Source organism: Lindgomyces ingoldianus (assembly GCF_010093535.1).
Source record: "Lindgomyces ingoldianus strain ATCC 200398 unplaced genomic scaffold BDR25scaffold_9, whole genome shotgun sequence".
In the NCBI taxonomy this organism is placed as follows: domain Eukaryota; kingdom Fungi; phylum Ascomycota; class Dothideomycetes; order Pleosporales; family Lindgomycetaceae; genus Lindgomyces; species Lindgomyces ingoldianus.
Genome location: NW_022985170.1, coordinates 617,919 through 741,926, shown reverse-complemented (window position 1 = coordinate 741,926; position 124,008 = coordinate 617,919). Strand labels below are relative to the sequence as shown.

At 50.3% G+C, this 124,008-nt stretch overlaps 42 protein-coding genes across 42 annotated transcripts in view; 23 read left to right on the top strand and 19 right to left on the bottom strand.

Annotated features, from left to right (window-relative positions):
* The window catches only part of BDR25DRAFT_302243 (uncharacterized protein), a 1,684-nt gene extending 480 nt beyond the window's left edge, over nucleotides 1-1,204 (bottom strand). The window contains exon 1 of the mRNA XM_033689754.1: nucleotides 1-1,204. This exon is cut by the window's left edge and continues 480 nt beyond it. Coding sequence (XP_033550129.1) covers nucleotides 1-1,073 — 1,073 coding nt within the window. The 5' untranslated portion in view covers nucleotides 1,074-1,204.
* Nucleotides 1,205-1,771: 567 nt separating this feature from the next.
* BDR25DRAFT_323862 (TRM-domain-containing protein) lies at nucleotides 1,772-3,935 on the top strand (the record flags this gene model as incomplete). The annotated part of the gene is made up of 2 exons (XM_033692123.1): nucleotides 1,772-3,082; nucleotides 3,132-3,935. 2 exons carry the CDS (start codon nucleotides 1,772-1,774, stop codon nucleotides 3,933-3,935), a joined length of 2,115 nt encoding a protein of 704 aa, XP_033550128.1.
* Nucleotides 3,936-5,330: 1,395 nt separating this feature from the next.
* Nucleotides 5,331-6,914, top strand: BDR25DRAFT_387447 (uncharacterized protein; the record flags this gene model as incomplete). Its single annotated transcript, XM_033698059.1, has 3 exons — nucleotides 5,331-5,495; nucleotides 5,543-5,768; nucleotides 5,821-6,914. The coding sequence occupies 3 exons, from the start codon at nucleotides 5,331-5,333 to the stop codon at nucleotides 6,912-6,914; spliced, it is 1,485 nt and encodes a 494-aa protein (XP_033550127.1).
* Nucleotides 6,915-8,574: 1,660 nt separating this feature from the next.
* Nucleotides 8,575-10,097, bottom strand: BDR25DRAFT_302241 (uncharacterized protein). Its single transcript, XM_033689753.1, has 4 exons — nucleotides 9,984-10,097; nucleotides 9,929-9,935; nucleotides 9,630-9,873; nucleotides 8,575-9,578 (listed from the first exon to the last, which is right to left on the bottom strand). Exons 1-4 carry the CDS (start codon nucleotides 10,011-10,013, stop codon nucleotides 8,735-8,737), a joined length of 1,125 nt encoding a protein of 374 aa, XP_033550126.1. The 5' UTR covers nucleotides 10,014-10,097; the 3' UTR covers nucleotides 8,575-8,734.
* Nucleotides 10,098-10,991: 894 nt separating this feature from the next.
* On the top strand, nucleotides 10,992-13,400 carry BDR25DRAFT_387440 (siderophore iron transporter 1; the record flags this gene model as incomplete). Its single annotated transcript, XM_033698058.1, has 7 exons — nucleotides 10,992-11,231; nucleotides 11,282-11,365; nucleotides 11,414-11,554; nucleotides 11,609-11,713; nucleotides 11,761-11,854; nucleotides 11,903-12,232; nucleotides 12,261-13,400. The coding sequence occupies 7 exons, from the start codon at nucleotides 10,992-10,994 to the stop codon at nucleotides 13,223-13,225; spliced, it is 1,959 nt and encodes a 652-aa protein (XP_033550125.1). The 3' UTR covers nucleotides 13,226-13,400.
* A 2,459-nt stretch (nucleotides 13,401-15,859) lies between these two features.
* On the bottom strand, nucleotides 15,860-17,060 carry BDR25DRAFT_257614 (C4-dicarboxylate transporter/malic acid transport protein; the record flags this gene model as incomplete). Its single annotated transcript, XM_033686491.1, has 2 exons — nucleotides 16,970-17,060; nucleotides 15,860-16,914 (listed from the first exon to the last, which is right to left on the bottom strand). Coding segments are annotated over exons 1-2 (1,098 nt in total), but the record flags the coding sequence as incomplete, so codon positions are not given.
* Nucleotides 17,061-17,987: 927 nt separating this feature from the next.
* Nucleotides 17,988-25,783, bottom strand: BDR25DRAFT_257609 (uncharacterized protein). Its single transcript, XM_033686490.1, has 5 exons — nucleotides 25,602-25,783; nucleotides 25,483-25,547; nucleotides 24,470-25,424; nucleotides 18,655-24,418; nucleotides 17,988-18,603 (listed from the first exon to the last, which is right to left on the bottom strand). Exons 1-5 carry the CDS (start codon nucleotides 25,661-25,663, stop codon nucleotides 18,247-18,249), a joined length of 7,203 nt encoding a protein of 2,400 aa, XP_033550123.1. The 5' UTR covers nucleotides 25,664-25,783; the 3' UTR covers nucleotides 17,988-18,246.
* A 352-nt stretch (nucleotides 25,784-26,135) lies between these two features.
* Nucleotides 26,136-28,286, bottom strand: BDR25DRAFT_282694 (uncharacterized protein; the record flags this gene model as incomplete). Its single annotated transcript, XM_033687990.1, has 2 exons — nucleotides 28,002-28,286; nucleotides 26,136-27,948 (listed from the first exon to the last, which is right to left on the bottom strand). Exons 1-2 carry the CDS (start codon nucleotides 28,106-28,108, stop codon nucleotides 26,136-26,138), a joined length of 1,920 nt encoding a protein of 639 aa, XP_033550122.1. The 5' UTR covers nucleotides 28,109-28,286.
* Nucleotides 28,287-30,056: 1,770 nt separating this feature from the next.
* Nucleotides 30,057-31,513, bottom strand: BDR25DRAFT_257603 (uncharacterized protein). The gene is made up of 3 exons (XM_033686489.1): nucleotides 31,260-31,513; nucleotides 31,027-31,214; nucleotides 30,057-30,969 (listed from the first exon to the last, which is right to left on the bottom strand). Exons 1-3 carry the CDS (start codon nucleotides 31,492-31,494, stop codon nucleotides 30,100-30,102), a joined length of 1,293 nt encoding a protein of 430 aa, XP_033550121.1. The 5' UTR covers nucleotides 31,495-31,513; the 3' UTR covers nucleotides 30,057-30,099.
* A 129-nt stretch (nucleotides 31,514-31,642) lies between these two features.
* Nucleotides 31,643-32,473, top strand: BDR25DRAFT_130563 (uncharacterized protein). Its single transcript, XM_033683834.1, has one exon. The coding sequence runs from the start codon at nucleotides 31,708-31,710 to the stop codon at nucleotides 32,266-32,268; it is 561 nt and encodes a 186-aa protein (XP_033550120.1). The 5' UTR covers nucleotides 31,643-31,707; the 3' UTR covers nucleotides 32,269-32,473.
* On the top strand, nucleotides 32,474-33,295 carry BDR25DRAFT_130564 (uncharacterized protein). The gene has a single exon (XM_033683835.1). It carries the CDS (start codon nucleotides 32,679-32,681, stop codon nucleotides 33,207-33,209), a length of 531 nt encoding a protein of 176 aa, XP_033550119.1. The 5' UTR covers nucleotides 32,474-32,678; the 3' UTR covers nucleotides 33,210-33,295.
* Nucleotides 33,296-33,565: 270 nt separating this feature from the next.
* Nucleotides 33,566-36,134, top strand: BDR25DRAFT_130554 (ABC1-domain-containing protein). Its single transcript, XM_033683832.1, has 4 exons — nucleotides 33,566-34,184; nucleotides 34,235-35,577; nucleotides 35,624-35,753; nucleotides 35,804-36,134. The coding sequence occupies exons 1-4, from the start codon at nucleotides 33,630-33,632 to the stop codon at nucleotides 35,846-35,848; spliced, it is 2,073 nt and encodes a 690-aa protein (XP_033550118.1). The 5' UTR covers nucleotides 33,566-33,629; the 3' UTR covers nucleotides 35,849-36,134.
* On the top strand, nucleotides 36,135-37,923 carry BDR25DRAFT_130555 (uncharacterized protein). Its single transcript, XM_033683833.1, has one exon. The coding sequence runs from the start codon at nucleotides 36,420-36,422 to the stop codon at nucleotides 37,776-37,778; it is 1,359 nt and encodes a 452-aa protein (XP_033550117.1). The 5' UTR covers nucleotides 36,135-36,419; the 3' UTR covers nucleotides 37,779-37,923.
* Nucleotides 37,924-39,602: 1,679 nt separating this feature from the next.
* BDR25DRAFT_387430 (uncharacterized protein) lies at nucleotides 39,603-40,625 on the top strand (the record flags this gene model as incomplete). Its single annotated transcript, XM_033698057.1, has 4 exons — nucleotides 39,603-39,892; nucleotides 39,923-40,012; nucleotides 40,284-40,287; nucleotides 40,380-40,625. 4 exons carry the CDS (start codon nucleotides 39,603-39,605, stop codon nucleotides 40,623-40,625), a joined length of 630 nt encoding a protein of 209 aa, XP_033550116.1.
* Nucleotides 40,626-43,752: 3,127 nt separating this feature from the next.
* On the top strand, nucleotides 43,753-45,750 carry BDR25DRAFT_341395 (uncharacterized protein; the record flags this gene model as incomplete). The annotated part of the gene is made up of 4 exons (XM_033693603.1): nucleotides 43,753-43,770; nucleotides 43,942-44,329; nucleotides 44,362-44,628; nucleotides 44,708-45,750. 4 exons carry the CDS (start codon nucleotides 43,753-43,755, stop codon nucleotides 45,748-45,750), a joined length of 1,716 nt encoding a protein of 571 aa, XP_033550115.1.
* A 2,759-nt stretch (nucleotides 45,751-48,509) lies between these two features.
* BDR25DRAFT_257596 (kinase-like protein) lies at nucleotides 48,510-50,946 on the bottom strand. The gene is made up of 2 exons (XM_033686488.1): nucleotides 50,642-50,946; nucleotides 48,510-50,590 (listed from the first exon to the last, which is right to left on the bottom strand). The coding sequence occupies exon 2, from the start codon at nucleotides 50,517-50,519 to the stop codon at nucleotides 48,744-48,746; it is 1,776 nt and encodes a 591-aa protein (XP_033550114.1). The 5' UTR covers nucleotides 50,520-50,590; nucleotides 50,642-50,946; the 3' UTR covers nucleotides 48,510-48,743.
* A 2,281-nt stretch (nucleotides 50,947-53,227) lies between these two features.
* Nucleotides 53,228-55,900, top strand: BDR25DRAFT_257593 (uncharacterized protein). Its single transcript, XM_033686487.1, has 2 exons — nucleotides 53,228-53,895; nucleotides 53,944-55,900. Exons 1-2 carry the CDS (start codon nucleotides 53,633-53,635, stop codon nucleotides 55,595-55,597), a joined length of 1,917 nt encoding a protein of 638 aa, XP_033550113.1. The 5' UTR covers nucleotides 53,228-53,632; the 3' UTR covers nucleotides 55,598-55,900.
* A 366-nt stretch (nucleotides 55,901-56,266) lies between these two features.
* BDR25DRAFT_323846 (NCA2-domain-containing protein) lies at nucleotides 56,267-59,873 on the top strand (the record flags this gene model as incomplete). The annotated part of the gene is made up of 7 exons (XM_033692121.1): nucleotides 56,267-56,283; nucleotides 56,349-57,086; nucleotides 57,136-57,993; nucleotides 58,039-58,164; nucleotides 58,222-58,446; nucleotides 59,219-59,424; nucleotides 59,551-59,873. The coding sequence occupies 7 exons, from the start codon at nucleotides 56,267-56,269 to the stop codon at nucleotides 59,871-59,873; spliced, it is 2,493 nt and encodes an 830-aa protein (XP_033550112.1).
* Nucleotides 59,874-60,714: 841 nt separating this feature from the next.
* BDR25DRAFT_387418 (MFS general substrate transporter) lies at nucleotides 60,715-62,010 on the bottom strand. The gene is made up of 3 exons (XM_033698056.1): nucleotides 61,652-62,010; nucleotides 61,454-61,631; nucleotides 60,715-61,384 (listed from the first exon to the last, which is right to left on the bottom strand). The coding sequence occupies exons 1-3, from the start codon at nucleotides 61,911-61,913 to the stop codon at nucleotides 60,853-60,855; spliced, it is 972 nt and encodes a 323-aa protein (XP_033550111.1). The 5' UTR covers nucleotides 61,914-62,010; the 3' UTR covers nucleotides 60,715-60,852.
* On the top strand, nucleotides 61,740-64,203 carry BDR25DRAFT_341390 (uncharacterized protein). Its single transcript, XM_033693602.1, has 4 exons — nucleotides 61,740-62,444; nucleotides 62,492-62,667; nucleotides 62,716-62,916; nucleotides 62,963-64,203. Exons 1-4 carry the CDS (start codon nucleotides 62,192-62,194, stop codon nucleotides 64,082-64,084), a joined length of 1,752 nt encoding a protein of 583 aa, XP_033550110.1. The 5' UTR covers nucleotides 61,740-62,191; the 3' UTR covers nucleotides 64,085-64,203.
* Nucleotides 64,204-65,140: 937 nt separating this feature from the next.
* BDR25DRAFT_352700 (uncharacterized protein) lies at nucleotides 65,141-65,376 on the bottom strand (the record flags this gene model as incomplete). The annotated part of the gene is made up of 2 exons (XM_033695049.1): nucleotides 65,141-65,226; nucleotides 65,283-65,376. 2 exons carry the CDS (start codon nucleotides 65,374-65,376, stop codon nucleotides 65,141-65,143), a joined length of 180 nt encoding a protein of 59 aa, XP_033550109.1.
* A 320-nt stretch (nucleotides 65,377-65,696) lies between these two features.
* Nucleotides 65,697-67,239, bottom strand: BDR25DRAFT_332892 (26S proteasome subunit P45). The gene is made up of 2 exons (XM_033692791.1): nucleotides 66,829-67,239; nucleotides 65,697-66,776 (listed from the first exon to the last, which is right to left on the bottom strand). Exons 1-2 carry the CDS (start codon nucleotides 67,061-67,063, stop codon nucleotides 65,842-65,844), a joined length of 1,170 nt encoding a protein of 389 aa, XP_033550108.1. The 5' UTR covers nucleotides 67,064-67,239; the 3' UTR covers nucleotides 65,697-65,841.
* Nucleotides 67,240-68,173: 934 nt separating this feature from the next.
* Nucleotides 68,174-71,430, top strand: BDR25DRAFT_323850 (uncharacterized protein; the record flags this gene model as incomplete). Its single annotated transcript, XM_033692122.1, has 4 exons — nucleotides 68,174-69,883; nucleotides 69,934-70,869; nucleotides 70,934-71,096; nucleotides 71,150-71,430. The coding sequence occupies 4 exons, from the start codon at nucleotides 68,174-68,176 to the stop codon at nucleotides 71,428-71,430; spliced, it is 3,090 nt and encodes a 1,029-aa protein (XP_033550107.1).
* Nucleotides 71,431-72,311: 881 nt separating this feature from the next.
* Nucleotides 72,312-74,824, top strand: BDR25DRAFT_302228 (uncharacterized protein). The gene is made up of 3 exons (XM_033689752.1): nucleotides 72,312-72,796; nucleotides 72,855-73,864; nucleotides 73,919-74,824. The coding sequence occupies exons 1-3, from the start codon at nucleotides 72,605-72,607 to the stop codon at nucleotides 74,382-74,384; spliced, it is 1,668 nt and encodes a 555-aa protein (XP_033550106.1). The 5' UTR covers nucleotides 72,312-72,604; the 3' UTR covers nucleotides 74,385-74,824.
* Nucleotides 74,825-75,663: 839 nt separating this feature from the next.
* BDR25DRAFT_257574 (NAD(P)-binding protein) lies at nucleotides 75,664-76,769 on the bottom strand. Its single transcript, XM_033686486.1, has 3 exons — nucleotides 76,707-76,769; nucleotides 76,206-76,513; nucleotides 75,664-76,102 (listed from the first exon to the last, which is right to left on the bottom strand). Exons 1-3 carry the CDS (start codon nucleotides 76,753-76,755, stop codon nucleotides 75,686-75,688), a joined length of 774 nt encoding a protein of 257 aa, XP_033550105.1. The 5' UTR covers nucleotides 76,756-76,769; the 3' UTR covers nucleotides 75,664-75,685.
* Nucleotides 76,770-77,062: 293 nt separating this feature from the next.
* On the bottom strand, nucleotides 77,063-79,329 carry BDR25DRAFT_341385 (Pentulose kinase). Its single transcript, XM_033693601.1, has 3 exons — nucleotides 78,925-79,329; nucleotides 78,279-78,851; nucleotides 77,063-78,227 (listed from the first exon to the last, which is right to left on the bottom strand). The coding sequence occupies exons 1-3, from the start codon at nucleotides 79,114-79,116 to the stop codon at nucleotides 77,166-77,168; spliced, it is 1,827 nt and encodes a 608-aa protein (XP_033550104.1). The 5' UTR covers nucleotides 79,117-79,329; the 3' UTR covers nucleotides 77,063-77,165.
* A 227-nt stretch (nucleotides 79,330-79,556) lies between these two features.
* BDR25DRAFT_332886 (uncharacterized protein) lies at nucleotides 79,557-80,455 on the top strand. Its single transcript, XM_033692790.1, has 2 exons — nucleotides 79,557-80,200; nucleotides 80,256-80,455. The coding sequence occupies exons 1-2, from the start codon at nucleotides 79,704-79,706 to the stop codon at nucleotides 80,317-80,319; spliced, it is 561 nt and encodes a 186-aa protein (XP_033550103.1). The 5' UTR covers nucleotides 79,557-79,703; the 3' UTR covers nucleotides 80,320-80,455.
* Nucleotides 80,456-80,533: 78 nt separating this feature from the next.
* BDR25DRAFT_257563 (CRAL/TRIO domain-containing protein) lies at nucleotides 80,534-82,168 on the top strand. Its single transcript, XM_033686485.1, has 3 exons — nucleotides 80,534-81,330; nucleotides 81,446-81,606; nucleotides 81,675-82,168. The coding sequence occupies exons 1-3, from the start codon at nucleotides 80,627-80,629 to the stop codon at nucleotides 81,986-81,988; spliced, it is 1,179 nt and encodes a 392-aa protein (XP_033550102.1). The 5' UTR covers nucleotides 80,534-80,626; the 3' UTR covers nucleotides 81,989-82,168.
* Nucleotides 82,169-83,918: 1,750 nt separating this feature from the next.
* Nucleotides 83,919-85,262, top strand: BDR25DRAFT_332885 (uncharacterized protein). Its single transcript, XM_033692789.1, has 2 exons — nucleotides 83,919-84,599; nucleotides 84,650-85,262. The coding sequence occupies exons 1-2, from the start codon at nucleotides 83,970-83,972 to the stop codon at nucleotides 84,896-84,898; spliced, it is 879 nt and encodes a 292-aa protein (XP_033550101.1). The 5' UTR covers nucleotides 83,919-83,969; the 3' UTR covers nucleotides 84,899-85,262.
* A 267-nt stretch (nucleotides 85,263-85,529) lies between these two features.
* On the bottom strand, nucleotides 85,530-87,366 carry BDR25DRAFT_282645 (uncharacterized protein). Its single transcript, XM_033687989.1, has 2 exons — nucleotides 86,971-87,366; nucleotides 85,530-86,916 (listed from the first exon to the last, which is right to left on the bottom strand). Exons 1-2 carry the CDS (start codon nucleotides 87,285-87,287, stop codon nucleotides 85,626-85,628), a joined length of 1,608 nt encoding a protein of 535 aa, XP_033550100.1. The 5' UTR covers nucleotides 87,288-87,366; the 3' UTR covers nucleotides 85,530-85,625.
* Nucleotides 87,367-87,728: 362 nt separating this feature from the next.
* Nucleotides 87,729-89,394, bottom strand: BDR25DRAFT_302221 (glucosamine-6-phosphate isomerase). Its single transcript, XM_033689751.1, has 6 exons — nucleotides 89,349-89,394; nucleotides 89,234-89,295; nucleotides 89,031-89,179; nucleotides 88,562-88,933; nucleotides 88,341-88,514; nucleotides 87,729-88,288 (listed from the first exon to the last, which is right to left on the bottom strand). Coding segments are annotated over exons 1-6 (1,041 nt in total). The 5' UTR covers nucleotides 89,351-89,394; the 3' UTR covers nucleotides 87,729-88,006.
* A 997-nt stretch (nucleotides 89,395-90,391) lies between these two features.
* Nucleotides 90,392-92,557, top strand: BDR25DRAFT_341379 (MFS general substrate transporter). Its single transcript, XM_033693600.1, has 3 exons — nucleotides 90,392-91,194; nucleotides 91,265-91,887; nucleotides 91,942-92,557. Exons 1-3 carry the CDS (start codon nucleotides 90,607-90,609, stop codon nucleotides 92,252-92,254), a joined length of 1,524 nt encoding a protein of 507 aa, XP_033550098.1. The 5' UTR covers nucleotides 90,392-90,606; the 3' UTR covers nucleotides 92,255-92,557.
* Nucleotides 92,558-94,287: 1,730 nt separating this feature from the next.
* Nucleotides 94,288-96,423, top strand: BDR25DRAFT_130189 (hexokinase-1). The gene is made up of 3 exons (XM_033683829.1): nucleotides 94,288-95,201; nucleotides 95,252-95,366; nucleotides 95,421-96,423. The coding sequence occupies exons 1-3, from the start codon at nucleotides 94,522-94,524 to the stop codon at nucleotides 96,270-96,272; spliced, it is 1,647 nt and encodes a 548-aa protein (XP_033550097.1). The 5' UTR covers nucleotides 94,288-94,521; the 3' UTR covers nucleotides 96,273-96,423.
* Nucleotides 96,424-99,669: 3,246 nt separating this feature from the next.
* On the bottom strand, nucleotides 99,670-101,334 carry BDR25DRAFT_218478 (acid phosphatase; the record flags this gene model as incomplete). The annotated part of the gene is made up of 2 exons (XM_033684935.1): nucleotides 99,670-101,128; nucleotides 101,183-101,334. The coding sequence occupies 2 exons, from the start codon at nucleotides 101,332-101,334 to the stop codon at nucleotides 99,670-99,672; spliced, it is 1,611 nt and encodes a 536-aa protein (XP_033550096.1).
* A 1,155-nt stretch (nucleotides 101,335-102,489) lies between these two features.
* On the bottom strand, nucleotides 102,490-105,899 carry BDR25DRAFT_257544 (glycoside hydrolase). Its single transcript, XM_033686484.1, has 5 exons — nucleotides 105,736-105,899; nucleotides 105,654-105,660; nucleotides 105,484-105,595; nucleotides 102,894-105,409; nucleotides 102,490-102,842 (listed from the first exon to the last, which is right to left on the bottom strand). Exons 1-5 carry the CDS (start codon nucleotides 105,783-105,785, stop codon nucleotides 102,729-102,731), a joined length of 2,799 nt encoding a protein of 932 aa, XP_033550095.1. The 5' UTR covers nucleotides 105,786-105,899; the 3' UTR covers nucleotides 102,490-102,728.
* Nucleotides 105,900-106,230: 331 nt separating this feature from the next.
* On the top strand, nucleotides 106,231-108,038 carry BDR25DRAFT_302215 (n-acetylglucosamine-6-phosphate deacetylase-like protein). Its single transcript, XM_033689750.1, has 2 exons — nucleotides 106,231-106,834; nucleotides 106,890-108,038. The coding sequence occupies exons 1-2, from the start codon at nucleotides 106,436-106,438 to the stop codon at nucleotides 107,796-107,798; spliced, it is 1,308 nt and encodes a 435-aa protein (XP_033550094.1). The 5' UTR covers nucleotides 106,231-106,435; the 3' UTR covers nucleotides 107,799-108,038.
* Nucleotides 108,039-108,535: 497 nt separating this feature from the next.
* Nucleotides 108,536-109,992, bottom strand: BDR25DRAFT_130137 (GTP-binding protein yptV5). The gene is made up of 2 exons (XM_033683828.1): nucleotides 109,632-109,992; nucleotides 108,536-109,383 (listed from the first exon to the last, which is right to left on the bottom strand). The coding sequence occupies exons 1-2, from the start codon at nucleotides 109,870-109,872 to the stop codon at nucleotides 108,701-108,703; spliced, it is 924 nt and encodes a 307-aa protein (XP_033550093.1). The 5' UTR covers nucleotides 109,873-109,992; the 3' UTR covers nucleotides 108,536-108,700.
* Nucleotides 109,993-110,624: 632 nt separating this feature from the next.
* Nucleotides 110,625-112,531, top strand: BDR25DRAFT_332874 (uncharacterized protein). The gene is made up of 2 exons (XM_033692788.1): nucleotides 110,625-111,260; nucleotides 111,315-112,531. Exons 1-2 carry the CDS (start codon nucleotides 110,817-110,819, stop codon nucleotides 112,383-112,385), a joined length of 1,515 nt encoding a protein of 504 aa, XP_033550092.1. The 5' UTR covers nucleotides 110,625-110,816; the 3' UTR covers nucleotides 112,386-112,531.
* A 173-nt stretch (nucleotides 112,532-112,704) lies between these two features.
* On the top strand, nucleotides 112,705-114,001 carry BDR25DRAFT_302212 (uncharacterized protein). The gene has a single exon (XM_033689749.1). The coding sequence runs from the start codon at nucleotides 112,869-112,871 to the stop codon at nucleotides 113,721-113,723; it is 855 nt and encodes a 284-aa protein (XP_033550091.1). The 5' UTR covers nucleotides 112,705-112,868; the 3' UTR covers nucleotides 113,724-114,001.
* A 498-nt stretch (nucleotides 114,002-114,499) lies between these two features.
* BDR25DRAFT_352685 (uncharacterized protein) lies at nucleotides 114,500-115,998 on the bottom strand (the record flags this gene model as incomplete). Its single annotated transcript, XM_033695048.1, has 9 exons — nucleotides 114,500-114,551; nucleotides 114,585-114,694; nucleotides 114,727-114,783; nucleotides 114,839-114,923; nucleotides 114,990-115,087; nucleotides 115,133-115,328; nucleotides 115,390-115,461; nucleotides 115,561-115,709; nucleotides 115,771-115,998. 9 exons carry the CDS (start codon nucleotides 115,996-115,998, stop codon nucleotides 114,500-114,502), a joined length of 1,047 nt encoding a protein of 348 aa, XP_033550090.1.
* Nucleotides 115,999-116,812: 814 nt separating this feature from the next.
* BDR25DRAFT_218403 (MFS general substrate transporter) lies at nucleotides 116,813-118,944 on the top strand (the record flags this gene model as incomplete). Its single annotated transcript, XM_033684932.1, has 5 exons — nucleotides 116,813-116,882; nucleotides 116,980-117,345; nucleotides 117,532-117,585; nucleotides 117,638-118,074; nucleotides 118,234-118,944. The coding sequence occupies 5 exons, from the start codon at nucleotides 116,813-116,815 to the stop codon at nucleotides 118,942-118,944; spliced, it is 1,638 nt and encodes a 545-aa protein (XP_033550089.1).
* Nucleotides 118,945-120,557: 1,613 nt separating this feature from the next.
* On the bottom strand, nucleotides 120,558-123,161 carry BDR25DRAFT_282611 (glycoside hydrolase/deacetylase). The gene is made up of 8 exons (XM_033687988.1): nucleotides 122,777-123,161; nucleotides 121,870-122,726; nucleotides 121,603-121,757; nucleotides 121,256-121,519; nucleotides 121,141-121,192; nucleotides 120,998-121,089; nucleotides 120,876-120,945; nucleotides 120,558-120,823 (listed from the first exon to the last, which is right to left on the bottom strand). The coding sequence occupies exons 1-8, from the start codon at nucleotides 123,054-123,056 to the stop codon at nucleotides 120,782-120,784; spliced, it is 1,812 nt and encodes a 603-aa protein (XP_033550088.1). The 5' UTR covers nucleotides 123,057-123,161; the 3' UTR covers nucleotides 120,558-120,781.
* Nucleotides 123,162-124,008: the final 847 nt, after the last annotated feature.

Below are 124,008 nucleotides of genomic sequence, written 5' to 3'. Positions count from 1 at the left end.
GGACGTGCAATAACACCTGCAAGCTGTTGCTCAGAGGTTTCACCGTCGAATCGGTCCAGTGCCAATCGCCTAATACCAACATGCCATTTCTCAAACCATTGCTCCTCGCTTATCGTCGTGTATTTCTTGTTGCCGTATTCATCGGTCTTTGAGAAAGGCCATTCAGCTTTGACGATGGCGTAGCGTTTAGTGGCGAAGAAGAGGTATGGCCATGTGAAGATCCAAAGGAATGTGAGATAGAAGATCCAGCAGATCCACTTTTTCAACCTCCATTCGTTGATGCGGTTAGTGGTGTATATGTCGACGTTCTTGTCTTCGATCGGAAAGGATATTTTGATATGTCCACGATAGTTTGTGCTACGAATCAAGCCTTCAAGACGGCTTTTCAAAAAGGTCTCATCGAATCCCGTGATTTCGCGACGAAGACGGAAGATCCTCAGCATGGAAGGTGACGCGCAGTATCGATGACACCACTCCTTGAGCTCAGGCTTAGGAATACCAATTTCGAGGTCACGCTTGAAACCGGGAGCCCTCTTCTTCATGAAGGTGCCTCGATGTACCTTTTCTCCGTTCTCTACGGTTTGGAGGCTCATCGAACTTGTGTCACGCTCGTCAAAATTATTCCTCAGATATGATTGCATGCTCATGACAATCCTGAAATCTGTGACCTCCTTCGTCTCTTTTTTATCCCCTCGCCGGGTAGTCTCTTTGTGCGTTCCCATTATATACACAAACGGAATCGGAGCCTGCTGCGAGAAAGAGCGTATGCCTTCTTCCAGATACTCGGGGTCGGTATCATAGCGAGCATCCATCAACGTCTGTGTCTCGCATACTTGAACTTTGCCACCGGACATGACCAGAACATTGTTGTGATTCCTTCGGTTGGAAGGAGGCGGGATGTGTCTGAGGATAGGAGCAGCGGGGCTGCTCTCGCTGTCGGCATATGAAGGAGGCAGACCTGAGATTTCGGGCGCGTCGTCATAAGTGTAGTCTTCGGGTGTTGTATGCATTGATACAGCGTCCGGATCGTCCCGATAGCTCGCAGCAGGAGCGGGCACAGCGGTTCTTCCCATGGTGGGGCTGAGAGTCGAATGACAGTCAAAGATTGCGAGATTGGGTCGTGGAAAGCAGTAGAGGACACAAGAACGAAAGGGATGGCGGAATTTCGCCTTTTGTTTGAGAGAGAAGATGGATAAGGGGCTGGGACGGTCGGGATGAGGTTCAAACCGGTCCCGTTTGGGAGCTAGATCTAGGCAACTGCTGACCTCCCATCCCTGAAGGATCGAATACGAGAAGATAGCCTAATTATTTGCCAGCCCAGTGTAATGACTGGAAGAGATAAGGCAAAGCAGCAACAGACTGTTGTCTTATAGCGTGATAAGTAACAGTGCTGGTATCAGCGTCTTTGACAGGAAGGAGGGGCTGTGTGGCTGCAGTGAATATGGCCGCCAAGACGCTAAGTTTAAGCTTAATTCGCGGCCAAAAATAATTTCATCGAGCTTCACGCTCCATTGGCTTTCACCAACTTGGAGTAGCGTTGTCCCTTCGATCACAATATCTACCATTGAGGCCTGCACCGGATACCCTTCTGTCTCCGGAAACCCTGGCAGGTCTTTCCCTTCTCCTCCGCCTCCTATGTGCGCCACGAGCCCGCCAACTCCCGACGCGAAGTGCTTGGGATTTCTGTAGCGAACTCTCACGATCAATCCGAAGCTCACCTGGGATGGCGCTCGTACAAGTCGCAGCAGCAGCTAGAGCGCCTTTGCATTCAATGAACACAATCGAGGCACCTCCGAAAGCTGGCCAGACCATTAGCCATGGAGGAAAAGAATACACCACCATCAAGGAAGGCCTTGCTCACATCCTCGTACCCCACGGCATACCAACCTCGACTGACCCGAAAATGTCCAAGGAAGATACTGCGAGACAGCAAGTTTTCTACAATCCAATACAACAGTTCAATCGAGACCTGAGTGTCCTCGCGATCAAAACATTTGGGCAGGATTTCGTCGAGCGGAAACGACAGAAGCACGAACAGTCTACAATGAAAATGAAGAAAAGAAAAAAACGGGAGGAGAAAAAGAAGAACATTTGTCAGGGCGCGGTTGGCGATGGACATCTTGATGTATCTGAGCGGGCGGAATCACCCTCGAAGAAGAGGAGGGTTGAGGAGACCGGCGAAGTTAATACAATGGCAGATATTGCAGGCAATAGAGACCCTGAGGAGGTGGATATCGTTCTGGAGGCCCCTGCAGAGAATCCTAGTGTCGGTGATGCACCCCTACATACAGCAGGAGCGTCCGATCAGTCCAAGAACACCACGAATGGAACCGACTCGTACAAACCTCCGTTCAAGATTCTTGATGCACTTTCCGCCACCGGTCTTAGAGCGCTGCGTTACGCGAATGAGATCCCTTTCGCAACTTCTATCACGGCTAATGACTTGTCTAGCCGGGCTACTGACTCTATCAAGCTCAACGTGAAGCATAACAAGCTCGAAGATAGGATCACTGTAAACGCAGGGAATGCTATTGCTCACATGTATAGCTTTGTAGAGAAGCATGGCTATGATGTCATCGACCTTGATCCCTACGGCACGGCAGCTCCATTCATTGATGCTTCCATCCAAGCAATAAACGATGAAGGATTGCTCTGCGTGACTTGCACAGATTCAGCAATATTTGCATCGCATGGCTACCTGGAAAAGACATACTCCCAATACGGTGGTTTGCCGTTGAAAGGAGAGCCATGCCATGAAGGGGGACTTCGATTGATTCTGCATGCAATCGCTTCCTCGGCCGCTCGATATGGAATGGCTATTGAGCCCCTCCTCTCTCTTTCAATCGATTACTACATTCGAGTCTTTGTTCGTATACGGAAATCTCCCAACGACGTCAAGCTTCTAGCTGGCAAGACTATGCTTGTATATCACTGTCAAAGTGGATGCGGATCTTGGTCGACTCAGTTCCTTGCTCGTAACAAACCCAACACGACTAAGGATGGAAAACCATCGTATAAGCATGGATTTGCGCAAGGGCCGTCTGCAAATCAACTCTGCGAGCATTGTGGCATCAAGACCCATGTACGTCTTCATGCGTCTCCTTGTTCTTATGCTGCTAACAACCCTGTAGCTCTCTGGTCCCATGTACGGCGGTCCATTACATAATTCAGCATTCGTCGAGAGAATGCTAGCAGGGCTTCAAGATGTTGACCGGGAAACCTACGCAACGAAAGACCGTATGGAGGGTATGCTTCGTATCGCACTTGAGGAAATCACATTCGGCGTTCGGGACGTAAAAACTCAGATGCCAGATGCCCCTCGCCAATTACACCCATTCATTCCAAAAGCGGATCCTGCTGAGATTGACCATCATCCGTTCTTCTTCATTCCGAGTTCGGTTGCTAAGGTCATACATTGCCAAGCCCCGCCACTCGCTGCAATGCGTGGGGCTCTGCGTTCAGCTGGGTTCAGGGTCGCTATGAGTCACTGTAAGCCTGGATCCATCCGGACAGATGCTTCTTGGACAGATATCTGGCACATCATGCTGGAATGGGCCCGCCAAAGAGCTCCTCTCAAGAAACCATTAAAGAAGGAGATTCCTGGTTACAACATCATATCTAAATCCAGCGCCTATCAGATGGGGCTTGAGAAAGAGAAGGAAGAAGATTTCACAAGGAATGCTGCCGTGGAGGTTGTTGAGAGCTCTACAAGCGAATCGAATAAGGCAATTGGCAACGCAGAGAGTAACGACTCCAGCGTATCCAGAATAATAGAGGGATCCAGTGATGCTTCACCATCATACCTCAGTGCTAAGTATAAAGTCGTGTTCAACGATGAACTCGGCAAAGACCACGACAGGGGAAAGTATGTTCGATATCAACTCGCGCCGAGAGAGAACTGGGGGCCAATGTCTCGAGCTAAAATCACGCAGTGATTATAGGGAGGACTAGAGACGATAAAATCTAACAGAATCTGGCAAAATCTCCCCGATGCTTCCCAGACGTGCTCTTCAGACCAGCTGACAACTCCCTCTTGTGCAATTGAACGTTTATGTAATTTGGGTTTCCCCCTTCCTCCATCCACCAGCCCACGCGAATACCTACCTCATGAGTGATTCGCTGCTGACAATAAATATCCTTTTATTGGTGGATACAGAGAAAGACATTGCACAAGTCCTGTGGCAAGACTGCAACGCGAATGCATGCCATACTGCTGCTGTAGAACCAAAACCCCTCTAAAAAGACGTAAGTAATAAAAAAACTTCAGCCTTTCAAACCACATGACATAGCATCATCACCGTTGCTTCGGTCATGTAGTTGATTACGTCAATTACTGTGGATCTCAGCCCCATCTTCAGGACTTGGAACTCTTGAAGCAGCGCTGTAAGCCTGGAGCGGGCATGATTTATGAGCGGGGTGATGTATTGTGGACTGGGGTTAGAGGAGCTATATGATTTGTATAGTATTGTGGGACGCCAAAGCCCATGGTTGATTGGGTAACTCATCGTTGAGCACTCGAGCTTACAAGCACTCTCACACATCATCGCAGAATGTCCAGATAGCAAGCGACCAAGCATTCTTAATGGTGGCTAGGCTTATCTTAAAAGGAGTTAGTTTTCGCTCAGGACAGAAGTTCCTAGGTCCGGACCCGGGGGTGTATTTGTTTCCGTTTGTCTTACCATCTCCTCACACTTCATGACATCGAGAAGAAGCCGAATCTCTCAGCATGTAACGCAATCAGGTACAAAAAAGCTCCAGACTCCCGATTGCCAACCCCGACGGTTCCTAGCCTTGCATGGGGGAGACATGGATCTCAAATTTTCCGGAGGCGCTAGTGTCTCAATCTTCCCGAGATCCACCATGTCATCGCATCGTCACCTACTACATTCTAATGTAGACTCTCACAAAAACCCACACCCACAACTACGCGTCCTCACACCTTTCCAGGACCCCGGGACTTGAAAGCTCTTTTTGATTTAGATTTCATTCGCTCATCAAGCTCTACCGGTCAATTTAATTCGCGCTGTTTCCTCTAGCTCCGAGCTATTTCCTTCGATTGTGATGCTTGCTCACTTTTTGAGGCTGGGCTGCATATCCTCCCGCCTTCAGCATGTCATGAAGTCATGGCAATAGCTTTGGCAGACAAATTTTCAATGTCAATTTGTTGAGACGGTTTGCTTATGATCACCGTCAACTTGATGCGGTTAGCAATATCTGGGCTATCGTCAACCTGATATTGTTAGTTATATATGCCTGCGACATATAACAGCCCAGTTCTCCCAAGTAAAATGGATTGCCCTCAATAACTGGTAGTCGGACACTTCGTCAAGATGCTGACCAGAACTTTCTACTCTTCGACTTTGTTTTCTGCCCTGGCTGCGGCAGCCCCAACACCACAGGTACCTGGGTACACGAACGCGGATGCTTCCGGTCTTTCAAACCAGCTACCCACAGGTCCTGTAGCAACAGTCTTCGGTCCCGATTCTCAAGTTTCTGTAAGTATCACTGATGTATTCAGCGTCTCCAAACTGACTTTAAGGAGGCAATCGAGATTTCGGTAGCATCCGCTCCTCCTCGAAAGAGTAGTGATGTCACTGGCGTAACCAGCCACGGGCCCTTCTCAGGCACTCCGACGACTTCTGGCGCAGTAATGGCAAACGCCACTTTAGCACAGTCAATAGCACCATTACCTCCCAACCCAACTGCAACCTATTACAACGTTAATGGGACTCTGCTTAATCCTGCGCCAGCTCCGTACACGCCTGCTGGTATGTCTAATTCCCCTTTACCAATTCATCTCTCGATGCTTATACACACTAGGTGGTCTTGGTACCAATGGCACTGAGCCTCGATACATGGTTAACAGTGACTTTGATTTCGAATCTATTGCACTTGGCCTGTACCAAGAATGGATTGAACTCGATCTCTTCAACAATGGTCTCGCTATTTTCTCAGATGAGGACTTCCTTGCCGAAGGCCTTACCGCCGAGGATCGCACCTACATTGCGTTCATGGCCATCCAAGAAACCGGCCACGCAACTCTCCTTAGCAACATGCTTGGCGAAGCAGCGCCCGTCCAATGCACGTACAATTACCCCTACCGGACTGTCCGCGAGTTCATCGATTTCAACCAAAAGCTAACCCGCTGGGGGGAATCCGGAGTCTGGGGTTTCATTAACCACCTCGACGCCCGTGAGGTCGGACAAATGCTGTCACAATCCATCGCCACAGAAGCTCGCCAGCAAATGTCTTTCCGCCAAATGCTCGGCCTCCACCCCCAGCCCGTGTGGTTTGAGACCGGTATTCCGCAGTCTTGGGCTTGGACGTATCTCGCACCGTATATTAGCTCATGCCCAGAAAGCCAGACGAGACTCGCATGGCAGAATTTCCCCGTGCTGCACATAGTGAACCAGCCGAACCCAAACCGGCTTTCGCCAAACGATACGAAGCCGTATGAAGTTTCTGGAAACCGCACCGCGGATCCTAGCGACAGCCTCATCCCAAGCGACGAATCCTGCCTCAACCTAAACGTCACGGGCTACAACTGTGGACCAGGCATCACACGTAACCGTTCTGAACCTCTCTCCTTCCCCGGCAAGCAAGTAAACCTAACTTGGGACGCCCCGGGTCAGTATGTGGGCCCGAACAATTCCTACGTTACATCTACCTCGGCGGGTAGTCCGCAGTTCGTGGCTTGGGTCTCGCAACTCAACCTTACGTACACACCGTTGATAGTGACGGGCGTTAATGCAGGCTTCACGTATCAGCCAGCCAGTGCGGTGTATGAAGGAGATCCTGCGGTTAATGGGACAATGTTCGTGGCGTTGACGGACGCGGACTTGCTTTTGACGCCCTTTAATTTGAGTATGATAAATCCGCATGTTGTGGCTTTGGGGCTGTATCAAGCAGGTTAGGTTGAGGAAAAATTTCTAGAGCTAGGTTCAGCGGAGGCGATGGTGTAATGGAAAGTTAAGTTGGGGTATTTTTATAGGATTACGTATAATTGGCACAGTAAATCTATAACGATGCTCGGAGGTTGTTTGGGGGGAAGCGCAGTAAGGTGCTTTGATGCTATGTAAAGAAACATATGCGCAGGTTGATGTTACGATGGTTTGCAGTGTCGAACTGGTGAGGACTTCGAGCATCTTGGATTGTGGGCCATGTAATCAACTCGGTCGAGAGTCTTTGTTTCGGATAACTTTCCAAAAGATCGAAGAAACCCTTAACCCTCAAGTTCCTTGAGCCTGGGAACTCTTGAGCTATTAGATGCTTGTATTGAGGTTCTTGGGCAACTTCGAAGGCTTTATGGATCGGAAGGTTCTTAGGAATTGTGACAATTTTGCATATACAAATATTACGCTCATAGTGTCTCGTTATCTTAGCTATTTTATGAAGCATTGAATTTTCTTTCTTCCCTGTGGCAGAGATAGAACTCATGGCTACTTCCATTCCAGCAGCGCTGAGTGGTTGTGGCCGAGGTAGATGAGGGAGGATATTTCAAAAGTTTCTTGGTGATGAGTTGCGAGGGTCGCGTTTTCGGAGCTCATTGTAGATGGAATCGTTGTTGAGCAAGCAGCCGTTGAGACTGGAGCCGGGTTCGAGATGATGGGTGATGTCAGTTATGGTAGTGAAGTTGTGTCTCCAGAGGGAGCAGGTTATTGCTAAGCCTATGGCTGTTATAGTACAGATGCTGTTTCCTAAGTGAACCTTGATCGAACCAAAATGCTTACTCCCAGCCTCAAATCTCACACGACAGGAAACATTAGAAAGCAATGCACAGTTTTCAAATTATTCTCATTCTAAAATATTTTGAACCCCCCTTGATAGCTCCCACACCAGTGCCTTTTCAAATGGTTGTTTACGTCTATATGCCGTCGCACCTTTTTGACGTCTTGGAACACGAGTAGCAGGCCTCAAATTCAAACCAAGGCACCAATGATCGAAGTCACCCTTATGCTCAAACTGTCTCGTAAGCCTAATGTCCAACGACATTCGTGTGTTGACAGACGGCGTGGTAGTTGACGAAGGTGCATGTGCAGATCTTAAATTCGGCCATATCTGTGGGGAAGGGTTCGGTGTTGAGATTGGCAAGGGAATTGCAAGGGGCTGGCCGAGTGCTTGGGTTGATAAATGGAAAGGGGATTGGGATTTGTAGACATTGTCAATGATAGACCACTTATCAAATCTAATGGCAGAGTGAAATCAACAAACAGATTGTAATGGTGATAAGTTATTTTGTAGTAATATATAGGCTAAGTTAGATAAGGGTAGATAAGGGTAGCAGATCCCAGAATCAAGAGCTGCACTGTAAAACGCGCTAAAGTGTAATCTGCCAATCGGTTACTGTTGGGACTTCTAAAGCAAAACGAAACGAAAAATGTATGAGGATACGGAGAAGAGGAGAATAAAATCTGTGTTGTTAGTGTGGGGTGTGGATCCCGGATGAATTCGCGAAGTCACTAGACTAGGGGAATTGTTGCCGCAAACAATCCGGGCTGACAGGTCCCGACTGGGAGGGCATATATCTACGTAACTACATTAGTAGGCCGTGATACTGTGAATTGGGATTTTGAGCTCGATTGTATCTAATATCCCAGCGGGGTTTCCGTATTTCCCTAGCCCCCGGTAATATGCCGACTATACTAGCGCTTGATCCAATATAATACATCCAAGAAAAGTTCAAGATGACACCAAAACATATGAAATGCGTAGCACAGATACAGAACACGCTACATTATGAACTAGGACTGGCGTCGGCCACAGTTCCGCTCTCACTCGTATCCTTCTTTGCTTCCTCATTCTTCTTTGCTGCGGCCATCTGCCAGGCTGGAATCGCAGCCCGTCCATTGGTCATCCGGCTATATGGTGTAGAAGTCTGTGGCCTCTCTGGCGCTGGGGTCGAAGATGTAGCTGCGTTGCTACTCCCTTGGCCATCGGCTGCGCTTGCTCCATTCGGTTGCTCGCCTGGGGTTGCAGCTGGCGTGGGCTGAGGTAAAGGAGCAGGTGTCGAAGCCGTTGGTGCTGACGGACTACTGACGTTTGGTGTCGAATTCGAAGTCTGTCCCATTCCGTAGTAGCTTTGGGTCGTCGTGGGAGGGCGCGCTGTGCCGGCACCCATTCTGTTACCAACGAGCGTCTTCAGGCTCTTCAGCTCGGTGGACAGCTCTTTCAGTCGGGTATCGGTTATCTCCTTCTGTGCATCTAGTGCTTTAGGAATCAGATCTCTTAGCCCCCGCACATCATCCTCAATCCGCCTGTTATCCTCTCCTTGCCGCTTGGATGACTCCTTCAAGCCTGCCAAAACACTTTCCATTTCTCCAAGCGCTACGTCGAGTCTGCTTGTTCTTGCCTCCTCAGATGCTTTCAGTGCGGTAGTGTCGGTATTTAATTGGTCGAGCAGATCGAATGCGCGCTTGAATGATTCATCGATGGATGCTTTGTCCTGTTCAAGCTGAGGTGGTGTGGGTGGGGATATCAGGGGAAGGATGTAGCGCTTTGCGGTGAAATACAACCCGTAGCTTACACCTCCCATGACTGTTGCCATAATGAAATAGTCACGCCAGTCGCGCTTTGGTGGCCTGTGGCTGTCAGTTTCCGGTTTTCTTCTCGAGATATCGCGCCTTCATTACTCTGGGGGTGGCGGTTGCTGCCAATATCCTGGCGGATAGGCCCCATACGCTGGAGGCGGTGGAGGCTGTCGGTATGCATAGCTGGACGGTGTTGAAGCCTGTGGTGTTTGGGAGGAAGAGTGGCTAGGATCCTCGGCGGCGCGTGCTAATGAGAGGTCGATCTCCTCTTGTGTGAGGTTCTTCGACTGAAGAAAGGCAATGCGCTTCTCAAGGGGCGCACTCGCAACCGAAGGATCTTGGAGGACTACGAATTCGGTCAGATTCTAGAGTTAGCTTAGACGTGAACCTGCCCGACATACAAGAGACCTGGACCGAATCAGTACCTTGATTAATGAAGGCAATATCTGCACTTACAGCCGACACAATGAGGTCCTCGCGGACCATGTTTACTACCGAGTCCTCACTCTGAGGATCATAAATAGGAGCGCAAAGTTGTTGTGCCCGCGAAGCCTGGGGTTGTTGCGCAGGCCGCCCTATGGTTGTAGCTGGCGCCGAAATGCTGGAGGCCGGGAATGCCTCGGCTCTGGGAATATCACGTGCTTCATGAGACACGACTAGCGCCGAGGCGCTAAATGGCATCACTTCACACATAGTTACACGCCATCAAGCGGAGATAATATCTATCATCACGTATCAATTCTGCGTGGGTACTTTTAATACCTCGTGAGAATACGTGACCTAGAGCTTATACAACCCACATGAGTGACGAGGGCTAAATGAGAGCTTTCTTTCAAGTCTTAATGAGCTGCCAGTGTCGTGGATCACTGGACGATAGTCTTATTTCAACCCTCTACTTCTCCATCTTAGCGAATTCTATTGTTGCTCCCTGCCCTTCTCTTCGTTTTCCTCTTCTCAGCATGTGCGTGTAGAGGTGTTCCATCATGTTCGTCCCAGTACAGCAGTACAGGCATATCCATTACGGAGCCAGGCCCAGTAAAACTCTCGCAGGCACGTCTGTACTGCATCTATTTAAATATGCAAAGGTGTGACATGACGACACGGGTTGTCTTCAACGTCTTTCAATTCACAATCTCTCAACACACGTAGTTTCTAGGTCATTCCAGGCGGTCACAGCCACTCTCTTCACCGCTTAACAGCTTCGTCCTAGCAACGCCTTGCCAGACCAGCTCGTTTCATGAGCCCCGCATGGAGGCGCCGGTGAAAGAGTGAGTCCCCAGGTAAACACAAAAAGAGCGCTAGTGCTCAGTGGCGACTTCCATTTGCGATACATTTGACTTCACCTCGGCCCTCCTCCCCTCCTCCAACCTCTTCCTTCACCCTCCGCCCTCTACCTTCTACAACTTCGTTTCTCCTAGCAAGCGCCTCAAAGGGCTACGCAGACGGATAGCTTATCACCTCCCAATGGCGACCACACTTTCCGGCTACAGCAAGAATAGCAGGAAGGACACTCCAAGTACTCGCGAATTAGAAGCTGCGGGCCACCGCGTTCTTCTTATTGGCGAGACAAGCCCTGGAGTCAGGCGCATCGAGATGATCTCGTCAGAGATCACCAACCTGGATCGCGTCTTTCTCTTCATTGGAGTTTTCATCCTCGCATTCGCCTACTCCTTGGATGGATCTCTCCGCGTCATCACTTATCAGGTTTGTGCCCTCATATCTAGCATAGCAAGAATAAGCTGACAAAGCGGTAGCCGGAAGCGACCGCCGCCTTTGGTGAACACTCTTATTTGGCTGCCATCAACACGGTTGTAGCCGTCGTTGGTGCTGCCGCTCAGGTGCGTTTCCCGCTAATCTTCTTCTGCCAACCTGCTCATAAAGTCTAGCCTGCGTGTGCAAAAGTCTCTGACATCATTGGTCGCCTTGAGCTCGTCCTAGTTTCAGTTGTTCTCTATGTCCTCGGTACGATCATTCAGGGTACGGCACACTGTGTCCAAGTGTACGGCATCGGCGCAATCCTGTACAACGTAAGCCTCGGTGACCCTCTCCACACTGTTCAGGACAGTGACTAATGATGAAAGCTGGGATACATTGCCATCGTACTGCTCGTTGAAGTCATCGTTGCAGACGTTACTTCACTTCGATCACGTGTTTTCTTCGCCTACGTCCCTGCTCTACCGTTCCTAGTAAGCCTTATCCAACTAATCGCTCTACAACATACTAACCCGCCTAGCTCAATGCGTTTCTGAGCGGAAATGTTGCCATGGCGGTCTTGGACGTTACGACCTGGCGATGGGGAATCGGCATGTGGGCCATCGTCTACCCCGGTATTCACTACAATGTCTGTTTATAGTCATGATCACTAACAGTCGCAGTTTGTGCATTGCCACTCGTTCTAGCTCTATTCGTCGCCCAACACCGCGCAAAGAAACGAGCTAATCTGGTGGACCACCCTTCCCCATTCCAGCTACTCCGTTATCGTAACCTTAGCTTTGCGCTCTTCTGGCAACTGGATGTTGCAGGAATGGTCTTTCTGGTGGCCGCTTTGACGCTTACGCTTACCCCTCTCACCCTTGCTGAAGGCGACTCTAAAAAATGGGCCAGCACGGCTACAGTCCTCCCTCTTGTCCTCGGCGTGTTGTTCATTCCAACATTCGTTTTCTGGGAACGAGTTGCCCCGCATCCGATGATTCCATTCAAGGGAAGTTAAACCCAACAGTACATTAACACAAGCTTACTGCGTTATACAGCTTTTGAGGGACAGCTCTGTTTGGGGAGCGCTCGGCATCGCCGTAACGTTCAACATGGCGTTCAATTGTCAGGCCGATTTCCTCTACACAGTATTGCGCGTTAGCTTTGACCAAACAGATTTGTCCGCCACCCGCATTGCAAATCTCTACAGCTTCGCTTCGGTCATCACTGGGCCCTTTGTTGGTCTCGCGGTCTACAAAGTTCGCCATCTCAAACCCTTCGTCATGGCTGGGACCTTCCTCTACTTCGGCGCCTTCATCCTTCTAATCGTATACCGCGGTGGCAATGAGAACAGGACTGTGAATGGCGTCATCGGCGCGCAACTCCTTCTTGGAGTCGCGGGAGGTTTATTTCCGTATCCAACATTGGCGTCGATCCAAGCTGCGACGAACCATAATCACTTGGCCATCATTACTGGTCTATACCTCGCCATGTACCGGATCGGCGGTGCGCTTGGTAATTGCATCTCTGGTACAATATGGACGAACGTCTTGTACAACGCTCTCCAAGGACATATCGAGAGTGAAGTAGACGCCCAGTCTGCTTACGCTTCACCCTTGAGTTTCATCCATGACCATAACATGTCACATCCGGCCCGCCAGGGCATGGTCGTAGCATACAAGAATATGCAACGAATTCTCTGCATCGTGGGCCTCATCATCTGTGTCCCGCTGGTTGGATTTACCTACGTTCTTAAGAACCCGAGACTCGGCCAGGAGCAGAGCCTTCCAACCGCTGAAGTCGACGAGTCTCACACTAACATTCCCGAGAACAATGGCCTTGGACACACTATCGACGGACATTCAGCATACGAGCTTCGTTCACTGCACAGTGATTCGAACACGCTTCGCAGCCACTCTAACATTGGGCACAGCCAATCTGACATAGTGCGAAGCGAGGATGATACCCGCCCAATTTCTAGAAGCACGAAATACGGCTATGCGTAAACAGCACGCTGTATCTCACTTCAAGGTACGTGGTTTTACATCACATTTTCCCAACTTGCCAGTTTGCCTACCCGCCTTCCCCTGTCTTTGTGCTGTCACTTTTCGAGAGACGGATGGTGGAATACGAAATGGTGGATCTTTTCAGAGGTGCTGGATTTTAAGGTTAGGGAACAAGGATAATGGGGTTTGTACTTTAACCAGGTAACTGGTTAGTTGCTGTTTCTTCAGGGCAACCAATAAAACCAGTCTATATTATTTTATTTGTGCATGCAGTGACAATGGCTCGCTATGAGGAGCTCTTTAATCTTGCAGATAGCGCTGTTTGAGATACTAAAGTTTTAGATTTTATTCCCGCAACCAGAATTCTGTGATGCCGCGGTACCGTGATCATTTAAGACACATCATAGGGTGAGAATAGCAAGAAAGAAATTTATTCAACAACTTGCTAGCTTGCAGGAGAAGCTAGATTAAGGTTCTTGTTACTTTGGAAGAGAAGGATAGGGAACCTTGTAATGCTTAATTTCCAGACTTCTATGCCCGTGACTGCAGTTCTGTTCAATCTGCTATTCTGCGAAAATAGGAAGGAAAGAATGTGTTAAGATTCCTGCTAACTTTAAGTAGAGGGAGATAGAACTAAGTTTCCTGCTGTTTTGTCAGAGGGTGCTGCTAGGAGAGGATAACATTGCAAGACCAGTGCTAGCAGATGTGACTATGCATCTTATCGCAAGGTTAGAGCTGATTGATGGTGGAAGGCATAGAGTAGTCAATTAAGTAGTGAGAGATGGCCTAAGTAGATTGAGCTGAAGTTTAAGGTCTCTAGAGCTCGAGAGAGCTCAGAGGTAATATATAGTAGCTAAAGGAGCGCTAGTCCTAAGCAGGAAAAGGGTGAATGACCCACATTCACCCTGCGCAGGTTCACGTGAACTAGTTTCACATGCGACACATGTAACTGTGCAAGCGTGTATTGTAGGAAATAGTACAAGTGTTCAGTAGAGCTTAGGTTGTGTCATAAAATAGGAATCACAGTTTTGGGTGCTTGCTAGGTTACTAGGCTAGGGTAAGAAGATTGGAATATTTGGGCTAGATGATAGCATTCCAGACTGTATCAATCCATCCAAGCTCTAGGCAAAACCTCCTTCTCGCAAAGCCTTTTCTGATCTGTTCGTTCTTACACTTTGCGGTCTTTGGTGGCGGTGAGGCGGGCGGGCCTGGCTGCTTGGGCGCCGCTGTCTTCCTCTTCCCGGTTTGGACCATAGTTCGGAAACCATTCTAGAGTAGATTGTGTGTATAGCCAATCCTCGTTTGGCCAGTAATCCTTAGCCATATTTTAGAAATACAAGACAACTTCAAGTCTAGAGGAAACGCATTCATCATGTACGAATTCCCATCTAAGTTTCTAGTCAGTTTCCTCAGTCGCCTCCACTATCATCCTCCGATCGGGATCATTATCAATACACTTCAGTAAAATGCCGCCAGGATGTGCGTTGAGCTCAGCCTCAATATATTCTCCAACATCCACGCCAAATTGCGATACCAGGTTGAGCCAACCCTTCCCCAGCCCCGAGCTTTCCCGTTGCTGACATGCTAAACCACACCAACTGAATAAGATATCAAGAAGATCGAGTGACTCTCTTTCTATCTGACATAGAATTTTAACGTCTCTGCTTTAAATTAAGAAAGAAATGGCCTCAAAATACCCCCTCTGTTGTTGTTGGGCTCCACGTCCCGCGACAAATAAACCAGAAGAAATGCCTAGAACCTATGGAGGTCTGAGCTATAGGAGTTAGGAGGCTTGTATCCCGAGCCAGGTCAGACAATCCACTATAATAGTGGGGTTTATTCGAGATTTAGGGTCGTTATTAGGACCGATCTCTCTTCCTGTGCTGAAAAGAAGAAACCGAAATGTATCAATCAAATGCGGGCGACATATGGTAAGGCCCAGGTATTCCAGAAAGGGGTTTCGGCTGCCGTGTGAGGCTTCTGCCCTGACACTGGCTCAGCCAGTGAAAGCGGCTTAAGACACGCTTGGTTGAACGAAATCTCATATGAGCTGATGCTGAACATGAGGACAAGGAGAAAAAAGGCACTATGGTATATCAGAATAGTGGTTCTTGATTGTAAGACTAGTTTAGATAGGATATAGAATTGGATTGTCAGTTGAAGGGGGATATGGTTTGATGACTAGACCTCTTCAGGGCTGGATGCGTACCATGTTGAATCGAGATGTTGTAGGAGCTTGAAGGATGGAAGATATTGGAAATAGGTGGAGGAATGAACTACGATGGAGACTGGGGCTAACCTTAAAACAGCAGAGCCTCCCAGGGTCTCTTCACAACCTGAATACGAAGGAACATGCATCAAAAAGTTGATCTAATTGAAAAGGAGCGCGAGATACCTCACTCCTAAAAAACACCAAAATGCACAATACTACGCCGCTACTACTCGCCGCCGCCTACTAATGCTCCTCCTTAAACTCCACCCCCTCCTCCTCTCTCCCGCCCCATTCGCATCCGTAACACCCCTCTCACCCACCCTTCCACTCCGACTAAAGCTCGCGGTCAAACTCCATACCCTCCCCAACCCCCCCCCTTCATCCCCTTCCACACCCACTGCCCACCGCCTCCTCCTCTGCTCATCAATACTCGGCTGCTCCCACCCTCCCTCCGTCCTATCCTCTTGCTTCTGCGGCCAAAGAATCTGCCCAAGCCAAACTGCTCTAATCATCATCCCAAACACCAAAAACCACGTCAACACCAACGCAATCGTCATCGCACACCCAACATACTGAATCGGGCGATTCATCCCTAAGGCCTTTGCAATAGCAAAAGTGGCAGTCGTGAGCGCCGTATTCGGGAAAACAAATGAATACCACGTCATTGCGAAGTCCATCTTCCCCCGTGTCGCGCAAGACCAGTGTGCGCCAACTGACACGAAGAAGAACCAGAATGCGAGACCCCATAGCCAGAGACCCATCCAATTCGCACATACCATGCTCACACGGCCTGCAAATTCACCCATGCCAGGGCCCATGAAGTCCGGTGGGACGACTTTTGGTAGGGTTTGTCCCATGTTAACAACCCCTGCGATTGTGAAGCCCGAGGGACCGACCGAGATGAACATTCCGGGCCGGAGGGATTCTTTGGGGAGTTTTTGCGTCATTAGGCGGTAGAGGAAGGCAGAGTATATCATGAGGGAGACGAGGAAGCCAATACCCTGGATGACGTAGCCCGAGATAATGATGTTGAGGGCGCGGATCGGGTCGCCAATTTTTGGCGCGAGGTTTCCGGCGTGAGGGCCGATGATAAGAAGAGGGTAGGCAGGAAAGATCCAAACTGGTGTCATCTGTGAAATAGTGAAGGTCTGCGTGGACCACATGATTAGGTAAATCCCAATCGAAAAGCAAATTGCTAGTCCGCAGTCCACCCAGTACATAATCGCCATCGTTTTCTCTAACCAATACCCAGTGGTATCGACCCCGTACTGCGAGATGTTGATCAAGATGGTGCCGAAACTGATCACTGCAGCGGGTATGAAGAGTGACTCGGTTGGGTGTAGGAAAGAAGCCTTGAAAGTCCTAGGATAGAAGTAGAAGCGCAGGCTGATCATGGACACATTGAAGAGGAAGAGGGTGATGTTCAAAATGAAGAATATGCAGCCGAGAGCATAGATTCCGTGAAAGCGGAAGGGCACTATATGGCCAAGTTAGAAATGGAGTTGAGAGCATTGGGACTGTATCCAACGTACCAGTGTACAATACATTAGCAATCCCACCTGTGGCCATAGTCATAGTAAACCAAGTCCAAGTAAAATGCCTAATCCTTTCCCTCCACGTTAATTTCCCCTTCCCCTCCCCTTCCTTCTCCCCCCCAATTCCCACAACTCCCCTATCTCCCTCTCCCTCCCCCAACTCCTCTTTCTCTATTACCTCTTCATCCGCAGCCCTCCCTGCACCATTCACTCCGCCCCTCTGTAACTTCGTAATCACTTCACCAACATCTTCAAACGGATTACACCGTTCCGGATTCGGTGTCAAGATCTGTGGGTGATTCCGCCAATTCAGTCGCTCCCGAGCACTGGCATCTGATTCGGTGGACGCTCGAGACAGTGTTTTTCTGTCTACACCCGAGGCTTCCCTGCTCTCTTCACGTCCTTCGTTCATGGATGGAGGAAGAGGGAAAATATGAGAAGCGGAGGGAAGGGGGAGGAGGTCGAGGAAGTTGTGAATAGCCACAATGGATATATCTCGAGTGGGGTTGGAAGTTACAAATGAATCTAGGTATCGATAGGAGCCTCCGATCAGCTGGGAATAAATCCAGAACAGAAAAAACACGTGTTAATGAAAAATGTAGTGGAAGAACTCTTAGTGTGTGCCAATGACGTCGAAGGCTGTCTGCCCCAAATTTTCAAACCTTCACACTTCCCCAAGCACGGAAAAAGGCTAGCGAGCACAAGGTTTTCTTTAAACACAGCGGAAAACAAGCAGATAAAGACTAAAGAAAGGTCAGAACAAGGATTCCATGCACTCGCAATATTTTCGATGATCACAGATCATCTCGGCGTGCAACGGCGAGAACAAGCTTGGCTGGATCATTAGGAATCATCAGCGCGCCATCCCGACCAGTGTTCCGAGTTAGTGGATCAGGCTCGGGTAACTATTCCGGTTGACAGAGGCTTAGTCATGAGTGCGAGAAAAACTGACATCACACCAGACAACTATCTTGTTGTATAGATTAGGGTCTTATTGCTATATGAGCATCTGGTTCGATGAGCAGCACTTCCGAAAACCCAAACCCATTCCCAATTACCTTGCCATGCGCCGCCAAATGCCGCTGAAAAAGCGCATGCATATCCATCTCGGAACACATTTGAACGACAAAGAAAAAGCGACCCGCATACCCGTTCCAGGTTCCCTGGGCATCAAATTAAAACTTAGCGCCCTCCATGGTAACCGTAATTCCTGCAAGAAATCAAAAAAGGATGACAATGCTAGGCAGCCCTATGTTTCCATTATCCGAACCTGATTACCAGAAACTGCACCAGCCGATATAATGCTGACACAGATTCTCCAAATTCGTCGCCTCTTTAATCAACCTATCTACTTGTGCAAATACATTCAACTCTTCATTCGCTTTGAAATCGCGACCTGTCAGCTTCTCCTTGACACGCGACAGGACTTGCAAAGCACGAGCGTTCTGGACTTCTTTTGCTTCAGCTTCGTTGGCGGGCGCAATGCTTGACCGGTGCCGGCCACGGACGAGAGAACTCATATCTCGCTCTGCGTCGCCGATGATGGATTGACGGCGTTCAGATGGGAACGATGGTTCTGGTGGGGATTCGCGGTTGCCAAGTCTCCAGGTTAAGAGGGGATCATGGATAAACTAGAGATTACCTCAGCTTCTCATTCGTGATAATTTTGATTTAGAACTTACAGCTTCGAGGACGGCCATAACGGACTCCTTATTCGTCCGCAAGACTCTCATCACATGTTCACAAGTCGTCCTGTAACTGCCCTCAATGTTGCTGACTTCCATAGCATACGTCAACATCCTGGTCAATCTGAAAGGAACGCGTTCCGGATATTTCTCCCGATGCATGGCAACTTCGAAGCAGTCGCCAAAGTCGATGTGTACGATCTTGCCAGTGACCCTGTCCAGCATTAGGTTGGAAGGGTGACGATCTCCCAAACCGAGAATGTAGCCGACCATAGACATGACTGCGAGAGATCGAGTATAGTTTGTGCGCCTATCGAGCCAAGCTTCGGAGCTCTTGCTCTTCAGCCATAAAACTCGGTAGAGGTCTTGTCCCGTGGTGTTATCAAGCGCATATCCGAACACTTCTACCTTTTGCATTAGGGTAAGGCAATCGTAGTCAGGTGCCATCTGCAACATGATGCGGTGCTCAATGTTGAGCAGAATCTTGCGGCTGTCGCGGTATTCTCGGATGAGAACATGAAGAGTGTCGCTGTTCGGCACAAAGCTAAGAAGGCCAGACTGTGTCGACAAAGGTACGGCAGCGTAACGCTGGATATTGAGGTGTCGCTTGCGACATTCGGTGTCATTCATGAGAAGGGTGTTGCAGAGACCGAACAATTGCATGACGCGTTCATCCTGGCGAATATCTTCGTGACCTTTCAAAATATGCGTGTGTGTCTTGCCATCGCTACCGCGCATCTCTAATTTTCTTGGGCGTTGCTTGGATTGGATGACAGTGGACACTGGATCGAAGGACATGATGCGAATGACTGGCTTGCCGACGTGATATGTTCCAGGAACAGCAAGTTCGAGGTCGGACGCTTCTTTCAACTTAGGAGAGACATACTGAAGCTCAAGAGTCATGAGAGATGGCAGTTGGCGAGCAATCTTGCGGAACACCTGGTAGTAGAGATCCCAAGCCTGGTTGAGATCACCCATTTCACCAGATGTACGGAATGTATTGCACCAATCGCGGGCTTCCTGCAGCTCTCGGCCGAACGACTGAATGAACGATATCTCCCTCAGGGTCTCTGGTCCTTTGTCGAGCATTGCATGCAACGGTGCTAGCGTTGTAAACATGCCGTCGATATTGCGATCGCCAAAGTAGAGACGGGATGCTTCTTCAAGGCCCTCATGCCACTGCTCATGCCATAAGACCGCAATACGGATCAACTCATTGCTCACTAAATCGGCTTGCTCCACTAGTCGCGGCGAGTGTTCTCGCATTGCCTCCATTAGCTCTTTGGCAGACCTTGATCTTCGAGAGACGTCAGATTTCATGGAGACTGTCAAAGGGAAGACCAAAGCTTGAGGGTGCGCCTTGCCAACTTCGATAAGGAGCTGGTGAATCGACTGCCTAACAGTAGGGTTCGGCTGGTTGATGCGTGCAAGTAATTGGGGAATAACCTCCAACCAAGTATCAATGGGTACAGATTTAGTGCCTTCAGTGACAGTACGATTAACTTCAGGCAGTCCGCCGTGGCTAAACCACAGGGTCAGGAGTCGGAGAGTGTCTTGAAGTGAGCTCGATGATGACAAAGCAATAGACTTGAAGAATCCATGAATAGCAGGGACCACATGGTCATGAACAACGTTCGACGGAATTTCAGTGGTTTCGCGATCAGCCTGAGACGTAATCGAATTGACGACTTCGAAATTGGCCAAGGCCCAGGAATGCCATGCTTTGTACCAATTCTGGTTGTATCGGGTTGCTGCAGCATATGCGGAGAGGATTTCGTGGACTTGGTCGTGGTCCCATTCGCCCCCATGCAATTGTGATTGCCAGTCTCCCTGCTTTAAGTAGCATTTTGCGAGGAGGCGCTGACAGTCAGGTAAATCGCTCGGGGAGTTGGCGGAGCCTGAGCTATTGAGCAAGCTAGAGCCGTTCATCCCATTGACACCATTGATACCATTGGTAGCAGCAAATGGGTTCAATGGATTAATGACATGTCCATTTGTCATCCCGTTCATCCCATTCGGTGAAAGCATAAGATTGGCAGCAGCCCGTGCTCTGATTGTTAGATCATCGGATAGTCGTGAGGTGAAGTCCTTTAGTGATTCTAGTGCCTCTTGCTGGTGGTTTGGTGTAGCCCACATGAACTTGAAGACCGCGTAAGACACCGGGTACGGAATCTCATGGGCGTGTGCCCGGGCGTAGGTGAAGACATTACCGGTATCAATGTCCAGCAATTTTTGTAGCGCCTTCTCTGCCAGCCCATGACGTTCATTCTTTCGACAGAGGTTTGTGTACTTGATCCACATATCCATGCTTTCGTGTGGCGTAATGACAAGTTTACGGACTTTCATCATTCGTTGCCAGACCTCAGGGTTTGGTTGCAGGCCCTTGAGACGCTTCATCCAGGTATTCCGCATACTCGCTTGCTTCTCGAGGTTACCATCGTTCTGTTTATATTGAATGATTTCTTCCAACTCCGCCAACATCTGTACGCGGATCATAGGTAGGTAAGCGCGCTGGTATGACTCTCCCAGGAGTGAACTTAGTTCTGTGTCAAGACCTTTGCGAGCTTTGGTGATCTCCTCTGTAGCGATCTCAAACTGGTTGTTGTGGATGTTGAGAATGGAAGCGAAGAAAGCTCTATCGGGTGACTGCTCTTTCATGACGCTGAGATAGGCATCCATGTCTGCAAATTTGCCCAATCCCCAGGAGGCTGTTGCAGCAAGTGGTGCGATTGCCTTGCGATATTCCTGACTTGCAGTGGCCCACTTCTCCCTAGAGAGAGTAGCCAAGAGATCCCATTCACCCAAAGCGTGGAGACACCGCATCTTGCCCATAGTGATTTCAAAGGACTCTGGTTCATCCCGCTCCCTTCGCTGATAGGATTGCAATGCCTCTTCCCACTTTTGAAGCTTTTCGAACCAAGTTTCCTTCAGCTCAACATCTTGGTAACCTTGTGCCTTACGCAAGATACCAAATGCAGCATCCGTCTGCTGAAGCTGGTTGTTGATACTAATCAATGCTTCAACTGCGCTAGCATTCTGCTCGGCATTGAATTCAAGCTCCTTGTAGTGCAAAGCTTTTGCGAACGCATGACACTTCCCGGCGTACATTCCAAGTATCCGTACATCGATTGGGAGGGCTTTGTCATCGTGCTCCATGAACTCTGCCAAGTTTAACAGGATTTGGAGGATCTCAGGGGGAATATTTGGAGACGTAAGTGCAGTCTCGATAGATCGCACGAGCTCCTCTTGGTATTGATCATATAACTCGGTCCAACAGGAAACAAAGGCGGAATTGAAGAGACTTCTCGCGATCGGGTTGTAAATACTGGCCAAGGGAGTACACGCACGGAGAGCCTGTTGCGGAGACTCTCTAAGCAACTCAACGCTGAAGCGCCTCATCCACTCAATCCAGTCCTCTCGAGTGGTCTTTGACGAAGCTTCCCAAGCTTGCTTCAAGTGCTGTTGGTTCACGGCCAACTTCTTGGTGAGAATTTCAGCTGGGTTGAGATCCTCATCATCCTCTCCGTAACGCTCATCAGGGCTGAGATCCTGGGGTAAAGGCTCGCCTTTCTGAAGTTTAGAAACAATAAGGGCGTAGTTGGAATGAGGAACCTTATTCGTAACTAAGATCTTGTTGACCGTTGGAACAAAGTGAATGTAATCCGGACCGAGCTGAAAAACTAGTGCGCATAGAGTTTCAAGCGCCGTCTGTTTGAGAGATTGCTCTTGGCCTGCGAGCACTCTGCAAAGTGGATGAATAATCCGTGCTGCGAACTCAGATATGTTGACCTGCTTTGACAGTCGTCCCAGAGTCTCAATTGCTTGTCTCCGGATTTGAACAGGTTGACCAGACTTGTCGAACATTTTGACCATTACTGGAATGATCAGATGCATATACTCCTCTGCACTAGACCCAAAAATAAGGAATGCGTGCAACACCCTTTCTGAAGGAAGACGCTTGCCGGTTTGATCTTGGTCCAACACACCAAGCATGAGAGGAAGAACATCCGCAAGATAGACTTTAAACTCGCCTTCTAAAGATCGAGCAATTGCCTCGATGAGAGACAAAATCGTCGATTGTAATTGAGGGTTGGCGCTCCAGTATTCTTGAATTGTCGCCAATATGCTCTGTAGGTAAGGCCGAATGTGTTGGCGAACGATTCGTACAAGTTGACTGAGTTGATTGAAGTATCCTTCGACACGTCCAAGAGGGGCACCTCGAATGACCATCAAGAATCCAGGAACTACCTGGTTCAAGAACGGCACACACTTTAGGCCCATTGTGGCGTAGATGTTCATAACAGCATCTACGACTGCGGAATGAAACTGTACTAGAGACGTATCCTTGAGCAATCCCATGAGCGTGCTAATGACGATCGTTGGATAGTATTCTTCATTAGAAGGAGTAACACCTTGCATGATTAAAGAGACATCAGTAACTGCTTGCGACTCAGCGACGAGGTGTTTATCCGGAGACTGTTCCATTATCTTCTGGTACTCGTCCGGATCCAGAGCCCCAAGGGTGCCCATCAGCTTGACGGTCTCACGGCGGAGATCGCCCTCTGATTCCGTCTTGACAATGTTCATGAGAATATTCATGAGTTCTGGGTAGTCCCGGTATGGTTGAATGACATAGCCTGCGTTGGTCGCAAGCTGTCCTAGAGCCCGCAGGGCCGAGAAGCGTTTCGAGTCAGAGCTCAGGTCCTGCATAAATTCGAGAATGATGGGCATGAGTTCCGGAATGTACTTGACCATGCCCTCGCCACCAACAGTAGCTAGGTCTCCGATGGCTTTTAATGTTGTAGAAGCAACCTCTGGATTTGAATCCTTGGCTTTCGGGAGGAGAACCGCAACAATGGGATCTACGAGTGGTTTGATAAGAGCATCTGCGGAACCCACAAGATTGCTTATCAGCTTGGCGCTTTCCTCTTTACTTCGCGGACTGTTTGCATAATTTACTTCCGTTAATAGCTGCAAAAGAACCTTGCGCAGCGAAGGGAAGACATAGGCCGGGTTGACGGTAGTAAGCCGGCCAATGATAGACATGGCTGCCTCTCGTATAACGAATACCTCATCATTTAGAGCGAGAAACAGAGTTCGAACATTATCAGCTTTCCCCAGGTGGCGATCGAATCGAGCATCGAGGGCCATTAGAACTTCCCACCGGATCTCAGGATCGACGTCACCAACACCAACTGTGAGCAGTTTCTCAATAATGTCACCCACGACCTTGGTGGCATGTGTACTTGTCTGATGTACGATAGGATCCTTGACAAAGAGCTGGCAACAAGTCAACGCAGCGCGTTTTCGAATCTCAGCATTGTCTGCCTCAACGTAGCGGATCGCTACATCGCGGACAAACTCATTGAGAACATGGCCAGTGAAGTCGAAGCTCCCAAGTGTGTGGAGAGCGAGGGCAATTTCGGCTTCCTTCTGTGTTATTTGCTGGGGATCTTTATGATCACGAGTCCATATGTGAGGTGGGGAGGATCCTTGGTGTGGGTTACCCAAAGGCAAGAAATGTCGACCCGCCAGGATCTGGCTGAGAAGGTCCAAAAGTTTCTCCTGGATGATCGGTCGGCAAGGTGGAACATAGTGGGCCATATCCACTAGCGCTTGGAATAAGGAATCACTCAGTCCACATGAGAAGATAGGGTCCAGCAACCGCTCAACATTTTTACTTAGTGTCTGGCCGACTGCGGCTGCAATCATGCTGAGGCATGAGAATATCGGGGCGTCGTTGATCGCCGCCTTGTTTCGTCTACGTCCTAAGTTAGAGGTGTCTTCCAATATTTAGGATATTCTAACTCACGCTTTAGCAGCGAGGCCCTCCTGAATGAATCCAAGAATTCCATCGAGGTAAGGACCAATGGCAACCCCGACTGCATTTGCAATTTGGCCGATCGCAACAAAAGCTTTGTCCCGATCTCTATCCTTCCGAATAAGGCCCTGAAGGTGGAGCATGCATTGATGGAGGTACTTGGTAGCGAAGTCGGTGGGTGAATAGCTGGCGAGAATCGGAATTATTAGGACAACCTCTCTCCGTACGAGAGCGTCGCGATGGTCCCTGTACTTCAGAACAGTTTCAACAGTTTCTCTATACTTCTGCTCGTTCATAAACATGGCGCTCTTGTCAAGTAGTTCCTTCATGGTGAGAAGTGATCCATGGATGGCCTCATTCGTATTGATTGTGAAGCCTTTCAAGATCTCATCGTACACCCTCCCGAACCATTGTTGTCGCATCTGTGAATCTCTCGGGGAGATGATCTCGAAGCAAGCACTGATGGCTTCCGCCGCTGATTCCCGAATAAGGACCTTGGGGTCTCGGAGTGCCACCCAGATGACCTCAAATATTTGCGCTATCCATTGGTACATTAGTGTAGGAGAATTCTTGGCCAGCTCCCGGAGGATCAAGACAGCTGCAAAGCGGCGATTCTCCGACCGCTCAAGCTGCAGCCATTCGAGGGCTCCTTTGACTTCGGCTTCGACCAGCTCCGCCGTCAGTGTTCCTCCGGGCTTTGCCAATCGTCCGAGTGCCCTCGCCGCCACCACCATCGACGCTGTATCTGTCCCGCGCATGACAGCTCGAAGGTAGCTGGCGAATCGCGTAGTCTTCTGGCCGGCATCGTCGCCTTTAAAATCGATGAGTGCGTTAAGGGCATGAATCCCGCCAATGCGTTCGTTGGAATCATTCCCGGAGACAATGAGAAGAGAGATGCGTTGATTGACGTCGTTGTAGACCTGACCGAATGTATTCGGAGGAAGCTCTACAATGCGTGAGTTCAACAAAGTCTGGAGGGGTGGAGAAGTTGTTGTCATCCTAACCTCGGTGAGCCGACTCCACTGTCTGGCGTATATTATGGGCGGCCTTCAGTCGCATGTCATCATTCCTGCCGCATATCAGCCACCAACTCTGCGATAATCGTTAGGAGCAGCTTTCTCACTTCGACCGGAGCTCTGTGAAGAGTCGGTCCAGGATGGACGCAAAGGGAGCTGGCTGTGCCATATTGTCGGCTTCACCTGAAGCACGCGGCAGAAAAAGGGAGGAGATTGGAGGCTTCCATAGAAAGGAAGAGGGCGAAGTGTCGGAACGATGCGAGGGACTCTCTGGGGGGAATTAAAGTTCCCACCTACGTAGACTCCTCACGGGGTTCTCTGTGCTGCGACATCACGAGGAACGCACGGACTAGTTCTTGAAATCATGGAAGCTCACCGCTTGCCCAATTAAGACAAGCGCCAAAGCGGTGGTTGTTCACCGAATTTGATATCCATCAAGAATCCGTGGACGATATTAATCTCAAGCTAGAGGTAATGCAACTGGCCATGGAAAAGGTAAAACCACGATCACCAAAATAACCGACTTAAGCCGCCACATGCTTCACCACAAATTGAAGTAAGGAAACGGTTTTGTTGCTCTCCAATAATCATACACCATCAAAGACACCTCATGCAACCCTAAGACATATCTAGTGACCGCTTCACCCGTTGATGATACCCTGCGCCATTGCCCCCACTATGCCTGCGGCTTCACTAAAGAAGATGCCTTTGAGCACTGTCTCCCCCTCGTCCACTGCCCACATACCAGCCTTGATCAGCTTTTCTTTCCACCTACTTCGCTCAGCGTGCGACAGCTCCTCCCATTTCTTCGCTTCTGTGTGCTTCTTGGCTGCCTCGTTGGTGTCGGTGTGAACTTCTGTACTCAGTGAGGAGTCTGCGTTGGGGTCGTGGCGGATGACGACCGCTTTCTTCTCGGTATTTGCGTGGTTTTCTTGGTGATGAAAATGCAAGAGATCGCGTAGGCGCTGAGGAGCCTGTGCCGCAGGAGTCTTCATGCCTTCTGATACTGCCCTTGCTAAGTGGGCTTCCTCCATCACTAGACCTGGGGGTTTCAGTCCCCCAACTGCCCTGCGAATGTCCTCAGACACGAGTCCCTTGGTCATAGTTCCTTCAGGGTCAAATAGCGATTGCACTAAAATCGCTATGGCAACAATGACGAACGCGATTGAGAAATACATGGCACCTTGATAGAGTCTTCGTGAGGAGGCAGAACTAAGGAGGTACCGCGAGCGAGGCTTGCTAGACACAGGCTGGAGAGTGAATGACTCGACAGATATGGTATTCCCAAGAGATATTGAAGCCAAACGAAGGTACTGAGGTCCTGGTTTCTTTGAAGGGGGTGCCTGGGGAGCCGTCCAAGGGGAGAAGAACGGGGAGAAGATCAGCTTCGTCATCTGAAGAGGGTGTACATCTCGATAGGTTGCGTAGGAATGGAAACTGCTGACACTGTTCTTGCTGGTGCCATAATACTCCATGGTGAGAAGGCTAATGCTTATATCAATTCCCGCTACAGCCATTACGATCTGATAAGCTCCAGCGCCGTCAGGGTCAAGACACGCAACATCCATATCTACTGCAGCCTTCACGTGTCTAGATAAACGCTTTCGGAGAGTGATACTCCCCATAGTGTCGCCGTAGATTCGTAGAATGTGAAGCTCGACCCCGGTCCTGTTTGGTAGATTCGCAAGGAGGAGCAAGTGCGAAGGAGAAAGCCAGCGGAGACACCGAATCTTAGATCGGCCTTTCTTCTCAAAGACATCTGGAAAGGGGACGGTGTACTTCTTTTCCGGCGAGTGCAGCATTCCAAGTGGTTTCTTTTTTCCAAAATCGTAGTTGATCTCCTGAACATACACATCGTTATCCGTACAGTAGGCGATCTTGAATTGTCCGTCCTCTGGCTCTAGAATATCGAGATCGTTGGCTTCCTGGCCTTTGCTCAATGCAACGCGGTGAATCACATCGCCTGGGTCCCGAGGCAGATTTGAAGTTGCGTTAAATACCACAATCTCGTTCTCATCCCCCGCAAGGCTGGAAGCAATGGCGCCGATGCGCTTGTTCCCCGAGGCGCTCCTCTTCGCTGGCGATAGACGCACTATACGCTGGTATCCATCCTTCTTCGCACTCACTGTAGACAAGCTCTTGAACAAGCTTGTCTTGCTAAGGAACGAAACTTTGCCCTGTGGTTTCTTCTCTGAACTAGCACTGTTTGTTCTTCTATTCTTTGGGAAGGCGACCTCAAATGCGCGGAAATGTTCGTTCTTGCCCTTTAGCCGATCTGCCTCCGACGAGTTTATTCCAGCATAGAGAATGAGACCGTCCTTTGTTGCGAGGTTCGCGAGACAAGTAACTGAGTCTTCGTCCCTACTTAGGTCGATCTCGGCAAAGCTGTCAACATTTGGTGCTCGTGAGGAAACATCAAAGGCGGTAATCTTGTTGCCAACTCCGCTTCGTCCCCTGCAAGTCAATGTTAGGACGCGCGGATATTTGGTTTGCACAAGGAAACATACGCTCCCCCGCCTCCTGCGACCACCAAACAGCCGGGATGGCTGTGGGCGAAAGTGGCCGCAAATATAGGGTACGATGTTTCCGCTTTCGTAACGGTTGGAGCACTCATCGGTCGTGGAGCTGGCGTAGGCCCAGCAGGAATCCAGCAGAGGAGCTGTAATGGTGGTTCGAGGGAGAATAAATATCCGTGAAAGAAGAGTAGATGGGGAGGAGATGTCTCAAAGGATAGGAGAGAATCTTCGCTGCAACAGCGAGTAATTGCCTGGTGGGGGTTAGTGTAGTCTAAGTAATTGCTTTTGGAGCAAGCTTAACACGTTGCGCGAGCAAAAAAAGACGCCGTCATACGGATCGCGAAGCTGGCTGGCGCCATGTCCTGTCCCGTGCGTTGTGGGCTTATCGATAAGACTCACCCGTATTCATACACCAATCATGACAGCCCCTGTCTCGGCTTCGGATGGTAGCCTGAGAATGAGAACAGGAATTCACAGAGCTTCGTTGCTTCCAGGTAATGATGAAAGCATACTCTAGTCTAAACCCCGCTGGTGACAGATTGCAGGATCATGGGCGCCACACTGTCTACGAGTTCGTTCGGAGGCAGTGTCGGGAGCCTTCTGACCTTGGACCTCATCACGAGGCTGGAGCAACGAGCACAGAGGGCAGAATATGACCCAAGGAGACATGGGCTCGAAGACATCGATCTTGCTCGCGAAGTTGGCCGAGCTATGAATTATCTAGAGTCTTTGCTCTCCCGGGGAAATGATCCTGCGACCAACGCCCGACAGTTCCTTGACCGCTTTGGGCGGGTATTTCGAGCCTTGGATCAGTCGAAAATATGAAACAACAGGCCGAAATGATGGAAAAGCTCGAGCGTCGAGCACAAAGAACGGGCTATAACCTAGAAATTCATGGGCCCGACGACATAGCACTCGCCTATGGAATAGCCAGGAAGAACAACGCAGATATCGAGCCTATGCTTCAACGTTATCCGGGAGAATCTGAAGTGATTATCTGTGGAAAATTCCTCGACACCATGTGTGCTTCCTAGGAAAACCCCCAAGCGGTATTGGAAAATCAGATCAACGCTCAATCCACAATGTTACCTGCATTGCAGCAACTGTAGTCTTCAATCTAATCAGCTGATTCAGCAGCGACCGACGGAATTCTACCTCAGAATCGAGAATCGCTGCAAAGTATGCAAGAGTCGTTAGCATCTATGCAACACCCCATCCAATCGACCGCCAACTCTTATGGTGCTATACAGAAGACCTCGGAAATGGTGAATGGGAACGTATTTGACCGAATGGTGACAGCAATTCAGGAGACGGACACAGAAAAAAAATTGACAAATTCCGATCCGTATTCCAAGAGCTTACCATTGGGCTAGAAACCAGGTTGGCGGATAGCCCCGAATATGGGGGATCCATGCTAGCTGAGTTCCCGGGGCAGTTGCGTGAGCTGACTGAAAAGATATTTGAGGACGCGAGAAGACGCTTCCCAAACGGCGTGCCTAATACAGGAGCCAGCAAGCAAGCTATGATAACGGAAGAGATGCTAGAGGAGGCTATGCTGAAAGAGCTGTTTTTAGTTAACTCTGTGCCTGCAACCGAACTGTATCAGAACCTTGGACAGGATCTAACATACGGCTCCTCGAAAACGACGGGGTTGATGACATCAGCCGCCTGAGGCTCAATCTTCAAATAGCGGACCTTAACACAAAGCCAGACTTCTTAGCCTTATCATACGCCGAGGGTGATCCACGTTCAGCACTCTACCAGCACCATAGCAACATTACTCAGCCCACTCGCCAATACGAAGTCATTTGCAATGGACACAAGGTCTTAATCAGCAAAAATTTACATGACGCGCTGGGGATCGTCTTCTCTCAAAGCAGCAAAGAAAGTGGAGGATCTGGATCGACCAGTTATGCACATATCCTGATCGATCTCGAATCAAACGCCACAGAAACTTGAGGTCAGGACCTCTGTTTTCTGAGGTGTTTGATTCTGCACATTTAGCGTGCTGGGCCGGGATAATTTACTCTCTCTGCTATTAAAATAGTAATTTTGTGACATGTAGCCATGCTAATGCTATCAAGCCTTATTAGAATTCTTTGTGCTCTTCTCCTTCGTGGTTTTCTCCTTCGTGGTCTTCCCCTTCGCGATCTTCTCCTTCGCGGTATCCTCCTCCACCACGGAGTGTGATCATATGCCCGAATGTTTGAATTCCTGGGGGCTGTGCAGGGAAGCATTCCTCCCACAAATGCTCTGGCGAAGTCTCCAAGTACATAGCCGGCCCTTCCTCCATATCCATGTCATCCCCCGCGTACATATCCCGCCGATACTGCAGGGCCCCTGCAATGTCGTCATCGCCATCATCATCATCATCATAAAAGTTGTCCTGGGGTTCAGCAGCTCCGCTCATTGCTGTCATACGGTGTAGGAACCATTGCATCTCTAGCAGCCTAAAGTCAGGCAGCGGCCGTGATACTGGGTCATCAGTTTCTAGAGAAATTTCGCATCCAGAACTAATCTTCTCGCAGGTCTCATGGTTAAATAGCCTGGCTAAGTTTGGTCCTCGATCTGAATTTGGCAATGAAGGAACTTGTAAGACATCGACTCCAGTAACGTAGGGGTTTAACGATAGCCAGAAAAACTGCACATCTAGATGCTTCTTGTCGTCTGAAATTCTGATTGGTTTGAGGGCAAAATATGCCCTTTCCCAATATGCATGTGCATTCGGGCAAAGACACAGGAGGTTCTGACAGACTTCCGTACCAAGAGGGAATATCGCGTTGTACCAGGCATCCACACGCTCTTTAGACCAAAATGTCCGTAGGGTGTCCCAAAAGGAGAGCCCTTGACGTTTGATAGTGGTATTCTCGTATCGCATGGAGAATGGGTAGATATGCGCGACTTCATTTGGCTCGCCGGACTTTGTAAGGATACATTTCCTTTGGTCCCTCTGATGGCACTAGATAGTATTAGTAAGAAACTTGATTAATCAAGATAAGACTTAGGATAGACTAACCAGGTCTCGCTGTGCTTTAGAGCGAGTAATCAGCAGCTGCCCACTGCTATCTCGCTTTCGTCCAGGACTATCCTGTGCTGAAGATGACTGCTGCGACGGAGGCGGCCGCAGGGGAGTTGTAGGTCGCTGTGGAGTGGAAGGTCGGAGTGGAGTAGAAGTGGCAGAAGCTTGTCGTTTTCGTTGAGTCCCTAAATAATATTAGCAATTGACCAACATAAGGTTGAGCAACATACATGTTGGAACCAGTCTTGCAGAAGATTCGATGCTTTCAACAAAACCCACGATGAAAGGGGGCCAAATTCGAGTCTGAGCGACAAGGTTCGCTAGCCTATCAATGTCGCTTAGCCAGAGGCATGCCCAGGCTGTTGGTGGTATGGTATCGACAGGTATGACATCTTTCAGGGCTTCGAGTAGTTCTCTGCGGCACGGGTCATGAAATTCTGCTTCAGGTCCACCTGTAGATGCCATGGTGGCAGTTTAGTTTGTTCCCATGGCGGAGGAGAGAGGATTGAGAAAAAACTTTGGGAAGCGACGAAGTGACGTCAGCGACCTGTCCGTGCACTTGGACGGTCGTGAAGCCGAGGGTTTGCCGAGGAGGACTTGATCGTCTCTCTCGCTGGGGTCGATACAGTATGCATCAACCAAGAAGGCAATGCCGAGAAAGGCGTACAAGTAGCCTCCATGGACGAAATTTCTAAAGCCGCCCAAAGTGTCGCTGTATGGGTCGGGCCTGAGGACTCACACACTCGGGAAGCCTTACACTTGATGAAGAGGATATCGCAAATCCCACAGGCAACATACGAGGACACATCCTACGATGCTGTAGAAGCTGTTCGCGCATTCACAACATCCGAATGGATCAGCTTGAGTTCATTTTTCTCCAGTCCATATTTCCAACGGGTATGGATCGTTCAAGAGCTCGTTTTTGCGAAAGAAGTACTCATGCTTTGGGGAAAGCATCAAGTACCATGGACTGACCTTATTCGGACATCATCATACTTGAGGTCGACCAGCGTGTGGGTGCTGCGAAAGACTCACGCGTCCAGCTTCCTGCCTACACCAGATACACCAGGGCAAGGTTTACAGAGCACGATGCATCATGTCCTGCCAATTGTCATCTTAACACACTGGCAGATCCGCCGTCGCGTCTCTAAAAGTACCGATCCATCAGAGCCCTCTGAAATTCTAATGATGGGCCGAGGCCTCCAGGCTACTATCCACGAGACAAGTTCTATGCTATGATTGGCTTGGCGAAAGAGTGCGCGAAACGGTTAGGTGTGGAGTTCAACCCTCCGCCAGTGGACTACAGCAAGTCAATGGAGGATGTCAGCCGGGAGTTTGCTCGCATATAAATCCTCTCCAAACAGTCCTTGGGCATCTTGACCATGATTGAGGATGCCTCGGAGAGAAGACTGGGTACTTTGCTATCGTGGGTCCCGGATTTCTCGGTCCCACCCCACCCTCAGAAGCTCGACCGCAGCTCCTCTGTTGACCAAAAATGGGAAGCTGGAGGGTGAGGTTGTCTCGGTTATGAGATACTGGATAACAGCTCTACACTAGCTGTATTTGCAAGAAGGGTCGCAAACGTAGCAGGAACTGCGACCCCATTCGACACCATTCAAATCACCAAAGACTGGACCTCTGTTCTACAGATGATTCAATCACCCTACACTAACCCACCCGACTCACAGATGCAACCAGACGAGCAATTTCTCCGAGTCCTTACTTGCAACGCCTCAGGCTCACCACTTATTTCAACTCTGAAGTCCCCCTTCCAAAACTGGCTTATCATAAACTTGGAATCTCTTTACCAAGTCTCCCCGGAAGCCAACGCCATGGATGCCGCAGTATTGGGCAGTTTCCGACAAATGGATGACTTCACTGCAATCAGCAATGCAGAGGCAAGAAGGCTCGATTGGGACGCTTTGAGTAATATACGGCTCAAGGACTTTTCTTACGCCTCGAGAAGACTGACTATAAGATATGAAGTCAACGAGGAGCATCGACGCAAAATCTACGACGAGACGAAAAAGGCGATGGCAGAGCTATGGAGCGCAAATCCGAGAGGACTTTTCCCTAGTCCGGCGCAAGTTCGCGAGACAATAGATAGCTGCGAGACAGTGGAGTTGGAGTCCGACAGAAGCAAGACGAAATCGAAGCACAAGCCCACTAGTTCCGTATAGCTATAGGCGCCAATTTAGATTCTCGAGTCCTTAAAACCAATGACGGCCATGTTGGGCTGGGGCCTCAAAGTGTTAGCGTCGGTGATCAGGTGTGGGTTATCTCAGGGGTTCAAATGCCAATTGTGCTTCGTGGGTTTGAGAGCATTAGACTCGTTTAGAATCAACCCCGGATCAGAGCCAGAGGTTTAAAGCCGAAGAATGGAAAAACTGCCGTAACCCTAGAAGGAAGAAGAAGCCATGGAAAGCGTCAAAGGTGAATGCTTGAGTGCAGCTAACCCTCCATCCAAATTGTCTGTGGCCCGTGCATTTATCATGACGTTGGGCAGCCGCGGTTTCCTTGTGATAACCCAGCCAAACTCGACATCAACATCCGCTCCTCATGGACCCTTCACGCGTTGATCCAAACCCATTTCCTATACTATGAGGCCGGCCTTCCTCCTCTGCCGCCAATGTCTTCGTCAAGGGCTACGTCATTTCGCTCCCTCCCTTCGCCCATTTTCTACGCGACCCTTCGCACCTGGACGTGCCTCGTTCATCAGGCGGCACTTTGCAGCACCACAATTCCCTGGTAGGGTGACATTATGGTCTGGGGCGGTTACTGGAGCTGCTCTTACTTCACTCGCATTCGTAGCAATCAGCCAGAATGAGACGGAGGATGGCGCAAAAACGCATGAGGCGGCCATGTTGGAGGCATCCCGGAAAGAGCTGAATCAGCGGGTGCCAAAGGCTATACAGCATTCCAAGAAAGTGCGACGGGGAATATACTTCTTTTTTGAATTGTATATTGTCGAGCCGATATGTACGGGATTGCGGTTCTTGCACCTCGTCGTTATCTTTGTACCAGTCCTGGCTACAGTTCCGGTGATCTGGCTTGGGAACAGGCAATCAGAGAAGGATAATGAGAGGACTGGGACATTGTGGTGGTATGTATTTCTTGTGAGATCCATGGAGCGGGCTGGCGCGGCTTTTATTAAGGTATGCGACATCGATTGGAGGCTTGGTTGACGTCTGACTGTGGTCTTTAGCTTGGTCAATGGGCCGCATCGCGATCGGATATATTCCCAACAGAACTCTGCATAACCATGTCAACGCTCCATTCCCACGCGCCGGCACATTCGCTCGAGACGACGAAGATGATAGTGGAGAAGTCTTTCAATGAACGCTCGTTCGAAGAGATATTTGAGGAATTCGATGAGAAACCCCTTGGTGTAGGCGCAATAGCACAGGTCTACAAGGCAAAGCTAAAACGCGATCTTGCCGCTCCAGACGACCTAGGTCGTGAGCTAGAAACGCCGAACCTGCGACAGAGAATAAGGAAGAACGTTGATATGACGCTGAAGAGCATACCACAAAGAGTCCCGTCAAGCCATGTTGCTGTCAAGGTTCTCCATCCAAAAGTTGAGAGAATGGTGCGGAGAGACTTGCGCATTATGGCCTTCTTTGCTGCCATCATCAATGCAATTCCGACCATGGAATGGCTATCATTTCCGGACGAAGTCAAGCAGTTTGGTGAAATGATGCGATTACAACTAGACCTGCGGATCGAGGCTGCGAACCTCACGATATTCCGACAGAACTTCAAAAATCGTACTACAGCTTGGTTTCCATACCCATACACCGAGTACACAACGCGAGAAGTCTTGATTGAGGAGTTTGCGCAGGGAATTCCGATGGAAGACTTCCTACAGAATGGCGGAGGGATATTCCAGGAAGATATTGCCAATGAAGGTCTTAATGCATTCTTAACTATGCTTCTCATCGATAACTTCATTCATGCCGATCTCCATCCAGGAAACATTATGGTCCGTTTCTATAAGCCCGAGAAGTTGGACGTGTCCATGTTCAGCAGAAGAGAAGATAAGACGACTGGACCTCGAGAATCACCAGACGTCACCGAAGAAGTCCTCCAGAGACTCCGCCCCTTCAAGAAGAAGCCGAAAGAATGGGCAACCCAGCTTCAACATATCGATGATGAGGGATACCGGCCACAAATTATATTCATCGATACCGGACTTGTAACCGAACTTAATGCTACGAACAGAGCAAACTTCATGGATCTATTCAAGGCCGTGGCAGAGTTTGACGGATACAAAGCCGGGCACCTCATGGTTGAACGATGTAGACAGCCAGATGCAGTCATTGATAAAGAAGTATTTGCCCTACGCATGCAGCACCTCGTCCTTAGCGTCAAGAGTCGAACATTTGCGCTCGGCAATATCAAAATCGGCGATATCCTGAACGAAGTCTTGTCCATGGTCCGAACGCACCATGTCCGTCTAGAAGGCGACTTTGTCAATGTCGTTCTTAGCATTCTATTGCTCGAAGGTATCGGCAGAAGTTTAGATCCAAACCTGGACCTATTTTCAGGGTAAGTTTGGTGTGAGAATGTGTGCAGGCAGAAACTAATTTTGTAGCGCCCTCCCCATATTACGACAACTTGGTGCTCAGAGCGGTTCGTCGATGATACGTGGCGGTGATTTCTCAATTCTGAAGGTTTGGGCTGGACTTGAAGCTCGAAGTTTCTTGCAGGCTTCGATTGAAAGCGTAAGGTTAGTGGCCTCGTGATTTCGACAATAGCTTACAAGGCATTTTAGGTGGAACGATGTGTCAAATCCGACCAACTATCTCCGAATGTCTGACCATAATCTCTCCTACACATACATCCATTTTAGGCATAGTGTAATTATATTACGTGATGTATCTTCTTGCTTACAAGGTGCGTGGATCATTTTTCTGCATATTAGGCGTTGGAGGAGGAGCATGATCGTTATCATGAAACATTAAACGGCCTGACACGGTATATAAGAGCATCTCTAGAGGCGTAATTGCTGTCGAGGGAAGCACCGGGTTTCATTTCAACTCTCTACTACATTTGTCGCCTGCATCTAGTTCTATGCTATGTGAAAGCATTCCCCACTACGACCTTCTTCGAGGTTTCCTTGAGGCTGCCAAGCTTCACGTGCGAACAGGGGTCTGCTACTTCTTGCGTCATAACTCTTTCAACTTCTCGCTCCGCAGAAAACAACGCACTGGCTCTACATAATCTCTTCTCTTCAACTCCTCTTAATTCTAGTCATCTACCTTCAAGCTAATATTCTCAATTTCTGTTCCTGCTCTTGTCCTCTTCTCTTCTGTTACTGCCCTCATAAGACCAGACCCCAAGTACTCACAAATACATTCTCAATACCTCCATCTCCTCCCGATTTAGCAATGGAGCCAGCCATAACAGGCGCTCTTTACACGGCGGAATCCCTCCTAGAAGGCGCCGTCGCCTTCGCAAAAGGCATCGCCCACCCGACACTCCCGCTCAAAGCAAATCTCACGCACGTCACCTCGGTCCCGGTATCACGATGCCATCACACGCTGTCTGTCGTTAAAGGCCGTGCATACATATTCGGTGGCGAGAGCGAGCCGGGAAAACTGGCAGATAATGCTATGCACATTGTCATCCTGCCCTCTAGCGGCGTCCTCGAGGCCGATTATACCACAATCCCCGCACGGCCTACCACTGCAGATGGCCATGTCCCAGCGCCACGGAAGGGCCATACAGCCGTAGTAATAGGGGACAGCATATGTGTCTTCGGAGGCTCAGGCATAGAGCCCGAAAACGGAAGAATGTGGGTCTATAGCACGGTCTCCAATTCCTGGAGCTGCCTGGACCCAGCCACAGATTCCCTGTACCCATCCCACCGCACCGGCCATGCAGCTGCAAGCGCCGAACTCCCCGGGCCAAAAGAGAAGGTGTACAAGGAGCGCGCGCCGCAACAGCCCGCAGACCCTGCAAAGGTCGTACCGGAGCCCGCGGATGAGGATACTTGGGGTACTATATTCATCGTTGGCGGTCGCAACATTTCTTCCAACGAACTCCTCAATGACGCTCTTGCCTTCGACGTCCGATCACGCACATGGTCTAATATTCCCACACCACTGGGCCAGCCGCGGGAAGGTGCGAGCATGGAACTCATGGGCAACCGGTTGTACCTATTTGGCGGGAAAGGCGTCGAAACGTTCGCATCCGGTGGCATGGAATTGGTGGACGTCAGCCCTGTGTGGAAACATGCTGAAAGTGGCACCACGCCTCTCACTAGCGGATGGGGATGGGAAGAAATCTCCCACGCGGATGGCGAGGCGCCCCAAGCGCGGTCGGGCGCGGGGCTAGTGGGTGTGACGACGGGCCAGGGGCGGCACTATCTCCTCGCTGTCGGTGGCGAAGGCGAGGGGCAGCCCACCGGTGAATTCAAGGCTAAAGCTTTTATCTCCGATATCTGGGCGTTCCAGATTCCATCTGAGCGCGCGACCGCGGCGAGCGTGAAGGATGCGACGAAGGCGGGTATGCGGAAAGACACGAATGAGGCTAGGTGGGCGGAGGTTCAGTACAAGTTTCTCGATTCTATGGGCGAGGAAGAGAAGGAGGTTCCTGGGGAACCGAAGCAGGGGTTGGGGGTTAGAGGCGCTTTCGCGGTGGCGAGGGGAACTGAGGTCGATGGCGCAAGTGTGGTTGTTTGGGGCGGCATGGACGGAAGAGGGACGATGCTGGGAGATGGGTGGCTTGTGACTGTGGATAGGTAAAGTGTGGGTATATAAGTCTGGCGTAAGGATTGGCATTTAGGGGCAAAAGTGGTACTATGTTACCCTAAACTATAACCAGGGAAGAGTTAAAATGTTGGACTTTTTAGAGGGACACTAGGAGAATGCAGATTTCTATCTTAAATCATCCTTGTTACATTCCGTCATATTTACAGACAAGCTAAGATGCAACATAGAATAGGCGATTATGGAAAGTTTTCAAGCTATTGAGATTCCATGCCGAAATCTCCCCAAAACATATTCCAAACTGAAAATAATTGGAGTGTACCTCTAGCATATCAACCAAACGCATGATTTCCAGTCCTTGCGTAAACTTCAAGAAATTTTGTAAGGAGCCCCTCGAAGCCCCTATACGCTGTTTTGTGTCTTCTCAAATAATTTCTGAAATTTTATACTCTAACAAAAAGACCATAGAATCTACATAGTTTCACATGCTTTTCTTCACACTAGCCTACAAGGTCTCTTTACTTTCAAGTCTTCTCACAATTTATATTCTACGTCCTGAGGGCTAGTCAAGTTGCTAAGGGAAGCATTAGATCCCAAAGCTCGCAGCTCAGCCAAAGACGGGAAAGGTATCAAATAGGAAAGACGAGTCGTGTTATGGTGAAGACACTCCCTCTCAGTACGGCGAGCGACATCTCTAATATAACGCATCTTGTTCTGCCAACTGACTAAAATTAAGTACGTAGGGGTGAGGTACTAACACCCTCTTACCTAGATTACCCTAAGAGCGGTAAAGTTGCTTTTGAAAACAGGAAATTTCAGCTCAAAGACTTACATTCGACATATTATCCCCATGATCAATTAGTTTAAAATAGAGCACGAGTTCTTCCTAGTAGAGATTGGCAATACAATATTGATGAAGGATGGAGCCTCACCACATACAGCGGGGGCTGCGGGAGTAGCTCATCTTCAATCAGCTAACTACTACAGCTCCTATCGTCTCCAGCGAACTCACATGATTTGAACCCTATTAAGAATCCATGAGCTCAGAGGAGATCCTTGAAGACAAATATGAGTTAATTGGGTATATTGAAGAGGGGTGGGAGGGACTGAACTTAGGGGGATTCAAAAGTATAACTACGAGCATGCGATAGCGTTGTGAGGCAGTTATTCATTTAGGTGGTGGCCATGCAAGCCATTTCATGATTTTGGAACACCAATTAGGTCTTGTTTTATATACAATTACTAATTCAAACAAGGCAAATCAAACGATCTATGATACAGCTCGTAATCATCGTAAATCCAGCCATCACAGGGACCCCTCTTGTTTTTCCAGCCCAGGGAACCCCGCTCTTGTCTAACCGGCTGTTCTTGAGAGGTCTCGATTCTTGGTACTCACGCAAGAGTGGGGGGGCGGATCTGCCAGGGCTTGGATAAATAATGGTAATGTGGCAGGGTACCTTGCATAAGGGCCTTAGCTTGCCCAGGGATCCTGGCATTCAAATTTCGAGGGAGGGGACGAGAGGGCTGAGATAGAGGCCTTCCAGGAAGAGAAACATGGCGTGAGAAGTCCAAGAGTAGAAGGAGGATAAGTGCCAATTGCCATTTGCTGTGGAGAAGCCTAAAGCTAAAGGCTGTCTCGAAACGAGGCGTAGGCATTACATTTAGGAAATCGATGCTTTTGCCTCATAATTCACCGCCTTCATTTATACAATTCAATTCCAATATGCAAGAAATCACTGCGTACAGGGCATCGGTTTTCTAGGTTGTCAATGAGCTGCGGGGTCTTGCAACGCCACCAAAATTTAGGAAAACATGTAACTACCGCCTTTCATCTTTTGTTTACCTATCCTTCTTCACACAATGAAGCCCTCACCGCCGCATAGCAACCACCTCACCCGCGACAAACGCTTACAAGTACAGGCCCTACGCCTTGCGAACAATTCGCACAAATATATCGCTAGCTTCCTCAACTATATAGAGAGACAAGTTCAGTACACAGCTGCTCGTGAACGCATCACACCAAAGAAGCTCCCTGATCGCCCTTCAATCTTTACTGACGCTCAGATTAATCAGATTGAGGTCTTCATCTGTAGCGCTCGAACTGGTAGACTACTGAGCTACACTCAGTTAGCTAATAAGCCTTTCTCCGAGTTTCAATGTAACTAATACGCGATTCGAAGCGCTGTATGCCAGCGAGGCCACCCACGCTGTGTAGGCCTAGCTAGGCCGCCTCTCTCGCCCTCGAGTCGACGAAAGCGCCTGAAGTGGACGTATAATCACCTTGATTAAAGAATGGAATAATAGTCATTAATCCTGTAGGCCAATGAGAGGTATATAACAGGGAGCAGGCATCGAATGCTAGGGGTTACACAGCGCCCTGGAGAGGACCTGCTTGATCCTTGCGAATTAGAAAAGACTAAGAAATGATGTGGCTATATATATTCTGGTGTAGCTTTTCTAGTAGAGAGAAGGGGCTTTATTAACAAGCAATCGTACTGGGACTAGATAGTTCAGATCATCCATGGCTGGTTTCCCTTTAAGCCTGGTATTCAGCTCAGGGCAAATAGAACCCCAGGCCACCCAGTAGTGCCTGCGCTACTAGAGTTGAAAGAACGAGGTGTTGAGACTATCTTCTAGCCTCCCTCCTCAGCAGATCTCAATCCAATTGTGATAATTTGGAATTTGATGAAGGATTGCATCCATAAGCACTATAGAGATGTGCAGCTCTCCTACGATCATTTACAAGTGGCAGTACGAGTAGCCTGGGATTCAATTACAGAAGCTCAGCTTCAAGAGCTTTTTGAGAGTATGAGAGATCGTTGTGCAGCAGGAACTTGCTACGCAGGAAGCGTTCGTAAAATACCAAGTATTGTATGTAATTAAAACCTTGGTTACGCCACTTGGACCCCTGCCTCAGCCCATGACCAGACAAAGCCAACGCAGTGTGCCCTGTGCCACAGTTTCCTGTTCTTCCGGGGCATCTTTAGCGAAGGCCCAGTGCCACTGGTTCTTAGATCTGCCGGTATGCACTGCATGGCATCGAGAAAGGCCGTCTGTGGGGTTAGGTTCGGACGATCTGCTCCTTTGGTGCCCAATAACGAGGTGGATGTGGGTTAAGTCCCACCCTTTGGCGCAAGGCGAGCTGTTAGACATGCTGTCGGTCGAAAAGTGGCAAGTAGCGGGGATTCTGGACTCAGCTCATGGGAATTGACCATTCCCATTAAGAGGACGCATAGGATTCCCAATTGCCATGCTCCAACACAGATTCCCATGCTATGGTCTCTAACGTTGACGGGGGCTTCACTGGGTCGGCCAGCCGCGCTCAGCGTTGAGAATAACTTCGTTGTGATCGATTAGAAGGGTTTAATGCCTCAGCTGATTTGTACCGCTTCCGCCGAACCGTTGTCCGATGCAAAAGAGCACAAAATGGAAGTCGATAACTCATTGGGGCTAAAAGATTTGAGGTAGCTCGTTGAAACTAAAATCCGAAATGGACGTGCGTAAATTTGGTGGTCTGATTCTACTCCAGGATCGGTATGTGGACAAGGGGAAACCTAATTTGAAAGTGAATCCCAAATATTTTTAGTGACAACAATCAGCTGCTCTGTCCACGGGGTTGAAGGAATGCGAGGGTGATAGACTTGCATCAAGTAACGTTTTCGACTTTTGCTCATGTTGGGAAGCTTGAAATCTGAGAACACAAAACTGGAGTTCTCTCACGTCTGCAATAATGGTACGATAGCATAGAACCTGGGCAAAGGACGGGCCAGCTGAAAGACAGGCGAATGTTAGAAATCAGGAACGATCTTGTGGATCTTTCCTAGCAGGATCCCAAATGCTCTCTTCCGGCGGATCAAGCAAAGAGATCAGACCATGAGCAGGGCTTTGGAGAGTGAAGTGGAACGATAAAGTTCAGAGCACGGGCTGGAGCGTCACAAGACCGCCGTTTTGTAACGTGAGGTAACAGGGTGATGAACTGATGATGCATTATCTGATCAGGCGATAACGAATGAACATCAGGGAATTCAGATGGTTTGTTGCAGCCGGAAATGCGTGAGAAATCTAAATGGAAGGCATCGGAATTTACAGGGTCCACAGGGATAGACTTAGCCAGAACTTAGCTTCAATAGGTCTAGCTGGAAGCTTAAGTTGATGAATGTGTACCTGGAGTTTTAAACCGCTCAGGGCACGAAACTTGCACAGCACAACCTTAGGCGGTCTGAGGAGTTTTCCGAACATGCCTTCGCTGGACGAGAGATGAGATCTAGACCAGGTCGGTTGGCGGGGCGGGTGAAGTGAAGACCTCACCTGACCCGGGCTCTTGTGATCCTCTCGAACTTGCGCCTAGAACAGCGGCCCCTCACTCATGTCTCGACTCCGGCACGAAAGCTCGCGGAGGATATTGGCTGCCCTAATTTCTTCGATACTCGGATATGGATAACGGGAGCCGCCGAAGGTTAGTCTTCTTTGTATTGGAGCCCTGATGCTCTCACATCCTTCCCTCGAGTCTAGATCTAGACAGCAGCATAGGATTGGACCATCCCCTTGACGTGGAGTGATATGTCGTACGGCTCCTCTCCGTAAATTTGAGAGAACGTCTCAACGCTCGGACGGAGAGGGCTATCACTTGCCTCGAGGTATCGAATCAACGCTAAACTCGGGGAAAACTGTCACTTCGAGCAACCTTCGCACCGTTGGGTGAGCCTATCGGTTTCGCGATCCACACCCCCTCGTTCCATCCTTGCGCTAGATCCCAATATACTACCCCAGCGATGAGGTGCAGGATGGAACAGTTTCCCTCTAGCCGGTCCAGTGGCCTTTCCCGGCACTTTGATGGTGGATGAATATCGCGTGGTGGAAGAAGGGACTGCCAATCCAGCAGCGCTATCTCACTCAAGTATAGTGCAATGAGAAGTCGGCGATGACCGGTCAACCCGACATTCGACTGCATGTTATCAAGAGACAGGAAGCCGAACCTCTAGAGCCGGCATGAGAAAAATGACCTGATGTTCATGCGCAGTGAGATCTCTAGCATATCGTGATTTTATACCAGTTTAAAAGTGGGACACCCTTCAAAGAGGCGCGATTGCTCGCTAAGTGGCCCTCAGCTTGACAACGACCCTCGCATATTCAAGCAGGGTTATCATTACAGAGTAGACAGAGACTTAGTATTCGTTGGAAACACTCACTAATCCTCACGCAGGCAAGCTTGCTTCGGTAGACAGATGGCAGTAGACATCGTATTGGTCACCACAGCAGCTGCACTTGTCACCGGCCTGCTTTGCTAAAGGGCCCTTCAAACTGACATGCGAACCCGATACAGTAGTCTCGTATGGCATAATGCAGAGAACAAACTCGGCTCGGGTCATCTTCAGGTGTTCTTGCATCAAGATGATGAACCTCCCGCAGACACGAGCAATCGATTGAAGGTGGGAGCCTATTTGCGAGGTCAATGTCTAATCTGCGGCTGACAAAGAAGAGCGGGGGGAGAGCCTTGATATCCTCTCTGATCTCCTGAGCAGGTAACGAAGCATGTTGCGTCTCTTCCGTGATCTGGTAATTGAAGGGTACCCCACTTTTAAGTTCTCAGATCCGCTAAGCTCTCCTGACAGCAGCTGGCTGATAGGGAGAGGATCGTGATCCACTAAGACATTTCGAAGGACAATCCTTGACCGTCAAAACCTAGATTATACTTGCTGCCTTTCCGTGTGGGAACCCACCAAGGACTAGGGCCGGTAATAAATATTGCATGGGACGAAGGTGCACGTCCGCGTATCGTTCGTTTGCCGAGAGCATCGTAAATTTTCGTGGAATTTGGCTAACTTTCGAACCATCTGTCAAAGAATTGTTCCTTGGTGAGAATAAAGAAAGCACAGGCAGAATGAAAGTGAAACCACGCTGTGCCTCCGCTCAATCTGTCCGTGCTGGCGCTTGCTTGGTCTGTAGACCAATGAAATTGAACCCTAAAACAGTTTCTTCCGCGCTTTTCAACTCTAGAAGGGTGACTTCTATGTCTACAAACCTCCTGGTAAGTCCGTTGAAACTTTCCTTGGGTTGAATTCTGCACTGAAATGTTAGCATCCAATTTGAGTCGAAACGAATTGTGTAAATATCCCCTCCGTCATGCACGCTTTGTGAGAAGCTCGAGTAAAATATGCACTTTGTCTAGGGTTAAAGGTATGGGGACCGTCATATACAGGGCGTATTGATAGATGTCTTCGTTTTACTTCTGCGCTTAGGGATTAGCATCCTGACTACGAGGAAAGATTGTGGGGTAATCATTGAGTCAGTAGCTCACAGCATGACGGTCAAGCCGATGACCATGGATGTGGTCTTGATCGCTTCCGAAGGCCGATTAATGATCCGGGAGAAGTGGCGCCACCGATTTGTTAGGCCACCTCAGCGATCAAGGACTCGACCACCTGTTCAGACTCGCATCAAAAAGTACCAAGTACAGTGGGATAGAGGCCTCTCTCGGCCTCTTTCAGGCTTAAATTCGAGAATCCGATACTTCTCGATAAAGAAACGGTCCACCCGATCTTTTAGCGCCCTCATAGTGCGGGAATTTAGGAGACCCCATGGAGATTGTGATGCATGGCTGAACTGACCTGACCCTCAGGTCATGTGGCTGCCCATTCCTTATTCCTCGCCGGTCCGCATGTCTGGTACGTAGCAGGCTTCTGTCCGACCGTGCCAAGACAATCCGAGGAAGCCCAATCTGCGCCCATGAAGCCGCCACTCATACCGAGTATTCAACGGGTGCAAAGCTTCGTGAACTCAAGATTAGCTTTAGCTATTGAACATAGCAACATTTGGTTCACGAAGAGAAGTCCTCAAACGGGAGATATGGCTTCAGTTCCTCACCAGATATCTTCATCGCGTAACCGTAAGTGGCGCTCGTCACCCACGTCTCGGCTCCTGTGTCATTTGGTTCTTTGCCAGACATGTCTTGACGCATAAACTAGAAGCTCATGAGAATCCGACGACTCTGGAAGGAATAGAAGCTGCAATCAGACAATCGGAAATCGCACTTAACTTAGCCGCTTCACAGGAGGACCAACACCCAGCGTTCCAAGCTGTGCATCACGACCGCCTCGCCGACCTTTACTACTCGAAGTATGGGTTAACTCGCAACAGCAGCGACCGTGACGCCGCCAAATCTCTAAGCGGTACAGCCGGGGTTCTTGGCAAACAGGCCACGCAAAATAACCCCCCAGGCTACTCTAAGGCGGCGCAATGGTGCGCAATCCAGGGAAGTCGGCTCTCAGTTCGTTTCGAAAGGTTCGGAGAGAAGAAGGATCTTGACGATGCCATTGACATCTATGAAGAAGCTTTGGAAGCCCTTACAGAAGGATCATCTTTGCGATCGATCATCCTGATGAACCAAGCAAATTGCCTCTGCACCAGATATGAGGAAGAAGGGTCCGTGGAGGATATTGAGGATGCGATCAGAAAAGCTAGGGAGGCGTTGACTACTGCGGGCACAAACACTGCAACGATACAAAACGATCTCTCCACTATGTACTTGTCCAAATACGAGAGGGACAAGGTACCGGAGGACTTGGAAGAATCGTTGAAGCTTTCGAAGAGTGCAGTAGACAGGACAGCCCAGGATGACCCGAAGCTTCCCACTAGGCTAGTGAATCGAGCTATTGCATTGAATGCCCGATACGAATCCTTGGAGGAGATAAAGTGGATTGAGGACACAATTGAGACCTTGGAAAAGGCAGAGGCTTCCGCCAGAACTGGTAATGCGGCATGTCTCCCTCAGATTCTCTCTCGGCTCGCTGGTGCGTTATACGTGCGTTACAGGCGGACGAGGACTTCTTCCGATATACTTGCGGCACTCGAGAAAGGGAAGGAGGCTCTCCAGCTGATCGATGATAACCCTCATCATGATGACCGAAAGAAGCTCAACAAACTCCTGCATACTTGCAGCGAAGAGGCCCGGGAACTAGAAGATGACGAAGAGGAAGTAAGAGAAGGCGACTGTTTTGTGGAGGTTTGAATAAGGACGATCGTGGCTGGGAGCCATGCCATCTATTTCCAACCGGACCAGCCGGATTCCATGGAGCGTTGACTAAACATCAAATGAGCAGGAAAATTTGGGGCAAAATGATGTTGGTCACTGACACTGTGAATTGCGAGAGCTTGTGGTCGATTGGGGCTGCGCAACAGCTCCAGCTGTGCGCTGTCGCATTGAACGTGAGAAGAGAATCTGAAAAGATGACACTCGTTATGGGCTACTGTGGCCTCGGGAAGACGGAACCGTTGCCACTCTCGTACCATAGTTGTCGTGGCAAGAGCACCTGATGAGATGGCCCACGTGACGACGAGGTATCATGAGAAAAGTTCCCCTTTCTTCCTTGCCACAAATTTTTTTTTTTTTTGGCAGACTTCCCTTAGTTGACCTCTCTCCTAATAATCAAAATTTCTTTTTACGTCCATTTTCTCTTCTCACTTTTCGTTGCTCACCAATTTTGGCCGTGTCTCATGAGGTGATCCTATGCTGGAAGTCAGCCTGTGTCAAACATTTTGCTGTCGGAATACCTCCCGTGACCTTCTCCGCCGCAGTTGCGTCTCGATCAGATGGGTTTCGTGATGCTACTACAGCGTGGATAATAGAGTGATATGGCCATTTATACCATTGCACTATCCCCGGCATATGGACAAAGCGCAAGCTGGCCAAGTCCTGTACTGATGTGACCATGTATGCGAGTCTCAAATATCCTTGCCTTGATAGGCTGGACTGCTCCACCGAGAAGGCAGTGGTACACGCCTTAGTGGAACGAGTATCAGGGTTCCTATATCTCCACCCTTTGTAGGCTCCTCGATAACCTCCCAATGCTTCCAGCTCTTCATATCTATTGCAACTCTCGAAGCTAACCGCGGTGCGGCTACTTGTAAATCGGAACTCCTATGATAGGCAGCCTTTACCACTATTGCTCCCCCTCGTTCCGCTTGACCTTTCTCCAATCACACTCTGCTAGCCCTGCTCACACTCGACACATCGCGCAGTCAATCGTTTTCTTGAGAATATAACGAGAGCCTTTACACAATGCCGTTATTGTCCTACAAGCTCTAAGCTCCCAGGCACCTGTGGCCTTGCACCTTAGGCATACGCCTATCATCTCGAGGAGAATACCTGGGACACCCATCGCTATGCGTGAAAGGAACAGGGAGACAATGAGCGCGTACCGGTGTGAAAACCCTGTAAGGGTGAAAGGGAGTTGCGCCAACAATACTCATATTCTCTTGCGCTTCCCTCTCGATGAGTCCTGGAGGCCCCTCCACGCACCTTACGTCTAGCCAGCGCATCTACTACGCACATAGCCGCCCGAGCGACTGCCCACACAACCCCATCAAACTCTCGCATCCACGTCCACGTTTCGACTAGAGCTTAGGAAAGTCAGGATTCGAAGTATCGTCATCATTATCAATCATTGAGAATATCGAACAGCATGCGCAAGCTGATGGAAAGACAGAGTAGTGCTCAAAATTCATGAGGGTAGGTCGGTAGGGAGTTGATTCAACCGCAGCCCGCATACCTGCTGCAACGTTCCCTGTTCGGTCGGCCGCTATACCACATTGAGTAGTCCATGGATATGAGGAAACTTCCCAAGAATCCCTCGCCAGGTAACACCTTTCGCCTTCACACTCCATGCTGGTAGGCTCTTTGGTTGAGTTATGTCCATTCCCGAGCTCTTTCGATCCATTCTCGATATTTGCAAAGCATCAACGAGCTTTTCCTAGCCCTGCTGCGCCGCCTTCATCCCCATGGAGCTGCATCCTGTGTTGTGTAGCCCCCTTGTGCTCTCAAGTTTAGTAAGTCGCGAAAGTTGGCTTCTGGTCGCTTCTCACGCAATAGGACCCATCCTATTCGCGCTCTGGGCCCCCTACACGCCCTGCTTAGAATAAACGTCGCGTCTCAACAAGTTCTATCATCTCTTCCAGCACTGCTCCACCCCTGGGTCATCAACACCCCATCAAGTACACACTACCTACCGTCGGGTCATTCAACCTCTCCGAACCATGCCCTATATCAGAATCGACGAGTCTTGATAAACTGCGCAATACTACCTGGGTCTGTGCGGCCAACCGCCCTCTTCCAATACTTCCTTTTACCAGAACCACCCAGCCACGACTAGCACCAAGTCAACCACCGGCATCGATCACTAACCTATCCTACGAATCTTCGCCTAGTGCGCACTACTACACACACCAGATGCGGACTATCAGCCTAGAACCAACCGCACTTGATTCACCGCGCTCTCAACCGCCATCACCCGCCATCACCCGCCGTCACTGACCATTACCCCATGCCTGAACCAAGTATGCGCTATCGCAACTAGAACATTCCCCGCGCCAGCGGTTCGGGAAACCTATTCGCTTAATCACCAAGCCAATCACACTTTCGAACAGGGCTTCAAGCTACCCACTCAATGCATACAATGAATCAAAGAGAGGACTGCAAGTCTGTAGCATTGTCTTTGATCCTTCTGTTCGCAGAATGCAGGACTAAAAGCAAGCAAATACCCAAGAATCCCAAGAATCCCAAGAATCCCATGGGACCAAACGCGGCAAACTAAACCAAGCCACTTTCATAAGAACACAGCAAGCACAACATCTTAGAATTAGCACGTAAATTTGGACCTCGTTTTCAAACCTCTGGTTTCATCAAAGTGTCATCGCGGGGGACTAGACCGAGCAGTAGATCATGACATAGTCTTGCACACTACCTTGGCACAAATCATATAAAACCCCTTTACGTATGATTTTATGGAGTCCTAAGCTGAGAACTAGAAGCTACGAATGTATGATAATCAGTAGTTTCCGGTTCGTAGCTAGTCTTTCTACTAGGATGCATCATGACACCAAAAACTAAACAATAGAGAATAACAAAAACGGAAAATGCAACACTCCAGGCGATAAAGTATGAACAAGAAACTACTCCATTTATTGGCTAGGTTGTACCCAACAGCCAACTGTCATCTTCTATCATCAGCAATCCCACTCACCACCCTCGAGCAGACTTTGGCTAGCAACAAAGCTAAAGCCTCCAAAGGGATCCTGTTCAGCCAATATAAACTCGTCGAAGCCTTTCTTCGTAGCCACGGGGCTCAAAGCTAAGTCTGTAAACTCAGTCGCGAAGTTCTCCGCAAGCTCTGGATCCGTGATAAGTGGTTGAATTGGCGGCTCAAGTTCTCTTGCCTCTAGCTTTTTCCAGTTGATCTTTCTGAAGAAGCGATGGGATTTGATAGTCTGAAGATCCTTGGGCATGTTGGCGCCTAGTCGTTTCTTAGGCTCTTTGCGAAGCAAACGCGTAAGTAGATCTTTGGCGTCAGGACCAAGGTAGTAGGGGAGGACGAGCTTCTGCTTGACGATCTTCTCTTGAGTCTTGGCATGGTTGTTTCCGGTAAATGGGGGTGAGCCGGTCAGGAGATCAAAGCCAAGCGCACCGAAGGACCACCAGTCCACAGCCATGCCGTACTCGGCTCCCAGAATGACTTCAGGCGCCATGTACTCGACCGTACCAAGGAACGAGTGGGATGTAGTGTCGTCGTCCACGGCGACTTTGCTGAGCCCAAAGTCGGTGAGGAGCAGATGACCTTCTGAGTCCAAGAGGCAGTTTTCAGGCTTCAAGTCTCTGTAAATGACACCGACGGTGCGGTGCAAGTGATCAAGCGCGAGTACCATCTCCGCCATGTAAAAGGCTACCGTGTCTTCAGGGAACATTCGCTCGCTAGCAAGATGGTGAAAAAGTTCACCGCCTTGAGCATACTCGAGTATGAGGTAAAGCTTCTCATGGTCTTGAAATGCGTAGTACAGCTTCACAACGAACGGGTGGCGATTGACACTCTCAAGAATCGCGCGCTCGGTCTTGGTCTGTTCAATGAGCTTCTTGTGCACTGTGAGGGATGCCTTACGAAACTGTTTTTGCGCAAAGAGACGGCCAGTTGCATGTTGTCTGACCAGCAAAACAGTTCCGTAGCTACCTTTTCCGAGACATGTCAGGGGGTCAAAATCTTCCGCAGTCATCTTTCGCATGCTCGAGTTTCTCCGATCGATCCCATCTGGAGTCAAAGTCGATTTTGACGCAACGTCTGGGCTAACAAAGTCATTTTCTAGGTTGACTTCGTAGCTCTCCATTTCGGTTCGGTCGCTGTCACTATCAAGTCCGGAGATACTGGCATTGCTAGAGATACCTGACCTAAGCGGACCAACCAAGGACCCTTTGCCGGGGGAAACGAGTCTGGGACCGAGATTAAGTGCTTCGAGCTGCTGCTTAAGCGCGCTTATTCCTCCGGCTGCTGACGATGGTCTCAATGCTGGGCTGCTTGTGACACTTGGAAATCCAGAAAGGGTAGGTCCGAGACGTGGGGTTGTGGCGACTGAGAAATCGGACTCTTCTCCACAAGACGTTACAGGCGTCTGAAACCCTCGGATGGTGTTTGTGGCAGGTGCGCCGGGCTTCATTGCCCGTTTCTTTTTCTTCTTTTTCTGTGCTTTGTTCCTCACTATATCGAAGTCTAGTTTATTAGTAACGGACTGTTGCTTCATATGTGGGGGGGACTGTAAAAGACGCTTAGGAAGCGGGGAGGCAATATTGATGGGCGGAGTTCCCAACACCGGTTTTGGGTCCTTTGGCGCATCAATATCCATCCCTTTGGCTCCGTCTGTGATCATTTCCGCCCTGGCTGTTGCGTAGTGGAGGCCTTGCTTTGTTTGCCCTCCCACAAGATGGGCATCGTCTTGGTCGAAAGTGAAGAGCGCCATAGCTCTGAATTTCTAGAAGATTTGCAAAACGTGATTTGCCCGTCGAATATCGTGAAGTCGATTTAATACTACTGTTACTTCGTCAGCACTAGCATACCCGAGGGGTTCGGGAAATGACGCACGTCCAGCCTCTTCTTGTAAAACTTGAAGTTTACCGTCCGCCCAGTCAAGGCGGACCTCCCACTGCTACACACCAAACCAGCGACGCGAAGCTCGCGTCAGTCTTAGAGAGGCCGAAAGCCAAAACGATGTTTGGAACTGCGCTGACGGCTAGAAGGGAGGCGCGAGGGGTGTCGGTGGTTGCTGTGCCAGAGGGGGAGCCCATAGATGGTGATGTAGGAATGATTGAGTATCGCTGAGTAAAGCCAGGCGAAAGTCCTAGCTAACAGTTGCTTGAGATAGGTGATGAATGTCGCGTCGGTGAAGGACGTTGTGAGAAAGGCCACAGAAGAGGCTGAGAAAACCATAGGGTTTAGGTATATTTAGCGCCTTGGCTGCTTGGCACGTTTTCTTAGGAGCCCAATGGCCGATTTCATCTTTCTATCACTCTTCACCCCTCAATAACTCATACTCCTGTCGAATTACTAACACCCGTTCTGACCGACATACTGGCTCACGCCTCTTGAGCCGACATCGATGCCCATCTATGAAGCCACAAACGAAGTGCTTCATCCGGATCACCAAAACCCGAGCGAGAACCCTATGCTCCTTATTATCACTCGCGACGGAACTTAAAACTGATCTGATCTGCGACAGAGTTTGGCATCCCTTTGCATCCCTGAAAATTCCAGCAAGAGTGTTGATAGATCAAATCTATCTTGGCTAGGCTCCGTGGCATGTGGCAATTGGCTGTCCAATCCCCTAGAAACCTTGAAAGCAACCTTAGCAATACAATGGGCTACTAAAATCTAGGAGGCGTCGACCAACCTCTCGCCGCGAGATTTCCAAGATATTCAGGGTTACGTCATGAGCCTGTTCACCCCAACAAGTAGTTGGTTTCTCAACCTTGTCAAACAGACTTATACCAATGAAGAGCGCGCATGACATTGATCCCTCTATGCGGTCCTTCTGATCTTCTTTAGCCCCACTCAGTGCATGCTGAAATCTACAGTTCCTTGACGAGCAGCAATTCTTGCTAATCCTGTATCCCTGGTGACCTAGATTTAGGTAAGTTCTGAAACGGAGAGGTGTCATGGTTGACCTCCATGGTTGTCGCAACGAGAGTTATTCGCCGAACAAGTTCTCAGAGAAGCAAAGTGAACTTCTGCATCTTTTTTCAGCTAACATGGAACACGACAGGGTATTTTAGGACAGAAATGCGCACTCTACTAACTCTCGTCTTTATTCCAATAAGAGGTTTAACAATTTGACTCCACTCTGGTTAAGTTCTACGTTGTACGATAGCACGCTGTAAGAGAACGTGAGGAAATATGTCTGTTTACTTTACTGGTCTGTCAAGCCGATCAAAGGTCAATGTGCGGATATCCGAGATGTGCTTTTCGTCCTTTGGCCTGCTTCGACTCCGGCAGGAATGGTCTTCACAACTGCGCAGTCCGTTGCAGCTGCAACGTTTACCCACGGAGTTCCTTCTAGCCCCGGATAGATCCCCAACAAGCCTAGGGGTCTGCTTTTTGACACAGCCACCTCCTCTATTTAGCGGACGTCAGTTGTAGATTGGGGGTAGCATGCAAGCCTTGTTTGATGAGCCTGCAGTTCGCGAGCCATGTCCTTGTGGCACACGTCCGAAGAAGGAACCCTGGTGTCCATCTTTGGCCACCCAAAGAACACGTGCATGCTGTGCGAGCGGACTTCTACCTGCCTCACCTCATCACAAACCGAACATGATTCGGGAGAAGGAACGTGGCTGCAGAAATTCGGTTCTCCGTTCGTGTTCTGTTAACGAGTAAGACGGAAATCGGAACACCACGATTCCTTGCGGCGCGGTGCAGGCTGGAATAGTTCTGTCTTGATGTTAAGACAATCCGTTTGTGATCGGCTTTCGAACCTGCATTGTACTTGTAGGACCGTCTCGGCCCACCGCAGTCTTGAAAGGGGAAAGGAGTTGCGACTACGTCTTAGAGTTTGGAGGGTTTTCTTGCACCGGCGAGGCGCTTAGTTAGTCTTCCGCATGCCGCTAGTGGAACGGTGAGAATGGATGAAACACCACCCTTGCAGCTATTTTAGGTGCTTGTGCTCTTGACAGGTCGGGAAGCTTTGGGTTCAAACGGGAGTGGGTGCGGGAGGATCCCAGGGTTGTCTACCCAAAAAGGCAGTCCAGTTCCCACCTGGGCATGTTCTGACAGCGGAGCACAAAAGAGGAGACTCGGTAGCTCAACCGGAGCCTCGCAACGAGCTTGACTGAAACATCTGCATTTGCACTGGCATCAGAAACTCAACCACATTTCAGCCATCAGCGTTAAGACCTCAGATGTGTCTCGACACTAAGCTCGTGTAAAAGAGTGGCTTTTTGCCGCTTGATGTGTGCTTGAGAGCTTAACCAGTCGAAGAGCTGCCGATCGATCTAACTGAGGCTCGACCCTTTGCTCTCTGGGTCCGATAGGCGGTCAACGCTTATCCTGAGCAAGAAAAGGGGCGGTTCGACGCCACCCATTGGCGCTGTACCTGCATAAGAGGCATGGTCAGCGCTCTGGTTTTAGCGCGTTTGAAACCGCTCGGGGCGCTGGCCTGTCTGCTCCACTCCATGGCTTTTTGGATCTCACCTCACAACCACATGCTCCTCCGGCTGCCTACGGAGAGGCCACTGGAATGTGGCCTAACGATGAAACCACATGGCGCGCGACAACGGACCCCATCCATTGTCCGTGGCTGAGCACTTCTGTCCCAATTACCGACTCGTGGGTTCCGACTGTTTCTTGGGGGATGTTTCAAGAGCTTGTCGCCCAGCTATATCTATGGCTACGCCGACCTGTTCCACATGCTCGCTCACCAGCTCAGTGCTTCCTTCTCCTTCTCTTATAAGCTTTGCAAGAGTCAAAGTCATTCGTTATCTTTGCTCTTCTTGATTGCTTTCATCATTCTGTTCATACTATCGTTAAGCTGCGCTTCGACATTCGTTACTATTTACCATTCATTGATCGCGCATCTACTGCAACATGAAGACTTCTCTCGCTCTTCTTATTTCTGGGCTGGCTGCCCAACAGGTTGCCGCAACCTGGGATATTAAGGCCAATCACTTCAAGACGCCACAGTACAACAACAATGAATGTAGCGACAAGCAGAAAGAGGGTTTCAATTGGGGTGACCTCCCTACCGGTGGCTTCTCGGGCTATGGTGATTTCAACTTTGGAGGAGGCTGGACTTGTGCAAACAGCTTCGGCAAGAGAGATTCTCTCACCAAAAGAACATTTGGGTCTAAGTAAGGATATTCAGACTGGAGCCTAGATCTTTGCTGACCTACCCTCAGATGCGTCAAAAACTCTTGCACCAAGGAGAAGCCAGCTGCCTTCGACTGCAGCAAGAGGAAGGATGGATTCTCCATCACTGAGATGCAAGTCTCTGTCGAGTTCGACTGCGATCTCGAGTGGCATTACAAAATGCCTGACGGTGGTGTCTGCAAACATGTCACTCCTTGCAAGAAGGAGGGCACAACAGTAAAGAATACCCAGTGTGGAGGTGCTCAGTCAGTTGAAGTTTACCTTGGCAATCATAACGAGCAGAAGGGAGAATGCGAGATTGGACTTCATCACATTGGTTTCGACTGCAACCCGGGATATGGCGGCAAGTCGTCCACCATTATCATCTCAACTCCTACACCCACTCCATCGCAACCTACTGAGGAAAGCTCGTCCGTCCCGATTGGCCAAAGTTCTTCAGTCCCGATTGTTGAGAGCTCCTCAGTCCCTATTCCCGAAAGCTCAACTCAACCACCTGAGAGCACAATTCCATATACCTCACTTCCGACCCCAGAAAGCTCAGCGCCCGTTCCTGAAAGCTCTGCTCCTTATATCAACAGCTCTATTCCTATCCCCGAGTCGACGACTCCCCCAGCTCCTGAATCAACCCTGGTCTACTCAACTGCTGTCGAGTCAACTGGTGTCTACTCTTCGCCAGTTGAGATTCCTTCATCAAGTGCCTTACCGCAAGAAAGCTCGTCATCGACCGTAGAGCTCACCACCAGCATCATTTATAGCACAGTCACCAGTACCATTACGAGCTGTGCTGATACTGTCACCAACTGCCCTGCAAACCAAGCCTCAACTGTTTACGTAACTTCAGTCATCGCCGTTGGCACCACCGTCTGTCCCGTGACTCCAACTGGCCCCCCAACCCCGCCAGAATCTACTACCAGTTCTCCTCAGCCAACTGGTCCTTCCACTCCTTACAACCCTCCATCGGTTCTTCCACAGTGCATGAACACCTGGCTGGAGATCAACTCGGAGTGCAAGGACAACACAGACGTGAACTGCTACTGCAAGAATGCCGACTTTACATCTAACGTAATCGAGTGCGTGAAGGCTTGGTCGACTGATGCTGAGATCCAACAAGCTCTTTCTTACCTTGTCGGTATTTGCGCGTCATATGTGCCCCAGAACCCAGGTCTCATCACCAACTGCCCATCCACTGTTCCTCTTGGCCCAACCAACCCCTCCACTCCTGAGTATTCGCAGGTAGTTCCATCTGGTTCTGCTCCACCAATGACCACTGCGGCGCCTACGGGTGTCCAACCAGCTGGCCCAGTCACCACAATCATTTACCAGACGACCGTGACAGTCCCATGTTCCTCTGCTGGTAGTGAAATCTCCGGTTCAAGCACTGTCTCTACCATCTCCACCGCTGTCACCGTTCCCCAGGTAGTCTTCACAACCAACAGCCCAGGCCAACCCGGTGTTACTCAATCCGCGCCCGTGAACCTCGTTCCCGGCACTCCAGCTCCGATCCCCGCCGTCACCACCGGTGCTTACCCTCTCCAAAGCAGCCTCGGCACTGTGATCGTCCCAGGTGGCAATGCGACTGCAACCACCACCGAGCCCGCTAAGTTCACTGGCGCTGCCTCGTCAGTCAGCATCAAATACACGTCTGGCCTCTTGGCCGTCGTGCTCGCTCTCTTCGCTTTGTAAATCTCTCCCACTGTAATGTGTATCTACGATATACTCTCCCGTTCGCAGCTCTTTCTCTTTCTGTGTGTGGGTAGTAAATATCAGTCCTTGTCTTTAGCGATGGATGGTCTGGAGTGCGACAAAGGCAAAATTTCCTTATTAATTTTTATTTCAAAGGCATTTTCAGGCGCTGGAAATGAACGGCTTCAATGAGAGTGCAACTCTCATTGATCGCGCATGTGGTAATGGACCGATGGACAGATGATGCGCATAACACATGTATCTCCTCTGAATAGTTGTAGAAAGAAATCAATGCTTTCTTGCATACTTTATTCCCATTGTTAATTGCAAAGTATCACGCAACACTGTATGTAAATTGTTAGAACTCTTTACAAGACAGGAGAGAAGGTTAATAGGATACTTGTCTCTGCCCTAAATTACCCTTTCCGTGTTACAACACACTCTACATTCAATGCAGCCTGATGATGAGCGCTCGCTTGCAGTCGGGACTTGCTTTGGTGTTGAACAGCCAGATCATCTGATTGGCTGTTAATAGATCTGTGCGCCGACGTCATCCGGCGAGCCGCGCAACTTTTCTGGCATCCCAGTCTGGTTGTTGATCGACTTTCACTTCACCCATGCCCGGGTCGATGCGCTGTGTTTAGCAGGCGTCAATACGGCGGCAACACCATGTCTTTTGTGGTTGAGTGAGTCAATATCCATTCCTAAATTAACTCTGTCCGAGGTAGTGCTAATAAAAGCTGTTTTCTAGCCAGGTGCGCCGGATTGACAGCCAGCTAGATCGGCTACAGTTGTCAACTACACGGCCAGGCGAGAGCTTCTCCATAACCGCCGAGGAGGCACATGACCCAGAAAAGGCGGCGCGAATCACGCAATTGCAGGCGCTGATTAAGAATCTGTCGACCACGTCGTCTTCGAAGTCCTCCCTCGTCTCCGCAAATAGGATCAACGCGATCCTCGACCAGGCACAAATCTCGAATAACTGCGCCACCTGTTCCCAGTTCTTTGAGCAGGAGGATCCAGATGGCTTTCAGCATGTGCAGACGTCGTATGAACATGAATTGGAGTGGTTGTTGCTGAGTAAGGCTGCCACACAAGCTTACGGCGAGGTCCTGAATATCATCCTGGAGCAGACGATTCCGTTGGAGGACGATATCTGGTATTGGGACGATATTCTTAGTACATATCGGTATGCTGGGCTATACTCCATGCAAACTTCTCCGATACGGCTGTGGAAATGGTGGCAGGAAATCTACCATGACGTACGGTCCAGAGGAGTTGGCTTAGCAGACGGCTGGAGGCAATTCTATGGGATTGTTAGAGATGCCGCACGGGAACGATCGATAATGGAAATCCAGCGTCGGGTTGTGTCGCCTCTTGCGCTGGTCCGGAATGAAGGGAGACGAAAGCGCGCAGCATTGAAGCGGATACGGCTGATCAATGCGAATGCGTTAGGCATACTTTTGGGCGAAGGCCTTAGCAATGAAAGGTAGCCCAAAACACTGTCTACACATGGTTTACGGTTACTGACCATTTAGTTTCCACGAAGAAGGGCTTCAAACTCCAGGCACGTTTGGGACACAAGACAATCGCCATCGATGGAAGACTACTGTTGCGAAGAGCATTGCTCTCATGGATGCTGTTGTCCAGAACGTGAGAGACGTTGATCTGTCCGTCGACAAGTTCGATGATGCTGTGGCCGCTTTTACACAAGATGACCAATATTACGAACTGCATGAGCCTTCGGGAGAACGGACCGCAACATCCCTGAGACCTGCTGATGTATCACAACGCCTTCAAAATCTACTTACGGTCGGGTTGTCCAGTTACTCCTCGAGTTTCAATTCGGTTGTCAAGGAGAACGGCCGGCCGTCGCCTCTCATCCGCTACTGGCTACCTGCGTCTATCCTCCTCATATCCTCAACCACGATCCTCCGCATCGTGGCTCACCGAAAGGAGGAGATTCTCTCGTGGATACGGGGGTTTGGCACCACAGTAATCGACTTCTGGACGAATTGGGTTGTGGAGCCCTCGAAGAAAGTCATCGGCACTATCCGTCACGATGAAGGCAGCGAGGTCGCGATTCTTAGCAAGCGCAGCCTTGAGGGAGATCGCGCGAGTCTTGAACGTATGGTCGTTGACTTTGCAGTCGCAAATCCAGATGGGCCCTCACTCAATGAAAGCCAGATCGCTGATATCCGAGCCAAAGTAAGAGAAGGTGATCTCACGCCGGTTTTGAGGGTATACGAAAAGGATCTTGAGAGACCTGTAATGGGTGCCATCCGAGGAAATCTCATTAGCGCTCTCTTGATCCAAATCCAAAAGACGAAGGTAGATGTTGAGGTTGCCATGAGTGGCATTGACTCTATTCTGAAGAGTCAAGAACTTCTCTTTGGGTATGTCATTTCTCTTCCGCCCAAGCACAAGGTTAACTCGTACAGATTCATTGGCTTGACTCCTGGGGTTCTTGTCAGCATCGGTGTCTACAGATGGCTCGGCGGTCTTTTCAGCAACCGAACTAGCGTGCAGAAGTGGGCAAGACAAGGGCAGCTTCTGCTGATATTGAGGTACTACAAGCACCCTTCCCTTCTAGCGGGTCATCGGCCACACTAACCGCCCTTTAGAAACATCGATCGCATTCTAGTAGCAGCCACACCAACGGAGTTTGGAGAGATATCATACAGAGACCATGGTCTTTTACTATGCGAAGTTCATCTCCTGCGACAGGCAGCAAGTGGGGTTCTTCCTCGAAGGATATTTCACGACTTCTTGCGAGAAATCGATGAGCTTGTAGATGTACGGTCGGGACTGGAGCGACAGCAAAAAGTCGTAGATCGCATTCGATGGGCGTACTCAAAGTGGTTCACGTGATGGTGTGGGGCATTTGCAGGGAACGAGCGAGCCAGCGAGTAAATAAATAGGGCTGTCTTGGGTGGTGAATGGATCCATCGCCACAAGACTGCAGACGCATATATCATGAAACTAAATTAGTAGCATGCCCAGCGACATTGTGTGGGAGTCAGTCGGTATAACGATGAAGCATGAAGTGGCAACGGAGATCTGGGCAAATGCGGCGGCGGTGACCTCGTTCGCTTGCTTCCCTGGACAGATTTGCTTGGCGCAGTTTACCTCAACGTCGACCTGCTGTACCTGGGCCGTACCACATCCACAGCTGCCTTGTGAAAGCCCGACAACTCTGTACACCCTGCCCGCGACTATCATTCCCCTCCGCGACACATATACAAGGTCGCCTTGCTGCCTGCACTCGCATCGACGCCACCTTTCTATCTCCCCGCCGTCCAAGTCTGACACTTTATCTGCTTCCGCCTCCCGCCTTCCGCAAAGAAAGCTCCCGATCCAGCACCAAAGCCGTCGAAGGCGGGTGCTACGCCGCTTCCTCCCAACGATACGCATCACTGCGAGCCTTGCATAGAGCCTCAACGACATAATGGCCGGGACGAGGAACTACGATTTTCTTGTAAGGACTCCTCGCATCTTTAAACCGCAAACCGCCACCCCCCCCCCCTTCATGCACCATCACTAACGCACGACCTCCAAGATCAAACTTCTGCTAATCGGCGACTCGGGCGTCGGCAAGTCATGCTGTCTACTTCGCTTTAGTGAAGACTCGTTCACACCGTCTTTTATCACGACAATCGGCATCGACTTCAAGATCCGGACCATCGAGCTCGATGGTAAGCGTGTCAAGCTGCAGATATGGGATACCGCGGGCCAAGAACGCTTCCGAACTATCACGACGGCATACTATCGGGGCGCTATGGGCATCTTGCTTGTGTATGATGTTACGGATGAGAGGAGCTTTAATAGTGCGTCCACACCACCATTCCACAATCACTGAGGCAGATGCATGCGCATTCTCCCCATAATGCGCATAGATTTAAGCCTCAAGCCCGTTTCAGACTCTACTCCCAGTGCTGACAACTCATTCCCAGATATCCGCACATGGTTCTCCAACGTCGAACAACACGCCACCGAAGGCGTCAACAAGATCCTAATCGGCAACAAATGCGACTGGGAAGAGAAGCGCGCAGTCTCGACGGAACGTGGCCAGGCCCTTGCCGATGAACTCGGGATCCCCTTCCTAGAAGTCTCGGCCAAGAGCAACATCAATGTTGATAAGGCGTTTTATAGCCTCGCGGCTGATATCAAGAAGAGGTTGATTGATAGCGCGAGAAATGAGGGTCCGGCGAATACCGGGGTTAATGTAGGGGAGTCGAGTGGAGGAGCAGGTGGGATGGGTGGAAAGTGCTGTTAGAGCGGATGTGGGAGTTGCGGGCTGGTGGAGAAGGGTGGGAAGAGTGCGAAATGCGATAAACAATATCGAGAGTTTTGCAGTGGTGCAGGGCATCAGTCGAAGAAAGGCAAAGCCCTTCTTCGTTTGTAATGGCTTGGTTAGATTGGAGTGGTCAGTGGTTCGTTGAGTCAGCAGAAACAGCAGTACAGCAGCAACAAGGTGCGGAGCAGGGCTACGATATCACACATTGATCTTTTCTTGAGCGCTTGGTCTCAAGAATCCCCGGGTTATTTTCTTAGACTCTTTTTCTTCTTCTTAAATTCCTTCCTCTTTTCCTTGGAGTTATCGAGACGGGATGGGGTTTGAGTATCTTCCTATATCTTAAGGTCCGTTTCTGTCTGGCAGTGTCTGCTTCTTGTTAATGGCATCTTGTACATGCATGCTTGCACTTCTGCTTCGAAAGAGCGATGTGAGTGTCAGTCTTGACTGTCTGGGAAGTTGTATTGTGCTGGACTTTGTGGTTGCTGTGACATAGTGGGATGAGAGATCCACGTTCTGTTGTGTGTGTGTGTGTGTGTGTGAGAGAGAGAGAGAGAGAGAGAGAGAGAGGGAGGGAGCCCAAGCAACAGGCTAATCTAGTTATTTAAGGAAACTAATACTAATATACATAGATCGAGTGCGCGCAGTCCATCGGCGTCTGCTTCTCGACCTTGCATATCGCTTCACAAACATCTCTCTCAACACTGCAATTGGGTCATAGAACGAGGGGGAGAGGAGAGTATAGCTATAAATGGATGGCAGGGCAAGTATCAGTGCTTTCCTTATTTTTACCAGGACGCTCATATTTACCAGGACGTCTTCTCTTTGCGGTCGTGCTCTTGCAATTATCTTCACTCTAGGCCGTCTAACCGAAGTCAAGTCCCAAGGGGGTATATTCAATTATACTTCTTCTTCCTCCTCACCCTTCGTCCATCACCCACTCCCAAGCCCCAAACCCGGTCTACATACTCGCCTTCCCACGACTCTCAAACGGCAGCGCCAACACCAACAGCCCCGCCGCCACAAACAACGCGCCACTGACATACACCGAGGCCGCCGTCTCCAAATTCCCAAACATGGCAATAATCGGCGCTATAATGCCAAACACACGATTCACACTCGCCGTAATCGCATTCCCTGTTCCCCTATCCTTCGTCAGAAAAATCTCGGGCGTATACGCATACAGCACGGCGTACATGATTTTAGACATGAAATTATAAGCGCAGTTCCAGCCGAAGAGCGCGGAAGAGGTGACCGCGGTAGTGCTATAGAAGAGGAAGACGCCAGTTAGGACTATGGAGACCGAGATCGTGCCTTTGCGGCCGATGAATGAGGGTTCGACGAGGAGGCCGCCGAGGAGACATCCGGGCACCCCGAGCACAGCGATGATGAAGGAGTTGCGATAGGTGAGGTAGGTGCTGCCGTCACCGAAGTCTGCGCCACGTGTGGCTTGGATGAAGGGGAGGAAGGCGTTGTAGAGGGGAAAGCCGAGGCTGGAGCAAAGTTAGTAGATGTGCATGTTCGGGGGAGGAATATTCCAGGGGAAGGGGAGGGGAACGTACCCAATGAATGCCCAGATGACCGTAATAAGGGAAGTACTGAATGCAAGTTTCTTGGTCGCAAACAGCGCTTTAATATGCGTCAAATCTACCTTCTCTAGATTCCTTTCCAGCGCTGCCCGAGCCTGAGACTGCCGTATTGGCACCGCCAGTTCACCCCCAGCCAACTGCTCACAAACCTCTAAGTCCCCAACGTCAAACCTGACGTCTTCCCATTTCTCTTCGCCACTTCATGCACAATCTTCACCGCATCCGCATCCCTCCCCTTCCCTATCAAATACTTCGGACTCTCGAAAATCGTAAAACACACAAAGCGTAGGAAAAACATAATTATGGCCACGCCGGCCATGATGATCATGAAGTATCTCCATCCAATGTTTTCAGACTTCGTGCAATGCGTATATGTCTCTTCGCACGTCAGATTCCCGAGTAGCGGCCACGCTACCAGTGTTGCGAAAAACATGGGCTAGCGCCCAATCGATGCCGAAAACCATCAACAAGTACTGATGACTCCCAGGCAAGAACTCCAGAGGAATCGCGCTATCGACAGGCAGATTTCCTTCACAAGGTCACCTATTAGTTTTGCATAAGACTACGAAGAGTGAGACACGATTCTAGCGCTCGAACAACGACACGGAGCGTTTCAGAAGGCTAGGTAGAATACAGCTCACTAACTCTTTATGATCCATCAGTCTTCTTGGTTTCTTTCGCTTTAACCTGTTCTCGATCACGACTGATGCCATGGGTTCCCCTCATCATATCGCAGGATCCGCTTCTCGGCTCTTCCCAGAAGACAAAGCGTCTGCTGAGTACAAAGCCCTTTCCGTGATCGCCGAGACGCTTGCACACCCCCAGCGGACACTTCTCAGTGCCTTCATCCAACACGCCGTTGACCGGGAATTTGCGTCTCGATTTTTTCTCGATGAGATCTCTGGACAGAAGAAGGCTACCGTCTCAGAATTTTTAGTTGACTGGGCTAGTCTTCTCAGAAAAGGTTCGCCACTATTGACTCATTTGAATATTGCTAATGTTTGCCAATAGTACGCCCTGTTGCTTCCAAAGATTTGGAGGAATCGCTAAGGCGACAGATATGGCGAAGAGATGGTGGCCAATGTTGTATCTCGAAAGTTCAACTTGGAAAAGACAACAATGAGTATCCTCTGTTTGTCTATGTCTTGTCTCCTTTACTGTTTCATGATGGAGATATGGCTCAAAATGTACGTCTTCAATTATGTTCACCTTTTGCTCCGCTGACTTCTTCAAAGGGAAGGCTTTACAATATACTCGCAGCCTACATTGGGGAGTTACAACTGCAAAACCTGGGCTCACTTGAAGATCGAAACATCGCCTCTTCCAGACCCGATCTCTCTGATCAATTGATGCTATTATCTCCGCGGATGTATGAGCATTTTGCAAACGGGAGGCTCTCTTTTGAAAGCCGTCCGCTAGAACCTACGAAGGACTCAGTAAGGCTCCATTTAGTAATTCCAAGTATTTTCCTAACTTAGGTAGGCCCAGTATTTCATGAAAGTGAATGATTTCATTCCTGTTAACCAAGTCGAACACTTTCGTTTCATAACACTGGAAAACAAAGCTGTCGGTCTCGCGTCTCTCCCAAACGCCCAGCTTTTCGAAGTACATCACCGATTCGCAGATGCTTTGGCATGGCTAGAAGTATTGGAACATATGAAGCCTACCCACCACTCGCCACACAACTTAAAAACACCAACCATGGCTAGGTCTTCTGCGGAGGTGCCGTCGAAGAAAAGCTGGATCCAATGGTACATTCAAACTGTAACCCAAATCTTTCAAAGCCTCTGGATTCATACTCCGGTATTCTTTCGAGCGTTTGCATACAAGCGCCTGGCATCGATTGCAACTAGGCTCTACGGATACACTGGTTCAGAACGGATTCATCGACTCCCTTTCAATCTCTACTTGCGGGTGGGAAGTAGTCATTGGGCATCGAAGCACCAAGCAGAATTCGAGTCGCTTCGGCTTGTGGAAAAGCACACGCAAGTCCCTGCGCCAAGAGGAATTGATGCTATTCAGTACTCTGATTCTTCCTTTCTCCTTATGACGGGTCTTTCAGGGAAAGGCATTGGGCTAATGCTCGCCACCATGACCGACGAACAAGTAGACGCAGTCGTACAAGATCTCAAGGGATACATCGCTGAACTACGACACATTCCCAACAAGACGGGCTCGGGATTTCAAATATGTAACGCTCTAGGTGGTGGCATCTTGGATTGGCGTATTGGTGATTCTCAACGCAAAGAGCTGAGGTTTCAAGATGAGACCGCTTTCAACAAATGCTTGACACATGACCTCCCTCTCAACGAAGACGCCTGGAAACAGATTTCGAGACCACATAGCGCGAGACACGATATTGTTTTCACGCATGCGGACCTTAATCTAAGGAATATACTTGTTGATCGGAATGGAAAGATATCCGGCATAGTCGATTGGGAGTGTGCGGGTTGGTTCCCAGAGTACTGGGAATATTCAAAGATGCATTTTACGGTACGACATACCGCTCGATGGATTGCAGATGTTGTTGACCAGGTTTTCCCTGGCTACCGGGACGAGTTGTATGTAGAGGATATGCTTTCCAGCATGGCCCCTTCCTGGTAGAGTCCTATCTGTGCCTTTTTGATTTCCAGAAGTATCGATAGTTTTGTAAACCACAAGGCGCTGTCTGCGCGTTGAATCTTCGCGTGTTATGCAGCGTCAAGATACTCTAGGTCTTTTTTGTACTAAGATAAGGGCTGGAAAATCGGGATCTTTTACATCAGATTAGGATGCTGACATATAAACCACAGTACTGACCATGGGACAAATCATCAATCTAGCTGCTTCCAACATTCTGAACACCGGTTTCATCTGGATGTCGGTCAACAATATAAGCCGCGTAGTGAGTTGGTCTCTTGAAAGTTTGTACGGAAGTTGTGAGATTGAGCAACGCTGCCATAGTCTTTCTCCAACTGGCACGTCATCTACCTTCAAGCCATGACGGCAGGAACCACCTTGATGATTTATCAAAACTCATAACAACAGTCAACGCTGATGCTGAACAATCCCGAACGATTAGTCCCTCTTCTTGGAGTGGGTCTTCGTACTTGCTCGAGCTCCTCGGCGAAGCCTGCACTTGCGAACTAAGTTTATCGCCGCGTCATTGTCAGCGACTACGGGAAACCCATCTACAAGGCAAACTCGCAAACTAGTCTCCTTGCTGCATTGGAAGACTTCATTGAAGGGTACAAGTCGTTACACAGGCGAGCTAGCATACTACAATATGATACCTTACCGAACAATCGTATAGTTAACGAAGACAAAAACAATCCCTCCTGGCGCGCGTTCTTGATCGACTTGACCTCGCGATCAAGGAGCAGCGCGAGAAGTTTTCGGGAGCACGTGGAAAATTGACACACCAGCGTTTATGGCGATCGGGGTGCTTCTAGACGATAAGAAGCATTCATTCATGCACAATCTTGAGTCATTCTTCTGGGTCCTCTTTTGGATATTTATTATAAAGAAAGAGTCGTCAAGCGCTTCAACAAGTGGAACTCTGTTGGCGCAGAAGAACTTGCCAAAATTAAGCAGGGAATAGTAACTTAGGTGCTGAGAGCGATTTTCTCAAAACTTTAGAGGCAAACTTCACCCTTTATTACAAGCCAATCATTCCTTACATCACCAGATTACGGAGGAGGATGTTTTCCGATGGCAGGAGACGGAAGAATCCAGACCCGACGCTGTATTTCGAGATGTAAGGGATACTCAAGACTGCACAGGACAACCTTAAAAGAATTAGGAGGATGAGTGGCAGCAGCACCAAGATAGGGGCACGGCATTGAAGTAGGAGGCGAGCAGTTGGATGAGGGTAAAGGAGAAGTAGGGAAGGCGATAGCAGGAAGGAGGGTGAGCATGCTATCACTTTAAGTAGGCGCTGTGCTATATCTGGGTTTCAATGAGGTGCTGAGGGGAGCTGCAGGCCCCGAAGCTAGAATGTCACTCCAGCGAGGTAAGGCTCTACTCTGCATATTAAACGAGCAGAGTTTATTAAAGCGGCGACTCGAGACTACCGAAACTGAATGCATTTCTACATAGATATAGACAAGGTATTCCAGGATATCCGATTTGCATGTGTTGATGTTGGATTGGAGCGAGATCAGTGAGATCGGCAGAGCTAATTGTGCACTAAGATAAATCACGTGCATAATGCGTCCAAAAGCGCAAGTATTAAGTTATCAGATTTGGATCAGATTAGAATCGGACTGCCCAATGATGTCTATATCCGCTATGCTTGATAGTACATGAGTGTGCTGCAGCATTCGACCATCCAAAGCCGGCAGAAGCGCAGCACTGAAACCTTGAATCCAAGAAGCTGTCCCTTACTTCCACAGCTTGCTCAAACTTGTCGCCTTGTCATCGTGCTTGTTGAGTACCTTCGCGGTCGCAAGATCGAAGTCCTCCTGTGTGACATGCACTCTCCTCTCTCTCAAAGCATACATGCCTGCCTCGGTACAGACACCCTTTAATTCAGCGCCAGAGCAGCCATTCATCTTCTCCGCAATCTTGGTGAGGTTGATTCCACGGGTCAAATTCATACTCCTCGAGTGAATACGCAGAATGTCCGCCCGTGCCTCGACGGTTGGAGGGGGAAACTCGATCTTTCGGTCAATGCGGCCAGGTCGAAGCAGCGCAGGATCTAGGATATCCAGGCGGTTGGTGGCCATGATGATCTTGATGTTCTTCGTCGGCTCAAAGCCATCCAGCTGGTTCAGCAGCTCCAACATAGTTCTCTGCACCTCCGAGTCACCGCCGGAGCTTCCTTCGACTCGACTCGACCCAATGCTGTCGATCTCGTCCATGAAGATGATACTTGGAGCGTGTTCTCGGGCCATGACGAACAGTTCTCGAACCATGCGGCTGCCCTCACCAATGTACTTCTGTACCAACTCGCTTCCGGAGACTCGAATGAATTTACAGTCGGCGTGATGGGCTACAGCACGAGCGAGTAGTGTCTTTCCTGTCCCTGGCGGGCCGTAGAGCAAGACACCTTTTGGTTGCGCGATACCGAGGGATTCGAAGAGTTCGGGATGCTGCAGACCAAGCTCGATGACCTCCTTGATCTCTTTGATTTGTTGATCCAGGCCACCAATCATGTCGTAAGTGCTGTCGGGAACTTTCTCTACCATCATTAGCGAGACGAGGGGATCGACAGATGATGGCAGCATTTTTTCGAGCTTGTATGAGTCGCTGAGGAGGGTGACGCGCTTGCCGACAGTGAGTTTGCTGATGTCCACATTGTCGGAGATGTCAACGACTGAATGACGAGTCAGCGGCACATCTAAGCAGGTACGAGATGGTCCGCTCACCATATTTGCCCTCTGGATGTACCTTGACAAGCACTTTCTTCGTGCCCATGACCTTCACGACCTCGCCGACATAGGACCCGGGCTGCTGTAGAAGACCGAGCTCCTCTCGCAGTAACCGCACCCGCGAGTTGTAGTCATTCCGCTGAGCCTCCAGTCTCCGGAGAACCGCTTGCCCTTGTATAATCTCGAGCTTCATACTCTCGATCTTGTTGTGGAAAAAGGTATCGAGCGCCATGGTTGTGGCGGCGCGGGCGACGAAACAGGAACGGGCAGTGTTTGCAGAGCGTTCAGCTCCCAGGTATCTGTTTAGAGACTGCGGGATAGAGTGTAAAAGTGCCGATGATGGCACGAGACCGTGTTGCGACGAAGAAGTGGGCGAGGAGAGGGGATTGGTGTTGTCGTAGGCGGTCAGGTACGGCAATGCTGCGTTTCACAGGGAGCTTCTCGGAGCGGATAAACCTCGCAGCCGCTGAGCTGACTAAGCTATACCAAGATCGCTTGAAGCAGGGTTTATTTGCAAGGGTTGCTCCAAAGCCCGTTCCAAGGGTTGTTCCTTGCTTGGGGCTTCCCCCACAGCAAAACACTGACGGTGGCCGTGAATATATCTCCCAGGACCCTTAACGTACAACCCAGATAGAACTCTGGTGCACTGTACGGGTCTCAAATCATGGGCTTTGCAAATTGCTGTGACGTGAATGCGTGTGATCTGCCTGTCTTATCTGGCACGGGTTTAAGACTGATCGGAACAACCCCGGAGAGAGCTACGGCGTGCTCATGATCCCCCAGACTGTGTCATCTGTACAGTTGCACCGTTAGGGCCTTTCACCGCCTCCGGAGACACTCCGTGCGATTCTGCGTGATATGAATTCCCTGTCCCCGCCCTGTCTACGCCGCAGACGCCTGACGGTAGAGACCTGACGTCTGTCAACAAACACCAAGGTAAGCCGCTCTTGGTGCGCCAGCCAAGCCCGCATCCATCGATTCATTCGCACAGCTTTGCGACCCGGCAGTCGTCATGGCTGAAGGCGATCCCTCGTCCACGGCTGGAGGTGCAAATACCTCTCCTGACACCACGAGGAGGAGCTCGGAGACGTCCGCCTCCAACTCCACCGCTGCAAGCCAGCAAGCAACCGCGACGGGCGCGGAACTGGCGCGTAGAAGACTGCAAGCCATACAGACCCAGACTGCAGGCTACGGTAAGGCTCGCCTAGCTAACGGCTCTATCGCGAAATAAGCAACCGCTCTAACAGCCGTCACAGGGTCCATAACTTCCTCCTCCAGCGGCCGTCCACAACAAACCATCACCTCTCCCGAGCGACACGCCCCGAGGCCGAAGAAACCGCCAATGGGTCGGCGAACCACATCCTCTCACATTCCCCATAAGGGACAGGAGTTCTCCGTCGATGACGCGGAGGACGAGATCGAGCCCGTCCCTGTCCCCTCACAGCAGCAGCCACTGCGACACGCTCCTGCCCATACGTTGCGCAGGAAACCTTCGACACTACGACGCCGCACCGTAGCGCAAGCTCCAGCCCTCCCAACCGTCGACTCCCAGGAGGACGATGCAGCCGAGCAAGAGGGCGCGGGCGCGCCTCCAGATGTGGACGGACAACCAAGCTCGTCTGGGGAGGAGGGCACCTTGCGAGCAGACGAAGACGGCAATGGAACACCCGTCGATGATGAGGGAGATCTCAGTGATGCCGAGAGCTTCACTCTAAAGGATCGCCAGGAGGCCATCAACGTCACCCATCCGTTCGGTATAAGGATATGGAAGCCCGCATTGTACAAGAAAGACAGATCCGTGCAGCGCAATGCGGAAGGAGACATACACTCAACCCCTGGTCTTTTTGTCAACAATTGGATCAAGCTCTTCAACCTAGCCTGGACACTGGTCTTCGGATGGTGGCTGGCTCTCATTGCGGCTGCCGGAGGTCTCATTTGCGCCCTTCTCGGATTTACTGACAGCTGTATGGACTACTCGGTCCTCTTGTTCCACCTCGCCGGCTATCTATTCTACCCTTTCGGCAAATATGTGAAGCTGATGCAAGACGAAGCATATGCAGACGAGGACGAGGGCGAGGGCCGGAGCATCAGCGAATACGAGCAGTGGCAGAGCGGGGACATTGAGGAAGGGAGGCTCTTTTTCGGCCCCGCCACCACCGCCGGTTCTCTAGTTGGACGGCGCAGGAATAGCACTGACTCTGCCAATGAGACAACAAGCCTACTCGGGAGGGAAGGACGTGGGAGTCAGTCCCACCCAGACACCTCCAGAACCAAGAGGAGGTTGTTTGGCCGAGGGAAATGGAACATTGGGAGAGTGGTCTTTTACCTCTTCTTCTACGGAATTTTCACGCCAGCCTTGTTCTTAGTCTCATTGCTCTGCTGGTTTTTCGTCTTCACTATCCCCATGGGCAAGGTCACTCTGCTCCTCTTCGATCATCTCCGGAGGCATCCCTTGGCCCTGTCATTCCACTCCGACAGCGGTACTGTTCGAAGACCTGGCGAATCCTCCTCAATCTTGCTCTGCACGTACCGTGCGGTGGGGGGCAAGTACTGGAAGTACACAATTGACGGCACAAACATATTTCTCATTAATCTCCTGGTTCTCGTCGCATTCGTCATTCTGGACTACTGGGTTCTGGATGTTGCGTTCGGCCTAGAAATCTGGTTGACGGATCAATTCTTTTTGTTCATCCTCGCACTATTTTCAATCATTCCCCTTGCGTACTTTATCGGACAAGCCGTTGCTTCCATTTCCGCCCAATCATCTATGGGCGTCGGTGCCACTATCAACGCGTTCTTCTCTACTGTAGTTGAGGTTTTCCTGTACTGTGTAGCATTGAACGAAGGTAAAGCACAGCTCGTGGAGGGCAGCATTATCGGAAGTATTTTTGCCGGTATTCTCTTTCTCCCCGGCCTCTCAATGTGCTTTGGAGCCCTCAAGAGGAAGACCCAGCGCTTCAATGTCAAGTCAGCTGGCGTCACATCAACCATGCTACTATTCGCTGTTATTGGCGCGTTTGGGCCAACCTTGTTCTATCAAATTTATGGAAGGGTAAGTTCCCTACACCTTCAAGGCTCTACCTGCAGCTGACAGAACTGTAGCACGAGTTGACTTGCCACCAATGCATTTCCCATCATGCCCTCCCCGAGGAACGGGACTGCAGACGGTGCTACTACTCTCAGACCCCAACAATCACCGATCCTTTCTACATCAAAGCCGTTCGGCCATACATCTGGTTTGCAGCTGTCCTTCTCTTCTTGTCCTACGTCATCGGATTGCTGTTTACACTAAGAACGCATGCTGCAGTGATTTGGAGCAGTGAGATTGACGAAAAGAAGCAAAACGATATGGGAGCTAGTTATCTCAGCAATAGTGGGCATCTCGACTTCCCCAATACGCTCACAAGGCAGGCAACTACCCAGTCCGTCACTCGAGCAGATATAAGGGATAGTCAACTATATAAACGGATTGTAGGCCAGACTTACAAGCAAGTTGGGCTCGGGCCAAACGGAGAAACTCTTGATCATAGACCACCACCAAGTGGGAAGGCGGGTGGACAGAGCCCTCATCATGTCGTACCACCGAAGGACCCCGATGACGTACACACATCCTCGGGCTTCCACCTCGAAGGCTTATCTGACGAAGCAAATGAGTCTCTGGTTCGACAGATTACCGAGATAGCAGCTACAACGACCGCCATAGCCACCCGTGATGCAACAAAGGCGCCGCGTAAGGCCGCCCAGCTAGCACATATCCCAGCGAAAGGGCATTCCGAGCGACCGACTGCGAATAAGAACGCGGCTTACCCTGAAGAGCCGGAAGAGCCGATGCCAGGCCATACCGCAGGCGGACACGACGCACCCAATTGGAGCCGGACCAAGAGTGCTGTTATTCTTCTTACCGCGACTGTTGCCTATGCCATCATCGCAGAAATATTGGTCAACACTGTAGATGGTGTCCTAAAAGGCTCGGATATTGACGAGAAATTTTTGGGAATCACTTTGTTTGCCCTCGTTCCGAACACCACTGAGTTCCTCGTAAGTTGAGCATCTAGGCCAAAATATTCCTCAAAATTGATAGCTGATAACAACTTCTATATAGAATGCTATTTCTTTTGCGATGAATGGAAACATTGCTCTCTCTATGGAGATTGGTTCAGCATACGCTTTGCAGGTTTGTCTCCTTCAGATTCCGGCGCTAGTGTTTTATAGCGCTATCCATGGTCGCTACATCGACCCGGCTAAGGTGATCGATCACACTTTCAGTGGGTAACCCCTACCTCCCGCATTATTAAGAGCACATGCTCACAAACCGCAGCTCTGATCTTCCCCCAATGGGACATGATCACTGTGATCCTCTGCGTCTTCCTCCTTTCATACATGTACGGCGAAGGAAAGAGCAACTACTTTAAAGGATCTATCCTCATCCTCTCGTACTTGGTCGTCATTGTCGGATTCTACCTCTCTAGCTTCAACGACTTCGAAAGGGTGGGCGCGAACCCGTTTGATACATTGGTCATTGGGGGTCTAGTCGAGCAACAATTCGAATCCATGTCCTTTAAAACGATAGGGCGCAGCAAAAATGGCCAAGCCTATTAAGCAGCCAGGCTGGTCGACTGCATGACAGAAAGATCCCTACATTGTTTATATTACTGGCAAACTTGCCACTGTGTTTCTAGTAGATGGGTTTTGGCTCTGCATCACATGGAGGAATGGGGCATCTGGCTGCGCATAGCGCTGGAGTTCGGTCTTTTTTTGGTCCTTTTGTTTTTTTTTTGGGTTTTGGTTCTTCAATTCGGTCCCTTAATTCCTTTGATTCTTCATCACTTAATGTTTACTTTGTTTTTCACTGTACCGCACATGCAATGAATGCAGCGGGGATTTCAAGTTGTGCTATTCAGCAATCAGATCGGGCAATTGCAATTGCAATCTCAAAATGTCAAAGTTTATATGAACTAGGTCAAGTGTGAGTTTTCTGATACCTAGCGGTGAGAGCGTGACGTATATTGGTGGTGCGGAGTGCGTGGACAATCCCCTTTCAAACAAAGGGCGTTACCAGCCACACGAGGGATGTGCTCTGGCCTCGGCGGTCCCAAGATCCGAGAGGGTGTTTGAGATGTCGAGTGCCGGGCTCCGTGTGGGGAATTCAGCTCGAGGATTCCTCCAGTGTGCTCGTGTTGCGTAGAGTGGTGGGCCGAGGACAGATGAATTCCAAATTGAAAAGCCACTGGCGGGCACGCGAGTACGGGACAGGTGTTGGCTTGGGGCTCAGAGTGTGAGGGAGATGAGGATGGCAGTCGATAGATAATCAGCAGAACAACAAAAGGCGCACATTGATGAGGCAGTGCATAAGATGACAGACGCGCCGGGTTTCAGATGAGGCAAAACCAGGTTCGCGTGGTGGAAAGAAATGGTCATTCACCCTTGCATGCATCATCGCTCCGCGCAACGCCGACGATCTTGCTACCCCCTCCGACAGAGCCGGGCCTCGAAGCTGGGCTGACTGTGAACCTCGTCCTCTCCTCTCCTTCAACGGCTGCTCCGCCTCTCTTTCCTGCACCATGATAATGCTGCGATAGATGCTCGCTGGGCAAGTACTTCTGCGTCGTGTACTCTTGATTTCTCCCCCACATTTGCCTGCAGCGTCCATGGAGCCCGCCGCCAAGCGCCTGCCATCGATAAGGAAGTGAGTGACCTCGCATGACGATTGCGACTCCCGACTGCGACTTTTAAGTTCCCCGTTCGGCGCCGGGACTGCCTGTTTGTCGACAACATGGTGTTTCGCCGGCTGCCATGGGAGCTGGCCTGCGCCCTCTTTTCCTTGACAGCCATGGCGGGCAATGTCGCGCCCTCGAACCAGACTACGCGCATCTCAACTTACAGCGGAAGTATCTCGTTGCAGGCAGTCAATGGGCAAAATTTAACAGAGCTGGTATCTTTGACGCGCAAAGCGATAGTCGAAAACGTCTGTCACTCTCGTTTTGGCGCCGGCTCAACCACTGCTCAAGCTAACATGAACCTAGGGAGCCCCGATTCACGGAAACCTTTACAACACCAACGAGTCAAGCGTAGGTAACATCACCTCAGAAGATATTAGCTACATAAGCTGCGACTCTAGCGTATATCCCGGGAATATCGATGGCCTTAAACTTTTCGAGGCAGCTTGGCAGAAAAACATCTCGGCTGCCATCTTCTATAGCACAACCTCCGACTTTTGTAACTATACCGGCCTCACCGAACAGCTGCAGGACTATCCAATATTCTCTTCAACAAACAAGGATAACTCCAAGAAGATTCTGGCTGATCTTCAGGGGCCCGTCTCGATTAAATTCATCGTCAATATCGAGCGCTTTGGAGGGGGTTCCGATGGAAATAATCAGTCCGGTCATGGCAATCGCGGTTCCAATGACCCGAATAATCAAAATCCTCTGGGACCGTCGCCTTCAACTGCCGTTGCAATGATTATTCTCTACAGCATTACCGGCATCATCACCGCTCTCTTCCTTGTCATCATCATTACCGGTGCCGTAAGAGCCCATCGCCACCCGGATCGATATGGTCCTCGGGACGTCCTAGGGAGGCCGCGGCAGAGCCGCGCACGGGGTCTAGGAAGAGCTATCTTAGACACAATCCCCATCGTCAAGTTTGGTGAACGTGAGCCTCCGAAGCCGACGGATGTTGAAATGGGGTCGACATCGGAACCTCGGAATGCGAACAACGCGAATACAGAAGGTGGGGGTCAGAATAACCAAGACGGATCTGAGACCCCCAAAGCACCAGAACAAACGGAGGCAAGTCGGGACGTCGGGGATGAGCAGCAGGAAGGAATCGCTCCTGCTCAGCCCTTAGCCGCAGGAGCAGCATCGCCGTCGTCGCAGGAAAATGGCTCCGCTGACGAAGGGCTTGGTTGCTCGATTTGCACGGATGATTTCGAGAAGGGACAGGATATTCGCGTACTGCCATGCAATCACAAGTTCCATCCGGAATGCGTTGATCCGTGGTTGTTGAACGTGTCCGGCACATGCCCATTATGGTAAGCCAACCACCAACCCCACCCAACAGAATTGGTGTCTAACTTAGTGGTCAGCCGTGTCGATCTTCGGCCAACAACATCCCGCACGTCCACCACCGACGATGATAACGACCCCGAGCTACTAGCCCCACCTCTTCAGCCCGAAGCCGAAGCATCCAACCGCCGTCGCTCAGCCCTCCGCGACATATTGTCCCTACGCTCCCGTCCCAACGCCTCAGCTGAAGAACGCATCTCCGCGCTCAGACGGCTTCGCGAACAGCGCCGCAATCAAAGTAGAGAAGACGCTTCTGGTAGCATGAACGGCAGCACAGACGACGTCACGGCCGTCCGCCGCAGCAGAAGAATAAGCACTCGCTTGCATGACGTCTTCAGTGTCAGGACGCGGCGGAGTGACCAGGATGATCCAGCTCCATACGCTGAAGCCTCAAGTAGCTTCGTGCAGCCTGCTACGTCAGAACCGGGACCCAGCTCCAGCAGTGGTGGTGGTCGTGATGAGGATTTGCCTGAGCTGCGGAGGTAGCTTAATCTGAATTGTCTTTGCTTGAATGGGCCACGAATGATGTGAGAGAGGTATTGATGTTCTTATGACTATTTTGAAGAGGCTTTTTTTCGGATCTGGATTGATCACTCATTTTGTTCTGAACAGGAATTACTTGGGAATTTTAGTGCATCGTTTGGCGCTTGGGATACACATGTTTTGGCCTCGCATTTCGCGCTTGTTTGCGGTGGTTGGGGGTTCTAGGGCATTTGGATTTCATAGGACGGGATGGGACAGGGTGTATATCGCGCTCGGAGTTGTGAGGACGGATAGTATTTGTATATGATGGATTGAGGAGGTGGCATCAAGGGGTGCGATAGATGTCACCGGGTCCTTTTCTTGTAGAAAATTGGATTTATTATATAGGGCAATGCTTTTGCGCAGTGAAGGCTGATATTTGTTCTGTGTTTGCATATGTATTAGAGGGAAGGGTTACGTTTGCTACGTGAAACATCTAGGAGACAACTTTGAAGAGTTTGGGATTCATGGGTGTGAGCATCTGGACTAAAGATCGCAATGCCCACTGAACACGGCTTGGAGGATTGAAAACCAACAAGAATTCTAACTATGCTGGTAATGGTAGATTTTGAAACCATGCTACCAATGCATTCATACTTTCCTAGCATCTAAAAATAGACCTTTTGATTTTTTGGGCATTGGCATGTAAACTAAAAGGTGACGTCACCGGACCTTGCACTCAAAAATATAGGTTATGTTTGTATGGCTCCCTCTACTCGCCCTAAAACAGCATTGGCCTCCGAAATATGCTCTAGAGACAAAAATGTACCATGTTGATATTTCATGGCTTGGTTATAAACTTGTCAATCTGGTCTATTATGGTGCGTGTGGAATAAAAATTGAATAGCTAAACCTAAAGTCTTAAATGCCACGAGAATCGCCATGATGTCTGGATTCCTGGAAGGGGGACTAAAAGCACCATGTTTCTGCTATCGGGCTTCTGCATTGTAAGATTACCTTGTTATAATTGGCTCAAATAGCCATCGCAAAAATTACCAAGGAATTTGTTTGGAGAGACGGCCTGAGGGAAGAGGTGTGCGAAATCACATATTAGCTGAGGGCTTGGGGGGGGAAGTAGTAGTAGTAGAAGAAGAAGAAGAAGAAGAAGAAGAAGAAGAAGAAGAGGGTACTAATTCCGGTATGCGGACATAACAGTGCCACAGACTCGGATGTGCAAATAAGAACCTCTGGGGGGTCATCGGGTTAGCACCCCTCTAACTAGGTATTCATGATAGCTTTCCCTACGCGCTGCCTCAAATTCCTTCTTATTTCTCTTGAAACGCTTTTAGCACATCATCATTCCAGTTGAGAAACTTCCCACTTAACTCCTTCCCAACCCCATCCTCAACAGCAAGCTTCGCAATAACATGGCCCGGCTGCTCTGGCCGCAACAAACTCCCACCCTCCTTCAAACTTCTAAACTTTTCTGCATCCTTTGCATCCATTGCTATGTTGTGTTTCTCGCGGATCTCGCGTTGCATTTCGGTGTCGACGACGCCTGGTCGTACGGAAATTGTCGTGACATCCGGTTCTTCGATAGCGAGGGTAAGGGCGAGATGATTGAATACAGCTTTGCCGGCCCCGTAGGCCCCCCAACCTGTGTACGCATTTATAGCCGCACCGGAGGAGGTCAGGATGATGCGACCTTTAGAGGTTCGGATATAGGGAAGGGCAGTCTGGATCTATGTGCAGACACGTGATTAGTACCGAAATGATTTCCGGTCGATGCAGAGCTCTGTTTAAGGAAGTGGGAAAACGGGTCGCACAGTGAGTCAACCAACATACAAGACTAATCCCACTAAATACATTGATATCAAAAGCCTTTCTCCACTCCTCAACATCCGTATTCGCAACCTTCTTCACCGGATCCAGGACGCCATGATTCACAATCACGGCGTCTAACTTGCCCCATCTTGAAATCGCTACTTCAACGGCCTTGGCCCCAAAAGAGAAGTCGGAGAGATCCCCTGCAAGAACCTCGACTTGTTCTGGATACTGGTAGTGTAGTTGGTCTAGCGCGGAGTGCGTCCGGGCGAGGACGACGAGTTTGTGGTGATGGGTGAGGAGATAGTGGGATATTGCGAGGCCGATACCTAGAGAAAATTAGAAATAAATTATACGACACTTTAAAATATGTAGGCTAGAATAAAGAATCGATGTGATTTTGAGATTGAAAGCACGTATTGATTATCAATAGAACGGCGATTTAACAGCAGGAGCGCCCAAATCAAGAACGAAGTGATGGAGTAAATGTATCCAGAAGATAGTTGTGGAACATCCACTCACCTCTTGAAGCTCCCGTCAATATGATTACTTTTCCTTGAGAATCTGCCATATTTGTGGAGTGTACACGCCAGAGTATACGTTTGAAGGAAGTGGGACTGTCGGCAGTAGATATTCATTTCGGCTAGCTGTTTTCGTCATATTAGTCATCAGTTATTCAACCTTTGCCAGGGATAGAGAGAGGGGTGTTGGTTGGTAAGATTAAAGAAGGCATTCTAGTGGGGATAACTGTGAGGAACTCGAAGTACTAAGAGGTTTTTAATCGCAAGTCTTCTAACCTCCGTTCTTAAGCAGAAGGGCCATACAGGCCTACCAAGTGGGCTGAAGGGCTACTAAGGATTACTGACGGGCAATTAAAGGCAACTCTTCCTTACGTTCTTCTCGGAACTTCTCAAGGGTGGTGACTAATGACACTATATATAACACCGCGAAGCAACCCCTTCCGTCTGTATCACTCGTTGTCTACTTCGCTTTTGACCACCCCTCAACGGCTTGATCCACATCCTTCCTATACCTCTGCTGGCTCTCGCACTGCTCTAAGAAGACCTTATATTTTGTTGCCAGCAGCTTCTTCAAATTCTCATCCGCGCTAGGCTTGACCATCTTACCCGCCTTACTGAATCGATCCATAATATTCCAGAGTGGCTCACTATTTCCATCTTTGTCTGTACTGGCAGCCTTCGCTCCTAGCATAGCTGCACCATGCACCACAGCGGCGTGAACGTACCGTGGAATCAAGACAGGCATGTCACATGCTGCAGCGATGAGCTGCATCAGGATGTCATTCTGGCATTGTGAGCCAGACATGAAGATTGAGGAGATAACATGCCCAGACTTATTCATCGAGGAGATAATCTGATGGGTTTGCAGGGCGATGAACTCCATTGTGGCGTAGTAGTATAGCGCAAGGCCATCTAAGCTCTTGTCCGAACTGAGACCGATGACAGAGCCTTTCATGTTAGGGTCTGCAACTGGAGACCTGTTTCCGAAGAGATCACCATAGAAGAAGAAGTGGCGTCCAAGCCAAGAGATGTGGGGTGCCTTCTCATTGTCTACCATCTCACGAAGATGCTCGTTAAGGTAGTCGTAGATGTTGGTGTTGTAGGTTTCAGCGACGGAGGAGGCTTCATGGAAAGCCGGGTGGGTTTCAATAACATGCTTGAGAAGCTCACCAGTCGCGCTTTGTCCTCCCTCGGCCATCCAGTATTCAGGGAGAAGCACATCGCGGTATGGACCCCAGACACCGTTTACAAAGACGGGTTCGCGTGACATAGCAAGGTGGCAAGTAGAGGTTCCGGCGACGGCTGCGAGACGCGTAAAAGCTTGCGAGACATCATTCTTCGCGACGTCGGTGTTTAGAGTCTCTTCATCAAGCTGAACTTTTGCGCCAACTGTACCTATCCACCCAGCGTATGCATCGATCACACCACTGCCGACAGCGATACCAGGGGAGAGACCCATATCCGCTGCTGCTTTCTCGCCCAGAGTACCGACAAGCTCACCAGCAGTCAGATAACGGCCGTTCTGTCGAGAAGTCAGTGGGAGCATTCTATTCAATAATCAGGTGGACGTCACCACTTTGTCAACACCACCCATCCGCTTGAAATTATCCTCACAGAGATCCTTCAGTCCGATTTCCGTGAGAAAGTCCTCTTGCCATCCCTTCACACTACCATCCACACCAACAGGAACGAATCCTTGCTTACAAACTACACTGCAGAAGCTCCGGGTTTCGCTTCCTGTTGCAATATGCGTGAGAGCATCAGTTAAATCATAGAATTTGCACCGATCGAAGAGCTCCTTCGGCATATTGTTCTTCAGCCACAACACTTTGGGGATTTCCATCTCAATGGACATCTTCCCTCCAACGTATCGGAGCAGGTTGTGCTTGGTCGCATTGATTTTCTGCGTTTCTTCGATAGGGCGATGGTCAAGCCATAGCACGACATTTCGGTCATTGCCATCTTTATTGTCGAAGTTAGGACCCGTGACGCAGACTGGCTCGTCTGTGTCTTGAGAGAAGACAGCCAGAGAGCAAGTAGCATCGAAGCCGATCCCACGGATAGTGTTGTGGTCGATATTGTGTTGGTCCATTGCTCGGCGCACTGACGAGCAGATGCAGCGCCAGATGTCGGTTGTAGATTGTTCCTAGCTTTTTTCAGTCCCGCTCAACTGGTACATTCTTTCTATAGTTGAAAGTAGCTTTAGAAGGGTTGTATACATAGTAACCGGTCTGTGGCTGCCACAGTCCAATGTTTTCAGAAGCCAGTCCTACAATATCACCCTGATCATTCATAATGCAGGCTCTGGCACTGCCAGTCCCCACGTCAATGCCAATATAGTGGTCCACATGTGGACGAAGCTCATTGCGAGGATCCGTAGACAACTGACGAAAAGGAACTGAAGAAGCCATTGTGCACTCTCAAACAAATACGATGATTCAATTCCTCAAGGCGAAGGAGGGACACGAAAATGGTTGTGAAAAGCTCAGAAAATTATGTTGAGAAAAAAACGACTTCTGTTGCTGTGCGATGAGCTCATGTGAGCTATTAGAGAAATGTCTAGTCTAGTGGGGGCGGGGCAATGGCTGCTTTGATAATCGAGCAATAGGCGGCTAGGACGCGGCGAGTTCGGAGTGTTAAAAGGTCTGGTCCACTGCCCCTCGACGCGCCCATCGCCTTGGACAAAGGCGGAGATCGTGAGTTTTCCGGCTCCGCTTTTTCTGGGAAGCCGACGGAGAGCGACCGTGATTTGAAGAAAGTCCCCACAAAAAGTAAGAAACGATCTTCTGATCGACAATATTTGAGCCGAGCCAAGGGAAGGGGTATTGCGCAAATTGACCTGTGTCTAAAGGTGCTACTCGCGTATTCTAGTGAGAACGTTGAGTTGAAGATAGAGTTCATTCCGGAACAACGTTTTCCCGAGGTGTACGAAAGCTTCCCAGCAGCATCTCGACAACCTCAATACTGATCGCCCCATCTACCTAAACGGACATCCGCAATGCTTCTCTCCAAACTCCTTCTACTCCCTGTCGCGGTCGCCTCATCCGTAACAGTCTACGTACACTCCCTACCTAGCTCCGACCACTACGCCTCCGCGCCTCTTCCTACACCCATCCCCGTCGCGCAGATCGACTACGACGCGAGCACATCCACGGGCACTCTGTCATCCTATACGCCGCCGACGGGATCCTACTCCCCGGAACACCTCCTCCGAATAGGCCTATCAGATTCTAAATCCGGTCACTGGCGCGGCGTCGTTACTTCAGCTGCCAGCTTCGGCGATGAATACAAGAAGAAATTCACGATCCATATAGATGAGAAAGGAGAGGTATATCATGTAGGCTTCGGTACGAGTGCAAGGGCGAAGGGGGAGGAGGTCGAAGTAGAGGTTGTGAAGAGAGCGAGCGGGCCGAAACCCATTCTGAACAAGCCGGTTGTTTTGAATGCGGAGGGGAAACTAGAAGAGAAGGAGCCGGAGAAGAGCTTTCTACAGAAGTATGTGCAACCCTCGTATCCTCTAGGATGAGATTGGCACTAATTCGTGATACAGATATTGGTGGGCCATTGCGCTGTTCCTGGCTGTGCAATTTCTCGCGGGAGGAGGGAAGGAATGAGAGTCAGGATGCAAGTTCGTTGGAATTATACCATAATTGTATCCTTTTGCAGATTTTGATCGGTGTATATCAAGCATTGGCACATTACCCCTAAATTCATAGAGTAGTCAAGAAACATTCACTCGGCAATCCTGACGCCCATGGACGTCGAGGTCTTCTCATCACGTGCCGCCTCACCGCCCTCGGCGATATCGGATGATCTGATAAGAACAAACCCGAAACCGACTTTACTTCAACCACACCGGGGCCAAGTTTCACTTCTATTCTTTTCCCTCTTTTTTTTCCTATTCCCCGTAGATCCCCCAAGATGTCGTCCGAACCTGGAAAACCCTCCACTGGGATGCCAACAATAGCAACAGGACCCGCCGGCGAGGATGCTGCCGAGTTCCTAGAAAAGCAGGCAGCAAAACAACAGGAAGCTTCGATGGCAACTGCCGAAACCGCTCATCAGAAGGAGGAGCCCCCAATTGCAGAGAAGACGATAGAGGAACCAAGTGCAGCAGGTTCCAAAGCGGTTGAGAAATCAGAACAACCAGTATCAGCTCCCGAGGAGACAAAAGCAGAAGAACAGACTGCTCCAACTGGAACCACAACGTCTTCGTCATCATCAGGGCCAGCATGGCCGGAAACTGATGCTAATCATCCCTTGACTCAGTTCTTTGCGTCCGTAGAGGAGCTTACCAAGACTGCGGACTACAATGAAGTCTACGGCATCACGCTCTCCCCGGCATCACCGTTCCAGACCAAACTCATCCTGCAAAAGTTCCTACGGGCGAATTCGAACGACTTAGTGAAAGCTAAGGAGCAACTTCTTGAGACTCTAAAATGGCGGAAAGAGTTTGATCCCGTGAAGGCAATGAGTGAGAGCTATGAAAAAGAAAGGTTTGAGGGGTTGGGGTACATTGTGGATGTCGATGGTGTTCCGGAGAGTGTTAATAGCAAGGACACAGTGACTTTCAACATATATGGCTCTGTTAAAGATAATAAGAAGACTTTTGGGGATTTGGATGGGTAAGTTCTGCCTAGATTGTTCTTATTCTTTCTATTCCAGCAATATTTCCTTTTCAACTCCAACTTGGCGAGGAGTTGGACGAAAGTAATCCAGCTCTTGCTAATGCAGTGACAGTTTCCTCCGTTGGCGCGTTGGTCTCATGGAACGCTCCGTCCATAAACTCGGCCTCCCAACTGCGGACAAGCCTATCCCCGACTTCGGTGAAGGTCTGGATCCCTACCAAGGTTTTCAAGTCCATGACTACCTCCAAGTCTCCTTCATCCGCATGGATCCGAGTAGGTTATCCCACTATTTCATCCCATCTCATCAACCTCCCAATCTTTCTAACTCACAAATCCCCCAGACGCCAAAGCCGCCTCCAAGAAAACCATAGAAACCTTCCAGAAATACTACCCAGAAACCCTCTCGCGGAAGTTCTTCGTCAACGTGCCTGTAGTCATGGGCTGGTTGTTCGCGGCGATGAAACTCTTCGTTGCCAAGGAAACCATCAAGAAGTTCACCGTCTTGAGCTACGGCACGGATCTGGTGGGGGAGCTGGGGAAGGGTATTCCGAGTGAGTATGGGGGCGAGAAGGGCTTGCTGAAGGATGTAGGAGAGGGTGTAGTGTTGAGGGAGGGGGAACAGAGGGAAATTGGAGACAAATATAAGGATGGGTAAGGCAGTGTGGTTTTGTTATTAAGAAGTTAAGGAGAATTCTACGGTGATATGACGGGTAGTTGAAGTTTGAAGGACTATTGGGCTGCTTCGACGGATTCATGGGAGGAGCTAGCGAGCGAGCATGCGTCAACATCATGCTTGGCTTGGTTTTTAGTACATTGAATATACCCTAGTCTAGGAACGTAATATCAACTTGCAGGGCAAGAAGCCAGAGCACCATCTATACCATATCCATGACTTACTCACCCCAGATATAGGTATATTTAGAGTAGTCCTACACGTGACGACACTATGATTTTCGACGACAATGCGAATCCTTTCAGCAACGAAAATATATTTACGTACATTATATTCAAGGCTAAACTCAAAGAATTTCCGTCTTCTTGGTCTGTGCAGCTTAACGCAAAAAAAGATCCAACTTAGGTACTGTCTAATAATTGTTGCAAACTGTAGTCTTTGTAGCTGCCGCTCCAAATCTAGGCAGTTTATAGGGTCCACACTTAAAGAAATATCGCCATGCTGGCTTTCATGGCTTCATCACATGGACAGTATGAATTGATAACCCGAGCATAACATTTAGCGCAAAACCTAATTATTTAGATACCAGTACGAATTTAAGAAAGCCTACTCTCCACCAAACTTTAAGAAGTTTTCAACAGGTTGGCTTTAGAGTGGTCAACTTTACGTGAATGGACGCAGATAACGATAGTCGCTATATAGCTGAGTTGATTGCTACGTAGTGTTTGGTGCTACTGGCACAAATGGGGTGGCTTATATGCCATACTTACGTCGGCATCCCGAATATACGTCAGGGCAAACCCACCACCACGACTAGATGAAGCTAATCTGAACCAGGCTTAAGACGTCCTATACTTTGATCTTTGAACAGAATACTCTACCATTTCTCTATGAATACTCCGACGCAAAGACGCGTATCGGTTGAATAAAGGAAGGATCGAGTAATCGAATAAAGAGTTGGGTGCGGTTAGTGTGAGGGAGGAGCGAGAACAGTATGCATCCTTGAACATGGTTAGCCAGTGATTCCATGGACAAAACGACAAAGGAGAATGAGGAATTGGTGCAGAGATCAGTCGAAAGATGAAAAGACTTATATGTTTTCGACATTCGGGCATGCCCTTCAGTCTTAGCATGGAATATAATTTTGTCATCACTGTGTGGAATATGGAAGAGAGGTTGATGCTTTGCTTACCTTAAATCGGCATTGCGGCTCCGATGGCAAAGGACAGGCGCCTTGAGCATAGTCAGCATTTGCTGATGGGGATGTCGACAGCGAGGACGTTTGTGTTGAAATCAGGTAATCGAACTTAGATTAATCCCCACGAAGTGTCGGTATTTGATAGTACATAGGTTTGCTCATCATTGCAAGTGCTAGGTCATGGGAGAGGAGTGACACTTACCCCATGAGGGGACACCAGCAGGAAAGAGCTCAGAAGGGACCTAGAGTGAGTGTTCATCATGTGCGCCTCTTACGTGGTGTAGACAGTCTTCTGCAATGAGACGGGTGTCACGACAATCTCGCCGTCGGCCACAACAAATCCGCTGTTGAAAGCTACGTCTTTAGAGAAGTCAGCGCTGTCTCAACATTGAGCGTGTGGTAACTTTGGAAGGGCAAAAAGCTCAGGAATTCCCGTTTGGCTCGGGTGGTCAATCACCATGGAAGGTATGATAGGGGCGACACGGATTGTCATCAGAGAAAGTGGGAGGGAAGAGAGGGGGTTTCCAACTTACCATTGTTGGGGGGAAGGGCGAGAGAGGGAGACAACCTCCAGGAAATTCTAAGAAAACCTCGTTCGTCGGCGCAAAGTTTCCCCGGTGCACGGCCCCCATTTTTTTTGTGAAGGCTTGGCACGGACTCGTCTAAGACGCGCTCCGTCTAGCGACAACAGCTCCGCCTTCTCAACACTCATCCTTCCAACCACCATCTCCCCTACTGCTGACCTCGTCGCTACTTCCAGCTACTATGGCCGCGAACACTTCGTTTGCCGACTTTGTGAAAGAGGCCCGGGAAAAGAAGAAGAAGCAGGAGCTCGCCCAGGAGATGTTCGGGCGAGGCCGCAACCTGAATGCCTCATCTGGTCCTGGAGCGATCGCAACCTCGCGCAATGGCTCGCAGAAGCCTACTCTAGCAAGTCGCATGGGCGTGACTAAGCAGCGATCAGCATCCGCCAAACCCAACATTGACGGAAAGTGGAAGCACGACCTACACAATATCAACAACCCCGATGGTCCTCCGAAGACTAAGATGAATCGCACTGCCTCCGCGTCCCAGATCGAACGAAATACGCGCACATTCAACAAGTTCCGCTCCACCCTTCAGAACAATGCCGATACCAACGCCCCTGCCAGTCGGGCTGGTTCTGGGTCTGGGTTTAGCATTCGTGGCGTGGCTGCTGGAGGACCATACACTGTGATCGCGAGCAACTTTGCGCCCGGAACCACTGCGGCTGATATCGAGGCCGTCATGGCTCCTATCGGAGGAGAAATCAGCCGCTGCAAGCTAATTAGCTCAAAGCCTACCGTCATGGTTGAAATGATCATGGATTCTAAGGATGGCGCCGAAAACGTCATTGCCACATTCAACAACAAGATGGTAGGACCTACTCTTTTCTGCCCTAAAATTCCAATCTAACTGCCCGGAAGGCCGATGGAAGGCAATTGTATGTCTACATGAAGGATACCCCCAAAACTTACAACGGTGCGGCCCCCACTCGGCCTTCTGTAACTCCAGTTGTGAGGTCATCCTACGATGACATGGATGTGGAAATGGCTAGCGGTGCACGGAACAACCGACGGGGCAGCTGGCAGGACGGTACATACGGCTTCCCAGAGGAGCAGTCTACCCTCGGCGCACCGAGGAATGCACCAAGGGGCCCACGCAGGAGGTATTGAGCGTCTAGATGAGCAGCGACACTCGAATCAAACAGAGTTAACCTTTGATTTTCCGACGACTGAGGATGTTGTACGATACCCAACGGAAACTAGCTTGCATTTTTACTTGGAGTTATCATCGACCATGCGGAACGAAAACCCTCTATCAATCCATAATGATAATTCGAAAGCTAATCCACTTCGAGCTGTGATGTTACAAAACTTCTCAGCAGGCCTTTCAGGGGGCATCCGACGATTTCATGTTCTTGATGGGCTGAGACATTTCTGAATGTTTGGTTTCATATCTAGATGGTTCTACTTTGGAGTAAGGTCTTCTTCCGAAATCCGGTTCAGCTCAAGTAGGGAAACCTTGGTTAGCTTTGGGGAGAGAAAAATAGATTTATGACCCAATCTGTGTGTATCGTGCGCTTGCGAGTATGAACATACCCGGCAGTTTGCATTCGCAGTTTGCTTGAATCATTCCCTTTGTACGCCCGATAAGCTGGAAAGGCCATCGAAACTCTTTTATAACCTCTTGCAGTTCCGAAATGATCATCAGCCTCGCAAACTCGAACACATATGACACACTATGTTTACCATGGGGACTCGAATTCGGAACTGAAGGCATACGGATACCATATCAAACCTAGCTATCAAAACAAGCGGTATGCCTCCCAATACACTAACATTCCCATCATTACTCATTACAACCGAGGCCGTACACGCGTCAATACAGAATCTATTCCTTTCATTCCTCGGACTTTTGCACTTGCTTTCCTTCCCTATCGCGAGCAAGTACTGCTCTATCTATCCAACCTTCACCTCGCAGGACTCCTAAACACTTGCGGGCTACGCCGCTGTTGACAGATTTCGGAGATATCTCGTAGAGCACATTAACGGCTGCCAAACTGAGTACAAACAGCAGAACATCGCCGTTTTTAATCCCACACCACCACCCCCTCTTAATGCCGACTTTCCAGAGCGAATCAATTGATAGTCGGGCCGAGTACATGAAGTTGCTGCGTCCGCTCTTGCGCTCTAGAAAGGCCCACATACCGCCCAAGAAGCCGCCTAGGAACCATCGCTGGGTAGAAAGGAATGTTCGTGGGAATATGTATTGGAACAGGCAGATTGATCCCCAGCTAGTCCCGATGGCTCCTGAGATGAACACACTCATGCGAAGGATGCTCTTCGCTAGCTTGTTGATGGCTGAGATAGGGGAGTCGAGGAATGCTTTATACCGCGTAACACTTACCACAGTAAATACAAGGGTGAAGAATCGGGCAACCTTAGGGAACGCCTGGATCCAATAGGAAACATAGGTCCTCATGCACGAAGGGTCGTTCGGGTGCAGTAGCGCACAGGACAACGATTTGATCGCGGGATGGGCGGAAGACGTGATTGGACTTATCCTCCTGAGGCTCTTAGGAAGAGTTTCAGTTGCGGGAAACATGATCGGAGATGTGAATGGCGGCCATCGCAATTTGGAGATCTCAGCCAGGCTGTCGACAATGTCAAAAGTGCCAGGGTATGAGAGGCTCTTTGGATAGTTCGCCGGCCTCTTTTGGACATATTCAGGGGAGTTGCCTAGAATGAACCTCCCATATGCTTCCGGGAAGCAATCCCTGTCAAACACAAACGCATGGAGTAGTTGCCCGCAAGCAACTGGCATCAACAGCCAAGATCCGAACCAGTATGGCCTGTTCCGGAAGTATCCTAGCTCTTCCAAATAATTGTAGCAAAACTCGAGCGCTCTCGTGAAGACATAGATAGCAATCGTGATCCGCAGCTGATCGCCTGGGTACACGGCAAGGAAGAAGCCAGCCAAACTGGAGCCAATTGCAGGGGCTATGCTAGACGTCAGAGACCTAGAAATTCGGGGGTTGCGCCGCCGGAAAGATCTCGCTTCATTAGTAAGGAGGCTCTCACGAAGGCGGATGAAGAACCGACGAAGGAGGCGGTGGAAGAGGAGGATGAGGGAGAGAGAGCACGACAGACGAATATTGGGGGACTTCCAGACGGCTGTTCGGCGTGTTGGTCTGTATGAATTTAATAAGCATAGTGATGCACGCAAGGCAGATGTTAACGACTACCTCTTGTCCGCTCCTCGCGCTAGAACCCTTGTTGTAATCAATTCCCAAGCCTTAAGACCAGATAAGGTCGCGACAGCTAGTCTGAGAGATGCTCGGATCGCAGCAGCATTATAATCATCGGATCCTTTCGTGATAGCATTATATCTTCGAGGAGGAGGCGCCCGCTTGCGCACCGCGGGGGCGCGAGAGAGGAGGTATTGGTGGAGGAGCTGGTACTCTCGCGGGCTTATCGTGTAGCGCAACGCGTTGCGTAAGATAGGATCGATTGGTTTGCCCCCAGAGGACGGTAGCTGGGAGGAACTACTAGAGGACGACATTTTGACAGAAGTACTTTGTGTGAGTGCTAATTCCGTGGGCCATTCTTGCGCAGCGAGGATGTGAACACCACAATAAGACGAGGCTGGCTGATGCTTGACGTGAAATTGAACCTCGGCCCATGCACGTTGTTCGACAATGCACGTGTGAGGCGCCTTTTGCTTAGTCAAGCGGTATATGTCCACTTTGAACGTCTTGTCGAGTCCATTCCCATGATGATTTTCAGATAGTGGCGTGCTTTGGCGTGTCTGCTGTCGAAAAGTGCCATTGATGTCTCAAATTGCCCCAGAAAACGATTCATAAAAGCCCATTTCTACTATATTCAGTAATTCCAACAAACGCAGAGAAATACATACGCAGAGAAATACATACGCAGAGAAATACATACACATATACATACATCTACAATTCGTAAAAATACAGAATGTATACACGTATAATACATACACACACGGGTATCTCATGTTCATGCCTCTAGTCATCGCAAATGCATCCCATCATGTCATCAAAAACACCCGAGCCCATTACGATCTCAACCATTTCTATGCTAACAATTATCAGTGCTACTAAAGCAAGCAATCGTCCATTACCGACAATTTGGGCCCTATCAAAGGGTTCCACCGTTATTTGACCATATCCAATATGAAGCGAAGGCCAATCGCTTGAAACGAATGTCCGTCTATCAGGTGAAACGTGATCAATCCATCGGTACCCAAAATCCTTAGTTGGAGACACGAGTGTGCATCGGGAGCAATTGCGGATCCTCGTTTGAATCCATGGCTTTCAGCATCCTGGCCGGGTCATCGGAAATACGAGCGCTCATGGGTTCCAATACTGGGCTGGCGGAGCGCGATATGTCGAGCTGCGGAACGTCTAGTTTGACGCCATTATCTTGAGGAACCGGAGCAAAGAGGAGATGGTCATCGACGAGGGAGTCGCGTTTTTGAGGCAACATTTGACGGAATCCTAACTCATTGGCCACCCTCTCAATGCTCTTGAAGTACTAAAGGATAATTAGCCACAGTCGTTCAAGTTTGGGACTCAAACAGACGCACCTTGACAGTCTTGACCTGCAGTTCGAGGGTAGCATCTTCGTCGACGACGATCATAGGATGCGGGTGCAATTGAAGGCTAGATAGGGTCCACATATGGTTCAGACCACCCTCAATACACTTTTGAAGTGCAAGGGCTTTATGGGCGCCAGTGATGATGATGACGACTTCTCGGGCCTAAGCCTATTAGCCATGAAATTGGATCTGAAAGGGAAACCACTGACGTCTAAGACCGTTTGCACGCCCACCGTCAAGGCCATCCTCGGCACTTGGTCCAGATCATTGCCAAAGAACCTGGAGTTAGCGATAATGGTGTCGTAGGCAAGGGTTTTGACGCGGGTCCGCGATTTGAGACTGGATCCCGGCTCGTTAAAGGCAAGGTGTCCGTCGGGTCCTATCCCGCCCAGAAACAGCTCAATTCCGCCGGCTTTCTTGATCTTTTCCTCGTACTCGTAACACTCAGCCTCAAGGTCTGGGGCGTTTCCGTTCAGGATATTGATATTGGCAGGGTCGACGTCGACATGAGAAAAAAAGTGCTTGTACATGAAACTGTGGTAGCTCTCCGGGTGTTCGCGCGGGATGCCGACGTATTCGTCCTGTGACTGGCTGTTAGCCAATCCGCTCACAACCCTCTTTGCCGTGGAACCTCGCCAAACAAGGTGAGAATAATTCTTGCAGCTGAACATATCGTACCATATTAAAGGTAACTACATTGCGAAAGGATATTTCGCCGGCTTTGTACCGCTGGACCAGATTCTGATATACGAGTACAGGACTGCTTCCAGTGGGCAGGCCGAGAACGAAGGGCTTCTCTGGTGTTGGGTTGAATGTGTTGATGCGCTCTTCAGTCTCACTATTAGCTGATGTTGGGTCGTGTAGCACACGTGCGTACACACCAATAATGTAGTCCGCGATGTACTTGGAAGCACTCTGCGGATCGTCTCTGATGATTAGTCTCCTGCACGAGGTAAGCGCGCTGTGTTGGCTGTCGACGGACATGTGCATGCCTACATGGCGAAGTTATCGTCTACTGTGGTTCCGGACTGTTCGTGAGCAGATGGATTGGATGAGGACGGGGTTCCAGGCGGGAGTGGAAATATATTTGTGAGCGCAAAACCCTTCACGTCACCTCTACTGGTTCACGGGTGTGAGTTGTGAGCGCATGCCCATTCAGAGTCCTCTCTTGTCGGGATAGGAGCGGCGCCGCCTTCCCAAAGCAATGGCCGCACTCCAACCTCAACTCCCAACTCGCCATACGGCTGCTCGCGGCAGAGGGTGGGGTTCCACGATCGGTCTCACGATGTACTGCAATGGACGGTGAGGTGAACGTGGTCGTACAACGCGGCTATCTTTCGATGCTGAGCGGCCGCCACACCACGGCTCGCTGCTATGCTACGGCGACATGAGTTATCACAAGCAAGCGCTGGAGAGACGGCAATTAGCTTGGAGGCTGGCTCGGAGACATTTGCCCATGAGGGCAAAAACGAGCTCGAGGAGTCACGATGCCCTCCACCAGTTCGACAGCAAGGCATGAGGTCTGCATGAGCTCAGGATATGGATGGGGTTACATCCAGATCCACGGCTTGGTGGCGAGCGACACCGTTGCAGGCGTGGCTGGATGCGGCGTCCCTGGAGCTTATCTCCACCTCCGTGATTTGCAGACGTCTGCGGGTGCTCGTTGGCTGGAGGATCGAGTTCCCGGCACGACGTACCCAGCTCAGGCCTCTGTTTTCCCCGCCGTCAGCCTCGAGCACTCCACCCAACCAGTGCAAACGCCTCCGGAAAAGCTGCATCTGCCAGGCCTCCCAGTCGAAGGTGTCCTCTGCTGCTGCAGGCCGGGTGCTTCTCGTGTGTTGTGACCGGCTACCCGCTGTTGGCGGCGTCGAAACCTGACCCTAACGGGACTCGAGAGCAACAATTTCGAGGCTTGAAGGCTCATATCACCCAGACCCCGGGGCGTCGCGTGCTGCACGTACAATCCAAGTCCGCGTTATCGCCCGACTAGGATAGCTCCAAGAAGAGACCTGTAAATGCTGGACCCTGGCCGACAGATGCTTAAAATGGCCGCCTGACCCTGCGCTTCGCTGCTCATTTCTCCTGTTAGTGCAAGAGCCAGCCTGCGGCGGTCTAAAATCATTTATATTACTGCGAGGCTCCGTCCCGATCCTCAGCCTTCCCCACCCCATCCATTGCAGTGGTCCTGCCTGACGACCACATCTGTAAGGATCGACTTTTTGAGGACCACCATCTTCAATTCACCCTCTGCGCCATGGCCGCTCCCGTAGAGAAGGGTGAGCCCTCCCATGAGGTCCACACTCCCGACCACTCGCTCCAGGATCACCCGACGGACACCTTCGAGCTTCCCAATTCCTGGAAGTACAAGCACATTAGGATTTTGGGTTTCACCTTGCCTTGGTATGCCTCGCCACCAGTGCAGCTGGTAATTGTTGCGTTCGTCTGCTTCTTGTGCCCGGGTATGTTCAATGCCCTCAATGGCATGGGTGGTGGAGGCCAGATGGATCATAGCGCAAATAACAAGGCCAACACCGCGCTTTATTCAACTTTCGCCGTGGTTGGATTCTTCGCTGGTACCTTCACAAACAAGCTTGGAATCCGGACAGCCCTTTCGTTTGGTGGCTGCGGTTACTCTATTTATGTGGCCTCATATCTCAGCTACAACCATACCAAGAACTTGGGATTTTCTATTTTTGCCGGTGCTCTTCTCGGCGTGTGCGCTGGTATCTTGTGGTGTGCCCAGGGTGCTATTATGATGTCCTACCCCCCAGAGGCCTCAAAGGGTCGCTACATCTCGTGGTTCTGGATGATCTTCAATTTGGGCGCTGTTATTGGCAGCCTGGTAAGCCACGCGCAATTCTTATACAACCAACATTCTATTTCGGCGAACATCTCCTAACCGTAAGCTTCAGATTCCCCTTGGACAAAACATTCATACGACTACTGACGGGACTGTCAATGACGGCACCTATATCGGCTTCCTGATTCTGACGCTCATTGGAGCTGGGCTCTCGTGGTGCCTAGTGGACGCTAAGAACGTTATCCGACACGATGGTTCTAAAATCATTGTCATGAAGCACCCATCTTGGAAATCCGAGATCTGGGGCCTCTGGGAGACGATCCAAACAGACCCCTACATTATTGCTCTTTTCCCAATGTTCTTCGCCTCTAATTGGTTCTATACCTACCACTTCTCTGAGGTCAACGCTGGCTACTTCAATGTTCGCACTCGAGCCCTGAACGGCGTAATTTACTATATCATGCAGATTGTTGGCGCTTACGTATTCGGATTTGCTCTTGACTCTAAGGGTTTCCGCCGAACAACTCGTGCCAAGGCTGCATGGGTTGCGCTCTTCTGCTTTATCATGGTGATCTGGGGTGGCGGTTACAAGTTCCAGACGACCTACAACCGTACAATGGCGCTGGACAAGACTCGACCAAAGAAAGACTGGTCTGACCCGGGCTTTGGTGGCCCCTTCGTTCTCTATATGTTCTATGGTTTCTCGGATGCTGCTTGGCAAACTTGCGTCTACTGGTACGTCTGACTGTCCGGTTCAAGCTTTTACGAGTGGTTCCTAACTGGCTACAGGTTCATGGGCTCTTTGACCAACAATGGAAGGAAACTTGCCAACTTCGCCGGGTTTTACAAGGGAATTCAGTCCGCTGGTGGTGCGATTACTTGGCGATTGGACGACATCGGCATCCCGTACATGAACATGTTTGCGTCCAATTGGGCCCTGCTTGCCGGAAGTCTCGTCATTGCTCTTCCGGTCATTCTCTGGAAGGTTGAAGACACAGTATCTTTGGAGAAGGATATTGCCTTCACTGACGAGACGGTCGAGGAGGTCGCCCCCAAGGTACTCGTCCAAGCTGCGGGCGGCCACCTCAACGAGAAGGTCTAGCTGAGTTAGCGGCGGCTGTATCACGTGACAACAATTTCCTTGACATAGTGGAGGAGTTTGAATGAATGCTGTGGATTTGTGGATTGTTGGATTGTCTGCTTAGCGGTACATGTTGTTTCTAATACTTATCGGCCGATCTTTTGGCTGAACTATTCCTGTAAATTTCTATTCAGCAGTTCATGGAGTCCGCCAGACAGTAACGGCCTCCGACATGTTCATGTTCCCATTCTTAATTTCCAGCGTAAGCACATGGATCCGGAGTGCCCGGGGTCTGGTGTTCCTTGCGTATTGCGGCATTCGTACCACACATCCACAATGCTTAAATACTCAGTTCATCCTGGATGTTTGACACAAACTACCAATCACTTTGCGGGATGATACCCACACGGGCCAACATTCTCCATTTGCATCAGCATTCCATGATCTCGAACGTCGCACGGCGGAAGGTGCCACACTGACAGCAGCGGTTTCAAGCCCCGGGAGCCATTCAAGACATGCCGTCTCGACACCATGAGCAATGTCTATATGTAGAGGCTCTAGATTGAGGCTAGAAATGACGGACTTCTAAATCTGGAACATGTATCTATCAACTGACGGCTATTAAATGTCGAGAACGATAATAGACGTTAGTAATGCAACTGCTACTAAGCTCCCGCCCTGATTATAGATTCACATTCCTGATTGCCTGGCAGATCGAGTAAGGTGTCCAGACTTTGTTTTTGGTGTGGTATGATTCTCTGACGAGTGAAACGGCCCCGTATTTGCACAGCGCAACTGCAACATGCAGCGGCAGACCTCGGCCTGGGCGAGCAACTGCTCCCTGGGCAGACCACTAGCAGAGCGTGGTGACAGCTCGTTCTCGTCGTCACCAAAAACTGAATTCCTCACGAGTTCCAATGTTTCAGCGCATGCTAGCCACACTAGCTTCCGAGACATGCCAGATCTAATCGCTACAGATCAAGCATCTCGTCCGCGCTACGGAGGAGCATGGATAGCTTGGCCGGTTACACTGAAGTTGTACACGCGGGGTGCGTGAGGTGTTGTCAGCACTCAGGATTGTCCGAGCCGTGTTTCGTTTCTTCCTCCGCATGCAGGGTGTCCGGACGAAGGCAGAAGGCGTGGTATGGGCGAGGCGCCCAAAAGACCTCTGCAAGATTATGGTTATCCTGTTGCGTTGAGACTGCTCCAGACGACTCAGGACGGGGGCGAGGTAGTGAGTGGAGTGTAAACGGCGAATTAAGCCCAGATTGGCATCACCCTCTATCGTAGATCTCAATGCTTGGCACTCCCAAGGGCTGGCGGAGATGGCACGTGCATCAAAGGGCTGATGCTCCACGAGTAGATCCCGTTCCGCCTCCAGCCAGCCCTGGAGCCATCCCGGGCCTAAGCATGAATGCCGCATCCTGCATGAAGCACCTCCGCGCTCCAATATCAACAATGCGACGGCTATGATTGCGGTTGCAGCTGGTAATCTGCGTTGAGGCGATCGCTGGCCACCGTCATTCGCCAGCTCATTCACACGTCAATCTGGTTGAATCATGGATTCCGGCGATGCAAGCTGATGCTCACTGCTATCGCGCTAGTTTGGGCTAGCGTCTGAGTCTCGAAGCGGCCTAGCGGGTGAAACGAAGGTAACGGTAGCATAGCCATCACGAAACACCCCCAAGAACCCCACCAGCAACTTTGCCATCATCACCGCGCGCCCTGCGTACCTAGCACGGCCAACAGTAGTTCCAGCACCGCGCCGTGCCTGGCTTGCTGCTGGCCAGCCCACTGCTGGCCAGTATTGCTCCCTTGAACCCTCTACCCTGCTTCACACTGCCGCCCTATCCCTCTCTCCCACCAGACCCCCGCAGCCACCCTTACGTTGCCTGTCTGTCTGTCTGCCGTGCCTCAGCGGTGGGCATTGCGCACCACCTGCCGGAGGATTTCCTAGGTACGCTCGAATTAGCGGATACAACCTTCTCCTATATTCTTACCAGCCGTACAACCATGCTTAAGGGCCGTTTGCGACATCGGTCGTCAAATGCCACCGGCCCGCCTGAAATTTTTGTGCATTGCGATCCACTAGCTGCCGGAGATCTTGCTGGCTTCTAGTTACGGCGTGTCTGATATACTGGATTGCAAACGACAGCTCCGCGCAAGCATCTTAGCCCCGCTGTCACCATCAATAAAAACATCATCTGCTGCCCCCAGCCCGAGACTGCCCGTTGGCCCTCCCTTTCCCAGGCCTCCCTGCTGCTGAAACGTCTTCAAAAGGCCGCCGCATGACGCTCTCGCCGGAGTCTGACTGCGCCCGCGACAACACATCAATTCCCTCCGTCACCGTCGTGGACCACTATCGCTGCCGACTTATAAAACCCATGTTCGACTTCTGGCAGAGCCTACTGGCGGCTCTCGAGCGCATCGTCATGCTACCCTCGCTTATCCAGTCCGTGTTCCCGCTACCGTCTCGAAAACGGGTGCGAGGAGATGCTGCGGGTACAGTGCGAACCTACGACCGAACCATGGACGACCTTCTGGGTGAGGTTCAACGCTTGTTTGAGGCTCCGCTCGAGCCCGCAAAGCTCCTTGCAATGTCCGGGAAGCTACAGGACCAGTTCGCCCCAAAGCTACAGGAGAGCAACATCTGCATGTTGCCTTCCTACAACCACAAACTCCCCACCGGACTTGAGCAAGGCACCTACCTGGCGTTGGATGTCGGCGGTTCCACGTTCCGTGTTGCTGTGGTGGAATTGAGCGGGAAGCAACAACCGGGGTCTAAGAGCATGCGCATCGTAACAATGAAGAGCTACAAGATTGACAATTCGGTTCGGTCATTGAGGGGCCATGCTTTCTTCGATTGGATGGCCGAAAAGATTGAGTCTGCTGTTATGGATCCGCAGGTGAAGAAAATCAATGGCACCAAATCGTTCCCCATGGGCCTCGCTTGGTCCTTCCCAGTTGAGTACGTTATACCAACGCCAGACAGCCAACAACAACTAATCTCATCTTCAGACAAACCTCAATTCGAAGTGGAAATCTTCTTGATATGGGGAAGGGATTTCGTGCAACAGAAGGCCTCATGGGCCAGGATCTCAGCGAGCTGATCATGGCCCCATGCAGGAAACGAGTAAGCACGATCAACAAAGATCATCTTGACCACAACACTTACTTTAACATCTAGAATCTTCCAGTACATATGGACTCCATTATCAACGATTCATCCGCTACCTTACTATCTCGTGCTTACGAAGACCCCTCGACCCGCTTCGCCGTTATTCTAGGAACCGGTTTCAACATTGCCGTACATCTTCCTACCAATGCCCTTGCAGCTTCGAAATTCCACGGGTACCCACAGAAATGGCTTAATGAAGCGTCCCATGTCCTCGTGAACACGGAACTGAGCATGTTCGGCAAGAACGTATTCCCGACAACAAAATGGGACGACTACCTCAACGAAACGCACGTCAGACCTGATTTCCAGCCCTTCGAGCACCTCATCAGCGGGCGGTATCTCGGAGAAATCGTGCGACTAATCCTCGTCGAGGCCGTGAAAACGGCAGGGCTTTTCAGCGGCGAGCTACCACAGAAACTTGACGAGTCGTATTCCTTTGAGACTGGAACTATCGCCGCCATGGAGATGGATGAATCTAAGAACCTCACCCAAGCGATTGCGATATTCCAGTCTAGACATCCATGTTCGAAACCGCCGAGCTACAACGACATCTCATTCATCCGCCAGGTCTCGCAACTGGTTTCTCACCGTGCGGCAGCCTATCTTGCGGCTGGTATCCACGCACTTTGGTCTCTACGGATAAAGTCCGAGGGCTTGACGCCCGCGTCTGCCGGAAGGCTGGCAATAGGCTGCAATGGCTCCGTAATCGAGAAATACCCGCTCTTCAGAGAACTGTGTCAGAGCCACCTAGACGAGTTGACGACGTTGAGCGGGGCTGAGCCCAAGTCAATCGCTCTCGAGGTCGCAGTAGAATCGGCGATCTTTGGGGCTGCGGTTGCTGTCTCAACACTTGAGGCTTGAGCATGAGTGTGAGCATGAAATATCAGCCGGATCGAAATGTTAGTGATAAAGTTCGTTGCACTGTGCTGTTTTATACCCCTTTGAGTCACGTTGATGTGCTGGTTGAACCAAGGGTGGGTGTTTTTATTGCATATATGTTGTTTCATCTCTCTGTCTGTGTCAATTATAGAATTTCTCGGCGTCCGGTGCCCATCTCATCATCATCTCATCTCCATTCCTGGAGTTTGGTCTGACTGGTCGGATAAAGACGAAGGACATCATTTTATCTATCTCTGTCTGTATTCACGAGGCGTTTCTCTCTCATGGATCAAACACGGAAGAAGGAATATTTTCATTTTCAAGAAAGAAACGATCAAAGCATTTATATGGGAAGAATCACATATCTACTTCCCTGGCGGCGTTTTTGGTGTACCTCCCACTTTCTTTCTTCATTGAAGGACGTCGGGGTGGATTGGACTGAAAATGGGGTTTCAGCATTTTTTGACTTGGCTCGATAATTTAATCAAAATCAATTCGTGGCGAAGTTTTTCAACTTCCACCCCCGAAGGGATGTTTGGAGTCTGCTTTCTGTGAGTGGTGTTTTAGTTCCATGATACTCTCCCGGAGGCACCTAGGTGGACACACTGTAGAATCTTCGCATCACAAGACCTAGAGGTCACCAGTGTAGTGGCTCATAAGCCTTTCATGTATATCGTACATGCGGCGAAGCGAAGCGAAAGCAGAGCGGAATCTTCTTCCGGGTAAGGACCAAGGGCCGAATTTAGCACCGAGGGTAGCAGAGTCTAGAGCACCAGTGACAGGTAGGTGGCATTGCATAGAGATGCGTGCAGGTCAGCTCCACAAGTCTAGCTGTACGAACGAGGGCTTAAGACTCAGAATAGGTCCACACAGAAATGCTACGGTAGAAATAGGTACGGCGACCATGGGGATCATCTGAGGTCTCTCACGTGAGGTAAGAGTAACGGATAGCGGAGGTCAGACCAGAGTTGGTGATAGTTTGGTGAGTATTGTCAGCGGGCAGTTGGAGATGGACCGGTGAAGATGGATGGCGTCGGTTGCGGGGACGACGTAAGACGGAAACGGAGACGAGGACTGACACAGAGAAAGAGGCATTCAGTTAGAGTTCTAGACACAATGGCATTGTTGCTGTTGCATACAGGGGGGCAAGCACGAGCTATTGGCGTGACCAGAACTCAGAGAGAGTGGCATGGCTGGCGGGCGTTGTGGGGGATAAGATCTCCGGAGATGGGTAGTAGCGGGTCAGTCGTCGGAGGTACAGCATTGTTGCATACAGGGTCGTTTTGGGAAGAGTGAACGTAGTATGATAAACACGAGAGCAGGCTTCGGTGGATTGCGGCTTCGAGTCTTGCTCAACAAGCTTGATTCATGAGTTAGCAGCTGGTGGCATGAGGGGCAATGATACGTGGGAGGGGGATGGTGTGTGTATGGTGTAGTTGAGGACACCAAGTTGGACGCGTGAGTGGAGGATGTGGCTTTCGGGCGTGCATTGGAGGAAGAGTGCTCGTAGCAAATAGAAAGAAAGAAATCCAGTAAGACGTGAGTGCATTCTCGTTCTCATCTCCCAGCCAGCCAGCCTTTTCCAAGCGGACTATAATGCAAGGTAAAGCGGATGCAGTGAAAGATAAAACGTTAACGTTGAAGGTCGAGCAACCGGACAATATTCTCGTTCAGGGCAGGCATATAACAACATAATCCTTGGTCCCTAATTCCTGTGTGTGTGTATGTGTGTGAGTGTGTATCTGCAGTGTCTCGCGATGCAGCATGCAGTGATACACTACCTCATCGCCACCAAAAGGAAAACCGCTGCGCTACCGAGCGTGCAAAACCGTCGCTCGCAAGTCTAGCTTCTATCCACGAGGGAGTTGTTGTGGTGGTGGGAGAATTTGATCGAATATGGAAACATCAACCATGTGATATTGATTCACGAACCAACGGGCACCTCCAGTTGTCCATCCGGATAATCGGCGTCAGATAATTGCATAGTGGCTTCGTGATTATCACTGATTGTCTCGAGTACTTGCAAACGAGGTTTTCGGTTCGGGTGGAGAGTTTCAGTGGAGTCTGCAGTTGAACTGTTTGACCGTTACGTTGCATCGCGGCGGTCCATCCGCCCTCGTCCCATCAAAGCCCATACCCTCCAACACAACCCGACACGTGTGGCCACCTCTTGTCCACAAAATCCAGCTATTTCCAACCGGTCACCGTGGTCCACCCATTCAAGCTTCTAATAATGGCGAAATGTGGTTCCTGCAGTTCAACACGACCCCTAATCGAGACTAGAGTAGTAGAGGCGTGGTGTTGGGAGCTGAAGAAACGTGACATTAGAAGAAAATGCTAAAGTGCATAATTATTATTAAATAAGAGACGCTGGCATCGACTGAACCACACATCCTCCAACCCCCGTTACATCCTCGCCCTTTTTCTCCTACCAAGAAAGGAGAATGGAAGGTCGCAGTGAGCAGGAAAAATGCAAGGTTTCCGGAGTGCGTTGCGTGTCAGACAGAGTGAGATATTGGGACCGAAGGAGCGAAGCAGGGGACGTAAATCTAATATAAACTTGAGATATAAGAAGATTGATTCTGACTAGATAAGACTGGGATATAATGCTGCTGCTCTTCTTGGGAATCCAGGAGAGTATAATGATATCAAATGCATATTCGATAATTCATTCAGATTTCATTTTCTGAGACATGTATGCTCCCAAAAAGATTTCCTTATCCCTTACCCTTGCTAGGAACGCCTTTAGTCGGTAAATACCCTCAAACCCGTCCCAAAGATTGACGTTGTAGAAGACATGGTGACATTTGATCCAGGGGAGCCTGACGTTGGCACCTGCGTGCGTGCGCGTCCTCAATTATCTACCGAGCCTCGAGATCCGTCGTCCGGTCGTTCTTTCTAAACTGGTTTCCTTCACTCGCTTTTCGAGCGTATTTTTCCACGCCTAATACCGGTACTCAAAAATTGCGAACCCAGTCAATTATTTCTTTCCTAAGGATAGCAATTTCGGACTGCAGCTTGTTTTTGGCGTGCATTGCAAGCCACGGCGTTGCATCTTGTCATCGATACCTCAGAGACGTCGCATCTCCAACTCAGACCATGGACTAGATCCTCAGACAAACGCAACGGGCCACACACCAAGACACAACCACTCCTTACATCGGCGTCCTTTAGCGGGTAACGATACAACCACGGATCTGGCCTGGTCCTAACCCCTCACTGTCCGGGTATGGCTAAATTGTACACCTCTTTCGCCCTCATGGCAACAACCAACGACCAACAGATCTGACAACTACAATCGGTTCAACTTCATTTTGCGGCCGTGAGGCTGTGCTATAGCAGCCCATGAAAGGAAAATAGGGTATCTAGAAAAAGATTTTCACCAAGCGTCGGAAAAGTACCGCTTAGACTTGTTCTTTACGGCAAGTGCCTTTGGATCCTGTGGAAGGTTTGTGTGGTGGACAACATGCGGGCGGTAAACAGCATCGACCGGAGGCATCCAATCATCGAGGCCAAGAGGGAAATATTCATACAGAAGATCAGCACTCTCGTCAGGGCTGCTGATGAGATTGAGAGAGAATGATGGCGGCCTAGCTGGCGTCGCTCTTTTCTTCGCATGTTCTGAAGGCGACTCTGACTTCTTTGGGTCGTCGTCTGTTAAGGACAGTGTAACCGGAGCCATAGAAGATCGTTGCGGTGGTGCGCTCCTCGAGATCTCTGGAGTAGACTGTGCATACGGGGTCATCGGAGGCATCTGGGCCGAAGGTGGGTCAGGCGGGATTGCCGTCATGGCGCCACCAGGCATCTTCCAGTCCAGGAAATCCGGAGAGAGCGGTAGATCATTCGCACTGAAATCGAAGGGCAGCTGGAGGACATCCATTGGTTTGCTCGTGGCGCTGTGGTTGCTCTGCATATTGCTGTGGTTAGTATGGTTTGTATCACCGGTTGATGTTCGAGTAGGCTGTTGTGGCATATGCGCAGTCTTTCGAGCCGTGCTCCCACCGCCACTGATGGGCAAATCCTTGCGAGACTGGAAATTCCTGGGACTCCGTCCCCGTACAATAATCGCACCGGAGTGGACCTCGCAAACTGGAATTTTCGCTCCAGTTGCTAGAGTCACCACGACTTTTAGTCGCACCACAAAGTGTTGTTGTAGCTCCTTCCTTCGCCCATTGTTTGCCGTTGCTATGCGGAATTGAAGCCTCTTCCAGCTTATGGGAAAACTCACATACTCCGAGTCCATATCCTGTCCGGTGGACAGATCTAGGGGGTATGACGGAGGCTCTTTCTCCGTCTTGTCTTCCGCGACAGCCGTGCTGCTTGCAGGCGTCTTCCATGGGACTGATATAATTTTCACAGGGTTTCCTTCTAGCGACTCGGTGGCAGAAATTGTGAGTTCCTGGGCGAGTATGGGGATTTGGTCGCCTTGTTCGGTCATGATGAACTGAAGGCTTCTCGGCAAGGTGACGGTCCCGGTTATTTGAAAGAGGTTTCTTCGGTAGCATGTCAACTCGGTTGGCGGTGCCGCCACATCGCCCGCCGTCGCCCAGGGCGACTCGGCAAGGAAAAACATGCCGTGAAGCTGTGCCGACATTGATATCGACACCCGTCGCATCGCAAAGTCGAGGATGGCGTACGGAACATTGGGTAGGGAGAAGCTGAGCAGCTTGTTGTCGCGCTCAATGCTGGGGCTCTCGGGGGCTCCATTGTGCTCGGGATGGATCGTAGGTTCATATCCACTCAGGACATCAGAGAAAGGGTCTTCGTAGGCACTCGAGAAGCGTTTCAGCGGTGGAGGAGGTTGTATGGCGTGCTGTCCGAATGTGGCATCATCGCTACTGCGGAATAGTGTCAGCAGAGGAAAGAGGGCCATGGCCGATAGGTCTGCTTACCCAGCGAAGGTCTCCGCGTCGTAATTAGAGCGTTGATCGAGAGAGTCCAGCGGCAACATCGGCACCGAGAGCTGCTGGTCCGCTGCGGTTACGTTTTGAAGTGACATTGGGGTTGCCAAGTAGGACATGGTGATCGTATCGAAGCCCTCCATTGCTCGTCTATGGCCGGGGCGGGATCGAGAGGCAGATCGGTTGCGGAGCAGCGCATGCGCTCATGGGAAGCAAGCAGCGCCAGGGACAGCAGGTCGTGTGCGGACGGTTGGTGGATGGCAGAGCGGGCGCCGTCTGGCGATATTTGGCACAGATGGGGGAGAACTGGAAGGATGCGCTTCGCTGGGGTGAGCGGCTGGGATGGGGTTTGGCGAGCGGCGGCCTGGAGCGCAGAATCGCAGACAGAACAGCACCGGCAGCAGCGGCCGCGCAGTCAGCGGCTCAAAGGTTGTACCTGGGGCCGGAAATGAGAGTGGCTAATACAGTTCGCGCACGAAGCAATACTGCTTGTCCTGTCTCTGTGCGTGTCCCAGTCGCCGAGGACATGTGTGGGCACGGGTGCGACGACGATTCCCCGAAAGGGATCACATGCAGAGCCTGCCAAGGCAGCGGAAGTCTTCCTCGATTTTAGAAGGGGTCCGACGGAAGGCCTGCAGTGGGGGCAGCGCCCTGGCTAAACGGCAAGACAGTCGGGCGCCCGAAGAAGGGGGGCTGCATGCCCTCACACAGTTTCTGCTATCTTGTGCGCCCTCCTTCACCAACCGCGAGCACATCTTGTGAAGATAGTGGGCCTCTTCTGGAAGGCCTTGGAAGGCTTCTCGAAGCAGTGGCAGGCTGAGTGGCCGCCGTTGAGCTGATCGGCGGGGCGCCGTTTCAACCCTTGGAAGGGGGAGGCGGTGGAGGACGCTCGGGCGGGGCTCCGTACAGCGACGGGTTAAAAATAAGTGAGCTCTATTTCGACCTCCACGATTCCCCGTCGCGGCAGGTTGGCGGCACGGCGAGCTTGACAGCTGTCTTCGTCTCGACCGCCCTACTGTTTCCCATTCCCTATCCTGTTTGCTGTGCAAGTCTTCAACAGAGGTAGAAAGTCTCTGTTGCGCAGGAGCTCGATCGCCCTGTGTGGCCGACGAGCCGAACGACCGGGGCTGCATCAGCACACCCTATCGGAAGCTCCACCATCACTCCACGCCCCCCTTTCGGCGACTCTAGCCGGTCGTCAGCCGCCTCCCGACAAGCCAGCCGGTCGCTTCATGGCATCATCACGCCTGCCGAGAGAAAAAAAACAATCGCAAAGGGCTGCGGGAGCATCGAGATCTCGCGGAAGTATTCTTTGTTCGGCACGACCTATCCGGTACCTGCGTGCTCCCCCAGCCTCCTGGCATTCGGCAAGCCTTGCCAAGCACCCTGGCTTGTATGAATGGACTACATCAGAAACTACCCCCCCCTAACGCCTGGGTATCCCAAACTCCAAGCCAGACCCAATGATCTTTTCCTCTCCTGAATCGTAATTTAGTCATCCCGAAATCGATTTCCCCTGAAACACTCTCTTGCTCTCTCATGATGGCGGGATCATGGTCCAGGTGGCCGCATCGCAGCTTACCTCTTCAAAGTTGTGCAGCACGTCGAATCCCATTGCCGAAAACCCGTCAAAGTTGCCATCGCCGTCCATCTATCTCCACGTTAGCTTACTCATATCGTCATAGAGAAAGTCGCCACTCACGTAGTCCAGTAAGCAGGCGTTGCTGCCTTGAGCCTTGATCTGTCGCATCCCAAGAAGAATCAGCCCCTGCAAGAGAGTCGAGTATTCTCCCACGGCAGGAGAAATTACTGGCGAAGATATGCCTCCAGCAGTCTCATTGAGATCCTTCAGTGGAGGAACAAACTCCGATAATCGTGAATGCTGGTTGTATAGCACCACTGTGCCCACCAGTGCCCCGTCCTCAGGCCGCTTTGCGCGGATGATACCGCAGGCGGAAGGATCGGAGAGCGCGAGCTTATAGACCTCTGCCAGCCCTTGGCGATTGCTCGTTTTTATGTGGTCGAGAATTGGAGCCGAGTATTCCCAGCCGTACACCAGATCGAACTCTGCTCCAGCTCCAGCCAGACTCTTCGCCATACCCTCTGGCGGTGACCAAGTGGACAAATTGCGGGCAACCATACTGCACACCGGTCGAGATAGCGCAGCGTTCCAGCCTAGATTGGCAAACCACGATCGCAGACGCTTCCGCTCCGCGTTGTGCCCCGTGGGGATCCCCAGAAAAATACTCGGCAGCCGTGACCCCAACTGGAACCGCTTAATGCCTTCCTTTTGCAAAAGCGTCCGAATAGCTCTGTTGTGTAGAGAGTGCCCAATTGAGAGTTTTCTTCTCGCGGGATCTACGAAAAGTGCTCCAATAACTCCAGTTCCAGTTGTTTTGAAGAAGTAGGTTGAGCAGAACCCGTACAAAGCCTGTGTGCTGCTGTTACGTACAACGAAATGTGATTCCTCGACCTCGGGGTGGTGCAATATGAAGGAATTGGACGTCGCACTCGATAACTCTGAGCGTTGGTTGGGTGGCGCCCCGTCCATAACCGCTGTGATGAGGCTGTCAAGCGCATTAGCGTCTCGCTCCTCGTTGAAGTTCTCGACTAGCCAATGCTGTCTTGAGTGGTGCAATTTCTGGCTTTTACTGATCGTTCCTGGCAGTGTGCCGGTTGGCGACAGTTCCCCATAGAGAACTTTGACGAGCGAGTTGAGAGCGGTTTCCGTGAAGTCATAGGTACAGATGTATGTCCCGATTGAAGTATCCATTGCGAAGTCGTACGGTGAACTGACGGCGACAACAATCAGTGGCTTTTCTCGCTTTTCGCCGCCAGTGGTGTACTGCATATTGCAGATCATGGACACGTGCTTTGTGAAACCATGCTGGTAGAGATTTCGGTTGGCATCTGCCGTAAGCACAATGATTGCGCTTGCCCGATTGATGAGATTTTCGTGCACAGGTCGTACGCCGTTCGCAGTGTAAGATGTGTGAAGGACACGTCCACTTCGCTGTCGGGCTAAGGATCGGCCTAGTTCTCTGAAGACCCGCTCTCCACTCATGACTGAGGCACTCCGTTCCCACACAGCTGGTTCCGGTGATGCCGTAGCTGCAGTTTCGGAGAGTGCTCGAGATGCAGCTGAGGCGGCCAGCGGCTTTACCAGTGGGGTTAACAAGAGCAATTCTTCTTCGCTGTCGAGAATGTTGGAAAGAGGGAGGAGTCGATTCTTGTCTCGAACCACGGTGATCGACCCATTGTAAGCCTTTGTCGAGAGCGCGGTATGGATCGGCTGTAGGGTTTCCAGAAAATTGATGCCAGGAGGATTAAGAGCTTTGTCCCAAGATGTGGACTTAGATTTCAAGTTTAGAACACGGCGGAGTGAGTTGTAGATTCTCTCTTTTGAGATCATAGCATTCTCGATTCCAGTCTTAAGGCCCTTGATAGCCTCTTGCTGTACCGAGAATGAGCGACAAAGTAGTACGACATCGCAGCCGGCATTGACAGCCATTACTGTGCCACCACCAACACCAATATTGTGACTTAGCGCGTCCATCTCCAGGCATTCCGAGACTACTACCCCGTCAAATTTGAGGTCCGATCGAAGAAGGCCATCCACGACCTGTTCGGAAAGGCATGCATGCATGGCGTTGAGTCCAGCGGAAGACATTGCGCACCCTCCGACCATCATGGAATCAAGTCCTTGCCGGATGGCGTTCCTGAACGGGATCAGAGCGCTAAGGCTTAGTTGCTCTAAAGATTCGGTAATAATAGGTACATCCAGTGTCGATCCTAAGAACTCCAGGTTGCCGTAAGAAGGAAAGTGTTTTCCGAGGGTCACGACACCGGCATCTTTGTAGCCTTTCATGAAGGCAACGCCATATGCTGACACTTCTTGAGGATCGTCACCAGCAGTCCGAACACCCAAGGGCTGGTTTCGAGCATTCGTTAGCACATCTAGGCACGGGCCAAATATCCAGTTGATGCCACAGGCAGATATTTCTTGAGCGGTGGCTTTCGCCACCTCGTAAGCAAGATCAGTGGAGCCAGCAGCAGCAATGCCCATGTTGCTTGGATACTGGCGAATATAAATTTCATCGAAGAGACTGTTCACTCCTCCATTTTCCTGGTCGATGCCAATGAGCAGGGGGACGGCATGGCCTGCATCGTGGGCACATTTCTGAAGCTCATAGCAAAGCTTCGTTGTCGCGTCAGCGGCTAGAAAATGTTAGCAGTAAGCATCCAAGCACACGCCGATGGACGCGAGAAGTTTAAGAACAATAGCAATTCACATTTAAGATTCTTGGCAGTCAAGAGAATACAGCCGAGATGGTGTTTCTCGATGAGCGTTCTAATCTGCGGCGTGACAGCTGTGCCGTCAAAGCCCATCATAAACAGTTGTCCCTTTACGGAACGTTGTTAGCTGGCTCTACATTGACAGGCAGCTTAACGAAAGACCCACCATAGTCCTGCGTCATGAGCCAGTTAGCCGGGGGTCTGTCACATGGCGTTTTATTTGGATAGGAGAAAAACGGAGAGCCTACCTATCCAGATCATCCCAGACGGGATCCAGCTTTTCGGGCTTGTTCGCCATCGTGACGGGGCCTATCGCGCAGGCTTCGAGGCGCGAACCGAGTTTGTGATGGGCGGACGGAGGCTTGAACGTGACTTGGGGCGGCTTGTTAACAATGAAAGATGGAGAAGAGGGTGTCTGCAACGGTAGCATTCATTCCTGTCCGAGACGCTAGCGCTGGGGCCACTTTTTATCGAGACCTCACCCTCCCAGGTGACAACCCCCGCTATGGCATTATCAAAGAAGACCATCTCGATACTACCTACAATAATGCTACTATACTACTGCAACTAACCTAGTTCTCCTCCTCGCCGCTTGAGGGCCCTGGACGCTCGTTGCTGCGTCACATCAACAAACTCACTAAACCAATCATTTCCGCGAACAGGTAGCTTACGCTTAAAGGCGGCTTGCCTTGAGACTTAGCAGGAAATTTATTCCGCTCGTGATGACGGGAGATCGTCACAGAAGAATAAGATAGCATGCGCATGGTCGAGATAAATGTACTGTAGGTCTCTCGTCGTTTTCAAAGGTTGTTGAGCTTGTCTCAACCGCAACCCATCGTTCCTTCCATTTCATCCTCATACAAACCTGCTCTTCTTTTGTTCCATTTCCCTCTTAACTCCAAACCTCTTTCTCTATTATTATTATTATCATCGGAGATACTACCCAAGATGCCATCTATCGTCCCAATAAACAGCCACGACCCCCATAGCCACAGTACTGGCGTTATCAAATTCACCAACTGCTTGCTCGTGAAAGGGAACAATCTTGTCAAAGAAGACCTCTGGATTAGCTCCCTAAGCGGGAAGATCCTTAATGGCCAAGAGATTCTCTATGGAGCCCGTACCGCGCCAGACAGCATCATCGACTTAGACGGCCGCATCCTAGCACCTGGTCTCATAGATGTGCAGCTCAACGGAGCCTACGGGTTCGATTTCTCGGTTATCCCAGAAGATGGCACCGTCAGTTACGGGAAAGGAGTCCGCCGTGTCAACCGAAACCTCATCAGAACAGGCGTTACATCTTACTTGCCTACGCTGACTTCACAGCGTCCCGAGGTCTATCAACAAGTCCGTACTAAACAAGATCCCCTGCAGTTCGAGCATACATACTAACACAGAGTAGGCTCTGCCTTTCCTCGGCCCGCCTAGCTCTGTCCGGGACCCAACGTACGGCTCAGAGTCACTAGGCGCACACTGTGAAGGTCCTTTTATTAATCCGAACAAAAACGGCATCCACAACGTATCCGTCCTCCGCACTGCACCAAACGGCCTCACTGACCTCGCTACCTGCTACGGCGCTACATATCTCCAAACCCCGTCCCCCATCAAACTCCTCACCCTCGCGCCCGAGCTCCCAGGAGCGCTCTCCTGCGTCGAATCGCTCACCTCGCTTGGTATAACTGTCTCGATCGGGCACTCAGACGCCTCGTACGAAGAAGCCAAACTAGGCATCAAGTCCGGGGCAACAATGATAACACATCTCTTCAATGCAATGAAGCCGCTACACCACCGCAATCCAGGAATCTTCGGTCTCCTCGGCACAACCTCCTCCTCTATCCGCACAAAGCCCTATTTTGGCATCATCGCAGACGGCATCCACCTCCATCCTACGAGCATCAAAATTGCCTGGAATGCCCATCCCGAGGGCTTGATCCTCGTCACCGATGCCATGAGGCTTGCTGGGATGCCAGACGGGACGTATGACTGGACGAATGGGTCTCGGATTATCAAGAAAGGGGCTCTGTTGACTCTTGAGGAAAATGGGAAGATTGCGGGGAGCAGTATCAAGCTGATTGAATGTGTGACAAATTTTCTAAATTGGACCGGTGCAAGTGTGCCAGAGGCATTGAAGGCGGTTACGGAGACTCCGGCGAAGATGCTAGGGCTGCAGGATGTGAAGGGGACACTCAAGGAGGGTGCGGATGCGGATTTGGTGGTGCTGAATATGCAAGATACGGGTGTTGGGCAGGATAAGAAGTTGGTGGTCGATCAGGTCTGGAAGTTTGGGGAGAAGGTGTTCGAGAGGGAATGAATTGAGAACTCGAAAGTGGACAGGAGTTTTATTGACAGAGGAAGTGGGAAGCTGCACAGTGCAATGTGAGACATGGGCGAGATGGCTTCATGAATCCCCTACCTATCTTTGATGCTCAGACTGAAATAGACGCGTATAGATTGCGATCAAGCTTCATGGCTAAGGACTGTACAGACGGGCGCCGTCAAACCATTTGAAGATACCCCTGGATGTCGTACATGTAGAATATTAGACAATGATACCCATATTTCGTTTGTTGTATGTGCTGTGTACTCGTGTTTAGATTCACTTACAGGGGTCAAACAATGTATTACATCACATCCCGAAAGGTACATTACACTAACGCTATGCTATTCACCACAAACAGAAAGAGAAACAAACAGACATACCCGCCCCGCTATGCCATCCATGAACCAAAACAGAACAAAGAAATGATAGGAAAGAAAGTCAAAATCCGAATCTTTCCTTCCTTCAACTTGCACATCTTCCACCGACCTCGTCTTGTGTCAGCTTCATGCAACCATGTCCGCGCAACATTCCAAAAGGGTCTCCCATACCCGTCCATAACGTGACACGGATTCAAGGGTTTGTGTCGTACGACATCCATTGGTTGTGTGGTGGCCCTTTTTTTGTTCATGTCCAAGAAAGAAGTTTGGACTCGATCGCGGCACGACTATTGTAAGGTGCTGCAGTATCGGTGGTTCGCCAGGCATTTGTGGAGAGCCCCCGGTTCAGAAGGAAGGAGGTATTAAACGAAAAAGGTCGAAAGCCGTCGTCGAATCAGATCGGATTGATTCATGAGGTTCGTCATAGTGGTACAGATGATGAGTGTGACTGAGGGCCCGTCGGCAATCCAGACGGCAAAAGGAAAGTAAACCATGGCTCCCATTTCGTTCCACTCCTCAGCAACATTTGCCGCCCTTGCTCTTCCGCCTCCTATCAACCTCGCCTTCCCACTCACTCTGCTCACCTCCTACGGCGGGAGTAGTGGGGAAACCTAGCCAACTCCTTCTTTTATCACCCATCCCGACTCTGAAACTTCCAGTGCCCTCCCCCGGGTAGTCGAAGTAGCCATTGATGTTTCCGTTGCCGTTCGTACCAGGAGTGCCGGCCGCTAGAGCCCACTCTTCTTCCAATTTCCGCTGTTGTTGCTCTACCAGCTTCCGGGTTATGACTCGGAATACCTCGTCGACACCTTCGCCGTCCTTGGCGCTGATTTCGTGACAGCAGTCCCAGCCAATGTCTTGTCCCCAGAATCCGCTCGACCTGTTGCTTTGAGGCGATGCCATGCCACCACTATGTCCACCACTGCCGGTCGCAGGCGCACTCCCCCAGCCATTTGAAGAGGTTGGTGCTGAATTCTGTGGCTGAGTAGGGTAGAGGTGCTCCGCTACGTATGCGATACAGCGTTCAAAGGGCACTTTGCGTTTGGAGGGGTCTTCGGCGACGATGTCTGATTTGGTTCCGACTACGTGAAGGATTATGTCGTCTCCGAGGTTCTGCTTCAGTTCGCGCAACCAGCGACCCATTTCCTCAAAGGACTGGGGGTCGGTAATGTCGTAGCAAAGAACCCCAGCATTCGCGCCTATTGCAATCACCACAGTTAGCATACAATAGCTAAAAGTCCATTAGGTCGCCTGGAGCTAGCCCGACGCTTAGACCATGGATACGGACGCCCAAAGTCGGAATTGGGCAGTGTCTTAAGATGACGTGGTACTCAAATCGGAAAGATGCAGGGAGTCGCGTTTACGGTAAAGGGGGTAGCCACAAAGCGCGAAGCAGAGGCGTGAAGGTGTGAGATGGTGTCGCATGTGCGGCTTCTTGTATTCATACCTCTGTAATAGAGCTTAGAGATAGACCGGAACCTCTCTTGCCCAGCAGTGTCCCATATTTGCAGGCGCACAGTAGTGGACGTGTCGATATCCATGACTCTCTTAGTCAGGAACGATGCGCCTATTGTTGAGGTGGTTGTTGGTGGAGTAAAAGCGTTTTTGACGTATCGATGTACTAATGATGTCTTTCCAACGCCTTGACTCCCTAGAACCACAATCTTTGCCTCGAGGCTATTCGCCATGATGGTATCCAGAAGCGATCGTTATGTCTGCACGCAATAATAATGGCTGCTGTTCGCGAAACAGGGTCGACGGGGACACTGGGAAGCCTACGAAGGCTTAACGGGGGCGGTGAAGGAAAATGGAGTGGGAGGACGGGGTACCAGTTGCATGGCGTGAGGTGAGAAAGTGCCCGTTTGTGTCTCGCGCGGTGGTGACAGCTGTTTCACGATTTGACGTTGTGGATAAGATGTTGATCCACTGTCAACAAGTGACATTGTGGGAGAGCGGCTGGCGCAAGCGGCGGGCTTGGGCTTGGCTGGGGAGCCATGTGACGCCTCTAGAAAAAAAGGCCATATTTAACCATGTTAGACTTAGGTCGGGCTGAGAAGGTGGAAATGCCTGAAAATTGTTTGATAAAGGGTGATGCAGGTGTTTTTGCTGTTTGCCCAGCATTTGTTCAATGGAAGTAGCATGTTTCCTAGCGCTTGCAGACTGTTTTGCGTTATTGGTGCAGAACGTAGCAGCACAGCTCGCGTTCTGCGGCAGCGTTTTGCCTAAGCAAGACTCGTTTCTGCTTCGTGAGAGGGCATTTCGAGGCTTCAGACTCGGTATTCTTTCCTGTGAGAAAAGTCGATTTACAAATGCCGATCCGGCTTGCTCGATTTGATCCGTCCGCCCCATGCGCGACACCGCCCAGCTGCAGCCGGTGGTAGGCATCTGATGCTGCGGCGGGAAGAGATGGACCGAGGCTGCAAAGCCAACTCAAAAAGTACTGCCGTCGTCATCCTTGGACTGCCGCATTCAATGAGCTTCAGGGCCTGAAATAGGAAGATCAACACCACATATTCATCGTAAAGAACCAATCTTTTCATCGAATTGTTGCTGCTCTCCATTCTTTCCACCTCTCCCTGAGTGCATACGCCACCCAATTGGCCTCACACCACCTCTCACCCCCTTCGCAACAATGAACCACGATAACACCAATAGCCAGAAGATCAAGCTCACGGGGGAGCAGATTGCCCAGCATAACTCGCCGGAATCATGTTGGGTCATCATTCACGGAAAGGCTTATGATGTGACCGAGTTCTTGCCTGAACATCCTGGGGGACCTAAGATCATCCTCAAGTACGCTGGCAAAGATGCGACGGAAGAGTATGAGCCAATCCACCCACCCGATACGCTAGACAAGTACCTAGACAGGTCAAGACATCTTGGGGAAGTCGACATGGGCACGGTGGAGAAAGAGGAGAAGGAAGAAGATCCAGAAGAGCAGGGGCGACAGGAGAGGATCAAGCGAATGCCAATTCTGGAGCAATGCTACAATCTAATGGACTTCGAGGCCGTTGCGAAGAATGTCATGAAGAAGACAGCATGGGCATATTACTCGAGTGGTGCTGATGATGAGATTGTGAGATTGCGATGCCTACTCTACTACTAGTCATCTTGCTAATGAATGCCGTAGACCATGCGAGAGAATCACAATGCCTACCACAAGATATGGTTCCGTCCGAGAGTACTCCAAGACGTCGAACACATTGATACCTCGACGACCATGCTCGGAACGAAGGTTTCCATGCCCTTTTATGTAACCGCGACAGCACTAGGAAAGCTCGGCAATCCTGAGGGAGAAGTCATCTTAACTAGGGGCGCAAAGAAGCATAATGTTATCCAGATGATTCCAACTCTAGCATCCTGCTCTTTCGACGAGATCTGCGATGCTGCCGAAGACGGTCAATGCCAATGGCTACAGCTCTACGTCAACAAGAACCGGGACATCACCAAACGCATAGTCCAGCATGCCGAGAAGCGCGGCTGCAAGGGTCTGTTCATCACCGTCGATGCGCCGCAGCTCGGCCGCCGTGAAAAAGACATGCGCTCAAAGTTCTCCGACGTTGGGTCAAGCGTGCAATCCTCGTCTGGCGATGATGTGGATCGAAGTCAGGGTGCTGCTCGTGCCATCTCTTCTTTCATCGACCCCAGCCTAAGCTGGAAAGATATTCCCTGGTTTTTGAGCATTACCAAGATGCCCATCATTCTCAAGGGCGTTCAATGTGTGGAGGACGTTATCCGCGCGATCGAGTCCGGGGTTCAAGGCGTTGTTTTAAGCAACCACGGTGGTCGCCAACTGGATTTTGCACGATCTGGAATCGAAGTTTTGTCAGAAGTCATGCCCGTGCTCCGCGAACGTGGCTGGCAGGATCGCATCGAAATCTATGTCGACGGGGGCGTTCGTCGCGCTACAGACATTCTCAAAGCACTCTGTCTAGGCGCAAAGGGAGTTGGCATCGGTCGACCGTTCCTATACGCCATGTCTGCCTACGGTCTGCCTGGTGTTGATCGCGCTATGCAGCTTCTCAAGGATGAGATGGAGATGAACATGCGACTTATCGGCTGTTCAAAGATCTCAGACTTGAATCCCACGCTCGTCGACGTGAGAGGCTTGAGCATGCATACAGCTACCGTCCCGTCAGATACGTTAGGTTCGAATGTGTATGACCCTCTTGTCGGCCCGAAGGAGAAGTCCAAGTTGTAGGATAGAAGAGCTATTGTACTGTACATACGCATATTTGGTTTTCGGAGCACATTCTTGGATTATTCCTCTCAGCCTGTAGTAATTAAATTCCGATCACAGGAAAGGGCTCTCCAGCGTAACGCAGCCATGTCCAGCCTCGAACGTGGGGCCTGCATTGCACCGGGTTGAGCCTCAGAATTTGCATGTGAAAGCGTGAGCTCCGTGAAACTCCTTGTGCGGGAAGATGTGCCAGCGGCGCGACTCACATAAGCCACAGTGGCGTCGCAAGCAACGTCATTTGCCGCGTGAGCTCAAACGGGCTTCGCCCCTCCCTGCACTTTCTAAATCTACGACGCATATAAACACCATCACCTTCTCCTCCCTTGCACTCACATTACACTTTGCACTTCGCCCCTCACAGTCCAGTCGCTCGGAATAACTCAGATATTTTCTTCCATACAATCCATTCTCCCGAAACACCCTCACACCACACCACCCCTCACCATGGCCACTACCGTTCACGTCGAAGGCATCTCCACGAAGACGAGCCAGGATGAGATCAAGTCCTTCTTCAGCTTCTGCGGAAAGATCCAGACGCTCTCCGTAACGCCCACCAACGACGACACTCAATCCGCTACTGTGACCTTCGAAAAGCAGGCCGCCGCGAAGACGGCCCTCCTCCTCGACAACACGCAACTCGGCCCCAATTCGGTCCACGTTAGTGCCGCCAAATCCATCGACGAGCTTGCCGGAGATAAGGCTGCTACAGAGGAGGAAGGGAAGGACACACATGACATCGAGCAAGAGCAGAAGCCCCGCAGCCGCATCTTCGCAGAGTATCTCGCCCATGGCTACGTCATCTCCGACAAGGTCATCGAGCGAGGCCTGGCTCTCGACCAACAGCACGGCATCACCACGAAGTTTGCTAGCACGCTCAAGACTATTGACGACCGCTTCCATGCTACCCAGAAAGCACAAGCTGTTGACACCAAGTTGGGTGTAACGGAAAAGGTGACTGCTGGATGGCGCGGCCTATCTAGCTATTTCGATAAGGCGGCTGGCACGCCCACTGGTCAGAAACTGAGGCAGTTTTATGAGGTTGGCAACAAGAATGTGATGGATGTTCACAACGAGGCCCGCCATTTGGCAGATCTGAAGGCAAGCAAGCAGTCACCAGCTGCTTCAGCGTCGACCGAGAAGCCCAGCATTGAGGAGGCGGGTGTCGAGCAGATTCCTGGAACGGACAAGACTAAGTGCAATTGCGGCGCGACGGCGGAGAAGTGTCCCTGCCCCCCTGGCAAGTGTGGTTGCACCAACTGCGCTAAATCCGAGCCTGCTGCCCCCTCAGCTTCTACTTAGGAACTGGAAGACGACGGCGAAGCTGGGCCGGTGGAGCAAAGCGGCTAACTTCTTTCCTGCTCTTCGGGATTGGGATTTGGGTTGTTCATGTATAGTGACATGAAAGGATTTTGGTAACGACGATGACGATAGCGGATGGAGTTACAGGTAGCGGCTATATTTTTCCATGCCATGAATTTGAAAATCAGTCTTGTGCCACTAATTCGGAAATCTTGCGTCGTAATAGCTTCACAATGCATACTAGTTAACTAAATTCCTAAAAGACACAATTGAATTTGTAATGGTCTGTTTTACGGCAGATATCTGCATCTGCTCCATGATCGTCTTAACCCCAGTAAACAGCTTGGTAGGCTTAAGCATTTCTGTCAGTGCTCTACGGTGGGCGCAAATATGTTGTGATAGTGCGTTGACAGGTGACACTGCTTTCTTGCATGTGTGATGGAAGGTATCAAGGACGTGTCTGGCGGTGGAAGAGGATAATTAACAACAATCACATTTAGAGGAGCGGAAGGGTATTTTAGTCCTTTCTATCAAAGCCAGGAAGGAGTCATACCTTTTATCTCCCAATATTTCTTCCTTGCTTCATAGCCTGACCTCAGGACTCCGAACAACACTTACGACGAGACAACCCACAATTGATCTCACCCATCCAAACCAATATATCGGAAGGTTGTCGAATGGCGTCTGCTATGGCGTGGGCTCAAGCGGTTCGAGGCTCCAATATCCGAGGCTGCCATTTACATAGGGTCCGACGAGCTTTAAGTAACCCTCAGTCCCTAAATCAGTCTTCTCAACGGCCGTACGTTCACCAACTCTCCCCCCCTGCTTCTTGAACCGTGTCAGGAAATATACAGACACTACTTCATTGTTAGTTTCTCGGCCATCTGCATCGGCCCGAACAGGAGAGCGGCGTCTTGAACCTTCCACTGTCTAATGTAACGACTCTTCATCTGGGCTACGCAATCTTGGATCTCACAAACCGCGCGATGAGACCTGCGGCCACTTCATTCTTAGTTGGCACCGCGGAGTTCATCGCGAAAGGGTTCTCGGCCAATCGAGACTTCCAACGGATCCTGCAGAACTTCACACAGAGCGAGATCTTGACCACCATCCACAAACCCAATTACCCGAAATTCCACACATCCAATTTTCCGGACTGCTAGCACCTCATACCTAACAACGGGGGTCGGCTTCGCACCTCTCGCCGTGAAAGTTCAGAAATCATACATAATCTGCATGTGGAGCTTGTGATTCTGTGCCTAACACTTCGCCAGCTCAGTCTCACGTTTAACGCGGGCAAATTGGTGACGAAGACGAGAGATTAAGAGACGAGGAACGCGGATGTGATCCCGGGATCTCTGGTTCTATTTGGCAGTTTCGAGATGCGGGGGATCCTTATGTGCGAGGACTTGGAGGAGGTGTATCTGGAAGGACTTGAGAAGCGGAATAGTAGTGGTAAAGAGGTGGATTGCTTGTAGACCCTGTTTGACTGTGGGTATTAGATTAAGGGTGAGTTTACGAAGAAGGGGAAGAAATTGCGGGTGAGGGTTAATCGGAGGCACAGTAGCTGGAGGAAAGTGAAAAGGCAGGGAGTGTACATAACTCCTTTTTATTACGCACATGAGGCTGTAAGAAGCCCTTATTCTTGGAGGCAGGGAAGACTCACCGATCTTCGAGGGCAAGGACTAGGGGAACGTAGACAGAGTTCGTCTTCACCCTAATTGAAAAACATGGTGTACTGGGTGAGTAAGATTCCCCTCTAACTACTTTACTTGTTTCAGAATTCTAGGTTCAGTCCGGAGGCTCGAGCTATGAGAGATATTCTGTTTCCCCGAACGGTGAAGGACTAGCGGTTTTGTTTTGTGGAGATATGTATCCTAGCACTAGATGTGCAGCGTCCTCAAAAGATGCCCGCGCTTCATCTCCTCGGTGACATTTCAAGTTGATATTTTTCAATAATAGACGAACCCTTTCGTTTGGCGTCAGCTGCCGTATGTCATTTTACGTGAGGATGACCTATATTATGCGACTTTGCGAAAGGTCACACTTCATTCGAGGCTTTTGAGCATTCAATACCACTCTTAGTTTGAGCCTGCCTTGATCTTCCTCTCAACGCGCGGGAGACAAGAGAAGGTGGAGGTGCTGGATAAGCATCTATGCAGTGCTTACCGTTTGACCAATAGGGAGCGGAGAATGTCATATGATGCGCTCGCGTGAAAATGTGTTCTAGCTGCAGGGTAGGGCTCGCAGTTGATAACTGGCCAGAACCGTTCATTCGTTAGTCACAACTCGGCACGTCACGCATGTCGAGGCTGGACCCGTCGTCGAGCCGATTGACCGCTTCTATTCAAGCGTTTCCATGGACTTCCTCTCCCCCCTTCCTCCGATACTAGTGTGAGATAATTTTATAATTTGGAACGTTTACATGAGCAGTGACGTCAAAAGAGACTGCTCCATGCTGAAGATAAATTGCAATGAGCACCAAGGCAAGACTGGAGGCTCTTGCACGCTAACGACGACCCCACATGGCAGTTGGGATGCGAGCCAATCAACTCTGTTTGACTAGATACCCTAACGGGACGACGCATGTGATGCATGCGACCAGCCAGGTTCGACCAGCCTTTGTCAGTCCGTTTCTGCTAGACAACGGACAGCGAAGCAGCATTTGCAACCGGAGAGTTGCCGCGTGCGATACGGGAACACAGTTGATGAGAAGCGTTTTAGCGATGTGCTTGCAAACAGGTTCGTGGGGGGAAGCTCCACGATCGTGCAAGTGGCATTCCGGCTAGGCGCACGGCCGCTCTCAGCCGATAGACTTCTATCGACTTGGGGGTAGGACCACATTTCCGACGTAGATAAAACTCGTTCCCTAGCCGCTTTCTCTTTGTGCCCTCCCTCCTCCTCTCACATTCCTCAGACTTCTATCAAGTTACACACGCCTTCTTTCTACTGCTTTCAGATAGTCTTGTCCATAACTGGGGTCTTTCAGGTCAAGCGCAGACGGAAGCTCAACTCACCACACAGTATCCATCTCTCGAGCTATTGTCGCGCGTTGGCATAACCGTAAGGTCTAAATCAGGTTCAAGGTTATGTTTCTCACCAAAACAAGAAGCCCGCGAGATCTCAACAAGTTTCCGATCACCCAGCTCTTTCTTCTCGGTGAGTATTTCAACTCTTCTTATCTAGCCACCTAATTAGCTAGTCCAAAGAGGGCTCCGAAATGCTAAGTCGACTCATGCATTGACGCGTATTGCAGCACTTGTTCGAGTTGCGGAGCCAATTGCTCTTACTTCCATCTTTCCATACGCCTGGAAGCTTGTCATTCATTACAATGTTACCACCGAGTCGAACGCCGCATTTTACGCTGGCATTCTCATCAGCGCTTTCTCCCTCTCCGAAGCATGCACCGGCATGTATTGGGGTAGTCTCTCCGACAGGATAGGTCGTAAGCCAGTCTTGCTCATGGGATGCATGGGCACGGTTACCTCCCTCCTTGTGGTTGGCTTCGCACCGAACTTTTGGATCGCCCTCTTTGGCAGAATCCTTGGAGGTGTGCTGAATGGCAATATAGGCGTTATACAAACAATGGTTGGAGAATTGGTCACAAATCCCGAGCACGAACGTAAGTTAAATCGATTCGTACTGCATGCTAGCATGTATAACGGCACATGATAGGCGGGGTTGGGGATACGAATCTCTATCCTCTTAGCAATCTCCCCTGTACCAGCTTGAGGGCAGGTGGATTGACCCCGGCCCGAGTCCTGCTCTTTCCTGAATAACCTAAGTCTATTCGTTAACTGGGTCTCAGCACGAGCATATGCTATTATGCCGTTCGTATGGAGCGTGGGTACAATTATCGGACGTAGGCTACACCTACCCCCTAATTAGTTTCCGACATGTTGCTAATTTTGTAGCGTCCATTGGGGGGTGTTTTGCCGAACCTACTGATAATTTTCCTTCCCTTTTCTCTCCCTCTAGCCTCTTTTCTCGATTTCCTTATTTGCTGCCAAACGTTATTTGTGCTGCTCTACTCGTCATAGCGATCATTGCAGGCTACGCCTTTCTCGATGAAACTCACCCGGACATGCAACCATGCAGCACCCAACAAGACCTCAACTCATCCAATGCCGACACGCCACTTCTACCTGCACAAGGAGCTACAGCGCATGCGGCAGCGAATCTGACGACAGAATCTTACGGGACTTTTGATGCGGCTAATGTTCAGAAGGACGAGATTTGGCGGGTCAGGTCGAGCGGCGAGTGGGCGGAGAGTTCGTCTCCAAACGACAAGGTCATCACTAAATCTGTAGCCATGTTTGTTCTTGCACTGGGCATCTTTACCTACCACTCTGTAAGTCAAAATCCCTTTACCAAGTGCATTTGTTCCACAATATGTTAGACTATAGTCAGGCCGCATTTGATCCCTTTAAGCTCTTGCGGCAATTTGGGGGGATTTCAAGAGGATGCCGAGTTCTGCAGTAATTCAGTGTGCATGCTCATGTGATTTCAGATGACCTACGACCACCTACTTCCCATCTTCCTCCAAGACAAGCGAGTCAACGACATTTCAGCCCTTACCGTTCCCCCATCTGCGTTTGCCGGCGGGCTTGGTCTATCAATCCAAGACGTGGGAATCATAATGTCATTCAATGGGATCATCGCCCTCGTAATTCAAGGTGCCGTATTCCCGCTTATGGCGTTCTGGTTCGGCGTGTGGAAACTGTTGATCCTGGTCACCGTTGGCCATCCCATTGCCTACTTCATTATCCCATACCTTACCTTACTCCCTCAAACCTGGCTCTATCCTTCTATTTACACTTGTCTCGCCATCCGGAACTTCTTCTCCATCCTCGCGTACCCGCTACTTTTGATCATGATCAAGGAGTCCGCGCCATCGCCAAATCATCTCGGGAAAATCAACGGCCTTGCCGCTAGCACGGGTGCTGCGTGTCGAACAGTCGCGAGTCCCATTGCTGGTGCGCTGTATGGTCTCGGGATCGAAATTCATTTCACGCCACTTGCATGGTGGGCTTCAGCGTTCATCGCTGTTGTGGGCGCGCTCCAGGTCCCGTTCCTGCGTCGCGAAGCCAAAAATTGCCATACTCACGTCCGCGCTGCAGTACACTGCAGCTTGGGCAACAAGCACGTGGGGAAGAATGATGTAGTCAGGATCACGGTTGAGGATGTGGAGGAGACGGAGATCGATGCCGAGGAAGTCTGAGGGACGAAAATTGGACGAGTAAAATTGGTTCTACGGAGTTGGGCTCCTCGGGTACCTCATGAGTATCTGGAAACAAAGGGAGACTGGTGCAAAGGATGGATTACTGACGTTATGAAGAACGGAGGCAGCATTAATACCATCTGCATTAGACGATTGGAGTTGGTATTATGAACGGTGTTCGAGCAAATTGTGTTATGGACGCATGCGCTCAAAGCCAAGGGCGTCGAGCGGAAATGTGTGTACGTACGTTTTGATAGAAATACTCGATCCCTATAGGAGTTTATAATCCGCTTTCCAACCTGTCCGCCTTGGGGACACCAACCTTTCGCGCTGCTCCCAACAGGATCGACGTGTATCCCTAAATTTCATTCAACATATATTCTTAGCCTCTATTTGCTTTCTATTGTGCTTTTATTTTCATCCAGTTCATTTACTTTCGTGGTCTTGAGGTTAACCTCAATGTTGTAAGCGACGTTCAAATGTCAGATCTAGTAAGCACCAGCACCAGCACAAAGGACGTCTCTTCTCTTCTTGGATCCTATTGCTGCTTTCCAGCTCCATCCCTACATTCTACAGTTTGCTATTTGCTGACTTATGGTAGTTTGGTAGAAGTGGTATTTATGGAAGAATGACCCTCCACCTCCATAGACGGAGGTAGAGATAAAAGGACTTCATAGAGTATGAAGGTAGGCGCCAATTATTTTAGGTGAATTTCGGTCAATGGGCAGCGATTTGTATGTTTCAAGTAGAATCCAGACTTCATTCGTAGGAAACTTTGCGCTCAGCCCCCTTTCTCATTCTACACTACACCATACCACATTAGCACCTTCTCTCAAGGGAATGCGAGAAGAATACTTCGATCTTCTGGCTACACAACGCTATCGGTACTATCTTTGTCACCGTGAAATAGGGCCAAACGACCTCTCTTGCAGATTTATGCCAGCCTAGTGGTGGGTACTACAACAGCCCTGCTACCGGAGTGGACATGTGGTGTTTGGATTGCTGCAAGTACATGAGAGACCATAAAGCGTGGACAAGGGGGCTGGGGCAACAACATCCTTTTCACGCACTCCAGGACTAGGGGTTTGTTCAATTGAGGGCTGTAATGCGAAGTTGACCCACGATGTTGAATTGCATTGTAAAAGGAATTTCAGATGTTGCTTGATGGCTGGGCTGCGGAAAGAAACTTGACAGTTGAGCATACATGAAACTGCACTACAACGTCGTCAACTGGAAGCAGGGAGATTTCAAATGCGTACATCCCTGGTGTGGCGAATTCTTTATAAGCCTAGACTAACTAGGTACGCAGAATGTCATGAGGACAAGTAGACCAGATCAAATGCTTGGATCTCAATTGCACCTAAACATTTACGACGGATACAATGAAACACCGCTGCAGAAAAAACATGGTGTCGGGATAATGCGTAGTTGCGGTAAAACGTTTGCTCGTAACGGGAGTTTGAATGAGCATCATACAGCATTCCCTTGGAAGGGGATTATGGAAGCCTAGCCGTACTTAGTAAGTCTGCTGAGACCGTTCCAAGGGATGTCCACGCTGTGACACTTCGTGAAATGTAGTAGAACGTAACGGGGGTATTTCATCACAGGTATTTGTATCCTATTTGTATGTGCTCTGATTGTAGCAAGAGGTTCACTAGATTAAACACACCTTGTTCATGTTCCATGAAATATGCTAACACGCTGTACGCGTGCGTTTATTAAACACCCCATGTTTCGTCAAAACACCATTCAATGATCGCTCTCCGTTCCCTCCTCCTACTTACTTGACGATATCGCCGTCCACTGCCATCTCGAGCTCTTTCCACTCCTAGGTTGCTTACGTACAGGTGCCAAAGGCAGTCTGGCAGCCAGTTCCGCACTGTGAAATAAGTTAGCACCACTTCATGGAAATAAGACAGGGCTACACTAACATGTCCAGTCGTCGACCCGCACCATCCATACTGGGAGCAGCAGTTCCCGAAGGTTGATCCCTGGCACGTGCTAAATTGCAGTCAGTGAGTGCGGTCGTCACGCAGATTGAAGGGGCTCTTACAAGCCAGTAGTTCCAGCACAGGTTCCATCGGTGGAAATAGCTTTTCCAGTCGAGGTCGGGGCTGGGGAGGAGGTTGTGCCGCTGGTGCCGCACTATGTAATCTATTAGACACCATCCACTGTACTAAGGAGAATAAAACTCACTGTGCCAAAAGCGCTTTGACAACCCGTGGAACAGTAAGCTGAGGTGGAGCCACTATTTATTATGTTAGTTTCTGTTCAAATACAAACAAACTAAAAAATTAAAAAGTTAACGTGCCACCAGCCGTTGACGCTGCAGCAGTTACCAAAGGTAGAACCCTGGCAGGTAAAACCCTTGGTACCACCACACGTAGCATCAGTCGAAACGGTCTTGCCAGAGGGAGTGGCAGAAGCAGATGGTTTTGTCGAGGTCGATGAGGGCCTGATGGAGGACACGGGCTTGGAAGAGGTTGAGGGTTTCACGCTGCTAATACTGCTGGAACTAGAGCATGTTCCAAAACTCGGTTGACAGCCAGTACCGCAATACGCGGTTGTTTGGCCGCTTGGCATCAGATCAGACTTGTGTCGGGCAGAGTATTGTCGAGTTGAAAAGCAGTGCATAAAGAAAAGTTGGCGAGAGCTTACCACCAGCCGGCTGAAGAGCAGCAGTTGCCAAAGGTCGACCCTTGGCAAGTAAATCCGTTTGTTCCGCCGCAAGTAGCATCAGTTGAAACCTTCTTGGTACCCGTGGCGGATGGAGCAGAGCTGGTTGAAGAGACCTGGGTGCTAGTTTGGACGGGCTTGAAGGAGTCAGACAAAGTTCAGTTTAAAAGTGGTAGGAAAATTCGAAAGACAATCACGCAAAACACTAGTCTACTACGGGCCTAACGTGTGAATGGAAGAAATGCTTACAGTTGATGTCGAGACTGATCCGGTGCTGCCAGCCGAGTTGCGGTACCAGTTGGCGGATGGATCACCCAGGCACTCGCCGACAGTGACAGCCTTGTAGCCAAGGCCGGTGAGGGTCGAGAGCATGAAGTCTGTCAGATTATAGGCAGTCTGCTCGTGAATGTCGTGGCTGATGGAGAGCCAGTCGGAATTGCTCGCCGTCGCACCTCCAGCGGTGATATTACCCTTGAAGTAATTCTTGGCGTTTTGGATCAGATTCGGCGAATCCTGGTTGTAGTCGTCTGTGTCAACATCGAAATAGATCACATGATAGCCCAGGTTGGCCAAGTCACTCTCACAGCCGGAGGCGGACGTGCAGCTCGAATACGGTGGGCGCATGTAGGTGGGGAAGAAGCCAAGAATGTTGCGGAGAGCCATCTCATTCTTGTACATCTGATTCTTTCGATCCACGGCAGTGATGGCGCTTAGATCCAAATGGGTCCAGGTGTGGGAGGCGATCTGGTGTCCATCGGTGTGCATGCGCTGGATAACAGCAGGGAAACCAGTAGAAGCGAGGTCGATCTCTCCCTTGTTGATGTTGTTCCCAGTGATGAAGAACGTAGCCCTTGCGTTATAGCTCTTAAAAATGTCCAGAATGTGTGATGTGTAGTTCTGGAGTGGGCCATCATCATATGTAATGGCAACAGTTCCAGGGGTAACACAGTTATAGATACCAGCTCCTCCGTACGCTACGGAACCAACCTTGGTGCGGGCAACGGTCGAGGTGTTGGTGCCCGCTGGCGTCACATTTTCAGGGCATCCGGGACCATACTTATAGTTACAGCCTGGGGAGTAGCAGTAGTCCGCGGTTTTTCCACACCCTGTTATTTCTTAGCAACATCTTTCACATGAGGCATGGCTTCAATCATACATCCGCCTTCACTGCAGCAGTAGCCCGCCGCACACGATCCAAATCCAGCACCACACTGTCCATCTGTATTCTGGCGGGCCTCCAGGTTCGAGCGCTTCTTCGGCGCGTCGTGATGATCGACATCGGCTGCCTGTCGGACCTTGAAGTTCGTGAAGATATCCCGAGCCTTTAAATCCTTGATATTAAGACCCGCGATCCTGGGAATTGGAGCTCCTTCATGGGCATTTACGAGAGGCACAATCGCAGCGGCGGCGGCGGCGAGAGCTGTTGAGAAGTGCATAGTGGGTCTTGGTAGCTAGTCGTCCGCTATGTATTATTATGAATGATTACTACTCTATTTTGGGGGGGGGGGGAGGAAGCGAGTGACTGGGTGTTGGAATACCAACACACCGAAAGACCTTTAAGAAGTAATGAAAAGCGAATGCAACGCCACACAAGGAGGCAGGTAGAATAGGTTTTATGGAGGTGAAAGGTGAAGGAAAAGATATCAAGGGGTCGACTGAGGTTTAAAAACCCCGTCGTGATCTACAGACCAGCCATGCAATCCTTGAAGCGAATTCCAAAATTGACTCGAAGCTTTGCAGCCCAGAAGTTAGCACGACGACGGCGCATTTCAGCCCTGTCCAAGACGGGCGGCCTAGGAGAAAGCAGCTTTCATGCCGGGAACGAGCTTGGGCTTTGCCCTTTTGGATATCCCGGCGACGTGGTCGCCGTCGCTTGGGGATAGGACAAGGATGCCATTGGATGATGACGGGCACGCACGGGGTTGCGGAGATGCAGGAACATCCGGCTTGCGCACGCCTCCACACCCAAAACCCTTCTCCTGCGCTGAAAAGGGGAGGCGGCCATCAGGAATGGGTGGCTTTATCGGCCTAAAGCTATGATTGGGATGGGGGTTCTACGTCCTTTCAACATCTGCAACAAACAAGAAGGGAGGGTGAATAAGTCCTACCAGTGGCAGCGTTGAGGTGTCGAAACAACCCGCCCAAGAGCAATTCCCTTCATCACTCGAAACTCTCGACGCTCGTCATGATGCATATTCAATGCCGTATCTGCGGGCAGCGTTGTACAATGAAGTTGCGCTCGAGCAACTCGACTTGGCTTCGCGACAGGTCAGAGTTACTAGCGCCTGCTTGAGTGTGCGACTACGGAGCGTGGCAAGTGTGAGGAGAAATCCTCAAGGTTCCTAGCGCCGAAAGACCCCTCGAAAGTTTAGCTCTGCTCCAGCTGTT

Coding starts and splice junctions, on each gene's coding strand:
- BDR25DRAFT_332885 (XM_033692789.1), top strand. CDS start 83,970: ATGGCCGCGAACACTTCGTTTGCCGACTTTGTGAAAGAGGCCCGGGAA. Junction 84,600..84,649: donor CCACATTCAACAACAAGATG/GTAGGACCTACT, acceptor ACTGCCCGGAAG/GCCGATGGAAGGCAATTGTA.
- BDR25DRAFT_257574 (XM_033686486.1), bottom strand. CDS start 76,755: ATGGCAGATTCTCAAGGAAAAGTAATCATATTGACGGGAGCTTCAAGA. Junction 76,514..76,706: donor ATTGACGGGAGCTTCAAGAG/GTGAGTGGATGT, acceptor AATTTTCTCTAG/GTATCGGCCTCGCAATATCC. Junction 76,103..76,205: donor TATTTAGTGGGATTAGTCTT/GTATGTTGGTTG, acceptor GTCTGCACATAG/ATCCAGACTGCCCTTCCCTA.
- BDR25DRAFT_341385 (XM_033693601.1), bottom strand. CDS start 79,116: ATGGCTTCTTCAGTTCCTTTTCGTCAGTTGTCTACGGATCCTCGCAAT. Junction 78,852..78,924: donor AGCCACAGACCGGTTACTAT/GTATACAACCCT, acceptor GAAAAAAGCTAG/GAACAATCTACAACCGACAT. Junction 78,228..78,278: donor TGGGTGGTGTTGACAAAGTG/GTGACGTCCACC, acceptor ACTTCTCGACAG/AACGGCCGTTATCTGACTGC.
- BDR25DRAFT_341390 (XM_033693602.1), top strand. CDS start 62,192: ATGGGTTCCCCTCATCATATCGCAGGATCCGCTTCTCGGCTCTTCCCA. Junction 62,445..62,491: donor GGCTAGTCTTCTCAGAAAAG/GTTCGCCACTAT, acceptor GTTTGCCAATAG/TACGCCCTGTTGCTTCCAAA. Junction 62,917..62,962: donor TAGAACCTACGAAGGACTCA/GTAAGGCTCCAT, acceptor TAACTTAGGTAG/GCCCAGTATTTCATGAAAGT.
- BDR25DRAFT_130563 (XM_033683834.1), top strand. CDS start 31,708: ATGGACGAAATTTCTAAAGCCGCCCAAAGTGTCGCTGTATGGGTCGGG.
- BDR25DRAFT_332886 (XM_033692790.1), top strand. CDS start 79,704: ATGCTTCTCTCCAAACTCCTTCTACTCCCTGTCGCGGTCGCCTCATCC. Junction 80,201..80,255: donor GAGAAGAGCTTTCTACAGAA/GTATGTGCAACC, acceptor TTCGTGATACAG/ATATTGGTGGGCCATTGCGC.
- BDR25DRAFT_332892 (XM_033692791.1), bottom strand. CDS start 67,063: ATGGCGCTCGATACCTTTTTCCACAACAAGATCGAGAGTATGAAGCTC. Junction 66,777..66,828: donor ACATCCAGAGGGCAAATATG/GTGAGCGGACCA, acceptor CTCGTCATTCAG/TCGTTGACATCTCCGACAAT.
- BDR25DRAFT_257596 (XM_033686488.1), bottom strand. CDS start 50,519: ATGGCGCTCTTCACTTTCGACCAAGACGATGCCCATCTTGTGGGAGGG.
- BDR25DRAFT_302221 (XM_033689751.1), bottom strand. Junction 89,180..89,233: donor CATCGCGGACTACATTATTG/GTGTGTACGCAC, acceptor GTGAGACTGAAG/AGCGCATCAACACATTCAAC. Junction 88,934..89,030: donor ATGTAGTTACCTTTAATATG/GTACGATATGTT, acceptor AGCCAGTCACAG/GACGAATACGTCGGCATCCC.
- BDR25DRAFT_130189 (XM_033683829.1), top strand. CDS start 94,522: ATGACGCTCTCGCCGGAGTCTGACTGCGCCCGCGACAACACATCAATT. Junction 95,202..95,251: donor GCTTGGTCCTTCCCAGTTGA/GTACGTTATACC, acceptor TCTCATCTTCAG/ACAAACCTCAATTCGAAGTG. Junction 95,367..95,420: donor TGGCCCCATGCAGGAAACGA/GTAAGCACGATC, acceptor TTTAACATCTAG/AATCTTCCAGTACATATGGA.
- BDR25DRAFT_341379 (XM_033693600.1), top strand. CDS start 90,607: ATGGCCGCTCCCGTAGAGAAGGGTGAGCCCTCCCATGAGGTCCACACT. Junction 91,195..91,264: donor GCGCTGTTATTGGCAGCCTG/GTAAGCCACGCG, acceptor CGTAAGCTTCAG/ATTCCCCTTGGACAAAACAT. Junction 91,888..91,941: donor TGGCAAACTTGCGTCTACTG/GTACGTCTGACT, acceptor AACTGGCTACAG/GTTCATGGGCTCTTTGACCA.
- BDR25DRAFT_257609 (XM_033686490.1), bottom strand. CDS start 25,663: ATGGCACAGCCAGCTCCCTTTGCGTCCATCCTGGACCGACTCTTCACA. Junction 25,548..25,601: donor TTCACAGAGCTCCGGTCGAA/GTGAGAAAGCTG, acceptor GATATGCGGCAG/GAATGATGACATGCGACTGA. Junction 18,604..18,654: donor TTATGGCCGTCCTCGAAGCT/GTAAGTTCTAAA, acceptor GGTAATCTCTAG/TTTATCCATGATCCCCTCTT.
- BDR25DRAFT_257593 (XM_033686487.1), top strand. CDS start 53,633: ATGAAGACTTCTCTCGCTCTTCTTATTTCTGGGCTGGCTGCCCAACAG. Junction 53,896..53,943: donor AAAAGAACATTTGGGTCTAA/GTAAGGATATTC, acceptor ACCTACCCTCAG/ATGCGTCAAAAACTCTTGCA.
- BDR25DRAFT_130555 (XM_033683833.1), top strand. CDS start 36,420: ATGGAGCCAGCCATAACAGGCGCTCTTTACACGGCGGAATCCCTCCTA.
- BDR25DRAFT_130554 (XM_033683832.1), top strand. CDS start 33,630: ATGAGGCCGGCCTTCCTCCTCTGCCGCCAATGTCTTCGTCAAGGGCTA. Junction 34,185..34,234: donor CTGGCGCGGCTTTTATTAAG/GTATGCGACATC, acceptor TGTGGTCTTTAG/CTTGGTCAATGGGCCGCATC. Junction 35,754..35,803: donor TGCAGGCTTCGATTGAAAGC/GTAAGGTTAGTG, acceptor AAGGCATTTTAG/GTGGAACGATGTGTCAAATC.
- BDR25DRAFT_130137 (XM_033683828.1), bottom strand. CDS start 109,872: ATGGCGAATAGCCTCGAGGCAAAGATTGTGGTTCTAGGGAGTCAAGGC. Junction 109,384..109,631: donor CTCTAAGCTCTATTACAGAG/GTATGAATACAA, acceptor TGATTGCAATAG/GCGCGAATGCTGGGGTTCTT.
- BDR25DRAFT_387418 (XM_033698056.1), bottom strand. CDS start 61,913: ATGTTTTTCGCAACACTGGTAGCGTGGCCGCTACTCGGGAATCTGACG. Junction 61,385..61,453: donor GTCATCTGGGCATTCATTGG/GTACGTTCCCCT, acceptor ACTTTGCTCCAG/CCTCGGCTTTCCCCTCTACA.
- BDR25DRAFT_282611 (XM_033687988.1), bottom strand. CDS start 123,056: ATGCACTTCTCAACAGCTCTCGCCGCCGCCGCCGCTGCGATTGTGCCT. Junction 121,758..121,869: donor GATCAGTCTCGACATCAACT/GTAAGCATTTCT, acceptor GACTCCTTCAAG/CCCGTCCAAACTAGCACCCA. Junction 121,090..121,140: donor GTCAAAGCGCTTTTGGCACA/GTGAGTTTTATT, acceptor TAGATTACATAG/TGCGGCACCAGCGGCACAAC.
- BDR25DRAFT_302241 (XM_033689753.1), bottom strand. CDS start 10,013: ATGGTCCGCGAGGACCTCATTGTGTCGGCT. Junction 9,579..9,629: donor CAGCAACCGCCACCCCCAGA/GTAATGAAGGCG, acceptor TGACAGCCACAG/GCCACCAAAGCGCGACTGGC.
- BDR25DRAFT_257544 (XM_033686484.1), bottom strand. CDS start 105,785: ATGGCGAACAAGCCCGAAAAGCTGGATCCCGTCTGGGATGATCTGGAT. Junction 105,410..105,483: donor GACTGCCAAGAATCTTAAAT/GTGAATTGCTAT, acceptor AACATTTTCTAG/CCGCTGACGCGACAACGAAG. Junction 102,843..102,893: donor ACGCCTGCTTACTGGACTAC/GTGAGTGGCGAC, acceptor ACGTGGAGATAG/ATGGACGGCGATGGCAACTT.
- BDR25DRAFT_302228 (XM_033689752.1), top strand. CDS start 72,605: ATGGTGTTTCGCCGGCTGCCATGGGAGCTGGCCTGCGCCCTCTTTTCC. Junction 72,797..72,854: donor GCAAAGCGATAGTCGAAAAC/GTCTGTCACTCT, acceptor ACATGAACCTAG/GGAGCCCCGATTCACGGAAA. Junction 73,865..73,918: donor TCCGGCACATGCCCATTATG/GTAAGCCAACCA, acceptor CTTAGTGGTCAG/CCGTGTCGATCTTCGGCCAA.
- BDR25DRAFT_332874 (XM_033692788.1), top strand. CDS start 110,817: ATGAACCACGATAACACCAATAGCCAGAAGATCAAGCTCACGGGGGAG. Junction 111,261..111,314: donor GTGGTGCTGATGATGAGATT/GTGAGATTGCGA, acceptor TGAATGCCGTAG/ACCATGCGAGAGAATCACAA.
- BDR25DRAFT_257563 (XM_033686485.1), top strand. CDS start 80,627: ATGTCGTCCGAACCTGGAAAACCCTCCACTGGGATGCCAACAATAGCA. Junction 81,331..81,445: donor ACTTTTGGGGATTTGGATGG/GTAAGTTCTGCC, acceptor ATGCAGTGACAG/TTTCCTCCGTTGGCGCGTTG. Junction 81,607..81,674: donor CTTCATCCGCATGGATCCGA/GTAGGTTATCCC, acceptor CAAATCCCCCAG/ACGCCAAAGCCGCCTCCAAG.
- BDR25DRAFT_302215 (XM_033689750.1), top strand. CDS start 106,436: ATGCCATCTATCGTCCCAATAAACAGCCACGACCCCCATAGCCACAGT. Junction 106,835..106,889: donor GTCCCGAGGTCTATCAACAA/GTCCGTACTAAA, acceptor AACACAGAGTAG/GCTCTGCCTTTCCTCGGCCC.
- BDR25DRAFT_257603 (XM_033686489.1), bottom strand. CDS start 31,494: ATGGCATCTACAGGTGGACCTGAAGCAGAATTTCATGACCCGTGCCGC. Junction 31,215..31,259: donor TGCAAGACTGGTTCCAACAT/GTATGTTGCTCA, acceptor AATATTATTTAG/GGACTCAACGAAAACGACAA. Junction 30,970..31,026: donor CTAAAGCACAGCGAGACCTG/GTTAGTCTATCC, acceptor AATACTATCTAG/TGCCATCAGAGGGACCAAAG.
- BDR25DRAFT_302212 (XM_033689749.1), top strand. CDS start 112,869: ATGGCCACTACCGTTCACGTCGAAGGCATCTCCACGAAGACGAGCCAG.
- BDR25DRAFT_282645 (XM_033687989.1), bottom strand. CDS start 87,287: ATGTCGTCCTCTAGTAGTTCCTCCCAGCTACCGTCCTCTGGGGGCAAA. Junction 86,917..86,970: donor GCGCGAGGAGCGGACAAGAG/GTAGTCGTTAAC, acceptor AAATTCATACAG/ACCAACACGCCGAACAGCCG.
- BDR25DRAFT_130564 (XM_033683835.1), top strand. CDS start 32,679: ATGATTCAATCACCCTACACTAACCCACCCGACTCACAGATGCAACCA.